Source organism: Pelobates fuscus, chromosome 3 (genome assembly GCF_036172605.1).
Source record: "Pelobates fuscus isolate aPelFus1 chromosome 3, aPelFus1.pri, whole genome shotgun sequence".
NCBI lineage: Eukaryota > Metazoa > Chordata > Amphibia > Anura > Pelobatidae > Pelobates > Pelobates fuscus.
The window spans coordinates 159,952,532-160,096,710 of record NC_086319.1 but is presented as its reverse complement, the minus strand read 5'-3'; the positions used below and the strand labels follow the sequence as shown (position 1 = coordinate 160,096,710).

The window sequence follows — 144,179 nt, the reverse complement described above, 5'->3', positions numbered from 1 at the left end:
TCCAACGAAATTGGAACCACAGTTGGATCTTAGCTGCTTGACAGGTCCTCGGACGGAGAAGAATCTTCGTAAAGCGTTGATGAAACAAGAAGAATCCATTGACTCAATCACTTCAATATGTACAGCTCGTATGCTGAGACAAGTAAACAACACGGCCCACCTTTTGGTGTTGGCTGCTCCACCACGAGTCTTTCGAGTTACCACGGTCCACTGACCGAAGACGTAAACTCCAACGTAGGTGAAGGGTGGATCTGTGCTTAAACGATCAGCTGGCAGGCTTGCCATTTGTTGTAGTTGGTGTCTACCTCTTAACTTGCGACACTTGATGCATTTGAAAAGCAGGGAAGAAACACATCTTTTCATTCCAACAATCCACAAACCGGCTGACCTGATAGCGCCTTCTGTAAATTGTCTACCTTGGTGTTGTATTAGTTCATGAAGGTGCCGGATTAGAAGAGTGGCGATGTGATGCTGACCTGGTATGATGATAGGGTTTTGTTCCTTGCTGCACAGGTCAGATTTCTCTATTCGACCTCCAACTCGCAGCAACTGATTGTCATCGACCACAGGGTTGTGTTCATAGACCTGATTTCTTTATCATCATCAGGATGTACCAGTTCGTAGGCAACGTCTGTGGAAATTGAGTAGGAGTTTTCGTGAAGAAATCTTGGAGGCGTCAGCCACAAGCAGCCATGAAGAGCTGCTGGGGATATAGCTCTTGTCCCATAATCAGCAGGATTAAGGTCAGTTGGAATATAATGCCATTGCTTTGGCAGAGAGAACCTTTTAATGGCTTGATGTAGATTGTTCGGCAGCTTCTCTCTCGGGAGGCGAAAGGGTAGGGGTGCTACCCAATTATTGGAATCTTCCTGAAAGAACTTGTTGTCCATTACTTTAAGGAATTCTTTGCCTTCTACTGAAGGAGCTAACATGTTGTCTTCGCTGCTTGCATTGAAAACTGTAGAGCCAAAACTGTCATCGTATGTGTGGGAAAGGTTTGTGTTGCCGTGTTGCAACTTGCAGATAGTTACCTTCTCCTTTACCCAGCAGTGATGTGGGTATGGCTCAAAGTGAGTGTTACGACCATTTGGCAATACATTTGTCTTAAATGAAGAAATGTTAGTAGGCCTTTTCATTTTGCCTATACAGACATTACCTATGATGACCCAGCCCAAGTCCAGGTACTGGGCAAATGGAGCATCTGGGGGTCCGCTGACCTGCCTGTGCACCTTGTGGACCCTTAGAATATCTCTTCCCAGCAGAAGAAGGATTTTAGCATCTTTGTCAAGTGGTGGGATTTCACTTGCTATTGACTTTAGGTGAGGGTGGTAGAAGGCAACTTCTGGTGTAGGTATTTCTTCTTTGTTGGCTGGTATCTGGTTGCACTCTACAAGTGTAGGTAAGGGTAATTGTAAGTTACCTCCTAGAGAGGACACAATAAAGCCATGTGCCCTTCTTCCAAAGACCTCTGTAGTGCCGCTACAAGTGCTTAGGGTGTAAGGGTGAACCTCTCCTCTTATGCAAAATAGATCAAACAGTTCAGGTCGGGCAAGTGATCGATTGCTTTGATCATCTAAGATAGCATACACCTTTAAAGTCTTTTCTGGCTGATCCTTGTGGTGAACGTTCACTAGGCATATTTTAGCACAAGACTTGTCACAGTGGTCTTCCCCACAGACTTCAGTGCATGAGGAAAATATCATAGTGGAATTAGGCACCTGATCTGTACTCTTCCCATCGTGATTTGGTCTGGGAGAAAGGTTTGCAGATTGTGAAGGGTTGGGCTCGAGTGGATGGAGAGCTTGAACATGGTCCTCGGAACCGCACTCTATGCACTTGATAGGGATTTTACATTCCTTGGCAAAGTGATCAGTGGAAGCACAGCATCTATAACATACCCCAAAGGTCTTTAGGAGTTCCTTTCGTTCTTGTAGGGGCTTCTTCCTAAAACCGATACATTTTTTGAGGGGATGTGGCTTCTTGTGGATAGGACATAATTGGTTTGGGTTTTCGATCTTGCCGCTCTTGTTTGAGGTGGGAGCTGATGTGGGAGCGGGAATAATGTCTGTCTTCTTAACAGACACGGGACCTCTACGGTTCTTGTAGCTGATTTGTAGGTTGTCACCTTTCAGTGAGGGAGTACTGAACTCACCAAATGCAAAACTAGGATCGTTCTTGGTGTCAGCAATGTTCCTAACAAATTCGCAGAAGTAGGAGAAAGGGGGAAATGAAACCTTGCTTTCCCGTTTGTATTTTGACCCAATTTGGATCCACTTTTCACGTAGGCTATACGGAAGCTTGTAAATGATAGGGTTAACTCCTTGAGCAGTGTCCAGGTAACTGAGGCCCGGTAGTTTAGGGTCGGTTTTGGCAAGCTGGACTTCGAGAAGAAGGTCACTGAGTCTCTGGAACTCTTTATTGTCCTTACCGGATATCGTTGGGAAATTTTCCAATCGTTTAAGCAATGCATTCTCTATGGCTTCAGGACTACCATAACTCTGTTCTAGACGTTCCCATGCAGCGGTGAGACCTGCTGTTGGATTGTCGATGTAGACTGACCTGAGGCTCTTGACACGTTCTGTAGATTGTGGGCCAAGCCACCTGATCAGCAGATCCAGCTCCTCAGCAGCAGAAATACCAAGATCACCTATGGTAGTTTTGAAGGCAGCTTTCCAGCTTCTGTAATTTTCAGGATGGTCATCGAAGCTTACTAGGCCTGACTTGGTGAGCTCTCTTCGAAGTATATACTTTACAAACTCTGCTGTATCAGTTGTCTCTGACTTTACGTAGGAGGTCGCTGGTTGGATGTTGTGCATTGCGTTGTTTATGGTATTGTTGTAAAGAGACGGAAGATATGGTGCAGCAAGGGCGTTCAACTGAGTTGTTGGGTTAAAGTCTGGAACGGTACTATTAGCAGGAGGTTGGTGACTTGCTTGCAGATTGGTGTGCAATTCTGTGACATATGCAGAATCAGCATGACAGTCAGGCGCTGTACTGGGGTGGTTTTGCATGTAGGAAGTTGCTGGAACAGCTTTTGCTTGGTGGTGTGGTGAAGTCCTTGCGTTGTCGTGAAGAATGGAGGCAATTGAGTGCTCGCTGCTGTGGTTTAGAACATAGTTCTTAGTGCGTTCGAAAGGATCTTCCATATCTGCCTTGATGCTGACCCTTTCACTAGCATTTTCCTCTGCACCGATAGCTTGTTCCAAAATCTTTAGTTTTGCTGCAGCTGCCTCGTAGTTGCTCTGTACCTTTAAAGCTTCAATTGCTGCCCTTTGACGTGCTGTCTGAGCTTCCATTGCTGCCGCTTCGGCTTGCATTGCTGCAGCCTCAGCCTCCATGTCTGCTCTCTTTTTTGCATATGCGGCCTGTACTTTGCTAGCCTCTGCTTCGGCTCGGGCGTTTATAAGCTGTTTACTAAGCGTTGAGTGCCTTGAACTTCGGGATCTAGAGGAACTTTTAGAATGTCTGGTGGATACGGATCTGTGAGATACAGTGTCCTGTGGCTGCGTTAATTTTGCTTCTGCCTTTGCTTTAGTTAGCAGGATAAAGCTTTCTCTTTCCATGTTAAGAAGCTGGACATTGTTAAGTTGCTCTAATGATTCCTCAGTGTTAATGTTTTGCAGAATAGTTTTATATTTATTGCTTGTAGTCTGGTACAGTTCATATGAAGCACAGAGATGCTTTATGGCGCCCTCTAGTTGCAGTACCTTATGACTGGGACATGAAATCACATCAATGTGGGTGAGGATTTTATCCCAAATCTGCTTCAAACTGGTTGCTAGTTCAGTTCTCATGGATTCATAGTTCTCTTTAACCTTCCAAGTGGGTTTCACAGAGCGTTTAGGCAATGCACTGGGCTCTGGGTCCTCATCCTGGCTTTCTCCATGTGGTGCATGCTGTGGTGTTTCATCACATTCTGAGCCTTTTCCACTCATGATGGCCTGAGGTACACAGGCTTGGCTGTAGCAGTGAAGAGTGTCTGTATACTGTGTGGGGCTGAAACAAGCTGTGCTGGGGCTGTAACAAGCTGTGCTGGGGCTGTAACAAGCTGTGCTGGGGTTGAATGCAGACTTCTCATACAATACACACAGTTACACTTCACTATGATCTGTCCTGTGACACAGCAATCTCTGTACAAGCTGCTGGATACGTTCTTTTACTATTCTGGAACGGCTGCAAAGGCTATGAATGTGGTTTTCAGGAGCACATGGCGCTCATTGCCCTGATGAGATTATCCATACCAAATCACCTTCCCAGATAGTTTACTCAGTCACAACTCACATGTAAGAAGATCTGGCGCTGTTTATTAATCGTATGATCTGTAGAATGTGAAGTTACAACAGGTAAAAGAACGATTCTTCCAAACAGGTAGGAGAGATATCACAAGTCACATATAGATGTACAGCATAGAATACACTGGAACAGGAAAGGGGGAGGGGAGAATCTGAAGCATCATGCAAACTATGGAGTGGCCCAAGAGACAAACTTAAGATGCACATTAAAGAAACAGTACATTATAATAAAACAATATCATGTAACATGACACTTTGATAGATATTTTTTTTTGTTAACTATAGAAATAAACCTTTTTTTTCAGTAGTGTGGTTCAGTTGAAAAAAAATAATAATAAGGTTCTCTTGCTTAGCTACTGCATGTCCCTACTTTGAGTGGGAGATATATAGCATGGGTCATTGCTCTTAGAGTGAGACTGATTTGGTATCTGCTGTGCCTAACCCCTGAGAGTGGCACAGTGCTATTTACACAGATTTGGAGATTAATATATCCTGTTTAATAATAATAATACATTGATCATAATCTGATACTGATGGTTGCCGTTTGGGTAATGCTCTGCCTCTGGTTTTGAGTTTGACAGCTTTTTTGTTTTTCCACTGCTGGTAGAAAGAAAATATTTTTTTATTTTTTTTGGGGGGGGGGGGGGATGGAGGGGGGAGGAGGGGTGGACCAGTGTGAGTGCACTGTGTGTTACTATACACAATATATGATACCGGAGAAACTGACGGAAGCGAAGCACAGAGAGATGGACACAGGTTTCTTCAGGAAGGAAGAGATTCTTTATTGGATCACCGATCGGGACTCAGAGGGACTAATGTCACCAAAATACAGCAAGTTCTGAGCCCCGGACAATAGTGCAGGCTCCTTATATAGGCACATAACTCCTCCCATATTAAGCTCCACCCGCACATTCTCTTAACCAATCAACACAAATAAGAATTAACTTCCTGCTTGACCGCATGGCCTGTCCAGCACAATGGAGGAGGGGAATACTATATCCTGTATTCTTGCACATGCTCCGTACACTACTGATCGTATCTTGCCTCGTGCAACCAACTGATCGATACGTCAGCATATGCACGTACACATGCCACGTGGTAATCTTGGCCTACTAAATTTATTTTTACCGAGATTCCACCACATTCCCCCCTTTGATGCCTCTTGATATTTTACAATTACTTGAGGCATCACTTAACCTTAGTTTGCATACACCGCAAGTTACCTTGAACCAGACCAGACTTATCTTATGATGTGAATCTTCAACATTCATCTTCCTGCATTGGTTCTCCCTGATCTAGAGCCTCATATTTATATATTGCCATTATCTGTGCAGCAGCCTTTCTCTCTGCTATATTTTCTATCAGGCTTTGCACAGACCTAACTACTAAGGGTATAAGACACGGTAGGAGTAGACACAACATTAAAATCAGTAGGACTCCACCTATCACTGCCTTAAGCCCTCCAAACCACTCATACCAGCTACCAAACCAACTACTCGGATTATACCCTTTCCATACCTGAGTAGGCACATGCGCTAGTTTAACCATATGGCTAGTAAGCTCAGCTATTGCTTGCCCTTCGTCATCTATTTGAAGACAGCAATTGCTTAGGTTAAACTTCCCACATACACCTCCCTCTACTGCCAAAAGGTAATCCAAGGCTAATCTATTTTGGTAGACTGCTGTCCTCATCCTGGTATTATGCTTCGCTAGAAGATTGAGCGCTTGTGATGTCTCGTTAGTGATAATCTCAACCACCGCCTGTAATCTTATAATACGGTTGAGCATATAAATAGGGGTTCTGTAACCAAAGGTACCATCTTCTGCCCACGTGGCTGGCCCATAATAATCTATAATACGCTGGGGAGGCCATTCATTATCTTCCCAGGCGCCTATCTCTATGGGTCCCCTTTTCTTCCTATGATTCACATCATACACTTTAACACCTAAAGTCTCACCTGTTTCAATAGGTAACAAGAAGAAGGATGGTTTGAGCATACCCAACACACATGCCCCTTCCCAGTCCTGTGGCAACTCCGAATAGGCTTTCTTACCACAGATCCAGTACAAATTTGCTGGGGCTCTCCAGGTAGATGTGATGGATAGATCAAACCACACATCCTTTAAATTGGCGTATCTAGCAAACAGGTTAGATGGTTCTGAGACATTTGAAGCCGACCACCAAGTTGTATTCTTAGTATCATCATCATAAGCTTTTTGCCCTAGACAAGTTAATTCTCCTACAGAAGTATTATACATTATTCCTTTCCTTGCTATGCAAACATAACCTATGATGGAGGTCTTTAATCTCCACTCAGATTTACCTCTAACACTCATATGATAATCGGCTTGTGTAGATATTAGTTGGTCAACTGCCTCAGAACCGGACATTACCTCCTTTGCTTCCCAAGGCCATTGGTCTCCCATGTTAGTACCTCCACACACATAGCAGTTGGTAACATTAAGACTACCGGCAATACTTTCGGCTAAATCAATGAACAGGCTTTTAGCATTATGGGGGATCTTATTATCTATGCTCATCTCTTCATAAAAGGAATGGTATACTTGATGAGTCTGGGAGGATACCGTATCAGTCTCTATCCCTATAAACAATACTGTCCCAGGATCTAAACCCGTCCCGTATATTTGAAACCCAAATAAATTGCCATACTTGTCTAAGAACTTGTCGGGGTTATTTATAAGTATATGGACTGGGTTGCATTCCATAGACTTACAATATGGGCTGGTAGGCAACTTAGTCACTATCATGTCCTTGTCTACCGTCTGTCCCCAAGTTGCCCACCCCACACAAGACCAATATGGGCAAAAGTTATACTCTCTATTTGGGCATCTAGGACTCACATATTTATTTTTACTACTGGGACAAATATATTTATCGTTAGACCCATACGTCCTCTCCCATCTAAGATCCCCACATACATTCCACGGCTTTCTACCACTTGATATCGCCTTACATGCATCAAATAGCAGAACACCCGAAGAATGTACGGATTCTAACACCGTCTTATTAATTAGGGTCCCCTGAGGATCTCCAAATTGTACGAGGTTGATACTCTGGACTGAAGCACTTAGGTTCTCCTACTCCTAAATGGCACACACTATATTCTATATTAAGGTATCTACATCTTGATACATCTCCTTTACACTCATATTGTGAATGCCAAATTAGGGTTTGGGAAATATGGTTACCTGTTCTCGTAGTCTTAATGCATACCTCACAGCTAGGAGTGTCGGTACCTCTACCTTCCTGAATATAAAAACACACATAAATAGACAATATCAAAAACACATCTTTCGCCGTCATCCTCAGTCTTCGTCCGTGCGAAGGCACCTCAGCTTCCAGGATGTAAGGGCTGCAGGGAATGGAGTTCTGCTCGTCTTCACAGGTGTCCCTTCGAGACTTTCCTGGCTTATATACTATGTGTTGGTAAGCGGACAGGCTTTATTATGGCTGTCTAAAACACTCACTTCACCAAATCCCTGTAACAATAAAATTTGTAATCCACAATAGTTCCTCGTTACTCCGACTGAGTAGTGCGTTTTAACCGGATCTTGCAGGGATTCTCTGGATCTGCTGTAACTTGCCAAGAATCGACTGCTGCTGGCTTAACCCTGGAGTGATGTATCCACGGAGTCACTTCGGCTACTTTTATCGCTGTAGGGGTAGACAAAAGAACAACATAAGGACCTCTCCACTTGGGCCCTAACGGTACATTATTCCACTCTTTAATCCACACTTGATCTCCTGGATGGTAACTATGAACTGGGGGATAAATATTCACAGGTAATCTATCTTGTACCCATTTCTGTACCTCCTCCATAGTCTTACCCAACTCTACAACCTGCTGCCGGGTAATTCCTTCTCCCAACTGACTCAAGTCCCCCCTTAAGTTACCAAGTACGGGAGGTGGTCGCCCATACATGATTTCAAAAGGAGAGAGGCCCATCCTTCTGGTAGGAGTACTGCGGATTCGCAATAGAGCTATGGGTAAGAGAACGTTCCACTTAAGTTGGGTTTCCTGACACATTTTAGCCAACTGGTTCTCAATAGTTCTATTCATTCTCTCTACCTTACCAGAACTCTGGGGTCTATATGCCGTATGAAGCCTCCACTTTATACCAAGCATATGAGTCAGTTGTTGTAGGCACTGGTGAACAAAAGCTGGACCATTGTCCGATCCTATAGAGCAGGGTAGTCCATATCGGGGTATTATTTCTCGTAACAGGAATCTCACAACTTCTCCTGCTTTCTCAGTACGAGTAGGACATGCTTCTACCCAGCCTGAATAGGTGCACACAATTACCAGCAGGTAACGATGTCCACCCGATTTAGGCATCACTGTAAAGTCTATTTGTAGATCGGACATGGGGAGTCCCCCCATAAACTGGACTCCTGGTGGCTTTACTGGTCCTTGTCTTGCATTATTTTTAGCACACGTTACACATCTTCGTACAATGGCCTGAGTCAAGTTGGACAATCTTGGTATGTAGAAATGTTTTCTGAGAGATTCTTCTGTACTGTCTCTCCCAGAATGTGTCCCGTTGTGATAGTTTTGGACAATTTCTACCGCTAGTGATGCTGGTATAACTATTCTTCCATCTTCTAGCTGATACCACTTGTTCTCCAAATACTTTCCTGGTTCAGTCTTTAACCACTCCTCTTCTTGAGCTGTATAAACTGGAGTCCATTGAGACAGTGGGGTTGGTATTAGAGCAGCTATATGCCCCACATACTCCTGTCTTCCTGATTCAGCGGCACGCTTAGCTGTACTGTCTGCCATCCGATTTCCCTTGGTTACATCACCATCTCCTCTCAGATGCGCTCGACAATGTATGATACCGACTTCTTTCGGCTCCCACACTGCTTCCAATAGTTGTAGAATTTCAGCTGCATACTTGATTTCTTTGCCTTCTGAATTCAGTAGTCCTCTTTCTTTATACAAAGCTCCGTGGGCATGAGTGGTTAAAAACGCATACTTGGAGTCCGTGTAGATGTTCACTCTTAAACCTTCAGCCAATTGTAACGCTCGTGTCAGTGCTATCAATTCTGCCTTTTGTGCTGATGTTCCTTTCGCCAGTGGCCGAGCTTCTATCACCTTGTCTATTGTTGTTACTGCATATCCTGCATAGCGGATCCCTTCTTTCACATAACTACTGCCGTCGGTGTAATATTGAACATCGGGGTTCTGGATGGGAAAATCACGAAGATCTGGTCTACTTGAAAATACTTCATCCATTACTTCCAAACAATCATGTTGACTTTCAGTAGGTTGTGGCAAAAGGGTAGCTGGATTTAAGGTGTTTACAGTCTCTAAATGCACTCTTGGGTTTTCACACAACATTGCTTGATACTTGGTCATACGGCTGTTACTAAACCAATGATTTCCTTTGTAATCCAACAACGTCTGTACTGCATGCGGGACTCGTACATAAAGTTCTTGACCCAGAGTGAGTTTATCGGCTTCAGCTACTAGCAGGGCGGCTGCAGCTACGGCTCTTAGACAAGGTGGAAGTCCGCTGGCCACTGCATCCAGTTGCTTAGACATGTAGGCAACAGGTCTTTGCCATGATCCCAAGTACTGTGTCAATACTCCCACAGCCATTCTTCTTTGCTCATGTACGTACAGGTAGAATGGTCGTGTGTGATCAGGTAGACCTAATGCTGGGGCACTCATCAAAGCCTTCTTCACATCTTCAAATGCCGTTTGCTGTTCTTGAGTCCATAAGAAGGGGTCGTGCTCTGTACCTTTTATAGCTGCATATAGAGGTTTTGCCAGTATCGCGTAGCTGGGAATCCATATCCTACAGAAGCCTGCTGCCCCCAAGAATTCTCGCACTTGTCTTCTATTCTTGGGTATCGGTATTTGGCACACAGCTTCTTTTCTCTCTGGCCCCATAATTCTTTGACCTTCAGAGATATGGAATCCCAGATATTTGACAGTTGGCAAACACAACTGAGCCTTCTTTCTAGACACCTTGTATCCTGCCTTCCAGAGAATGTGTAGTAGATCGTGCGTTGCTTGTTGACATATTTCTTTTGTAACTGCTGCTATCAACAAGTCATCTACATACTGTAACAATACACACTCTCCTGGGATAGACTCGAAATCCAGTAGATCTTGACTTAGAGCTGAACCAAATAGGGTAGGTGAATTTTTAAACCCTTGGGGCAGTCTTGTCCAGGTCATTTGGCGTTTCGAGCCCGTTACAGCGTTTTCCCATTGGAAAGCGAAAATACATTGACTTTCTGCGGCAATTCGGAGGCAAAAGAAGGCATCTTTGAGGTCTAAGACTGTAAAATAGGTAGCCCCGCCCGGAATTAAAGCAAGCAGGTTATATGGATTGGGCACGACTGGATGTATACTAACAACCGCATCATTGACTGCTCTCAAGTCCTGCACAGGTCGATACTCATCTGTACCGGGCTTTTGAACAGGCAGCAATGGGGTGTTCCAGGGGGAAGTACAGAATTTTAGGATACCATACCGTATGAACTTATCCAGGTAAGATTGGATGTTCTTCTTAGCCTTCTGCGGGATGTGGTATTGTCTTAGGCTCACTGGATAAACCCCAAGTTTTAGTTCGATTTTAATAGGTGGAATATTGCGGGCCAGTCCTGGTGGGTTGTTCTCTGCCCAAACTCCTGGTATGTTGAATAAAGATTCATCACTCCTAGGGTTTTGGATAGTCAACGCTGTATAAAGTCGCCACTCTTCTTCCTTTGGTACGGATAAAGTCATAATACCTGAAGGTCCATTAAACTTTAAGGATGTTGTTCCATTTGGTAGGAACGTAATCTGCGCTTGTAATTTAGATAGCATATCACGTCCCAGCAATTGGACTGGACATTCAGGCATATAAAGGAATTGATGTTTTACTACGTGGCCTCCCAATGTACAGAGTCGACTTTTAAGAACCGGTTTTTCAGCACTTCTTCCAGTTGCTCCTATCACAGTAATAGTCCTTCCAGATGGAGGAGCAACTAGATTAGTCACCACTGAATGTTCAGCACCAGTGTCGATCATGAACGCACTCCTTTTTCCCCCTATTGATACATCAACCATAGGCTCCGCTCGACCAAGGGGGATGGAGCCCGGTCGGTATCAATAGTCCTCCATGACCGTGTCAGCCAATCCTACAAAGTCCCTACCTTCTCTATCGCGGGACCTTTGCGCTGCTGGAAAATACCTGTCTTCCCTAACACTTCCTCTGTTCCCATTGCTCCCTCTATTACCATTACTCCCTCCGGGGCCTCCTCTACCTCTCGCTCTGCCTCTAAAGTTTCCATAACCTGTCCTAGGTCTGTCTCTCTCAGACTGTTCTCTTCGCGGACACTCATTTCTCCAATGCCCTTCTTCCCTACAGTATGCGCACTGATTTCTACTTAGAGGTTCCTCATTCCACTTACTATCGCCTCTATCTGGGCCCCTTCTATCTACGCCTGCGATCGCTACCGCTAACATATCTGCCTTTCTACGCATCTTGCGCTCTTCCTCTTTCTTACTTTCTGTTTCCCTATTCATATAAACCTTATTCGCTACCTCCATTAGTTGAGTGATTGACATACCTGCAAACCCTTCTAACTTTTGTAGCTTGCGCTTAATATCTCCGTAAGCTTGGCTGACAAAGGCGGAGTTCACCATTCGGGAATTATCTGCGTCTTCCGGATTAAAGGGGGTATACAAGCGGTATGCCTCCAATAATCGGTCATAAAAGACACTGGGCGCTTCATCACTTTTCTGAATCACCTCAACTGTCTTCGACATGTTAATGGCTTTCTTTCCTCCGGCTTTCATGCCAGCAATTATAGCGTCTCTATAGGCTCTGAGTTGAACCATATCAGCACCATTTACATTCCAATCGGGATCGGTGTTGGGATAATGTGTTGCGGCCCATGCTGCTGGATTGGCTTGGTTCAAAGTACGGGCTTTATCCTCTAGCGCTTTAATGGCTGCTTGATTAATTCTTGTCCTTTCCTCATTGTTAAATAAAGTCATTAATAACTGCTGGCAATCAGCCCATGTCGGGTTATGTGTCTGTACTATTGAGGTGAACAGATCAGTCATAGCTTGTGGTTTCTCAGTATACGAGGAATTGTGGGTCTTCCAGTTTAAAAGATCGGTTGTAGTGAATGGGACATATACGAAGACTGGGTCAGCATGTGCCATTTGACCTGCGGCATCGATATAGGCTGACCCGGGATTCAGACGAAGAGGCATCTGATAGTGCTTTAATTGTTGGGTACCGGTCAGTTGTCGGGTTAGTATGGGGCTACGTAGAGGGGCGTCAGTTAGAGGTTCCGGTCGGGGAGAGATAGGGCATGAGGATGAGGGAGCTTGGTTTTGGGAAAAGGTAGTGAATAGAACACTTCGGGTCGAGCTAGAAGAAGCTTGACCGGAAGTCTGAAGTGGCGCCAAATCAGGATATTCAGACCTAATGGGGGTTGGCTCTGATTCCGGAAGGGGAGATTTAGTACGAGAGGGGGTGGATCCTGTACTGGAGGAGGAAGCGGAAGTGGATGAGGGCAATGAGGGGAGGGTTGCAGGACTTCCTGCACTTGCGTCACTTCCTCTTAAAGGAAAGTAAGGGGGCGGCAAAGGGATCTCGGACTCAGGGGGCGTGTCCAAAATGGGCCTAACACCAGTCCTAGTGGACAAACAAGTTCTAGCCACCATGAGGCGACACTGCTCCTCGTGGCATGTCTGAATCCATTTTGGCGAGTCATTTACGACCTGTCTCCAACAGTCAATATAAGGAAACTGGCCGTAAAGTTCAGGCCTACCTGATACAGCCACGTGTAAGCGCTGTACCAGAGTTGGATCCAAACTGCCACGTGGCGGCCATGCCGCAACCAAAGTAGGCCACTCCCTAGTACACAAAGTGACCAAACGTACAGGAGACATTTTAACCCCAAAATCACATGTCTTGAATCCCTTTTTAAAATTCTTCACCATACAACCTAAGGGATCCGGAATCGTTGATTGCGACGCGCCCATACTTATCAATGGAACGTCGTCGACAACGAATACTATACACGCGTACTATTCAACAGTCACACCCGTTTCCTCTGGCAACAGCACCACGTGGTACGGTTACCAAGTGAAACGTACACAATAATACAATAAACACTCAGGGAATTCCCGTACACACACAGCTGTTACACCAGTCACTAGATAATCAATATTATGCCCTTTGGCGAAACTATACAGTCACCCACGCTATAATTCTCTATATACGAATTACCCGTCTATAACACACCCCAGTAACATCGTCTTTTACAAATAGCGGTTACAGTACGGTTAGCATAGGTCAAAGCACAAGTTAAGGTCACAATACAATTATTAGTGGTTATGGTGTTAAACATGCAATGGACGACAGTGATTAGTACTTATATACAGTGTCAGTAAATATACAGGGTTATGGTACCGTGCACTATGATACAGCAACACACTATTAACACTCTCGCTACACTTTACTAAACAATCTTTAACACATTTACAATTCCCAACTAAACTATTGGCCAGTACCTTGAATGGACTACCTAAAAACAATCTACATACGTTTTGGTTAGCCACACTGCCCAAGCACCACATATAATCGAGCTAGAGGACCGAATTTACACAGACGCCTCTTAGTCGAACTATCAAAAGTCTAGTGGGTTCCAAATTTACACGCCTTCCCACTTAGCCCAGATAGGTTGAGAGCTAGCGAACCGAATTTACACAGACGCCGCTTAGTCTCCCGGTCCCTCCGACCTAGCGAACAAAATATACACCCTAGAACGCTAGTCTAGACAAGACACCGGTGTCCGGCTAGGGCTATTTACACCAGAGCCCCGCCTGACTAACAGAATCAAACGGTCTGACTAAAGAGCGTTCGATCGAGCGGTGCGCCTTCGCTCCTTCCCTCCGACAGAGGGGGCAGATACACAGATTCAAACCCCTTTGGGCCTACCGCACAATCGGTATACCCCTAGTGGGTTCTGCCGTCTAAAACAGCAGTTGTCTTACCTCCTCGTTCCTGAACCTGAGTTCACACTCATCGACGGGGACACCCCAGCACTTCTTACGTAGAGGCCGATGATCTCCTGGACAACAGACCAGTGGCGCCGAGACGAAGGGAGGTCCACGCAGAAGTTCAGGGGTGCAGCCGTAGAGAACGTGGGCAAAGATAGACCGTCTCACGCCTCTGCCTCTCAGCTACCGTTGAACGATGAGCTTCCCGGCCAATGCACCAAATGATACCGGAGAAACTGACGGAAGCGAAGCACAGAGAGATGGACACAGGTTTCTTCAGGAAGGAAGAGATTCTTTATTGGATCACCGATCGGGACTCAGAGGGACTAATGTCACCAAAATACAGCAAGTTCTGAGCCCCGGACAATAGTGCAGGCTCCTTATATAGGCACATAACTCCTCCCATATTAAGCTCCACCCGCACATTCTCTTAACCAATCAACACAAATAAGAATTAACTTCCTGCTTGACCGCATGGCCTGTCCAGCACAATGGAGGAGGGGAATACTATATCCTGTATTCTTGCACATGCTCCGTACACTACTGATCGTATCTTGCCTCGTGCAACCAACTGATCGATACGTCAGCATATGCACGTACACATGCCACGTGGTAATCTTGGCCTACTAAATTTATTTTTACCGAGATTCCACCACATATACATTCATATTCCAATATATAATTAATATAAAACTAACCTCACCACCATCAAGGTCATGTCATACTCAAAAGATGGAATTAAAGGAAGACAGAGGTTGTGTGCCTTAATCCACCATCACCAGTAGTGCCAGGTCCTCTCATAGTCTTCTTACCTCTTCTTTGGCCATGAGGACTGCTGACAGTTCTGACACCACTGTCACGATTTTAATTAGTAGTATTATTCAGCCTTAGGAAAGTTGGACTAGCATGTCCAGTACGACCAATGCACCACCCAGGAGGTGGGTATTTTGTCTCTGCCTTCCTACAGTCACAGAATAATCTGCCATGAGACCGCCGGCTCCATACTAGCTGCTGGTGCTGTTTCAATGGCACTACAGATCCTTCTACCATGGTTAGTTCAAGTGTTATTTCTTCTTGTAGACTCTCTCCTAAGATACTAAGGGAGAACTCACCAGAGTCTACTTTGTGGGCGCCACCAGAATCACCGCTTACTATAGAGGTAGTGCTACCAAAGTAGTGTCCCCAATGTTCAGTCTTGCTTGTGGTGGCAGCTGGCAGGGATGAATCTAGTGATATAACATAGACCTTACCTCTGGCACAGGAGCTACTTGATTGTGAGTATGAACCAGGGTTATTATAGGAGTAGATAAGAGATGTCAGGCTGCAGCCCATTATTTTTTCAGGCAAGTAGTATGCACTCCTTTTTATCTGATCCCTTTAAACATATAATTTACATCTCAGCAGGGCCCTCAACTGTCCCACTTTCAGGCAGTACCGATGTTGTGGTTCTGTCCCACCATTCTGATGTAGTTCACTAATGTACCACATTTAAGGACAACAAAGAACTGCCCCAGGTAGCACAGTGCTAGAGCATCATCATATGAACGCACACTGTGCAGCAGGCACTAGGACCATGCAGAGGAGCCCAGGCTGACACACTGCTCCAGTGGCCGGGCACAACCTCTTTAGGGGAGGACCTGCTCATTATGCATGTTGCAAGTGATGCAACTTGTATCACTGGTAATGCCCCCTTTAAGACGCACCCATCCAGATTTCCTACCTCAAAATGTTGGCACTCATAGGTATACAATATGAATGCACACCAGCACCGCAACACCATACACAGTATATATATATATCATATTTACTTACAACACAACTAAGGTTAGCTGAAAATGGAAAAAGATAACCATACTCAAGCTCAAAAAAATGGAGTGTGTTGTGAGAAAGTGTGATATATTAATTACATCAGTGCCAGTGAGGAAAAACATGTTTTTTAGAGCAGTGGCACTGTGGATTATTTGGAAATACCAATACAAAAATGATGCAACCTCTCCCTAAAAAAGGCATCCTGGGTATGAGTTGTCTACATCATTTTAATGTCACCCTTGCCAGACCCTAAACCAATATGAAATCTCCTATGAAGACTCCTGCACATGCTTATAACAATCAGCCGTGCACTCACTATATATAGTGCTTACATTTTAGTTTGCCTGACTTATATAAACGAAGATGGCACCAGTGGCTGGAGATAAGAGATCAATATGCATTAATGCTAAATGTCACATAGACCTTTTTTTTTTTTCTTGCTCTCTATTTTTCATATTTTCTTTTTTCGGGGATTGCATTATATTTAAGAAGAAAAGGGAAAAAGGAGAAAAGGGTAACAATACAGTAAGATGCTATTCTATTATTATTGTATATGGGCTGTGTTAAATGTTATGCATGTCGTCTCCCCCCCCCTCCCCCCCCCCCTGTTTTTTCTTTCTGTATCCTAGTTTGATGTTTCATGGTCATATTTATAATGACCAATGTTATCAACACAAAATCTAAATAAAAACAAGATATTAAAAAAATGTTTAGTTTGCATGTTGCCTATGCATGCAGTGTTACAAGACGGTTGGAACTAAGGCAAAAACCTGCACATTATAAATAGAAATTAAAACAACATAGCCCAAATCCAGCAAAATACAATACGATTAGACTCTGCTGACAAACCTTCCTTCAACAAACGACCGCCTCTCTTCTTAACAACTGCAGAGGCCGTTCTTTGCCGTTTTATATATAGTGTAGGCTTAGTTATTACCAGGGAGCCAATATTTATACCTTTATATAACTTCAAGCATAAATTTTTTTTTATATATAATTAATCTTTATTGTAAAGGTATTACCCTTTCTTTTCTCTTTTTTTTCGTACAAAAAAGACAATACATACAGTACATTACATTACAATGATTACATACAAATTTGACCAAAGACAAACAATACTCTAACTTACAGGTCTAGACAAGACAATGCAGCAAAAGAGAGGGGAGGAAACATATCGGGTAAGAGTGTATGTCTTATAGTTTATATTATCCAAGGTATAGACAATCAAACACGGTTTCACTTTTAATTTATATAAAAATAAAATTTTGATAGACCCGATATTATTAAGGACTCTCTTCCAGCATAACATTTTGCGTGGAATTTTAGACAAATTCAAATTCTTTTCATAGTCTGATATATTGTGAAAGAGCTTTGCTCTGCATATGATGGAAGAGCCTGCATTGCTATTTCCCCAGCACAATAAAGCCATAGCAATTCCTCTCTCTCTTGCTTTCTTATCAGACTTGTGCAGGGAGCTTGGCTCTGCAATATTCCAAATCTTACTGTTCCTTATACCAAAATCTCTTCTTCCAGTTCCTTGCTATTTGAAATATTGTATTATCTGCTAACGCTGCAGTTTTACCAGCTAGTAATTTATGCAAGGCTTCAACCAAGGGCAATTCAATGCTTACAATGACTGAATATATTTTTGGGGGCTGCAAAAAGACCATAATACAAATGGATATAAATGGTCGTCAGTGGTACAGATACAGCCGTATCACAGATCACATATAAATGGTTTATTCTGCACCATAAACATGACACACCATTTTAAAGGGACACTATAGTCACCCAGACCACTTCCGCTCAATGAAGTGGTCTGGGTGCCAGGTCCCTCTAGGGTTAACCCTTCCTGATGTAAACATAGCAGGGTACTATAGTGTCAGGAAAACCGATTTGTTTTCCTGACACTATAGTGTCCCTTTAATGATGCGTGAAGGGGCAAAGAAATTTCTTCCTAGGGGCAAACTGCCATCAGAGATACACTGTCTGTTACATGCAGATGGAGGGGAAAGGAAAAAAGTGGAATAGCCAACACACAGATAAAAAAAAATTCACACTGTTAACAGACTCAAGGAAGTAAAACAGAGCTTGTATTTTGATTTACATCTCTCGTTGTCTAAAAATCTACAATCTGTTATGTGGTGGGGCTATTTAAACAATATCAAGGCTAAAATTTTCCACTGGCTATTGGCAAGCGTAAATAGAATCCTGCCAATGTACAGTTTACTTTTGTTTTCTTTTTTGTTTTTTTAGTTCTTGTTTTGTATGTATTTGTACATTTCTGCACTTGCTGGAGGGGAGGAAAGCAGAAGAGGTGTGTGCATGTACCCACTTCACGCACGTCTCTTACAATGTTTCTATGGCACGCCTCCATTTTGGGGTCCTGCCACGCCATTTTGTTCCCCAGCCATCAGCAGTGGGAAGCTGTCAGTCAGTCTGGTAGTCAGTCTGGTGTGCATTCATGCCAGGCTTACCTGTACCATCTGTGAGTGATCCTGCCTCCTAATAGATGGGACCATTCATTTTGGGTGTTGCTAGTGATGTAGTCCTCTAGGTCTGCCCACCCAAGACTTGTTTTCATACATCCCAAAGTAGTGAGATGTGTTGTGGCTTGGAAAAATTAAAATATAAGGTTTTATCTGTATCTGGGAAAATTAACTATGAGGGAGGCAGCTAGTCCTATTAGGAAAATACATTTAACCTAAATATATATATATATATATATATATATATATATATATATATATATATATAAACAAAGCAAGAAATGAGAGCACTCCATGGATTTGGTAAATCAAATTACTGTATTCAAATAGCACGCAAAAAAAATTGACGTTTCGACCGCCGATTTTTTTTGCGTGCTATTTGAATACAGTAATTTGATTTACCAAATCCATGGAGTGCTCTCATTTCTTGCTTTGTTTATAGTATTTTGCACAGAGAAGCACCTGGTATGTATTATTATTTGGGAAGAGTGCCAGAAATTGCATAGTTTCTATATATATATATATATATATAGTACATGTTTATGTATATGTGGTCAGTATCACACCAGTTGTAGTAAGACAGATGTACGCAGTGACGTTATTTCAACAGGCAGATCGTGGCTTAGAATCATGTGCTACATGGATAAAAATGCCATCCATGCAACTATTCCCCGAACAAGTAATAATGATAACGCATGGACCTGCTCCATGCAGTCTGGGTACCCTAATCTCAGACAAAACCAGGACAAACAGTCCTGCCTGAGACTAGTGGGAGTTACACCTTTGACAGACCAGACACCTGTTACCAGTTTTCAGATAGCAGCTGGACTGTAACTCCCACTAAGCATATATACTGTATGTCCCATTGCTGATCTTACAGTAAAGAAGAACAGTGCCTGAAGAAAGAGAAAAATCTCAAAATCTTGTTTTTAATAGGTATTGTTAATCTGATAAAATAAGTTGTGCTGCATACTATAATACTCTCTAACATAACAACTCCAGTCTGCAAAAATATGTACATACAATTTCATATCAGTTTCAAAGCCTAAATAGTTGTTAATTTGTTTGTTGGTTTGATCTTAACTGATTTAGGTAAATAAATGTGGATTAAGTTACAATATATGATCATGTATTGCATAAGTCAGCAGGAACTAATTGGGAGAGGAAGCTGAAGAGGATCTGAGCTATTCCATGTCCCAGGAGGAATGGAATGCACATATTGAAAAGTCCCTTAAGCTCACTACATGCGTCCTCATCAAAGAGTATCGGAATAAAATCCTTGCTGGTTGGTATATTGATCAATGTGTCATTTCACCATGCTAACCAAATCGGCTATGTGACTGAGGATGTTGGTAACCAGGACCAAATATACACACGCCAGATGGCCATGCTCTTAATTTAGCAAACATGGGTGTTTGACCTCATCACTATGGTACAGGGCATTCCATTGAAACCAGCTTCTTGTATTTTGTTTTGTTAGCTTCTTCTCAGTTTTCATCAAGAATTACAGTTTACATAATTGGCAGCAACTTTGTACACAAGGTCGGCCTTAGGGATGTGCGAGCTATGTGGCTATAAACGGCTTCATGGAAACAGGGGCACCAGGTGGCCGACATAGCTTTGCCCCTGCTGTGTGGCGGTTCCTGGGGCTGGCCACAGAGCATTTCATTGATGCTGCTGTGTAACAAGTGCACAAGACTACTTACTGATTATTTCTCCTTTTTGCATGGGCCAGTGGCAGAGCTTCAAAAGCTTGGGGCTGCTGTGCCAATCTGAGGAGAATTTGTGAACCCTTTGTGATCTCCTCTGTTAAAGCCCACATGTAAGTGTGGCACATGTAAGTGACCCGAAGGGGACACATTGCAAAGGGATACAACTGAGAGAAGGGTGATATGGGCAGAAAAACACGTGACAGTAGAGGGGAGTATGGACAGAGAAGGACAAGTTTCGGGAGGACACAAAAGAGAGACGAGTAGAGCAAACGAGTAGAAACATAGGTAAATATAAACCTGCATAAATGCACCCTAACCCTCCACATTAATACATCATTGAATTCAGACACTGGATTCTGCACAGTTATACACCTGCATTCACACATGGGCCTTCGCTCATTTTTTCTTTATCGAAATTAAATACCTATCACATACCCAATACACCATCACAAATATCACGCACAGCCAATACACACACATATCACACACAGCCAACACACACATTACAAGTTTCACATACAGCCAATACACCCATTACAAATATCACATATAGCCAACACATAGCATACATATCACACACAGCCATCACACCTATCACACATACACATGTTACATTATATTATTGTGAGATTTCTTACAGCGGAGCTCTGTCTTACAATATGTAAATTACCAGAGGTAACTAGAAACCATGTGGCCCCGGTGTGAAAATTGCCCTGGGGCCCCCACCATACATCTCCTCCCCCAACCACTCCATGTTTTTCGTTCACGCCCCACGGGATAAGGGTGGCATGGTTGGGGGAAATGAGCATGACAGATATGGAGGGGCGAGTGTGAAATGGGGCGATTGTGACAGAGTGATGGAAAATGAGTGTGACAGTGCTAGAGAAGGTGGGTGTGATAGGGTGAATATGACAGAGTGATGGGAGGGGAGTATGGCATGGGTGAGTGACAGGATTGGGGGAGTTATTGTCAGTGTGGCAGGGTGAAGGGGGTGACAGTGTGTGGGGTGGGGTGACAGTTACACAGACACAGATAAACAGACAAACACACACTGACATACATGCAGATACACACCATATAACACATACAGACACATACACATGCTGATACACAGACACACATACAGATGCAGACGCACAGATACACGCACGCAAATACACAGACACATATATACATACAGACACATGCAGATACACATACACACAGAATAACACACATTCAGATACACAGAATGAAACTCCTACAGATACAAACACTGACGCACAGACAGATACACAGACACACTGACACAAATGCAAAAACACAGACACTTAATGACAAACATTCAGATACACTGAATGACACACATACTGATACAAATAGTGACACACATACAGATATGAAGGGCAGACACTGACATACAGATACGCAGATTTACAGATACACATATAGACATACATGCAGACAAACAGATACACGTGCAGACACACACACACACACACACGGAGACACACATACATACACATTTAATACAGACACATACAGACACATATACATGCATACATACATACACATGCAGACACACACATACATACATACATACACATATACATACACACATACAGACACGCATATGCAAAATAAATTTAGTCACCCTCCTTTTTCCTACTTTTTAGGGTGACTTCCGTAGGGTCCAGTGGCTGACTCCAGGTGATGGGAGTCAGAGTTCCCACTCTGATTCCCTCCTCTCCTTCCTCCTCCCACGAGGCTCTTGGTGGTTGCTGGGATGAAGTGTTAATGCACCGCAGCACTGACCAGGCCCACTGGAAATTCATTGCCATCCGGTGGCCCTAAAAGCATGGGCCACCCAATGGACCTGTGAACGCGTTGCCCTGACGGTTGTACTGCTTGGGCCAAGGCCGCGTTACATGGCCGGCAGGCAACCGGGTCGCAGGGGTCCAAAGGGTGGCCGGGCCCCTTGGAGTGACACACTGCACATTACTGTGAGTTTTATTGAGCTCTGTGATAAACTGAACATTACTATGAGATTTTATGCCTAGTAGGTCATTGTAAATAAGGAAAATGTGACAGTGGTACATAATACTTGGTCTGTCCTTTAATACCAGGGAGAGAGACTGGCACCTCTGGCCTGCACTCTTAGTACTGCTGACCATGAATAGCTGTATTACAGCAAGCTCTGACACTGTGCCAGAACTCGCAAGACAGTTACTAATGGTCTGCACACAATTGGTAACACAGACCAGATTTCCCACACACTGGACCGTTAGAGATCAGTATAACAACATGGAAGGGGGAATTATTTTTAATAATTATAGCACTGGTTTATGGGCTAAGTAGTGCATCCCCACATACAGACAGAGGCGTAACTAGAAACCACAGGGCCCCGGTGCAAAAATTGCCCTGGGCCCCCCATACGTCTACCCCTGTCAGGGTATTTATATCGGCAGACATTTTGTGCTATGATAGAAATTAAAATGTATATTGTCAGTCACTCTGAACAGAGCAGACTCCATTTTGTTATTTTCAAGTTAACAAAAGACACAAGATTTCTATCCCTTCTGTAAAACTAACCACTTTGCCAGAAGCTAAGGAATGTATTATATAAACAAACCCAGTGATACAATGAGTCTAACAGAGAAGGGGGATGGAATACTCTTCTTAATGTTAGCTTCACACAAGAAAGCCAGACACCAGTGACCAGATAAGACTTGGTAATTAATTTTACTTTCTAAATTTCACAAGATCCCCATTGTAGTGAAAGGTGAGACTAAGTTTACGAACTGTCATATTAGAAATTATAGCCGAATTTGGAGACACATCGTCTGAAGAAAGCCCAAAGAAAACCCTTTGAACTGACGAGTAAGCTTAAATTATATTAACTATAATGATAAGCTAAATGACGTCAAAATAGCCACCAGGAAAAGTTAATTAACTCTTTCCTGGATAGGTATGTTTAGTGGGACGAGACTGCCCTCTATAGACCAAATACTTACATTGTTATCTGGAAGGTAACCACAACTCCAGTGGTTCTATTGGTCTATCACTGTCAGGATCGGGACAGGGATCCAACACGCAGAGTACAAACAGGTAATAGGTACGTATACCGGACCTTAGAATGGCCGGACTAACGTAGGTGTAAGTAAAGAATGGTCTAGAGACAAGCCGAGGTCGAGGGAACGAGAGAGCAGGTAAGCGAGAGACAAGCCGAGTCAAGGGTAATAGAGGTAAGCGAGGTATAACAAACAAGCCGGGTCAAAACCAAAGAGACAGAATATATAACAAGAGCACTGAGTGACTAGACAAGCTAGAACCACGACAGGGCAATGAACAAATGTAGAAAGCCCTACTTTATACCCTGGTTCCAGATAGGTAATCACGCCCCCGACGAGTCCTCATTCGTGCTCGGGACTTGATTGACAGATCGGGACGGGTTGTCGTCATGACGTCGGCTACTGAGCGCCGCGTCATAAAAGGAAGTGGATCCCTCGCGGCCGTCGTGTAAACGACCGAGAGAACCGCGAGGAACGAGTGATTCAACCCTTTTGGGAGGAAGAACGTCCAAGTGTCTCACCTCCTCAGAGGTAGAGACAACAGGTACCCTGACAGTACCCCCCCTCTCAGAAACGCCCACCGGGCGGAAGTAACCGGGACGAGATGGAAAACGGGAGTGAAAAGCCCTGCGGAGGCGAGGCGCATGCACATCCTCCTGAGGTACCCAAGACCTCTCCTCAGGTCCATATCCTTTCCAATCAACCAGATATTGTAACTTCCCCCTAGAGATTCGAGAATCGATGATGGAGTTGATTTCATATTCCTCCTGTCCCTCAACCTGAACAGGGCGAGGGAAGGATACAGTGGAGGAAAACTTGTTACATACTAGAGGTTTCAACAAGGAAACATGAAAGGAGTTAGGAATGCGTAAGGCAGATGGGAGGGCCAGACGATACGCAACTGGGTTAATTCGAGTCAGAACCTTGTAAGGACCAATGTAACGAGGAGCGAACTTCATAGAAGGAACCTTTAAGCGAATGTTTTTGGTACTCAACCATACTCTATCACCTGGAACAAAGACTGGAGCCGCCCTTCTATGCTTATCAGCGTGTTTCTTGAACAACATAGAGTTATGCATAAGAATTTGTCGAGTCTGATCCCACAACTTCCTCAAATTGGCAACATGAACATCAACCGACGGTACCCCTTGGGAAGGAGAAACCGAGGGAAGAATGGAAGGATGAAAGCCATAATTCATGAAAAAGGGGCTAGAACGAGTAGAATCACAAACGAGATTGTTGTGTGCAAACTCTGCCCAAGGAATCAGACCAACCCAATCGTCCTGGTGTTCGGAAACAAAACAACGCAAATATTGTTCAATCTTTTGGTTGGTGCGTTCAGCAGCTCCGTTAGACTGAGGATGATAGGCAGAAGAGAAATTCAATTTGATACCCATTTGAGAACAGAATGATTTCCAAAAACGGGAAACAAATTGGGAACCTCTATCGGAAACAATTTCGGAAGGTATCCCATGTAAACGAAAAATCTCTCTTGCGAATATCTCAGCCAATTCAGGAGAAGATGGAAGTTTAGGTAAGGGCACGAAATGTGCCATCTTAGTAAACCTGTCAACCACCGTGAGAATCACAGTCTGTTTTTTAGAAACAGGTAAATCGACAATGAAGTCCATGGCCAAACAGGTCCATGGTTTCTCGGGGATCTCCAAGGGATGCAAAAACCCACATGGAAGTGTCTGAGGTCGTTTAGTCTTCATACAGACCTCACATGCTTCAACAAAATCCCTAATATCTTTACGTAATGAAGGCCACCAGAAATCTTTAGATATTAGGGAACACGTCTTGCGAATGCCAGGATGCCCAGCCACCTTACTGTTGTGAAAGCATTCTAATAGTTCCCGTTGTAGTTCAGGAGGAACAAAATACCGTGCCCCGGGACCCTGTCTAGGAGCCAGATGTTGTAACTTCATGATCTCGGCAAGCAACGGAGAATGAATCCTGAGACTCGTGTTGGCGATAATATTACACTTGGGAACTATAGAAGACAAAACCGTCTCAGATATAGTAGAAGGCTCATGTTGGCGAGACAAAGCATCGGCCTTAGAGTTCTTAGAACCAGGTCTATAAGTGAGCACGTAATTGAAATGGGTGAGGAACAAGGACCAACGAGCTTGCCTGGCGGACAAGCGTTTAGCCTCCCCAATATAGGACAAGTTCTTGTGATCCGTCAAAATAGTAACAGGATGTAAAGTCCCTTCCAATAAATGTCTCCACTCCTTCAAAGCCATGATAACAGCTAGTAGTTCCCTGTCACCGATGTCATAACTGCTTTCAGGCCCAGATAATTTCTTGGAAAAAAAACCACATGGATGTAACGGTTTATCCACACCTAACCTTTGAGACAAGATAGCACCTATACCTGTCTCTGAGGCGTCTACTTCGAGTAGAAAAGGCAAAGTCGTATCGGGGTGAACTAAAATTGGTGCAGAAGCAAAAAGTTCCTTGAGTGTTTTGAAAGCAACGAGAGCTTCAGTAGACCAATTCTTAGTGTCAACCCCCTGTTTGGTCATATTAGTAATAGAAGCAATAATAGAAGAGTATCCTTTAATGAAGCGCCTAGGTAATCACGCCCCCGACGAGTCCTCATTTGTGCTCGGGACTTGATTGACAGATCGGGACGGGTTGTCATCATGACGTCGGCTACTGGGCGCCGCGTCATAAAAGGAAGTGGATCCCTCGCGGCCGTCGTGTAAACGACCGAGAGAACCGCGAGGAACGAGTGATTCAACCCTTTTGGGAGGAAGAACGTCCAAGTGTCTCACCTCCTCAGAGGTAGAGACAACAGGTACCCTGACAATCACCAAGTGAATTTTCCCTTTAAAAAGTTAAGACAAAGGGAAGAGAGGGGTATGCAGAGAAAACAAGAGAGTGAGCAGTCGGGGGCAAGGCAGGCGAAAGCAGGCTAAGCAAGACAAAGTAAGCGAGAAAGAAACATTCCTTGACACTTAGCTACCTGAGAACATCTGGTGAGAACATCTCTTTAACTGGTAAATATACTGGTTTCATTTAATTAATCTAAATTAATTAAAATTTTCTAATAGCATGATATATGACTGGATAAATCACGATTAGATTTCGATATTTAGAAATCTTAGTTACTAAAGAAATATATTATTAAACTTTCTATTCTGCAGATAGAAATTAATAATTATGTATTTATGTGACATATCACATGTTAGCATATCGTGATATTTATCCAGGGGATCGATTTGCTCTAAAATAAGATAAAATATTTGTTTAGGCAAGTTAAAATTCAGCTTGTAGAATTTGGTAGATTTCTCTTATTGGATGGTTCCAGGAAATGACTAATGAACTGGTTTAAATGTTATTTTATTTAAAATCACATGAGAATAGGTCTTAATTACTTAGGAGGTCTAGCCAGCATTGAAAGGGTTATTTTAACTGTCAGCTAAAGTTGTATGGCTTTATGCTGCAAACTGTGTGAAACTTTTTCTTTGTCTCTGTGAAAGACAGTCATAAATCTTGTCTTGACAATTAAGACTGTGTTAGCCATTGGGAGATGATTTTACATTACCATATTGTATTGCATACTCATGGTATACTGAATATTCATTGATTATTGTCACGCATGTTACATATTATTATTATTTAAATTGTCACAATAAATTGTATCTATTTTTATAACAAATTGTGATTTTATTTATATGGAATACATTTCACTTACACGATAACGATCTTTGGGATCTGAGAATTGAAATAGTGGGCAATTCTCAACTGTTTACTATTATTATCCCATAAATATCCCCACACCCCCTACCACATTCGTGCCCGCCCCCATACATCTACCTCCCACCCCATATGTCCCCGCCCTCCATAATCAACCACCCACACCACACGTCTCCGCCACCCCCAAACATGCAGACAAACACATATAGACACACACATACATACAGACACACATACATTTAGACACACACACACAAACAAACACACATACATACAGACACACACAGATATACAGAAACACACACAGACCTACACATACCCAGATATACTGATAAGGACATTCATTATCACACACACAAACTGTTGAAAAAAAATGTAGTGACTTAACTGGGGTCCAGTGGCTGCCTCATGCTGATGGAAGTCAGAGCTCCCACTCTGACTTCCTCCTCTCCTCGTGCGCGGCGCTCTGTTGGCTGGGGGGAAGTGACGGCTTACCCCCAGGGCCTGACCGTGAGTTTGCCTACAAGGCCCACCCATAAATCCACCTACATAGCCCACCCACAAGTTCTCTCTGTCAGGATCGGGACAGGGATCCAACACGCAGAGTACAAACAGGTACAGGGTACGTATACCGGACCTTAGAATGGCCGGACTAACGTAAGTAGAGTAAAGAATGGTCTAGAGACAAGCCGAGGTCGAGGGAACGAGAGAGCAGGTAAACGAGAGACAAGCCGAGTCAAAGGGTAATAGAGGTAAACGAGGTAGAACAGACAAGCCGGGTCAAAACCAAAGAAACTAACAGAATACAAGAGCACTGAGTGACTAGACAAGCTAGAACCACGACAGGGCAATGAACAAACGTAGAAAGCCCTCTTTTATACCCTGATTCTAAACAGGTAATCACGCCCCCGACGAATCCTCATTCGTGCTTGGGGCTTGATTGACAGATTGGGTTGGGTTGTCGTCATGACGTTGGCTACTGAACGCCGCGTCATAAAAGGAAGTGGATCCCTCGCGGCCGGCGTGTAAACGACCGAGGGAACCGCGAGGAACGAGTGATTCAACCCTTTTCAGAGGAAGAACGTCCAAGTGTCTCACCTCCACAGAGGTAGAGACAGCAGGTACCCTGACAGTACCCCCCCCTCAGAAACGCCCACCGGGCGGAAGGAACCGGGACGAGATGGAAAACGGGAGTTAAAAGCCCTGCGGAGGCGAGGCGCATGCACATCCTCCTGAGGTATCCAAGACCTCTCCTCAGGACCATATCCCTTCCAATCAACCAGATATTGTAACTTCCCCCGGGAGATACGAGAATCGATGATGGAATTGATTTCATACTCCTCTTGTCCCTCAACCTGAACAGAGCGAGGAGAGGATGCCGTGGAGGAAAACTTGTTACATATTAGGGGTTTTAACAAGGAAACATGAAAGGAGTTAGGAATGCGTAAGGCAGATGGAAGAGCCAGACGATACGCAACTGGGTTAATTCGAGTCAGAACCCTGTAAGGTCCAATGTAACGAGGAGCGAATTTCATAGAAGGAACCTTCAAGCGAATGTTTTTGGTACTCAACCATACCCTGTCCCCTGGAACAAAGACTGGAGCCGCCCTTCTATGTTTATCAGCGTGTTTCTTGAACAACATGGAATTATGCAGAAGAATTTGTCGAGTCTGATCCCACAACTTCCTCAGATTGGCAACATGAACATCAACCGACGGTACTCCTTGGGAAGGAGAAACCGAGGGAAGAATGGAGGGATCAAAGCCATAATTCATGAAAAAGGGGCTAGAACGAGTAGAATCACAAACGAGATTGTTGTGTGCGAACTCTGCTCAAGGAATCAGACCAACCCAATCGTCCTGGTGTTCGGAAACGAAACAACGCAAATATTGTTCGATCTTTTGATTAGTGCGTTCAGCAGCTCCGTTAGACTGGGGATGATAGGCAGAAGAGAAATTCAATTTGATACCCATTTGAGAACAGAATGACTTCCAAAAACGGGAAACAAATTGGGAACCTCTATCAGAAACAATTTCGGAAGGTATCCCATGTAAACGAAATATCTCTTTAGCGAATATCTCAGCCAATTCAGGGGAAGATGGAAGTTTAGGTAAGGGCACGAAATGAGCCATCTTAGTAAACCTGTCAACCACCGTGAGAATCACAGTCTGTTTTTTAGAAACAGGTAAATCGACAATGAAGTCCATAGCCAAACAGGTCCATGGTTTCTCAGGAATTTCCAAGGGATGCAAAAGCCCACAAGGGAGCGTCTGAGGTCGTTTAGTCTTCATACAGACCTCACATGCTTCGACGAAATCCCTAATATCTTTACGTAAGGTGGGCCACCAGAAATCTTTGGCTATTAAGGAGCATGTCTTACGAATGCCAGGATGCCCAGCCACCTTACTATTGTGAAAGCATTGTAGCAGTTCTAGTTGGAGTTCAGCAGGAACAAAATGCCGTGATTCAGGACTCTGTCTAGGAGCCAGATGTTGTAGCTTCATAATCTCGGCAAGCAACGGAGAATGAATCCTGAGGCTAGTGTTGGCGATAATATTGCACTTGGGAACTATAGAAGAGAAAACCGTCTCAGATATAGTAGAAGGTTCATGTTGGCGAGACAAAGCATCGGCCTTAGAGTTCTTAGAACCAGGTCTATAAGTGAGCACGTAATTGAAATGGGTGAGGAACAAGGACCAACGAGCTTGTCTGGCGGATAAGCGCTTGGCCTCCCTAATATAAGACAAGTTCTTGTGATCCGTCAGAATAGTAACAGGATGCAAGGTCCCCTCCAATAAATGTCTCCACTCCTTTAAGGCCATGATAACAGCTAGTAGTTCCCTGTCACCAATATCATATCTGCTTTCAGTCCCAGATAGTTTCTTTGAAAAAAAACCACATGGATGTAATGGTTTAAACACGCCTAACCTTTGAGACAAGATGGCACCTATACCTGTCTCTGAGGCGTCTACCTCGAGTAGGAAAGGTAAAGTTGTATCGGGGTGAACTAAAATTGGTGCAGAAGCAAAAAGTTCCTTAAGTGTCTTGAAGGCAACGAGAGCTTCAGTAGACCAAGTCTTAGTGTCAGCCCCCTGTCTGGTCATATTGGTAATAGGAGCAATAATGGAAGAGTATCCTTTAATGAAGCGCCTATAATAATTGGAGAATCCAATAAACCTCTGAATGGCCTTGAGACCCCTAGGTAATGGCCAATCTAAAATAGACTGGAGTTTATCCGGATCCATTTTAAAGCCTTCCCCAGAAATCACGTAACCAAGAAAGTTTATCTGAGATTGATCAAAACTACATTTCTCCAATTTGCAGTACAATCCATGTTGAAGGAGTTTGCGCAATACCCTTCTGACTTGTCTGTGGTGGGTCTCAATTTCTCTAGAGTGTATTAGTATATCATCTAAATATACAATAACACAATCCTGTTGAAATTCCCTAAGAACTTCATTGATCAGATCCTGAAATACTGCCGGTGCATTACAGAGCCCAAAAGGCATTACCGTGTACTCATAGTGCCCATATCGAGTATTGAACGCTGTTTTCCACTCGTCTCCCTGCTGAATTCTCACCAAGTTATACGCCCCTCTGAGATCTAACTTGGTGAAAATCTTGGAACCCTTTAAACGATCAAAGAGCTCAGTAATCAAGGGAATTGGGTATGCATTTCTGATAGTTATTTTATTCAAACCTCGGTAATCAATGCAAGGCCTTAACGTGCCATCCTTTTTATTCACAAAAAAAAAAACGGCCCCGGCAGGCGAGGATGATCTCCTAATGAATCCCTTGTCTAGATTCTCACGGATATATTCCTCTAAGACTAAGTTCTCCTTAGTGGATAAAGGATATACATTGCCCCTCGGAGGCATAGTACCAGGTAGGAGATTAATCTTGCAATCAAAGGACCTGTGTGGAGGTAAAGTATCAGCATTCTTCTTGTCAAAGACTGCCTTTAAATCTATGTATCGAGACGGTATTTGTACGCAAAGTGGTGAGACTTTCTGTAAACACCTGTCCTGGCAACCCTGACCCCATGAAGTTATCTCCCCTAGCTCCCAATCAATAATAGGGTTATGTTTCTTTAACCATGGATACCCCAGAACTATAGGAACAGAAGGGGAAGAGATAAGCATAAGGGATATATCCTCCTCGTGTAAGATACCAACAGTCAAAATAACAGGTATAGTCTCATGAGAAATCACAGGTTCAGATAATGGTCTACCATCTATGGCCTCAACGGCCAAGGGAGTATCTCTTAGCTGAGATGGGATAGAGTGTTTAGAAACAAAAACTTGGTCGATAAAGCTCTCAGCAGCTCCGGAGTCTATCAATGCCATAGTCTTTATTACTCCCTTCTCCCATGCTAAAGAAACCGGTAGTAGAAGCCTGTGATCTTTATAATTGTGTGTAGAGGACAAAATAGAAACACCCAAGGCCTGTCCTCTAGAGAAACTTAGGTGCGAGCGTTTCCCGGACGATTAGGACAATTTAGGCGAAGGTGCCCTCTTACTCCACAATACATACACAATCCCTCCTTTCTTCTGTACTGTCTCTCCTCTTCTGAGAGGCGAGTATTGCCTATTTGCATAGGTTCAGAAAAAACTGGGATAGTGGTTTGAGGACTTTGAAATAAAGGCGCTAGTTTAAAGGAAGGTCTACGAATATTATCACGAGTGTTCTGTCTCTCTCTTAAACGTTCGTCAATACGAGAAATAAAAGAAATTAAATCCTCCAAATTTTCAGGGAGCTCTCTAGTAGCCACCTCGTCTAGGATTACATCAGATAATCCGTTTACAAATACGTCTATATAGGCCTGTTCATTCCACTTAACTTCTGCCGCCAAAGACCTGAACTCTAGTGCATAATCCACAAGGGTTTGGTTATCTTGTCTAAGGCGCAATAGTAATCTAGCTGCATTGACCTTTCTACCTGGAGGGTCAAAAGTTCTTCTAAAAGCAGCGACAAAGGCATTATAATTATAGACTAACGGATTCTCATTCTCCCACAGAGGATTGGCCCATCTCAGAGCCTTATCAATGAGGAGTGTGATAATGAATCCAACCTTTGCCCTATCTGTAGGGTAAGAGCGAGGTTGTAATTCAAAATGGATACCAATTTGGTTTAAGAAACCACGGCACTTCTCCGGAGAACCACCATAACGTACAGGAGGTGTAATACGGGAAGAAGCACCTACAGTGGCTACTTCTAGACCTGAACTTACAGGAGAGATGGACGTAGCTCGCATCTCCTCCGGTGGATTACTAGATCGAGATAATAAAGCTTGCAGCGCTAGAGCCATCTGGTCCATTCTGTGATCCATGGCATCAAATCTAGAATCGGAAGGACCAACCTGAGTGTTTGTACCTGCAGGATCCATTGGCCCTGTCGTAATGTCAGGATCGGGACAGGGATCCAACACGCAGAGTACAAACAGGTACAGGGTACGTATACCGGACCTTAGAATGGCCGGACTAACGTAAGTAGAGTAAAGAATGGTCTAGAGACAAGCCGAGGTCGAGGGAACGAGAGAGCAGGTAAACGAGAGACAAGCCGAGTCAAAGGGTAATAGAGGTAAACGAGGTAGAACAGACAAGCCGGGTCAAAACCAAAGAAACTAACAGAATACAAGAGCACTGAGTGACTAGACAAGCTAGAACCACGACAGGGCAATGAACAAACGTAGAAAGCCCTCTTTTATACCCTGATTCTAAACAGGTAATCACGCCCCCGACGAATCCTCATTCGTGCTTGGGGCTTGATTGACAGATCGGGTTGGGTTGTCATCATGACGTCGGCTACTGAACGCCGCGTCATAAAAGGAAGTGGATCCCTCGCGGCCGGCGTGTAAACGACCGAGGGAACCGCGAGGAACGAGTGATTCAACCCTTTTGCGAGGAAGAACGTCCAAGTGTCTCACCTCCACAGAGGTAGAGACAGCAGGTACCCTGACACTCTCACAAGGAGTGGAGTGTATGTGTGTAGGGGATGTGTTATGTGTTATTGTAGAGGATGTAATGTGTGTGTGTTCTTATGGAATGTAGTGTATAGGGATACCAATTTGTGTAAGGGATGTAGTGTGTGTAGGGCATGCAGTGTGTTTTTGTGTGTAAGGAATGCATTGTATGTTTCTGTGTGTGTGTGTGTGTGTAAGGGATGCAAGGTGTGTTTCTGTGTATGTAATTGAATGCAGTGTGTGTCTGTAAGGGGTGCATTGAGTGTGTGTAAGAGATTCATTTTGTTTCTGTGTGTGTAAGAGAAGCAGTGTGTGTGTGTGTGTGTGTGTGTGTGTGTGTGTGTGTGCGCGCGCGCGCTTGTAAGGGTTGCATTGTGTGTTTTGGTGTGTCTGTGTGTGAGTAGGGATGCATTGTATGTTTCTGTGTGTGTAGGGATGCATTGTGTGTTTCTGTGTATGTGTAAGGATGCATTGTGTATGTGTGTAGTGTAAAAGAGAGGGTTTGTGGGGTAGGATAGGGACTGAGAGGGGAGCAGCTCTTGTTTTTTGTTTTTTTGGGGTTTTTTTTTTTAGTGCTCTCCCCTCCTGTCAATTAGTGATCTCCCCTTCCCTCCTGTTCCTCAGTGTTCTCCCCTCCTGTCCCTTAGTGCTCTCCCTTGGTCCCCTGTCCCTCTCCAGTCCCCCCTTGGTGGTCCTCTCACTCCCCACTCTTCCCCCTTAGTGGTCTTCTCACACCCCCTCGCTCCCCCTTAGTGGTCCTCCCTCACCCCCTCTCTTAGTGGTCCTCCCTCTCCAGGGATCCTCCCTTTTCCCCCACCCCCTTAGTTGTCCCCCCTCCTTAGTGGTCCTTCCCCTCCTCCCCCCTTTAGTGTTCCTTCCTCCCCCCTTTAGTGGTCCTTCCCCTCCTTCCCCCCTTAGTGGTCCTTCCCCTCCTACCGCTCCCCCTTGGTGGTCCTCCCGTCCTGTTTAGCCTCCTACCTATGTAGCGTGACCAGGTGGCGAGAACCGCGGGACAGGAACTTCTGTTTCCTGTACCCGGCCGCCGGCGGACTGAAGGGAAGCGCTCACTACAGAAAACAGAAGTTCCTGTCCCACGGTCCGAGCTGCCGGGCCACACTACATTGAGTGACCGGCAGGAGGGAGCACTGTGTGCTTCCCTCCTGCTGGTCACCTAAATCTAGCGCCCCCGGGCCGGTGCACCCTAGGCGTCTGCCTAAGTCGCCTATAGGACACGCCAGACCTGACATCATCACTGGGGCACGGTCACGCCCTTTAAGCGCCGCAGCGCTGACCAGGCCCCAGGAAATCCATTGCCATCGGGTGGCCCCAAGAGCATGGGAACCCGATGGGCTCCTTCAGTTTTTCCGCACGGTCGTGGCCGCACCAAAATGCTGGCGGGCACCCCGGTCGCAGGGGTCGACAGTCGGTTGGGCCCCCTGGAGTGACGGGCCCGGTCGCAGCTGCGGCCCCGGTAGTTCCGCCAGTGCATAGGGGGACATTTCTTGCACAGAACACTGTGCTACCTGTTGCTAATAGTTTTTGTAAAGAATATGTAAAGAAACTGCATCAAAAAGACTTGTAATCACCCAGTTCAGGCCCTATCCCTCTCTTAGCCCTCTCTTCCCAATCCGCTCCATGTGGTTCCAGGAAACGACCCTCTCCACCTTGCACTTTGACTGTTTCAGGGAGCCAGACTATCCTAGCATCTACAGCGGAAGCTACCTATATTGTCTCTGGAACTCTGAATCGGTCATGTTCATCACCCCAGCCTGGTCATATTGTCCCCCTGTTTACACCCCCTTACCAATGGTCTATAAGAGCACTACTTCGAGGGGAGATACAACTCATCAAGGTGAACGATCGTTACCTGAGAGGCAGAGGGAGCCCCCCTGTCTTGAGCCATGTACTGCACCAACCGCCTGGAACTATTTTCAAGCAGAACTTTCTTAGCAGCTGGTCAGAACTTTACACACATAAATCTTTGGACAGTGTACTCGGGGAATCCAGACCAGTCTTGGGATGTGTGATTCATGTTGTGAACTTGTATATTTATCAGTAGTGAAAGATATAGCCCGTGATCACCCTGACCCCGAGTTACCCTGCCCTGTTGGCATGTAGAACTGTTTGTTGGTGTTTCTGCTACAAACCAGGGATCAGGACGCTATTTTCCCAGATTGGGTGCTTAACTATGGACAATCCGGGAATGTATAATGTATGGGGCTATATAAAGTAATCATAGCAGGAAGACTATTGAAGATGACATTATGTAAGGGGAAGCTACGAAAAAGCTAGGAAGACAGAGATAACGCATTATACAGAGACATATACTGTGTGGGGATTTCTGTATTGTGGCTCTGTGTAATCAATTACAGTGATCCTGGCTGTGTGGGATAGTTATGAGTATCACCTTATTGTGCTCAGCTCTGTGTGTTATTTTTGTGTATTTTACTCAACTCTACCTGGTTTATGGATATCTCTGAAGTCTACCCAGCTATGTGTATTGTATAGATATATTTGTGTTGTGCCCAGCTCTGTGTATTATTTATCTATATTATACATATTTCTCTGTATTGTAGGAGTATCTCTGTACTGTATAGGGAGGAGTAAAATCCTGGAGGAGGAGTGTGGCACCCCACCATCTTAAAACGTTACCAGCCACCACTGAAGGCAACCAAAACCAACAGGTTCTAAGCTGCCTGATTGACATGCCTGGTGGGCAGTCTTAGAGCATCAGTGTTTTTACAAATGTGCCTCTAGAAGCCCCTTTTAGAAATGAAAATGGGTTTAGGGTGCGATAAGGACCATGCAGTAAAATACACATTCTTAGTGATTAGAATGACTCTCTAGTAACCTATTCTTTAAAAAAAAGACTCATCAAAAATAAATAGATTTATGTCTGTCTTTTTAATTTAGCTTTTCTGCAGTGTGTGATTTAATACTGTAGGAGAATAGAGGCCCTTTCCCTCTGAGGAATTTATAGGCAAGGTGTCACAAAAGGGACAAGCATGCTTTCAGTCTTTGAAATGCCTAATGAGATTAACACACAATAAATGGTGAATTTGGGAATTGACTACTTTAATTTTTTTTTCTTTTTTATAAAAAGCTAAATTTTCTAGCCAGTGGACTTGTAATGATTTACTGAACTGGTAATGAATTCTAATGAATATCTTGCAGCGATTATACTTGAGGTAATTGAGTATAATTTAGCTAGACACTGAAACAAACAGAAACTCTAGACAGCACAATTTATTCTGAGACTGCACCCTACAGGCATAGGGACAATTTGGATCTTTTGACATTTCCGGAAGTTAAACTGCTCCTAACATTTTACATTTAAATTTAATGACACCTTTAGGTTAAATAGATGTCAAAACAGTTAATCTCAAATGAAAAAGATTTCATTTTTTTTCTATAGATGAGTAAATAGTGGTAAGAGAAATCTTTAACCTTTTCAGTGCCAGAACAAAATGCAATGTAATCTCAGCTAGCAGTAAAAGTTAACAGTGTGCAATACTTACAATAATGCCCTTCAAATATCCAAAATGGCACATAGTTTTAAAACACGTGGATATCAAGTTAAAACCCTTGATAAGATTCTTACCAAAGCTGTGGAAATAAAGCAAGCAGATGTTAGCAATAAATCCTTGAATACCTGTGTATATATATATATAAATATATACAAAAAAACCAAGTTGTGCTGGCACTCAATCACGTGTAGGTGCAGGTATTCGAGGTTAACCCCAATATAACTTCATAATATATACACAATATAAACATAAATACCGCACTCTATGCATTAATTATGCTAAAGAAGAGATTCATAAATCAGTATGCGAAAAAAAAATATTTCATTTATTGAATACTGACCCCGTGTGATTCAAAAAAGGCTACTGGAAATAATTGGTGACCTTATCCTAAATACATATATCATGCATATGAAACAAACTTATAATGCCAATCCCTTTTCATATGTCATACACAAGGTATAAATTCATGATATATACAATGCTATGTACAACTAATTACAGTCCTAATATCCCATGCTTGTAGGGTTAAAGTATCCTAAGTGGATCCACCAAATGCTAGGCCTTTTGAAAAAAACTGGAAAAAAAAGAGAAAAATACTATTATCACCAAATAGTTAAAAATGAAAAAATGAAAAAAAGAAAGAAAAAGAAAAAATGAAAAAAAGGAAAGAGAAAATAAGAGCACAAATAAGGCAAACAAAATGTAGTCCAATGTTGGACAATAGTGCACTGAAAAATACTGCTATATATGGGTGGATCTCACCAAAAGTGGAGATGTCTGTGCAGGGATCGACTTGTAGTAGTATAGAGGGTTTTGCTTGGTGATGGAGTAGTCAAAAAGAGTCCTCCTGAGTGAAGTTCGTATTGCAGTAAAGTCTTCCTATGAGGTAGATTAGGGTACTGTGGCGGAACCAGCCTCGCCACTGGGCATTGGAGAAGACTGATTGCCAGCCTCCTGCCATGTGACTATGTCCCCTGAGATGTATTGCCTGCTCTCCTGTACTGCTGAGGATTGCTACCAACTAGGTGGATTTGGCTATGGAGCTTCTGTAGTGCCCACTGTTGGTAGCAACAGTAATATGCACTACCTGAATAGCAAGTCCGGTAATTTGCATATTCGGGTCGATTTGCATATTGCTAATTCTGCATGCAGAAGAGACATTTTGTGTTCATTATGGTCTTCCCCACCCATTTATAAATATGTAATTATGTTATAATAAGCACTGTATGTTGCCTGCTATGATTTGACTGTTTGTAATTTTATTGAGTTTTCACAGCAATGCTAATGTAATGACCATATGGGCTAGTCCCAAGTAAAATAAAGTGTTAGACAGTTCTACTTCACCCTCAGTTTGGAGTCATGTCTCTTACTGGGGTAATCTGCTACAAGGGATTGCTATGCTCTTCATATTCCCTTGCTATAATCACTCCCAAGCTCTTTTAAGAGCTCGTACCTGCTTCGCTCTAAAGGAAGAGAGGTTCGGCCTGCGGTGTTTGTGGTGTTGACTAAAGTGCTTGGAATCCTCAAGAAGCCCTAGGAGCATCCATCAACGGAGGTACCCAGTCGAGGGGTGCCAGGTGATCCATTACAGGTACTACTTACTTTTATTTTAAAAGAGTCTAGTGGGCCTTGGTGTTCGTCTGAAATAATATGAATGGGCATAATAGCCTTAGTCAGAGTACATTCCCCCCACCATAGGCCAGCTAATTGGGATCTTAGTAGCATATCGCCACATAGCCAGTAAATATCCCCAACTGATTTGATATGATTTATCAGTAATTTCATAGGTGGGTCATGATAGATAGCACAATAACCAGGTGGGAATTTGCCCATGAACTTACCAGTGTTTTTATGCACTACATAACAGGTGTAATTACCTGGGTATATTGTAACTCTATCGGGTGGTCTAACATTCCCCTGGGTAATGGGATACACCCTTTTCCATGATTCGCAGGTAGATGAATTAGTGGGTATCTGTACATAAAGGCTCAGAAAACACAATTCGACCTCAGGAGGTAGGCTAAGGGGCACAGTCCCTAAATGAGGCCTAGCCCCACCACATACATAACAGTTAGTCTTATTATGTGAATTAGCATTATATCTCATCCATTCCAGCCACAAGTTTGTGTCTGAAAACCCAGTTTCTACTGCCATTGTGTCTTCAAAGGTGGGATTGGCGATAGCAACCATGTCTTTTAATGTCTTGATGTGAGGTTTCAGTGGATTGACAGTCATGTGGGTAGTTCCTACCCAGTCAGGTGACGTGAGCATGTCTTGTAAATAAAAGGTTCCCAACTGATTATATGAACCGCCTCCCTTCCAATACATACCCATTACATATTCCCCGGCATCCCCCGGACTGGAGTGCTCTATGTTTAAGGTAAGTTTCATAGGGGTCGACCCTGCGGGTTTACAGTGTCATTCTATGTAACAATGGCTTCCCATTTCTGTCAACCCTGTCAAGAGCACATTGGGGCTTGTAGCCCCATGGTCTACCGGTGTTCCATCCAGCTGCTTTCCAAGAGCTACAGTGATGTCCCCAGCGGCCCCCTGTTACACAGATATATGGGTCTTTCTTGTTAGGTATGTCTTTGTATATGGCAGAATGTTGTGTCTCTGGGAAGGTACAAGAAACAATATCACAATAATCAAAAGTAAAAGTAGCCACGTGTGTGTTTGATGAATTATACCAAAATGTCTAAACATGATTGTCTTTAGTGATAGCAACTTGTTGGGCCTTTGTCAGGCCTAACAGCAAAAATATGCTCAGGAAGCTCATGGTTCAGCGGAGGTAGCTTCCTCTGGATCGGGTACTTTCTTGCAATGTGAAGCGTGTATCCAGGAACTCTTCCCGGCCAGCTTTACTGAGGTAGTGGTTGTCAGCAGTACTTGGTACGGGCCATCGAATCTTGGCTCGAGAGTGTGTTTCCTTAGGAATTTCTTGACCATAACCCAGTCACCAGGGGGTAATTTGTGTGTGCCCGTATTTGAGTCTGGATCTGGAATAGAAGAAAACACTTGGGCATGGATTTTGGTCAAGGCATTAGAGAGAGCAGTAACATAATCTACCATAGCGTCTGACTGGATTTTAAGTTGTTGTGGGAAGTAACCTAACCTAGGTGCTGTACCAAATGGAATCTCGTAGGGGGACAGACTGTGCTTCCCCCTTGGGGTATATCGTACACTGAACAGTGCTAAAGGAAGACTCTCAGGTCAGGGCATGTTAGTTTCTTGGGACATTTTTAGCATTCTGGCCTTCAGTGTGCCATTCATGCGTTCTACCTTACCGCTACTCTGTGGGTGATATGGTGTATGAAAGGCAAGGGTCACCCCCAGTGCTGTCCAGACCTCCCTGGTTAATAGTGCAGTAAAGGACGTTCCTTGGTCACTTTTAATTACTTCTGGTACTCCATACCGGCAGACTATTTCCGTGAGAAGATGCTTAGCTGTAGTTTTTGCTGTAAGGTTAGCAACTGGAAAGGCTTCTGGCCAACCCGAGAACATGTCCACTATGACCAGCGCATACTCATACCGCCCGCTCTTTGGCATTTGGATATGATCAATTGAATCCTTTGGAAGGGGTATAGTGGTTTAGCCAGATGATTAGGAGCAGCCTTGACAACCTTCCCGGGATTACATCTTGCGCAAATTGTGCAGGATCTACAATAGTTCTGTGTCAGGGTAGTGATACCGGGTGCTTCGAAGTATTTATCAATTAAAGAATTCATCAGATGCTTGGACAGATGGGCTGGTCCATGAGCCCATTGGACAACGGCTGGATACATATTTTTGAGGTTAATAGTATAGACATCATTTTGGAGGATCGTCCCCTTGTCTTTCCAGCTCTGCTTTTCTTGGGGAGTTGCTGCAGCTTGTTGTTCTCTGAGAAGTCTAAGATCTGTGGGTAAAGTCTGCAAAGTGTAAATGGGGGTTTTAGTAGAGGCCACTCTTCTGTCCACTTCCCATCCTTGTCGTGCTGCTTCTTTGGCAGTTTGGTCTGCCAGATGATTGCCCTGGGCTTCTGTTGAGTCCAACCGGCCATGTGCTTTCACTTTCAATATAGCCACTTCCTTAGGCAGTAATAGGGCATCCATTAGTTCTGCAATAGCTTCCCCATGCTTCACTGGGGTGCCAGTGGCTGTGAGAAAGCCCCTAGTTTTCCAGATTAGACCAAAGTCATGCGCTACGCCCAGGGCATATCTTGAGTCGGTGTATATGTTGACACGTGTACCTTCTGCCAATTTACAGGCCGCTGTGAGTGCTGTTAGTTCGGCCTCTTGAGCTGATTTTGATGGCGGGAGTGCAGCAGCCTGTAGTATTTGGCTTTCTGTAGTGACTGCATACCCAGTATGGTATTGTCCAAGTTCATCAGCAAATCAGGAGCCGTCCATGAATAGTGTACAGTCTGGATTTGGTAAGGTGGTTTCATGCACAGTTGGTAAATGAGTGGTTTCCATCTTCATTTGTTCAAAGCAATCATGAGGGGCCTCTGGGTCCTGTCCTGTGGGAGGGAAATCTTCACATATTTCAGTATGATACCGCGGATAACTGACTGTATTACAATTAATTATCCTTTTATTAACTCCCGTCAACGTGAGTTGGTCTTGGGTTGCAGTGCTCCAAGATTTGGCCAGTGGGCCCAAATCTTCCATGTAAGTTCTGGAGATTTGGTGAATGAAACGTGAGGAACAGCCACATCCCAGTGGTGGTAGAGGTGTGCTGTCTCCATTGGCAAGTGAACCAGTGAGACCATGTTGCCCTTGGAGTCCCATAATGAGTCTGTCAGTGTAATACGTACTTCCACTAAGTGGAATAATTCTTCCTCGTAGTGTGGATCAGATCCTGGGGCATCTTTGAACCACAATGTGCAGTGCAATAGGTTCTCGGGTTGTTCATCATGTGGAATTGCGAATGTAGGTACTTGGAATTCTGTCCGGACGTCAGGGTTGATGTCCAAGCTATACCAGTAGTGTGGCACTCCCCCCTTGGGAAGTGGCAGAAGAGTGGCTGGATTTAGGGTATAGCACCGTTGGAGAGTAACGTTGTCAGGCAGCAGGAGAGAAGTCTGTAGACGGAGATGGCGTTGTGAGATAAGATGTCTGGGCTGTACTTGTTGTAAGATAGCTGAAATGTCATGTGGAGCAAGGACAGTCAGAGGATGTCCAAGGACGAAGTCATTGGTCTTGTCCAGCAGGGCGCTGGCAGCAAAATCGGCACGCAGACAGGATGGGCTACCCCTGGCAACGGGGTCAAGCATGCACGAGAAATATCCAATCGGTCTCTGACGTGTCCCGTGAGTCTGAGTAAGGACTCCCGAGGCGTGGCCCATCTTCTCGGAAACAAACAGTTTGAAGGTCAACTAGTAGTTGGGGAGTCCCAGGGCAGGAGAGGATGAAATGGCCTAGAAAAACAAGCAACCGCCTGTGGAGAGAGAGAGTATGGTTCATTCTTTAAGGCATCATATAAAGGTTGCATGAGTTGAGAGGCCTCAGGTATCCAGGACCGGCAGTACGTGATTAGGCCCAAGAAAGCATGTAAAGATTGGTGTGTAGACGGCAGTGGCAAATTCAAAACAGCAAGGATTCTGTTTCTGGTAAGATGACGGGTGCCATGGGAAAGGCAGTGTCCCAAGAAGACCACTGAGGGCCGGCACCACTGTAATTTTGACTTAGAAGCCTTGCAACCTTCGTCAGCCAGGAAACACAGAAGATCTTCAGACTCTCGTTCGGCGGTAGAGAGATCATCCACACAAAGGAGCAGGTCATCAACATATTGGAGCAAAACCACGTCAGTATGTATTTTCTGCCATGGTTCCAAAACCGTGGACATGGCTTTGGCAAACTGAGTGGGGGAGTTTTGTGACCCTTGTGGCATAACCATCCATGTATACTGCTGACGGTCATGAGTAAAGGCAAATAGATGTTGACAGGACGGATCCAGTGGTACACTGAAGAAGGCATTAGCAAGATCAACCACTGTGAAGAATCTAGCAGTAGCAGGAACTTGTGACAGTAAAGTATGTGGATTAGGGACAACAGCTTTGTCTCGGACAGTGACTTCATTGACATTTCGGAGATCTTGGACCATGCGGTCCCTTTACAGGGAACAGGGAAGTATTGCACTGGGACACACACTTTATAAGGGCACCTTTTGCTAGGAGGCTGTCGACCTGCTTAGAGATAGCGAGGGCTTGCGCATGTTTCAGTGGGTACTGTGGTCTTCGTGGAGGGGCGGCCCCTGGTAAGAGAGTGACAACCACCGGTGGAACTCGCAGGCGGCCTATGTCATCAGGCCCTGTGGAACAAAGTTTAATGGGAATGCTATCCAGAGCACTGGGGTATCCGTGACCCTGGTTTAATCTTTGGAGGATGTGAGGTGTATTAGGAGGGGTAGGGAACAGAGAACAGAAGTATCTTTGCATGACAGGGGTGAGAGTAACTGTACCTGACCATCTGCAGTAAAGGTAATGGAAGCTTGTAAGCGGGACAACATGTCAGCGCCTAAGAGGTTAATGGGACAAGTGGAGGATACAACGAAGCGTGAGAGGATATCTGAGCCTACATGCAGGAGCTTAGTTAAGGGATTGCTACGGGGAGTACCATCAACACCTACACAGGAAACATCAAGATCCTATAAACAGGAGAGGTCTGGCAGGTCTTGTTCCCTAAGAACGCTGCGGGCTGCACCTGTGTCAACTAAAAAGGTTGTAGGATGTCCCTCAATGGGCAGGACTACTGTGGCAAGTGGCCCCTCCCTTTCCCCTGTAGACACTGCCATGGCAGGGGTACTAGACACAGGCTTGCCAGATACCTATTGTAATAAGTCTAAATGGGCCTGGTAAGGGCCAGTGTAGTGACGTGTAGAGGTTGAAGGAAGACCAATCTGGGAAATAGGGCGAGCTGCACAGATCTGCCTAGGCACAGAACCAGCATCCTAGGAGTCATTATTACCAAACCCATCAGCGGGAACCGGTGGGGGTGGCGGTGGGGCCTGGGAATACTCAGGAGGAGGAGGAACATACGGGACTGGCGGTGGTGGTGGTGGTGGTGGTGGATATCCAGGGGGAAGTATCCATAGGCAGCGGCAGCAGAATTAGGGAGCCGGGGTTGCTGCAGCCTAAAAATTCTAGGATGAGGGCAATCCCTTTTAAAATGGCCGATCTGTTGGCAGTTAAAACAAGTTCTGGGCTCGGTTAGGGTTCTACCTTGCGTGAAACCCATAGCCTGCGGTTGCGTTGGTTGTACGGGATACCCCTGGGGAGCAGTGGTGGGTGCAGGAGTTGGAGCAGGGGCTGCGAGCATCAGCGGGCTATTCCTTCTCTGTGTGGGTTGTAACACGGACTCTAACCCTTTAGCAACCAAAAAGAGAGTGTCCAGGGAAATTATTCTATACTCGGGTCGTGCAAGTACTAATCCCTTACGAATGTTTTCCTTTAGACCGGCCACAAAGCGGATAACATCTGTGTGTGTGCTTTATTATAAACACTAAAGCCTAGGTCAGAAAAGGTTTGGGTTAGACGTGAGTGATATTTTTCTACGGACTCAATCTTGTCTTGTACAATATCATTAATGCACGTGGCCTGGTCAGCTAGCTTATCTTGGGCCCAGGCACAGAGTTGTTCACAGAAAGTAATTCCGGACTGGAAGTCCATATCAGTAGTGAGAGGAGCATCATTGAAACTCCTTGCCATGATTGGCCAATATGCATCTTCAGCTTTAATTTCACACAAACTGTATAAATCCCGCCAAGCAGCGGAATATGTCTTACGTATCTGAGCCATTCTACGAAAGAATGGCATGGGCTGTTTTTCAGGGTCTGGGAGGGAAGTAACCAGAGTGGCGGCCTGTGATGAGTTAAATGTAACATACATCGGTGGGGCGCCTTCGGCGGCAGGGGGCACCTGTAGATGCAAACCGGAAGGGGCTTGTCTCAATGGAGCCGGGAGCATGCATAGCCGAGGGCCCGGGGACACGGGGAGTGATCATCTGTGACGTAGTGGGATGGAAGCCAGAGGCTGCCGGGGAATTGCCAACAGCGTAGGCGTGATCTGAAGTGGCAGGCTCGTCTGAGCCGACCACCATGAGCAGGAAACTTGGATCTGTGGCCGGGGAGTACGGGACAAGGGCCATGGAGGAGGCGGAGGTCGCTGTTGGTTGGGTTGGGCGTGTAAGACAAGCAGTCAGGGCGGAGGTCAATATGGACAAAGGGTCAAAGGGGACAGGGAGAGATTCAGGAGAAAGGGAGGGAGAAGGAGGAGTAGGAGTCACGGGATGGACCAGGTTAGAGAGGACGGAGAGGAGTGAGGTCATGTCCACGGGAGGAGGTGTGGGGGAAATATTAGGTGGTGGGGCTACAGGAGTAGTAGGATACGGCGAGGCAGAGAGGAAGGATGACAGGAGAGAAGACAGATCAGTAGGAGGAGAAGGAGGGTCAGGAGGAGGAGGCGGAGGAGGAGGAGCTGGATTAGTAGGTTGGGACGAAGCAGAAAGGAGAGAGGAGAGGAGAGATGACAGATCAGTAGGAGAAGGGAGGTCAGGAGGAGGAGGAGGAGGAGGAGCTGGAGTAGAAGGATGTGATGAGGCAGAGAGGAAGGATGACAGGAGAGAAGACAGATCAGTAGGAGGAGAAGGAGGGTCAGGAGGAGGAGGAGGAGCTGGAGTAGTAGGTTGGGACGAAGCAGAAAGGAGAGAGGAGAGGAGAGATGACAGATCAGTAGGAGGAGGGAGGTCAGGAGGAGGAGGAGGAGGAGGAGATGGAGTAGAAGGATGTGATGAGGCAGAAAGGAAGGATGATAGGAGAGAAGACAGATCAGTAGGAGGAGAAGGAGGGTCAGGAGGAGGAGGAGGAGGAGGAGCTGGAGTAGTAGGTTGGGACGAAAGGAGAGAGGAGAGATGACAGATTAGTAGGAGAAGGAGGGTGAGGAGGAGGAGGAAGAGGAGGAATAGGAGGAGCTGGAGTAGAAGGATGTGATGAGGCAGAGAGGAAGGATGATAGGAGAGATGACAGATCAGTGGGAGGAGAAGGAGTGTCAGGAGGAGGAGGAGGAGGAGGAGGAACTGGAGTAGAAGGATGTGACGAGGCAGAGAGGAAGGATGATAGGAGAGAAGACAGATCAGTGGGAAGAGAAGGGGGAGAAGGAGGGTCAGGAGGAGGAGCTGGAGTAGTAGGTTGGGACGAAGCAGAAAGGAAGGAGGAGAGGAGAGATGACAGATCAGTGGGAGGAGAAAGAAGGTCAGGAGGAGGAGGAGGAGGAGTAGTAGGATGTGATGAGGCAGAGAGGAAGGAGGAGAGGAGAGATGACAGATCAGTAGGAGGGTCAGGAGGAGGAGGAGGAGGAGCTGGAGTAGAAGGTTGGGATGAAGCAGAAAGGAAGGAGGAGAGGAGGGATGACAGATCAGTAGGAGGAGAAGGAGGGTCAGGAGGAGGAGGAGGAGCTGGAGTAGTCGGTTGGGACGAAGCAGAAAGGAAGGAGGAGAGGAGAGATGACAGATCAGCATAAGGAGAAGGAGGAGAAGGAGGGTCAGGAGGAGGAGGAACAGGAGGGGTATTATCGGGTGTGACAGGGTGGGGGAGGACGGAACCAGGGACAGTGGACGGGGGAGCAGTGGGGACCAAACAAAGGGCGCCACGTGACAGAGACAGAGGGAGGGAGAAGAAGAAGGAAGAGAGTCTACAGTGCTCGACTGCCACGAGGACTGAAGTCCCGTGCGTCTTCCCTAAACGTAGACTAGTCACAGGGACTCCGCTCACCCGAGATGGTGATCACAGACAGGTGTGGGTGAGCGTGTGTGACTAACACAGCTCTGGGCAGCAAACACAGGAAAGATATAGGAAAAAGGAGAAGATGAACGTGGCAAGGCTGAGCAAGAGACACTTACAAAAATCACACACATAGAGGTGTATGTAAACCCCAGAATCTAGAGCGAACCACACAACGCATACACACACCCAGGGTACCCACACTGTAACAACAGTTGAACAATATCCACAGAATAACAGAAAGTTATATAGCCATGTACATATTAAAACAATGCGCATAAAACAGTGGAATACAGCAAATAAACCCTGATCCAGTCAGGTCAATACATGAATAATCCCAGCCTTTCTCTAGGCTGCCACCCAACCCTTCACTGGGTCGTCAACAATAACATAGTAATAATCACAGTATAAAAACCCCAACCCTCTACTAGGGTGGTCCCCAGCCTCTACTGGCTGTCACAATATAAAAACCCCAACCCTCTACTAGGGTGGTCCCCAGCCTCTAAATTGGCTAACAAACACAAAAACCCCAACCCTCTACTAGGGTGGTCCCAGCCTCTAATGGCTGTTGCGTTCCCTGCCCGCTAGGCAGTCAAGCTAAATTTCATTAAAAATGACAAACCACATAAAATGCGTTCCCTGCCCGCTAGGCAGTCAAGCTAGGTTTCTTTAAAAATGACAAACTACATAAAATAAGTTCCCTGCCCGCTAGGCAGTCAGGCTAGGTTTCTTTAAAAATGACAAACTACATAAAATGTGTTCCCTGCCCGCTAGGCAGTCAAGCTAAGTTTCTTTAAAAATGACCAACTACATAAAATGTGTTCCCTGCCCGCTAGGCAGTCAAGCTAGGTTTCTTTAAAAATGACAAACTACATAAAATGACTATCATACACAGGCATACCAACACTCAAGAGGCAGATAGACAATTGACAGGTTCGTTAAAAGAGGCTCCGGATAAGAATTTACCTGTCTTGTAGCCTTCTGGAAGCCGGAAGTGGACACGGAGACAGACCGGCACAAAACAGGAGAATACAGACAACGGCTGTATTTGGAGGTGTTCAGGCTCCGGTTGTCCCACTTTCCGGAGGTCCGCTCCGGTCCGATGGTTTCCGGCCGTCCAAACCGCCCAATCCGGAGCACCACGTTGGGCGCCAAATGAAGTGGAAATCAATCAATAAATTGATTATTTTGTGTATCTGCCCCTGGCCAAATTAAAGAAACAATGCGTGCACGCTCCCTGAAGTAATTCACACCAGACACAAGTTTCAGGTTGATGAAGAACTTGAGGAATGTTTATTCAGAGGGGCAGGCGACCCCTTATAAAGCACAATTACATCATAAGCATTGTCAGAGATAACATTGATTTATGCATCAATTAATTGGTTAGGGGTTAAGTGGTTGATTTATTGCTCGTCCTACCGGGTGTGATGTCACTGGCATCATGCGGGTCTCCCCCAGATTCCAGCGCCATCTTGTTAGTAAGGGTGTTATTCAAGGGAAACTCCCTGGCCCTAGCGGCCATTTTAAGTAAATCATATAAAACGATAAATGATGATTGAGAACTATATAAAGTAAATAGACATTTTACAAGTTTAAGAAATATGGATAATATTCCATTCCGACAACACAAACACTGGCCAAAATTGGCGTTAAATTAGTTTTTTGCATTTTTCACACACAAACAAATATTAACACTAACTTTGGCCAGTGTTTGTAACCAAGTGGCTACTAAAAAAGATGCCTGAACAGACATATAGCTCAAATTCCAGTTTTTGTTTACGTTTTGTTTTTATCACATTTGGCGCAGTCCTTAAGGGGTTAAACTGTAATAAATGTGTTTAGAAATCAGTCTGTGTAAATAGGATACATTGCTCTTGTTCTAAATGACATTTTAGCAGCATAATTTGTTATTAGTAAGCTAGCAGAACAAGGCAGCACAACCTTGCCCCTGATCCCTAAAATGTAAATGTGCCAGCTGTACCTCTTTGTCCGTTTGATATGTTGGGTATGTATGCTCCTAGGGTACTTACACTCTATGGCTCTATTGCAAAGTGTCCCTGGCCATTATTTTCAAATGTCTATGAAAATAAAGCAATTTACAAGAAATGTACTCAAACTGATAATAACTCCTTGACCATTTTATATACTTTGCCACCGATCCACTCTTTCCTTCTGCTGAATAAGATCCCTAATATTATATGTGACATGCTGGGTTACTGAACTAGGAGATCTCTATGTGTTTCCAATGAGTATAACCTCGTTACATACAGAGAAAAAGAAAAGATTTCATTTGAAGAACTTGTTCCCGGAACTAAATGAGAGCGGAAATGTTTGTGCTGAGATCCGTGTGCTGGGGGGACATTAATGCAAGACACACAGAGCGGTGTGCGAACCGAGAGCACACAGGGAGACAGCGTGTGACCCACAGAGAGGACAAGGTTGGTAGAGAGAGTTGGGGGAACAGGGAGAGGGTTGGAATTACATTAGAGACAACCAATTATAGGTTGCCGAGAGACAGCCAGTGATCTAGAGATAGCACTTGAATGGAGACAGCTGAGTGACAGTTATAGAGACAGAACACAAAATGAGGGACAACTAACTCAGTGAGTGATCTAGAGAAAACACAGAGAGGAGGAGAGAGCAAAACTGCATACAGAGATACAGAGAGGGAGAGACATTTAACATCTAAACCAGTAAATATAGAGTACAAAGGAAAAGAAAGAGGGCTTAGAGACAGTGATGCTTAGAAGAAAAAGAGACAGCAGAGCAGCATACTGTGATAGGGGCTTGGGGGAACAGCTGAGTGACAGTCTTACAGTGAGACAGCTTTTTGATAAACAGTGACTTGGATTAGAAGTGAGTGAGCGAAAAATGGAAGAGACTGTGATTCATAGAGAGTGCCAGCAGTAATGAATAATTTAGAGAGATATTTTAATGTTGTGAGGTTTCTTCATTAAACTCTGAATTGTAGCTAATCAAAACCAAGTGGCAAAATTTAGGCAAACACATCTGATCTGTAATTACCCGAACAGTATATTTCCAGTTTGTCTATTTTAGCCTTATTTTTGCATTTGGATTTGAATCCACTAAAATGCAGAGTTTAGGGAATTAGTGTCATTGGGACAAAATTGATACAAATGTGATTAAAATGCATCAATTTTCTTTAAATAGGTTTTACCCTTGACATCAAAGAGTCTGCAATAAACTGTGAACACAATAATTTTTTTTCTATTAAATTTAAAGGACCACTCTAGGCACCCAGACCACTTCAGCTTAATGAAGTGGTTTGGGTGCCAGGTCCCTCTAGGATTAACCCTTTTTTTTTTATAAACATAGCAGTTTCAGAGAAACTGCTATGTTTATAATAGGGTTAATCCAGCCTCCAAATCCTCGAGTGGCTGTCTCACTGACAGCCGCTAGAGGCGCTTGCGTAATTCTCACTGTGAAAATCACAGTGAGAGCACGCAAGCGTCATGCGACCGGCTGAATGTGCGCACAGTTCTTGCCACGCATGCGCATTCAGCCGAAAGGGAGGATCGGAGGCGGAGAGGAGGAGGAGAGCTCCCCACTGGGCGCTGGAATAAAGGTAAGTTTTAACCCCTTCCTCTCCATCCAGCCCGGCGGGACGGGGTCCCTTAGGGTGGGGGCACCCTCAGGGCACTATAGTGCCAGGAAAACGAGTATGTTTTCCTGGCACTATAGTGGTCCTTTAAACCTATATTTTAAATGCTTTGTGGTTTGTATAGCTCTAGCATCTGAATTAAAATCAAGGATACTTATTGCTATACTAGTCCTTAGATAGTCCATTCATAACACTGCACTCCATTATACGATATATATATATATATATATATATATATATATATATATATATATTCATATATGCGCGCACATTTTTATAGATACATTTTGTTTCTTCTAAAGTATCTTAGTAACTCAGTTTGTCTCCTTCTAAATGAATCCCTTTAGGTGTTTATGGTATAACTATGGCTAAGGTTGTCCGAATCGTTAAGACTCTTCGGAATCACTGGAAGAAAAGCACTGTAGGATTTTGCCTGCTGGGGTATGGAGGCCATTGGGCTTATGGCAAATATTGGTAAGTTATAAACACAAGTTTAATTCAGAACACATAGGAGAATAAACAAGTATGGCAAATCTAGTGATAACAATTTTAAATACATGGTACTATAAATATTAATCAAACATGCAGAACACTCAGTTATAGTCTATCATTAGATGCCAAACAGTCTGGGTGGAAAATATATCTAGATGGCTTTACGTTAAGAAAATTGTGTTTGATAAACCTTTTGTTGTAAAAGTGGTATAAAACCTATGTTTGAAATGCTCTGAACATGGCGTCGGCAAAATGTCAAAACTAATGGAAGCCAAGCCATATTGAATGTCTGCAAGAGGAACAACAATATTATCAGGGGTAAAACACTTATAATGCTGCTTATAGTGTGGTATGTCTTCTGAGTCCAAATTAATTAATTATTTCCTGTATTTTTAGATTTTGAATATCAGAAATGTGTAGCTATATCAAAGTTCTTTCATTTGATTTTCAGAGAAAAGGCAGTGTTTACATTGCTGCCCAGTAATACCTATAATGGCAGTCACTCATACAGCCACTGGAGGTGCTTCCTATCTCAGTGCTGCACAGTGTGCTGCACCTACATTTAATGTCTCCACGCTTTGCATGGATGCGCTGAACGTTCCCTATAGAGATGCATTAATTCAGTGCATCTCTGTTAGGAGATGCTGATTGGCAGAGCATTTTGCTGTGCATGCGCAATAGCCTACCAATGCTTTCCTATGAGAAAGCATTGGATTGGCTCAGATCTATCTCAGCCATGGAGGCAAGACCGACACGGCGTGTGAAAAAGGCGAGTAAAATGACCATTCCCATGTGCACAAAAATAAGTCCTGTGCTCAAACTCCCACTACTCCTGGGTGGCAGGTATAAGCCCACCTGCCATGTCAAGGCCATTCACAGGTGATCAGAGGGGTCCAGTCACCTATACATATGCACGCACACTGACAGACGCTCACAAATTATTCTGGGAGAACTGGAGTGGATGGGCTTTCACTGGGGTCCAGCGGTGAACCTGTATCTGGGGTCCAGTTAGTCATCTTCAAACTCTTCTTGCTTCTGTAACTCTTCAGCCCTCGTGCGTTTAGTGATGCCAGAGTGACAACGTATTTTATTTCGGCTTCTGGCATTACAGCAGCTCCATTCTTCCCCAGCCGTCTGCCTCCACTTTGCCTTAGCTTTCAGTCCGCCTGCCCTTCCACCAACTCACCTCGGCGCGAACGTGCTGACAAATGCCAGTTACCATGACAAAGTTCCTAGTTGCCATGGTGACCTGGCGCCAGGGATTTGTTGAGCCATTCTGTAGTGGGTATGGTGCCAGCATGCCCTTTGTGTCATTCCCCTTTCTGTGAATTCCAAACTAGTTTTGAGGAGTTTAACATAAACCATGGGTCTCCTGGGTGCTTTGGCTCGGACCTTTGCACGACATTTGTGTAACCGCTTACATGTTCAGCCAATGGATGCTGTCAATATTTGGACAAAGTTGCCAATGAGGAAGTCTAACTTGAGTGGTTATGATGCTTGGTTTGGCTGAGATCATCAAAATTGACGAGGCACATTGTGCAGCACTGACCCAGGAAGCACCTCTCGTGACAGTCACTAGAGGTGTCCTTAGGCAGTAATGTCAACACTGCCTTTTACAATGAAAAGACAGTATTTACATTAAAAGGCCTGCAGGGACAGGCAGTAGACACCAGAACAACTACATTAAGCTGTAGTTGTTCTGGTGACTGTAATATCCCTTTAGTCTGTCCTGGCAAAGTAAGTGAAGGCCAAAGGAGCCGAACTAAAAACATAGCTGGCAAGGTGGATTTTTCCGGGTTCCGCTATTCTGATCTTCAATTTCTAATTCACTTTGAATTCCCTTCAATTCTTACTTAAGTGAATACCCCTAAAAATTTTAGAGCTTTTATATATATTTTTTTTTTTTTTTTTAGCAAAGTGGACCCAGTAATCTAAAATATATATTATATAATATATGATTTTTATTTTTTTAATTATTATTATTTTTACAGTGCTCCTTCAAAAGGCACTGTAGACGCTGCAACTGCTTTGTCTCATTAAAGGGTTTATACGGGGTTATTTTACTCAAGTGTGAACTCAAGGTAAATTTCAAATTTAAGGCAAAAGTCTCTTTACTTTTTTTTTTCCATGTTGGTTACATTGACCTTACATTTGAAATTCACCTTTTGTAAATAACATTGATAGAATAATCCATAATCATATTTCCACAGATGGAAAGCTACATGTTGACAGTTGCAGATGTAATAAATATTCAGTTTTTTTCTTCCCCCTCCCCCCCCCCTCTTATATAAATGTGCAGTCCAATGAAATTATAATTCATATGACAGGATATTTTGGTGGAGCTGAAAGGGGTTTATAAACGGATACCCTGCCTAGGGCCACAAAAAGTCTTAAACTGTCTACAAAGCTTTTTTTATATAAAAGAAGGGATAGGACTGTTTCATTTGGTTGGTTGATTTTTTAGAAAAGATTGTGATACAGTTAAGAGTAATGTGACTGCTTAAGGTTAGTGAGCTTTATCTGTTTATAAAGGGTTAAGTTTTTCTTGAAATGGGGCTGTTGCAATTCTAAATCTTGGTGAGTATGCAAAGTTGTGGTATTATACTGGACAATTTATGCTACAAGCGTATTTGCATCGAGCAAGCATCTGAAATCCAGAAACAAAACAAAATCCAAACTGCTAGCAAAGTGCGGGGGATCAACTGGAGAGTGACAGCTCTGTAATTTTATCGGAAGGTACCTTCAAATTCACAGTGTATGCAATTGCAAGCACGTCCCTTGTTTGCTATTCATAATAAGGCGTAAGAGTTTTTTTTTTCTTTTCTTTTTGACACATTGATTTGTTTTGTTTTTATCTTTTCATTTTCAAAACCCTGCAGTGTGGCTTATTTAGGGAGGGAGAATTATTTAGTAATATGTTTTTAATGTTTCTTGCTTCTGTATGGTCTGCGTTTTAATATGATTGCAGTGCGAAGAACAAGTGACTGGAGAACAATTTGCTTTGCTTGTCAAACAGGCTTTTCCCATTTACAGATCCTCCTGGTAGCATATTTACGGGGTGTGTGTGAAAAACACAGTGTGTCTTCTTTTGTATCTTAACTCTTTAAGTGCTAGATGGGGGGATGCAAGTGTGTTGCTTATTTGTGTGGCACTGTAAGGATTAATAGGTCACTTGTGGTTAGTGATGTACCGAACTGTTCGCTGGCGAATAGTTCCTGGCAAACATAGCGTGTTCGCGTTCGCCACGGCGGGCGAACACATGCGCGGTTCGATCCGCCCCTATTCGTCATCATTGACTAAACTTTGACCCTGTCCCTCACATTCAGCAGACACATTCCAGCCAATCAGCAGCAGACCCTCCCACCTCCTGTACAGCATCCATTTTAGATTCATTCTGAAGCTGCATTCTTAGAGGAGGGAAAGTGTAGCTGCTGCTCATTTGATAGGGAAATGTATAGCTAGGCTAGTGTATTCAGTGTCCACTACAGTCCTGAAGGACTCATCTGATCTCTACTGTAAGGACAGCATCCCCAAAAAGCCCTTTTTAGGGCTATAACATCAGGCTGCTTTTTTTTTTTTTTTTTTCCTGTGTAATGTAATTGCAGTTGCCTGCCTGCCTGCCTGCCAGCTTCTGTGTCAGGCTCACAGTGGATACTGTGCCCACTTGCCCAGTGCCACCACTCATATCTGGTGTCACAATAGCTTGCATTTAAAAACAAAAAAATTTTTTCACTGTAATAGATTAATTAGCAGTTAGTTGACTGCAAGCGTCTGTGTGTCAGGCCAACAGCGTGTACTCTGCCAGTGCACATTGCCACTCATATCTGGTGTCACAATAGCGTGCATTTCAAACCCCAAAACTTTTTTCACTGTTATAGATTGAATAGCAGTTACCGTATTTTTCGCTCCATAAGACGCACTTTTTTTCCCCTCAAAAGTGAGGGGAAATGTCTGTGCGTCTTATGGAGCGAATATGAAGCTTTACTTACCTGTCTTGCAGCGTTGGCCGGCAGCACAGGGTGCACCGCGGTAGTGGAACTTGAATTTCATGTTCCGGTTTCCGGCGGGACTGAAAGGAAGTGTGCACAAGCTGAGTGCGCACTTCCTTTCAGTCCCGCCGGAAACCGGAACATGAAATTGAAGTTCCACTACCGCGGTGCGCCCTGTGCTGCCGGCCAACGCTACAAGACAGGTAAGTAATTATGGGACAAGGGGAGGGGGACAGTATGGGAGAGAAGAATATGGGGAGGGGGATGAAGTCTATGGGGAGGGGGATGAAGTCTATGGGGAGGGGGATGAAGTCTATGGGGAGGGGGATGAAGTCTATGGGGAGGGGGATGAAGTCTATGGGGAGGGGGATGAAGTCTATGGGGAGGGGGATGAAGTCTATGGGGAGGGGGATGAAGTCTATGGGGGGGGTGAAGTCTATGGGGGGGGATGAAGTCTATGGAGGGGGTGGGTGAAGTCTATGGGAGGGGGTGGGTGAAGTCTATGGGGAGGGGGTGGGTGAAGTCTATGGGGAGGGGGGTGGGTGAAGTCTATGGGGAGGGGGGTGGGTGAAGTCTATGGGGAGGGGGGTTGGTGAAGTCTATGGGGAGGGGGGTGGGTGAAGTCTATGGGGAGGGGGGTGGGTGAAGTCTATGGGGAGGGGGGTGGGTGAAGTCTATGGGGAGGGGGGTGGGTGAAGTCTATGGGGAGGGGGGTGGGTGAAGTCTATGGGGAGGGGGGTGGGTGAAGTCTATGGGGAGGGGGGTGGGTGAAGTCTATGGGGAGGGGGTGGGTGAAGTCTATGGGGAGGGGGTGGGTGAAGTCTATGGGGAGGGGGTGGGTGAAGTCTATGGGGAGGGGGTGGGTGAAGTCTATGGGGAGGGGGTGGGTGAAGACTATGGGGAGGGGGTGGGTGAAGACTATGGGAGGGGGTGAGTGAAGACTATGGGAGAGAGGAGAAGACTATGGGACAGGGGAGAAAAAAAATATTCTGTACAAACTGTCCCATAGTAAGAAACACTATGGGACAGTTTGTTCAGAATATTTTTTTTCTGGGTTTCTAACTCTAAAAACTAGGTGCGTCTTATGGTGAGGTGCGTCTAATGGAGCGAAAAATACGGTACTTTTCTTCATGCGGGTGTGTCAGGCCTACAGCGTGTACTCTGCCAACCTCTGCCAGTGCACATTGCCACTCATAGCTGGTGTCACAATAGCGTGTATTTAAAACCCAAAAACTTTTTTCACTGTTATAGATTGAATAGCAGTTAGTTATCTTCAAGCGGGTGTGTCAGGCCTACAGCGTATACTCTGCCAGTGCACATTGCCACTCATATCTGGTCTCACAGTAGCTTGCACGCATAGTACCACTAATCCAAAAAAAAAATGACAGGCAGAGGCAGGCCACCCCGCAGGGGCCGTCGTGGTCGTGGTGCTGTGATTCCCTTTTGCCCTAGAATAATGCCCAATTTTCAGAAGCCACGTACCCTGAACTCGAAAAGTTTTGAGGACATAGTTGACTGGCTAACACAGGACACCCAGTCTTCTACAGCTTCCGCTCGGAACCTTGACGCACCATCCTCCTCCAGCTTAGCTTCGGGCACCTCTCAAGATACCACTCACCCGCCTGCCGCCACCACCAACACTAGCACCACAGCCGCTTCACTTTATCTGTCAGAGGAGTTATTTACACATCCGTTTGAAGAAATGAGTGATGCGCAACCATTATTGCCAGAGGATGTAGATAACAGGGATATGTCTCAGTCAGGCAGCATTACACACATGGACGTACGGTGTGATGACGATGATGTTGTACCCGCTGCTGCTTCCTTTGCTGAGTTGTCAGATACAAGTGAAGCGGTTGATGATGATAATGCGTCCATGGCTGTCACGTGAGTGCCCGCTCGGCAAGAAGAACAGGGCGAAAGTTCAGATGGGGAGACAGAGGAGGAGGAGGAGACGCGTTGGAAGCAGGGGGAGGTCGTCGCAAGGAGCTAGTGGCACAGTCAGACAGCATGCATCGGCACCCGGGGTCAGCCCGACAGCACGCTAATCAACGCATGCTGTGTCCCCCACCAGAATGTCGTCATTGCAGAGCTCAGCAGTGTGGCTTTTTTTTTTGTGTGTCTGCCTCTGACAACAGCGATGCCATTTGCAACCTGTGCCAAAAGAAACTGAGTCGTGGGAAGTCCAACACCCACCTAGGTACAACTGCTTTGCGTAGGCACATGATCGCACATCACAAACGCCTATGGGATCAACACATGAGTACAAGCAGCACACAAACTCAAAGCCGCCATCCTCCTCCTGGTCCAGCATCTTCAGCCACGTCAACCACTGCTGTCCTCCTTTCCCCCTCTCAACCATCCGCCACTCCGTCTCTCGCCTTGAGCAGTTCCCGCTCATCTGCCCACAGTCAGGTGTCTGTCAAGGACATGTTTGAGTGTAAGAAGCCAATGTCAGAAAGTCACCCCCTTGCCCAGCGTCTGACAGCTGGCTTGTCTGAACTATTAGCCCCCCAGCTTTGAACATACAAGCTGGTGGAGTCTGAGGCGTTCAAAAAATGTGTGGCTATTGGGATACCGCAGTGAAATTTCTTTGCACAAAAGGCAATCCCCAACCTATAGTGAGAAAAAAAATCCCCAACCTGTACTCGATTGTGCAAAAGGAAGTAATGGCATGTCTGGCACACAGTGTTGGGGCATGGGTCCATCTGACCACTGATACCTGGTCTGCAAAGCATGGTCAGGGCAGGTATATCACCTACACTGCGCATTGGGTAAACCTGCTGACGGCTGCCAAGCATGGAATGCGTGGCTCTGCAGAGGAGTTGGTGACACCGCCACGACTTGCAGGCAGGCCTGCTGCCACCTCCTCTACTCCTCCTACTCCATCCTCTTCCATAACCTCCTCGGCTGAGTCCTCTTCTGCTGCTGCGTCTTGCTCCACATCAACAGCACCCCCCCAGCTTGACTTGCTTGAAAGCAGAGAGTCACACCGGACAAGCACTCCTGTCCGCCCTGAATGCACAGGTGGAAAAGTGGCTGACTCTGCAGCAACTGGATATCGGCAAAGTGGTTTGTGACAACGGAAAAAATTTGTCGGCGGCATTAAAGTTGGGCAAGTTGACACGTGCCGTGCATGGCACATGTGTGTAATCCGATCGTACAACGCTTTGTGCATAAGTACACAGGCTTACAGGACGTCCTGAAGCAGGCCAGGAAGGTGTGTGGCCATTTCAGGCGTTCCTACACGGCCATGGCGCACTTTGCAGATATCCAGCGGCGAAACAACATGCCAGTGAGGCGCTTGATTTGCGACAGCCCGACATGTTGGAATTCAACACTCCTAATGTTCGACCGCCTGCTCCAACAAGAAAAAGCCGTTAATTCATATTTTTTTTTTTTTTTTTTTTAATTCTTTATTTTTTGTCGTGCACAAGTTTAACAGAACAGCCTTGGTTCGCCACAACAGTGGTATCAAGGTATGCATAAGTACATTACATAACATAGGTTGTGACATTCGTTAGACAGGCACGTTTTTATGTTGAGCATAGTGACATTGTAAAATTACACCGCTAATTATAGACTGAGTATAGACACCGCTCCCAGCTTAGTTTTAGCAATTGCTGCAAAAATATCAGCACTTGCGTACCATTGGTTAGCTTGTCTAGTATGGGTTAACATGGATTGACACAATAAGAGTAGGTCTGAACTATTATCGCAGCAGTCTCCTGCAGGATAACCCAGTATGGGCAGAGTAACCTTTTCCCGTTTAGTTTGATAAGTCGCTGCAGAAATATTAGTGCCAGCGCATCACTGGTCTTTGTAGCTATGGGGTAACCTGTATAAACAGTAGGAGTAAGTAAAGAAGATTATCTCAGCATCCTTTAAACAGATAGCAAGGTAGGAGCAGATTAAATTAGACTATGAACAATATGGGTTCAGGCAACATGAGGTTATGGAGCCCCAGGATGGTAGCCCTCACCCAGCTCTCTTTGTGGGATCTGTGCGAAGGGTTAGTATTGAGTGTTCCCAGAGAACCGGGAAAGGGCACCATGCCTGACGCACACTAGACCGGACACAAGGTCCCATCCCCGGCAGTCCGATTGCGCTCTGGCCTAGCTGGGAGGCACGTAATTACTCAGTCACGCTTGATTAGCTAGAAAGATATTACATATTAAGCATTTGCACAATACGGCATTTGAGCAATGGTACATTTGTGGGTAAATAGTTATTCAGCTTCGTACAGTACTGTACAGGTGAGTGATGAGTATATAGTACAACATTTATGGCTATAGATGCACAGGGATTAGACAGTGGAAAAACCCAAACCCAGAGTGTGGAACAGGCATTGTGTGTAACGTGGATAGTGCGATTCTAGTGCAGTCAAGTGTCGGTTGGCCTTCCCTTTAAGAGGGCACTGCACTAGCGTGGCATAATTGCTAGAAGATATGCGGGATGGTGTGCCTATGTATTAGGGCGCTGTAAGGGTCGCATCGATTGGCCCGTACCTTTGTACTGCTCTGGCGGTCTGTTTAATAGAGGGGCACAGTTGGGGTCCATACCCTTGTGGGTCTGTCAAAAGCGTCCGGTGAGGTTAACTGAGGGAGTGTACGGAGCCCGTTGGTTTCGTGGGCGCGTGTCAGTGTGTGTTGCCTTATGTGTGGGTCTCAGGTGAGAACTTAGTGGTTGCTTGTTTGATTGGGTGGTGCCTCGCTGTTGGCATACGGGTGTACGTGTCAGATGACGGCCTCTAGCTGGTCGTGTGTGCAAGTGAGTGGTTGACGGTATGGGGATAAAAATGGGGTCGCTCAGTGCTGGCGTTGCATTATTATGGCCAACAGTTTTCTGGGCCTTGGAGTCACTATGGCCATTACAGAGTGGTCGTGTATGTGGTGCTAAATTGCATAGCTGAGGCAGTGGTGGAACAGATAACTGAAGACCGGGGAGAAAAAAGAGAAACAAAAGGAATAAAAAAAAAGGGGGGGGGTGGATGAAGTAATGACTGTACGCAGCCGTGGTAACAGGAAAGAGACCCCGGTAAACCAATATTATATATAACATTTGTGCTGAACATCAAAAACAGGCATCTCAGTAAAATTAAGGAACCATATAAGCGAAGATAACCTGTTAGTCCTTTAGTCCTACGTGCGGTTATCAGACTGTCCTTATTTTCTAGCACTGTAGGCCAGAGCGTTGTCTTGTCTCTGCTAATAGACGCTTTAGGACTATACCTCTGTGTTTCTCCGGTTTGTGAGTACTCTATCAGTCCGTGTCCAACTGAAGGGATGGAGTCCAGGGGTGTTTGGGGCCATGTGTTGGTAGGGGTCATCCCGGTGTCGCCGGGTCGGCCCTCAGCATGATCAGGTTGCGGCCTCAGCTCGGGAGTTGTGGGCCTGGACCCTGGGTACAAAGTCCCGTGTGGCCTCGGGATTCCAGCCGTGAGGGTTTATTGGGCGTAGCAAGTCCAGTGGCAACCCCAGCGCCTGCAGGTGATTTGTTGCGTCTGGCAGGTCTCGAATGGTGATGACTGTTTCTCCGTGAGGTATTAGAAGTGACCGGGCTTGGCTCCAGCGGTAGCTGATGTTCTTCGCACGTAGTTGAGAGGTAAGGGGTCGAAAAGACCGTCTCCAAGCGAGGGTTCCCCCGGATAAATCAGTGAAAAAGGTCAGGGCCATCCCCTCGAAGTTATACGGGGTTTGTCCCCTGAGGGCCGCCAGCACGGCTGCCTTGTCCTTAAGGTTGTGGAACTGTAGCACTAGGTCTCCCGGAGCTCCGGGTGGTGCCTTGGCAGGTAGTGGGAGTCCGAATATTCCCACTAGTTGCGTTGCTTTGGCGTAAATATGGCTGTCAGGAGGCGCCTAGCAAAATGCGGGAGTTCCTCTGGTGGTACCGACATCCCGACTCCCCTGAGTTTTAGGTTTGTCTGCCTCCGCTTATCTTCGAGTGTGTCAAATTTGTTTTCATACTTGCAGCTCTGTTGTGTGAGCTCTTCTACTTTCTGCTGTAGTTCTGTGATTTGTTTCGTGTGGGTCTGAGTTGTATGTTCCATCTCACCGAGACGGCCTGTCAGTCCCCGCAGGTCTTTACGAAGCAAGGCCACATCCGCCGAGATTTTTGTTTGGAAATCCGCCATGATCTCCCTGATGGCCGCCAGTGTCACTGGGGCGGCATCGGGTGTCCTGTGCGGGGGCTCCGGTTTCGCTGCTGGCTGCCTTACAGTTGCCAGTATGTGGTCTCCGTCGTCCTCTTCCGACACTCCGTCGGAGAAGTCGGAGCAGCCTCCATGAAGGGACGCCATTGCGGCCTCCTGGGCGCCGCGTGCCTGCTGCCAGAGGTCCCCGATGCTTCGCCATTGTTGGGGCCGGTCGGGTTTGAGCCTTTTCGTTTTCTTGCCCATTAAATCTGTAGTAGGAGTGCCCTTTGCCTCGATTTTTAGGTTTTTTTAGGGTTTTTTGCTGATCGTTTGGTCGGAGCTCAGAGGCCATGCGACTATCCGCTCCTGTGGTTAGGCCACGCCCCCCGTTAATGAATATTTGTATGACCGGGGTGCTAGGACAGCCTCTGGGGAGCTGGGAATTTTTTTGCCACGTTACTGGACGCTCATGCGCAATGCCTGTAGGCTCATGCATCCTTTTGAGGAGGTGACAAACCTAGTCAGTCACACCGAAGGCACCATCAGCGACATCATACCATTTGTTTTCTTCCTGGAGCGTGCCCTGCGAAGCGTGCTGGATCAGGCCGTAGATGAGCGTGAAGAGGAAGAGGAAGAGTTGTGGTCACCATCACCACCAGAAACAGCCTTATCAGCATCGCTTGCTGGACCTGCGGCAACGCTGGAAGTAGATTGTGAGGAAGAGGAGTCAGAGGAGGAATGTGGCTTTGAGGAGGAGGAAGACCAACCACAACAGGCATCCCAGGGTGCTCATTGTCACCTATCTGGTACCCGTGGTGTTGTGCGTGGCTGGGGGGAAGAACATACCTTCATTGAGATCACTGAGGAGGAGGAACGGGAAATGAGTAGCTCGGCATCCAACCTTGTGCAAATGGAGTCTTTCATGCTGTCGCGCCTGTTGAGGGACCCTCGTATAAAAAGGCTGAAGGAGAACGACCTGTACTGGGTGTCCACGCTACTAGACCCCCGGTATAAGCAGAAAGTGGCTGAAATGTTACCAAATTACAACAAGTCGGAAAGGATGCAGCATTTGCAAAATAAATTTAAAAGTATGCTTTACACAGCGTATAAGGGTGATGTCACAGCACAACTGGAATCTAACAGGGGAAGAGGTGAAAGTAATCCTCCTCCTCCCACGAAGAGAAGTCGCCTAGGTCAAAAAAGTCTAGATTACCTCACCTTTATTAAGACGAATGAGGGATGGATCCCGAAGGGACTGACAGTGGGCGATACATTCGACTAAAAAAGGCCTGATGAGATGAGCTGCCTTGGGCTAAAAATGGTGACCCTATTCTGCTCTGTGTATCAGGGTCCCTGAGGACAGGTGTCAATCCATATCTGCCAAGTGACCCTATGTAGGGGGAACAGTCCCTATTCTGCTCTGTGTCAGTGTGCATCAGGGTCTCTGAGGACAGGTGTCAATCCATATCTGCCAAGTGACCCTATGTAGGAGGAACAGTCCCTATTCTGCGCTGTGTCAGTGTGTATCAGGGTCCCTGAGGACAGGTGCCAATCCATATGTCATATGTCAGGTGTCAATCCATATCCATTGTGATTTAGGAATGTTAGGTGATTTATGCCCTTTATGGATTAAAACCAGACTCTGCATCAACTGTGTAATTTTCCATGGGAGTTTTGCCATGGATCCCCCTCCGGCATGCCACAGTCCAGGTGTTAGTCCCCTTGAAACAACTTTTCCATCACTATTGTGGCCAGAAAGAGTCCCTGTGGGTTTTAAAATTCGCCTGCCCGTCGAAGTCTATGGCGGTTCGCCTGGTTCGCGAACGTTTGCGGAAGTTCGCGTTCGCCGTTCACGAACCGAAAATTTTATGTTCGCGACATCACTACTTGTGGTCTTTAACTAAAGCAAAATGCAGAGAGAAGCTCCGTTGAGCATGCTAACCGTTAATTTTTTTCCTGTACAATAGATATTTTTATGTTTTTATTGCATACAAAACACTCCATACAATTGTAAGAACAAGATACCACATTTAGTTCGATATACAATTACCATAATATAAAATAGAAAAAAAAAAAAAAAAAAAAAATTTAAATAGAGGATGTCCTAGATTTCAATGTGAAGAATGAAATGTTTGAGGGAAGAGAAGGGGCATTGCACTGCATGTTGACTTTAAAATATATCTCCTAATAATATGATTTATTCTAAGTCCAACTGCATAAAATGATTTAAAGCTAATTATGGACCATAATTCTCAACTTTTATGTGGGCATCTTCAAAAGGGAGCAAGTATACCAAGTCTTTCTGTTGATTTAAATGATGGCTAAGAATTAACCCCTTCAGGACGGAGTCAATAGTGCACGTTCTGATCAAAACAAAACGTAAACAAAAACTGGTATTTGCGCAATATGTCTGTTCAACCGTAGTTCCCCTCTTTCATATTAAATGCACCCACACTTATTATATATCATTTTGTTCAGGAGAAACAGGGCTTTCATTCCATATCAAATATTTATATATGAAACCTAATTTATTATGAATAAAATAAAAAAAACTGTGAGAAATTTTAAATTTTTTTAAAAATGTGTAGTTCCGCCTCACATTTTAGCTGTAAATGTCATAATACTGTTAGGTTTTACTGCAAAAAAATGCACATATTTGTAATCAGCGATGTCTCACGAGTACAACAGTACCCCCCATTAACAGGTTTTATGGTGTTTTGGAAAGTTACAGGGTCAAATATAGAACGTTCCATTTTTTAATTGAAATTTGCCAGATTAGTAATGTTACCTTTGAGACGGTGTGGTAGCCTAGGAATGAGAATTACCCCCATAATGGCATACCATGTGAAAAAGTAGACAACCCAAGGTATTGAACGTGGGGTATGTTTAGTCTTTGTTAGTAGCCACTTAGTCACAAACACTGGCCAAAGTTAGCGTTCATATTTGTTTTTTGTGTGAAAAAAGCAAAAAACTAATATTTGGCCAGTGTTTGTGACTAAGTGGCTACTAAAAATGACTGGACATACCCCATTTGCAATACCTTGGGTTGTCTACTTTTGCAAATGGTATGCCATCATGGGGGTAATTCTTATTCCTGGGCTACCATACGGTCTCAAAGGCAACATAACTAATCTGGCAAATTTCAATGTGAAAAAAATGAAATGCAAGCCTTATATGTGACTCTCTAACTTTCCAAAACACCATAAAACCTGTACATGGGGGGGGTACTGTTATTCTCGGGAGACTTCACTAAACACAAATATTAGTGTTTTAAAACAGTAAAACATATTACAACAATAATATAGTCCATAAAAGTGCAGTTTGTTTGTAAAAAATGCAAAAAACTTCACTTTTACTTAAAATATCATCGTTGTAATATAATTTACCAGTTTTAAACAGTAATATTTGAGTTCAGCGAAGTCTCCTGAGTAAAACAGTACCCCCTATGTACAGGTTTTATGATGTCTTGGAGAGTTACAGGGTCAAATATAGTGCTTGCGAATTAAATTCTCTGCACTTTCTCCCTGTGTTGTCAGGCATGTCAATCAAATTTTAATTAATCAAATGACATAATTATGTTAAAAGATTACTTAAATATACATGTAGAATTTTAATATATATGCATTTATAGGTATTTAAATTCTACGTGTATACTAATGTAATCTATTATTTAATTATATGTATTTATCTCTCTATATATATATTTGCGGTTATTTGTATTTTATATATAGATAGATATATATAGAATGTCATTCTAAGTGTATTTTGTTACCAATATATATATATTAATAAAATTACATATGAATATATAATTTATTTAAAATTTTGTTTCAATATTTTATTTAATTATTAATTTTATTTATTTATTATTGTAATTATACGTATATATATATATATATAATATATGTGTATATATCTATTATATATATAATGTATATACATATTATATATACCGTATGTAACGTCACTCTAAGTGTATTTTAATACTAATATATATACTAATATTACTATTAAAATACATTACGCATGACGTTACATATATATAATATGTATATATATTATATATATAATATATATACATATATTATATATATAAAAATGCATTTATTTTAATTTTACACATGTCTAATTATTTTTTTTAATTCTTCCCACCAGCAGGGGGACTGTCTGATATTTCAGACAGCCCCCCTGCTGGCAGATCCACAGCCAGCTATAGGGGGCCATGTGATCGCTCTTTGAGAGCGATCACATGGCCCCCGGGGGCCTGATTTGCCGTGGGGGGGCTGCCTGGGCTCTGAGGCAGCCCCCCAGAAGAGGATCGCGGCGGAGGTGAGTACCGCCGGACCTCCTGGGCTGCAAGCCGTTACGGCGTTCTATGCCGCCGCAACGGCTTTAAAGCCCTTTAAAGCCGCGACGGCATAGAACGCCGTAACGGCGTTAAGGGGTTAAAGTTCTATGAGAAGCAATGATTTCCTGTTTGTGTCACAGGACAAACAATCAGGAAGGGACACCTGGGGGAGTGCAATCTAGACACTGATTTATTTTGATATCTGCACTTTTACAACGCAAGAGGCAGGGGACACTCTCTGGGGTTTTTTTTTTTTTTTAACTAAAGAGAGAATTCAAAGTGAAGCCAAATTGAAAGAATAGCTGGCTTAAAATATTTTTCCAAATCTGCTTTTTTCCCTTTAAAGGTACACTATAGTAACCAGAACAACTACAGCTTATTGAATTTGTTCTGGTGAGTAGAATCATTACCTTCAGGCTTTTTGCTGTAAACACTGTCTTTTCAGAGAAAATGCAGTGTTTACATTACAGCCTAGTGATAACTTCACTGGACACTCCTTAGATGGCTGTTAGAGATCCTTCCTGGGTCATGGTTGCCTAAAATGCATCCAAGCATTCAGTATCTCCTCCCTCTGCATGCAGACACTGAACTTTCCTCATAGAGATTCATTGATTCAGTTCATCTCTATGAGGAGATGCTGATTGGCCAGGGCTGTGTTTGAATTGTGCTGGCTCTGCCTCCTTGTTAGTCTCAGCCAATCCTATGGGGGAAGCATTGTGATTGGATCAGGCCACCACTTCTGATGGCTGCCCAGGCCCCCTAGCTTCAGAGGCTCCTTTAGAGGTGGCCACATGTGTGTGTATATATAGGAGGAGTTTTTCAATTGTCAGGTCACTTTTATTATTTTCTCCAGTCATCACAGATATCATCTGCAATAGTGAGTATACTCATTTCAACACCAACACGTTAATTGTTTAGTTTTAACACTTTTTAATTGCTTTCATCGCTTATTTTTGTATACTCACTATGCTCTTACCAGGATTTAATTTAACACCTTTTATTTTTAACACTAGTACTTTTTAATTTGTCCCCCACATTTTAGCGTAGAACCCACCAATATTGGGGTACTTTGAAAGTAGTAGTGGGATTAACAACATATGGTGGAACCAAATCCCCATATTTAATCTTAGATAGGCATTTTAGTAGCCTTCTTTGTTATATTTTTTGTAGTCTGAGTGCGCCGCAACTATTTATTCTCTCACCACTTCTGATGATGTTAGAGGAAGTTCTGACTTGAATACAAGTAAGATTTTACTATCTTTAGGGAGGCAAGGGGGGCTAGATAGTGGTTTTAACCCTATAGGATCAGGAATACATGTTTGTGTTCCTGACCCTATAGTGCTCATTTAAATTTGAATTCCCACTTTAGTAATTAATCCTCAATGTTTGGAGTTTCTTTATCTGCACTCTTTCTTACTCAATTTTTTTTTGTCACTTTTGACTTTCACAAACCAAAGGTTTGTAACTAAAATTCAACAACTTCTGGTGAGTGTCTTTACCTTTGCTCAGGTACCCACCAGTGTGGCCATTGTATAACTCATTTTTTTTCCTGGCACTATAGTGCCCTGAGGGTGCCCCCACCCTCAGGGACCCCCTCCCGCCGGGCTGGATGGAGAGGAAAGGGTTAAAACTTACCTTTATTCCAGCGCCGGGCGGGGAGCTCTCCTCCTCTTCTCCGCCTCCGATCCTCCCTTTCGGCTGAATGCGTATGCGCGGCAAGAGCTGCGCGCTCATTCAGCCGGTCTCATAGGAAAGCATTATCAATGCTTTCCTATGACGCTTGCGTGCTCTCACTATGATTTTCACAGTGAGAATCACGCAAGCGCCTCTAGCGGCTGTCAGTGAGACAGCCACTAGAGGATTTGGAGGCTGGATTAACCCTATTATAAACATAGCAGTTTCTCTGAAACTGCTATGTTTTATAAAAAAAAAAAGGGTTAATCCTAGAGGGACCTGGCACCCAGACCACTTCATTAAGCTGAAGTGGTCTGGGTGCCTAGAGTGGTCCTTTAAGGATAAGGAACATGCTCTGTCCTAGCTCGATCATTCCTTTCACTCTTAATAGCTTGGGGTGCTTTTTACCACAAATTAAGACGTTAACGTGGAGACTGGCGATTTATGGCAGTATGAAGTGGTGAAATGTCCAAGAAAAATATTTTTATTTTATTTATTTTCATGTTGTATCTAGAAGTATTGTGAAATCCGTAGTACAGAAAAAAATAAAGATACAAACCAAACCTATCAAAGGATAGGTGCATCAAAGGAACAAGCATAAGGTAACATAGGTGGATAACATTATTACTTTGCAAAGAAATGAAGAGAGAAATGGCTGCAAGTAAACAGGGCAGCAGGGATGAGTAGGCAGTGGTGGTGAAAGGGTAATATGATTTTAGATGAGGAACTGGAGTGTGCAGCACTGTTCCCACAGGTAGTAAATAAAATGTGGCGAAAGTTTAGAAAAAGAGCAAAACAAGGCTTAGAGTAGAGCGTGATCAGAGAGCTCCTAAATAGACAGTTAACTGAATGAGCCTACTGCCCCCGCCCCCCAAAGAAGCCACATCAAAGCTAGATGCAGTTGGTAATTATGACCTTTTGTCGGATGGGGGTCTCTCCAATGAAGGGTGATCTGGGTCTCAGCATCACCTACCACATGTCACAATAGTGAACATTTAACCCAAAGGGGAGGGGTGGGGTGTAGAAGGAAGATAACCGCAGGGGTAAATTAATCTATCTCACAGTGTATTTCCCTATATTCTGATGTAACACACTCCAGTAGTCCCTCAGTTTTTAGCAGACCCATCAAATATGGAGGTAAGTACCGTGTCCCTCCTGACACCTCCATCAAGAGTCAGAGACAGTTGTGAGAGCCTGTGCTGGACCCTTGGGGTCTTCTACTGACGAGAACAATTGTTTTGTGTGTTTTTTTAACACAAAAAGTATTTACAAACCGTTTAGACTCATCTGCAGTTTCCACAGGTAATGAAGGTATTGCTTTTAATCATTTTAAAAAATATTTTATTTTTTTTTTTTTAAATCTTTATTTTGACGTGCATAATGATGACAAACATGCCGACACTGCCACAACAGCAGAAGTCGGCCATTTTGGGCTAATAAACATGGTTTACATCTGAACATTTTTTATATAGTATTCATGCTTGGTTTAAAGTTAAACAGTAGCTATGTCAGTAAAACAGGCAACGTAAAACGTGGAAGACCTGAATGCAGACTGACATTAAGGTCAAATAATAAGATAATATAAATGCATGCTCAACAGGTTAACGCGAGGTGCGAAGGTTAGCGAGAGAGTGAGGTTTCTTCAGTTAGATATGCTAAAAAATTCCATGCTGCATAATATATATGACCTCTGGCATTCAACTGTGCCCTCTCGTTTAAATAGTGTTAGTCGAGCCCTAGTAGTCTAGCTGTACTTGCTGTGCTATGCTATGTATTAGGGCTAGTCCAAGATCGTTGTGCGTGTTAGTCGAGCTTGTATGGTAATCGTGAGATGGCAGGCATAGACTGGGGAGTGCTGATGTGCGGGCAGGATGATAAACTAATGAACTAACGTCAGGTCATAAAGCCCCCTGGGATCCCCAAGATTTAAGTCCTTCTGTAAGAGACAAGGTGCTGTGTGGCAAATAGATTGTGTACTTCGGCATTTGTGAGGTACATGTTTAAGAAGCATGAGCGTAAGGGCTGTGCCGTTACACTAAGAGCATGCATAGTACTAGTACAGTGAGACCAATGGCAGTGCTACTTTTGGTCTCACAGTACTATGTATAGCAGACTAGCTAGGTATGGTGGTACAAGAAGTGCCATGAGGTATTAAGCATACTAGTTTGATCAAAAAAGAGCTACGTTCAGGCTGCTAAATTAGGTAATCTATTGGGTTAGCTATGCCACATTTCTCGGTACATTGCAGTCACATTCACCAATGCCCCTCTGTCAGACAGAAAATTGTGAAGTCCAGGGGGATGTTTAGTATGCGGGTAGGTATATACAGTGGTATGAGGAATTAAGTCCCCTGGCGGCCACCCCTAGAGCAAGTATATAACATAAACATATATAAACATAAACAGAACAAGTGGGGGTCCCTACGGCAATGGTGCTGATGTAGTAGTTTTAGGCGGCTACATTGGGAGGGTGGTTCAGAAGCTGTTAAAAAGGTCCTCCAGTCGCTGCTCAAATGTTGTCAGTCGGCCCGCGTGCGTCGCGTAAGGTCCAGCTTCAGGTAGTGTTCGGATGTCTCCCGAGGGTGGTCTCAGGGTGACCCCAAGTCTGCTCCGAGCTGGATTATGTTTGGCTCCGGCTGTTAGGCTTATTTATCAGGCTGAGTTACAAGTTTATCTCCAGAGCGTATGGATCGTGTGGCCATTCAGGTTGGCGGTCAGGCCCCGCCCCCCTAAAAATGTTTTAATAATATTTAAATTTTATAAATTAATATGTTGAAAACCATGTGAAAAGGTTATACAAAAATATTAAATCATTTGTAAAGCCATTGCAACAATATTAAATCGAGGCCTATTCTTGATATGCGCTCTGTGCCTTTATATATTGTATTTGGGATAAGTCCTGTGTACCGGTGAACATGAGTAGGCTTTCTCCACAACACTATCTTCTGTGGATTTTAGCAGGCTGACGACTTCTCAAGTACATAGGGAGTTAAAAATCCACATCTGCTGTAGATACTTGCTTACTAGTCAACATTTCTTGAGGATACTGGGATTCCTCACACAATCTCCCCAGCCCAGAAAAAGTTACAGCACTTGCTAGAAGGGATTATTTGTTTAATACAGAAAATAATGGAATTAAGGTCAGTTTATTTATGCAAACTATAGATCTATATGTAACACAATGTTTTATCTTTTCTCTGCAGTGATAACTTGCTGAGAAGGGCTGCGTGCCAGGAAGCACAGGTAAGTTTTTTTTTTTTTGCATTTTTACTTTAATTTTGCATTCGCTAACAATTTTATTCAAGTCTTGTGCTGGCCTCCCAAATGAAGTAATTGCTCGTAAAAAATAAAATAAAAATTCCCTTCTGTTCGGCACATTCCCAGAAACCAATCAAACCTCCTTTGTCTCTTCAGAGGTGCTTGTTATAGTCCTCTAGGCTGATTTAAGCATGATAAGCATCTGTCTGATTTCCTAAACCTTTTACAGCTCTGAAAAATAGAGCCTCATTAGTGTATTTAAATGGCTCTTTCATTTTACCTGCTACGTTTTCATATTCAGAGGAAAGGCTCAAATTTGTGGCCATTCTACTTCTAGATGGATTATACTGTCTGCCAAAAAAAAATCTTATTGGCTGTTGAAAGATGTGGAAATATTCCTCTATTTTATGAACTGTTTTTCTACAGCAGTGCTTTCTGTAATGACCAGTTTGAATTTGAAATAATAATTACCATCACATTTTAAGGCAGCGTTGGGATAGCTCTCTCCAGGAACCTAGTTTATGGTTATTAGTCTGATCACCCTCAGTCAGCCAGTGCTAGGAGTACAGTAGCAGCACAGACTCTGCATGTAGCTGTGACTAATATTAAAGTAGCAGGGCTGTTTTAGCTAAAATTATCATTGCATTAAAAAGTTGGGAGTCATAGGTTGCCATTACTAATGGTACATTAATAGCCTGTGGCTATAAGAAGCCAAAAATAACTGAACAGTAACAACTTTATGCCTGCGTGCAGTTCGACTTAACTGTACAGTTATAGCTTGAGAAATGCAGGTAGCCGTGACTAACAGTGCCCTAATAGCGTCGGACTGCGGCTAGCCAAGTACTAACTTGATGCCTACCTGTGCAGACCTCAAGTACTCTTCCTTAGTAGTGTAGTAACAACAGGTAGCCATGATTAATAGCTCTGAAACAATTTTGGGAATTCATTAGCGATTAACAACTTGAAGCTTATCTTGTGGTAACAATACAATAACAGCTTACCGACACAACTAGCCAGGGTTGAATACGTGGTAGCATACCGCTTGTTTGTAGTAAAGCTAACAGTACAGAAACCGCTTGGTGATTTTCTTATTAACATTGACAGTGCTGGATCATTTGGTGACAATCTCTAACAAAGTTAAAAGTACAATAACGGCTTATCAGCTGTCTTTAGAAAAGCTAGCAATACAGTAACAGCTTGATTGTTTGCTTGCTGTCTGTAGCAAGCTAAAAGAACAGTGATAGATTGACAGGTGTCAGTAGTAAATCTGTTAACACAGTAGCAAATTGATGGCTATCTGTAGTGAAGCTGGGCAGTTATCTCTATGCAAGCTTATTGTGCAGGAACAGCTTTACGACTGGTAACAATAACAGTACAGTAACAGCATGATTGTCACGTATTCATCCGCACATAAAAATGTGGTTAATGGCATTTACCGTCCTGACAGGAAAAGTTGTGCCGAGCAGCAATCATGCACATGGAAACCCGGTAATTACTTTTGGGGTCAAAGGCCAGTCATGGCCAATCAGATCCACAGGAGGGGTATTTAAACCCAATTCTCCTTTTGCTCATTGCCCTCTCGTGGTTTAATCCTGATGGTAATCCGAGAGTGCGTTCCTGATCTTGATTTTCTGGTAATTGACTTTGGCTTAGTTTCGACTTCCCTGAATTCAGGTATCCTTGACTTTTGGCTTTCCCTCTTCTTTGTGTCTGATTCTGTGTCCCTGACCTTGGCAAGTATTTTGACTATTCTTGGATACGCTAAGTCCGGCCATTCTAAGGTCCGATTATACGTTATCCTTAGTCCTAGGTGTGACACAGTTCTGCGTGATGGATCAACTTGTAATCCTGACAATGATGACTATCACTAGTAAAGCTGACAGTACAGTAACAGCTTGACAGCTGCCTGTAGTATGTCTACAATGTAGGGCTATCTATTTGGCTGAGAGTTTCTGGCTCTCTATCATTGGTAGTAGAGGCAGGGATCAGCGCACAGTGGACCTGAACCCCAGCTAATAAATCAAACTTCTCCAAAATGGTTTGACTGCTTACAATGGTGCATTGTTGGTACTATAACCAATACAGCAGATAATCATTTGAGAGATATATATATATATATATATTGTACATGTTTTGTAAGTATTCTGTGCTGAGTATTTATTTGATAAGCATTTGTGTGAGTGACTCTCACCGATTGGCCAATAAATGTATGCAGCTTGGTACTGTAAATATTTGTATTGAATATACGGGTATCTCCCATGTAATTCTAGGCAGACAGAGCCAGCTACCCGTCCTGGGGCCTAAATAGTCAGAGAGAGAGACCATGGTGTTTACTCTGGTGTACAATTTGTTAGACAATGAGGTGCCTCTGTGTTCTGGTGCACCATACACATAATTCAGCTGTGTATTTTTAAATTTCTAGATATAAACCCATATTCTCTAAGTGTGCCCCTCAGGCATCCAAAGCCTTCTGCTCTGTCAGTCTCACAGATGGAGACAGCTGACTGTTGCACCTGTAGGCTTTGAGAGATGACTGTCTTTACTGGTGTCCTACTACTAGTCAGTGACTGTTATCAGAGGTGTTCCTACCAGCTAGGTATTTGTTGCATCCTCCTATTTTCACAATGTATTCTTGATTGCGCTGGCACAGCACTGTTATCCAGAGATCCTCGTCTATGCCTAGCATTAAGTAATTGTATCTCTGTAGTAGTGATGCACGTTGTATGATCACACTGTACTGTTCTACACTGATAAAATTAGTATGTAGTATGAGTAGTGATTAATTAAAAAAAAAAATAAAAATAGACATGTCCACGGTTATGCCTATTTATCTTAGACCTAGGTCACACCTTGTAATTGTAGTTCAGTAGGCTACTACACCAAGCATGTCAAACTCAAAGGCTAGCAAGGGCAAAATAAACAAGGTTTAAGTTTGTGGGCTGCAAAAAAAACAAACGTACATTTTCACCCCTCTACTAAACCCCAGCCTCCCCTCATCTACTAAACTCTAGTCCCCACCCCCCCACATCTACTAAATCCCAGTCCCCCTGTCTACTAAACCCCTGCCCCTGTTTACTAAACCACTGCCCCTGTTTAAAAACAAAACAACAACAAAAACAGCCAACAAGCAGTGTCCGGAGTCCGGCCTCTGGCATACCCCTAATGGCCCCATCCTCACCTTAAAAAAGCGGATCCTCCCGTTACTCCTTGAAACCCTCACACACACTCACTGACAGACACACAGAATCACTCCGACACACACACACACACACACACACACACTCAGAAACACTCAGACACACAGATTCACAGAGACACACACACAGACATTATATATATATATATATATATATATATATATATATATATATATATACACACCTATACACACACAGCCATACACCTACACACACAACCAGCCATACACACACACACAGACTGGGTTGATTTCTTACCTGGGGTCTAGTGGGGCTGCTGGCAGGCAGGCAGGGGGGCGGACAGGCAGTGAGGAAGTGCTGAGTGTAAGCTCTCCCTGCTCAGTTCCCTCGCGTGCCGCAGTGATTCCAGGAGCCGGAGTGACATCATATTCTGGCTCCCGGCATCACTGCGGGTAGCTGAGCAGGGAGAGCTTACACTTGGCGCTCCCACACCACGACCTGCTGGCCGCATAAATATTAGTTGTGGGCCGCGAGTTTGACATGGCTGTACTACACTGTTAGAAAATACTTATCTGATCTTTAACCTCCTTTTCTCAGACACAATGCTGTACATGTACAGAAGCAACAGTTAATAACATTGTTCTTTACAGCTAAATTATATCCCTAAATAGAGATTAGAACAACTGGCATTCATCTTTTTCCCCAAAACAAAATTGCCAGCAACAGAGCATTCTTTTAGTCACATTCTCCCTCCACAAAAAAAAAAGAAAAGAAAAGTTATCTTCTGTAACCAGAGTCTGACTATGATCGTAGCCACCCCAAGCCACCAGCTTCCTTCTGATCCCACATGCTCTCCCTTCCATTCTCATTCCACTTTATATCTCATCTCATAACTACCTAATGCATCTGCTTGAAAATGCCTTCACCCACAAATGATACTGTATAACTCCCCAGCTTAGTTTATGCAGGGGTCAAGTCCTGGGTAAAAAAGTGCAGGAACTCACCCAAGATCCACTCCCCGCCCCCTCCCCCTCTCCCCCCCCAAAAAATGATACGCTTGTATGCAGGGGCTGAGTAAGGGCACGGGGCTGAGGAGGGGGACAGAGGCTGAGGAAGAGGGACAGGGGCTGAGGAAGAGGGACAGGGGCTGAGGAAGAGGGACAGGGGCTGAGGAAGAGGGACAGGGGCTGAGGAAGAGGGACAGGGGCTGAGGAAGAGGGACAGGGGCTGAGGAAGAGGGACAGGGGCTGAGGAAGAGGGACAGGGGCTGGTGCTCGTATGCAGGGGCTGAGTAAGAGCACTGGGCTGAGTAAGGTGGACAGGGGCTGAGTAAGGTGGACAGGGGCTGAGGAGGGGGACAGGGGCTAAGTAAGTTGACAGTGCTGTGAAAAAGGGACAGGAGCTTAGGAGGGGGGGGGGGGACATGGGTTGAGGAAGGGGCCATGGGCTGAGTAAGGTGTCAGGGCTGAGGAAGAGGGACAGGAGCTTAGGAGGAGGGGGGGCATGGGCTGAGGAAGGGGGCATGGGCTAAGGAAGAGGACAGGGGCTGATGAAGGGAGCAGGGGCTGATGAAGGGAGCAGGGGCTGATGAAGGGAGCAGGGGCTGATGAAGGGAGCAGGGGCTGAGGAGGGGAACAGGGCCTGAGTAAGAAGACAGGGCTTGAGGAGGGGGGCAGGGACTGAGGAGGGGGGCTGCACTGAGGAGGGGGGCAGGCACTGAGGAGGGGGGCAGGCACTGAGGAGGGGGGCAGGCACTGAGGAGGGGGGCAGGCACTGAGGAGGGAGACAGGCACTGAGGAGGGAGACAGGCACTGAGGAGGGAGACAGGCACTGAGGAGGGAGACAGGCACTGAGGAGGGAGACAGGCACTGAGGAGGGGGGCAGGGACTGAGGAGGGAGACAGGAACTGAGTAACGGGACAGGGCCTTAAATAGGGGGACAGGGACTGAGGAGGGGGACAGGGACTGAGTAAGGGGACAGGACTTGAGGAGGGGGGCAGGGACTGAGGAGAGGGACAGGGACTGAGGAGAGGGACAGGGACTGAGGAGAGGGACAGGGACTGAGGAGAGGGACAGGGACTGAGGAGGGGGGCAGGGACTGAGGAGGGGGGCAGGGACTGAGGAGGGGGGCAGGGACTGAGGAGGGGGGCAGGGACTGAGGAGGGGGGCAGGGACTGAGGAGGGGGGCAGGGACTGAGGAGGGGGGCAGGGACTGAGGAGGGGGGCAGGGACTGAGGAGGGGGGCAGGGACTGAGGAGGGGGGCAGGCACTGAGGAGGGGGGCAGGCACTGAGGAGGGGGGCAGGCACTGAGTAACGGGACAGGTTCTTAAATAGGGGGACAGGGACTGAGGAGGGGGACAGGGACTGGGGAGGGGGACAGGGACTGGGGAAAGGGCCTGAGGAGGGAGACAGGGACTGAGGAGGGAGACAGGGACTGAGGAGGGAGACAGGGACTGAGGAGGGAGACAGGGACTGAGGAGGGAGACAGGGACTGAGGAGGGAGACAGGGACTGAGGAGGGAGACAGGGACTGAGGAGGGGGACAGGGACTGAGGAGGGGGACAGGGACTGAGGAGGGGGACAGGGACTGAGGAGGGGGACAGGGACTGAGGAGGGGGACAGGGACTGAGGAGGGGGACAGGGACAAGGGCCTGAGGAGGGAGACAGGGCCTGAGGAGGGAGACAGGGCCTGAGGAGGGAGACAGGGCCTGAGGAGGGAGACAGGGCCTGAGGAGGGAGACAGGGCCTGAGGAGGGAGACAGGGCCTGAGGAGGGAGACAGGGCCTGAGGAGGGAGACAGGGCCTGAGGAGGGAGACAGGGCCTGAGGAGGGAGACAGGGCCTGAGGAGGGAGACAGGGACTGAGGAGGGAGACAGGGACTGAGGAGGGAGACAGGGACTGAGGAGGGAGACAGGGACTGAGGAGGGAGACAGGGACTGAGGAGGGGGACAGGGACTGAGGAGGGGGACAGGGACTGAGGAGGGGGACAGGGACTGAGGAGGGGGACAGGGACTGAGGAGGGGGACAGGGACTGAGGAGGGGGACAGGACCTGAGGAGGGGACAGGGACAGGGACTGAGGAGGGGGACAAGGCCTTAAATAGGGGGACAGGGACTGGGGAGGGGGACAGGGACTGGGGAGGGGGACAGGGACTGGGGAGGGGGACAGGGACTGGGGAGGGGGACAGGGACTGGGGAGGGGGACAGGGACTGGGGAGGGGGACAGGGACTGAGGAGGGGGGGCAGGGCCTTAAATAGGGGGGCAGGGACTGAGGAGGGGGACAGGGACTGAGGAGGGGGATAGGGCTTGAGGAGGGGGACAGGGACTGGGGAAAGGGACTAAGGAGGGGGACAGGAACTGAGGAGGGGGGACAGGGCCTTAAATAGGGGGTCAGGGACTGAGGAGGGGGACAGGGACTGGGGAAAGGGACTAAGGAGGGGGACAGGAACTGAGGAGGGGGACAGGGACTAAGGAGGGGGGCAGGGACTGAGGAGGGGGGCAGGGACTGAGGAGGGGGGCAGGGACTGAGGAGGGGGGCAGGGACTGAGGAGGGGGGCAGGGACTGAGGAGGGGGGCAGGGACTGAGGAGGGGGGCAGGGACTGGGGATGGGGACAGGGACTGGGGAGGGGGACAGAGACTGGGGAGGGGGACAGGGACTGGGGAGGGGGACAGGGACTGGGGAGGGGGACAGAGACTGGGGAGAGGGACAGAGACTGGGGAGAGGGACAGAGACTGGGGAGAGGGACAGGGACTGGTGAGGGGGACAGAGACTGGTGAGGGGGACAGAGACTGGGGAGGGGGACAGGGACTGGGGAGATGGACAGGGACTGGGGAGGGGGACAGGGACTGGGGAGATGGACAGGGACTCAGGAAAGGGATTAAAAACAAACAAAAAAAAACTAAAGTGCCTTCCCCCCTCCCCCCTCCCTGAGGCTTACCTTGGGCCAGGAGGGGTGGGACAGGATCTGGAACCTGCAGCCTGCAGTCAGTGGAGTAAGCCGGCCTCTCCTGATGATGTCAGGAGGAGGGGGCGTGACTTCCTCTGCTCCCCAGCGGTCCTGTGAGAAGAGCAGAGAAAGTCACGCCCCCTCCCACTGACATCATCAGGAGAGGCCGGACGACTCCACTGACTGCAGGGGGAGAGGTGAGTTTAAAAATCCGAGTCCCCAGTCAGAGGCAGGGGATTCGGATTTGTGCTCCCCCTGCTCTGGCAGCCGCTTGTGTCAGCCCTGGGTCCTGCAGGACTAGTAATGGGAACGGCTGCTGTGGAAAAAGTGCAGGAACGCCGTTCCCACGCGTTCCTGCAGGACTCGAGCCCTGAGTTTATGTTGGAATAAAGTTTTTAAAAGAATAACAGTGGACTGATTGATGCCTGATTTTAGCATTTTCGTAATGATCTGGCAGCTCCCTTTTCCTTAGTGGGTACCCTCTCTTCAGTTTTTGTCAAACTGTATTCAAAACTTGGAGGATCCCCCTGCACCCAAAGACTGACTCTGCTTGCAACATTGTAATGTGACAAGTCTACTTCTCCTTTATATGTGCATGTCTTTAGATGGATAAATTGGAGGCTTGAAATTAATTGAGAAACAAATGGAGTGGCTGCATAGCTTTTTAGTACCATAATCACTACAATAAATCGCTGTGAATATGGTGTTTGGAGAGTGTTTAAAGTAGTCGGATTCTATTTTAGTCCCAAGTACTTATTGGCTAATCATAATAAGGGCAATGTATAAGAAATGTAAAACGGGTATATGTTGTTTTGTGTATCAACAGAGGAACTTTTATTAAACGTATAAAAATATCATGATGTTTGCTTGTTTTTTATTTTGTGTATATATTTCATTGTGTATTTCAGATCTGGTTTGTAATTAATGCACTCCAGTTATCTTCCAATTTACTAATTTAAATTAAATTTAAATTCGCTCATATGTTACTCTATGCAAAATCTTTTCTCCGTAAGGTGTTTGGAGACGAGCTGATTCACCCCAGTATAGCTGTGAAGAAAGCGACTGTTTTCCTGAATCCTGCTGCCTGCAAAGGGTAAGCTCTGACATAGCAGACTGGAGGGTTTCAATCTCTGTCTTTCCTGTTAATTCTTACACAGCACTAATCTTTTCATTCATCCAACAGTGAGCCTTGGAGTCATGAGCTAATACACCATAGGAAAACTGCTGGGCTTGAATAAATACTTCCGTATTGCTTTATTAAAACAGGTCAAAAATGCAAACAATTGATCTGTGTAATTAGAACATTCAATCACCCTTAGCATTCATTTAATTGATTTACGCCCTGTAACACTTTTCCTGTGTGGATGCTTCCGTCAAGCATATTGTATGTTTTTATTTGAGCTTAATTGCGTATTGATTTATTAACAATTACTATACAGTTCTTTTCTAGTTTTGAGCTAAATAATGTTAGCAGACGAATTAGGGTAAAACACAGCAATGCGTCCTTATGTAAATTTGTTGCCTATTTGTTTTGAAACTATTACAGAGAAATTACCACATTTGTAATGAAAGTATGTCTTAGTGAAGCATATACAAGTAGCTAATAAGTGTTTAATTCCTTTATGCACATTATATGTCATTATGCATGTTTTATGAAAGTTCTGTACTGATTTTGCTTGTGAGTCCACTAGTGGAGAATTGTAACCAAATGGCGGCCAAATAAAAGTGCGTCATATGCTAAAGTAGCTGAATTTGCTACTGTGAATAGTAAAGTAGTTTCAGCATAGCGAACTTTGTGTTGAGACAGCTGAATTGCCACATGGCTGACTTTAAACATATTCAGGGTTATTTAATAACCTGAGAATCGTCAGGAAATAAAAGTGAATTTCACATTTTAGACCGATGTAGCTCAAATAGAAGCATAGCTGACTTGGATAATTTTTCCACAATTTTAGCCTTAATTTGAAATTCAATTCCAACCTCAGTAAATATCCTTGTTAGTCAATAGACCTTTTAAAGGGTAGCTTCAAGCACCATGACCACTTTTTTTTTATTTGAAGTAGTCATGGTGCCTGTAGTCTGTATATGCAGCTTTTCACTTGAAAACACTGCATACACAGAGATTAACCCTTCTACTGCTGGATGGTGGAGCTTCACCCGTGTCATTGGGCATCAATAATGTTAATTCTGTGCAAAATTGGCACCTGACACCAGCATGACCTGCCTCCATACAACCTCTGTCCTCTCATTAGCCTGACCTCCATTCCACTCTGGCAAGGGGAATAACGTAGCTTCAGGGATAATTTGGCTTCGGTGCTGGAACATTGGTAAGTTTTAGTCCTTATTTATTTAATTTACTTAAGTTTGGAGTAGGTGGATCACCGCAACAAAAGTTACTCTAGAAAACACTGGTTTTTAGTTGGAGTAACCGTATAAGAGTTTTTGGGATGTAGTTACTTTGTGTGCATGAGGTGTGCATGCAAAGGTGGGCACATAAACTAAGGACAAAACGACAATCTTGTACTTTATTTCTCGTTCGGGGATATTGATACCGGAGAAACTGACGGAAGCGAAGCACAGAGAGATGGACACAGGTTTCTTCAGGAAGGAAGAGATTCTTTATTGGATCACCGATCGGGACTCAGAGGGACTAACGTCACCAAAATACCACAAGTTCTGAGCCCCGGACAATAGTGTAGGCTCCTTATATAGGCACATAACTCCTCCCATATTAAGCTCCACCCACACATTCTCTTGACCAATCAATACAAATAAGAATTAACTTCCTGCTTGACCGCATGGCTTGTCCAGCACAGTGGAGGAGGGGAATACTACATCCTGTATTCTTGCACATGCTCCGTACACTACTGATCGTATCTTGCCTCGTGCAACCAACTGATCGATACGTCAGCATATGCACGTACACATGCCACGTGGTAATCTCGGCCTACTAAATTTATTTTTACCGAGATTCCACCACATTCCCCCCTTTGATGCCTCTTGATATTTCACAATTACTTGAGGCATCACTTAACCTTGGTTTGCATACACCGCAAGTTACCCTGAACTAGACCAGACTTAACTTATGACGTGAATCTTCAACACTCATCTTCCTGCATTGGTTCTCCCTGATCTAGAGCCTCATATTTATAAATTGCCATTATCTGTGCAGCAGCCTTCCTCTCTGCTATATTTTCTATCAGGCTTTGCACAGACCTAACTACTAAGGGTATAAGACACGGCAGGAGTAGACACAACATTAAAATCAGTAGGACTCCACCTACCCACTGCCTTAAGCCCTCCAAACCACTCATACCAGCTACCAAACCAACTACTTGGATTATACCCTTTCCATACCTGAGTAGGCACATGCGCTAGTTTAACCATATGGCTAGTAAGCTCAGCTATTGCTTGCCCTTCGTCATCTATTTGAAGGCAGCAATTGCTCAGGTTAAACTTCCCACATACACCTCCCTCTACTGCCAAAAGGTAATCCAAGGCTAATCTATTTTGGTAGACTGCTGTCCTCATCCTGGTATTATGCTTCGCTAGAAGATTGAGCGCTTGTGATGTCTCGTTAGTAATAATCTCAACCACCGCCTGTAATCTTATAATACGGTTGAGCATATAAATAGGGGTTCTATAACCAAAAGTACCATCCTCTGCCCACGTGGCTGGCCCATAATAATCTATAATATGCTGGGGAGGCCATTCATTATCTTCCCAGGCGCCTATCTCTATGGGTCCCCTTTTCTTCCTATGATTCACATCATATACTTTAACACCTAAAGTCTCACCTGTTTCAATAGGTAACAAGAAGAAGGATGGTTTGAGCATACCCAACACACATGCCCCTTCCCAGTCCTGTGGCAACTCCGAATAGGCTCTCTTACCACAGATCCAGTACAAATTTGCTGGGGCTCTCCAGGTAGATGTGATGGATAGATCAAACCACACATCCTTTAAATTGGCGTATCTAGCAAACGGGTTAGATGGTTCTGAGACATTTGAAGCCGACCACCAAGTTGTATTCTTTGTATCATCATCATAAGCTTTTTGCCCTAGACAAGTTAATTCTCCTACAGAAGTATTATACATTATTCCTTTCCTTGCTATGCAAACATAACCTATGATGGAGGTCTTTAATCTCCACTCAGATTTACCTCTAACACTCATATGATAATCGGCTTGTGTAGATATTAATTGGTCAACTGCCTCAGAACCGGACATTACCTCCTTTGCTTCCCAAGGCCATTGGTCTCCCATGTTAGTACCTCCACACACATAGCAGTTGGTAACATTAAGACTACCGGCAATACTTTCGGCTAAATCAATGAACAGGTTTTTAGCATTATGGGGGATCTTATTATCTATACTCATCTCTTCATAAAAGGAATGGTATACTTGATGAGTTTGGGAGGATACCGTATCAGTCTCTATCCCTATAAACAATACTGTCCCAGGATCTAAACCCGTCCCGTATATTTGAAACCCAAATAAATTGCCATACTTGTCTAAGAACTTGTCAGGATTATTTATAAGTATATGGACTGGATTGCATTCCATAGACTTACAATATGGGCTGGTAGGCAACTTAGTCACTATCATGTCTTTGTCTACTGTCTGTCCCCAAGTTGCCCACCCCACACAAGACCAATATGGGCAAAAGTTATAATCTCTATTTGGGCATCTAGGACTCACATATTTATTTTTACTACTGGGACAAATATATTTATCATTAGACCCATACGTCCTCTCCCATCTAAGATCCCCACATACATTCCACGGCTTTCTACCACTTGATATCGCTTTACACGCATCAAATAGCAGAACACCCGAAGAATGTACGGATTCTAATACTGTCTTGTTAATTAGGGTCCCCTGAGGATCTCCATTCCTGAGAGTCAACCAAATTGTACGAGGTTGATACTCTGGACTGAAGCACTTAGGTTCTCCTACTCCTAAATGGCACACACTATATTCTATATTTAGGTATCTACATCTCGATACATCTCCTTTACACTCGTATTGTGAATGCCAAATTAGGGTTTGGGAAATATGGTTACCTGTTCTTGTAGTCTTAATGCATACCTCACAGCTAGGAGTGTCGGTACCTCTACCTTCCTGAATATAAAAATACACATAAATAAACATTATCAAGAACACATCTTTCGCCGTCATCCTCAGTCTTCGTCCGTGCGAAGGCACCTCAGCTTCCAGGATGTAAGGGCTGCAGGGAATGGAGTTCTGCTCGTCTTCACAGGAGTCCCTTCGAGACTTTCCCTGGCTTATATACTATACGTCGGTGGGCGGACAGGCTTTATTATGGCCTTCTCACTCACGCACCAAATCCCTAAAATAATAAAATTTTGTAATCCACACAAGTTCCTCGTTACTCCGACTGAGTAGTGCGTTTTAACCGGATCTTGCAGGGATTCTCTGGATCTGCTGTAACTTGCCAAGAATCGACTGCTGCTGGTTTAACCCTGGAGTGATGTATCCACGGAGTCACTTCGGCTACTTTTATCGCTGTAGGGGTAGACAAAAGAACAACATAAGGACCTCTCCACTTGGGCCCTAACGGTACATTATTCCACTCTTTAATCCACACTTGGTCTCCTGGATGATAACTATGAACAGGGGGATAAATATTCACAGGTAATCTATCTTGTACCCATTTCTGTACCTCCTCCATAGTCTTACCCAACTCTACAACCTGCTGCCGGGTAATTCCTTCTCCCAACTGACTCAAATCCCCCCTTAAGTTACCAAGTACGGGAGGTGGTCGCCCATACATGATTTCAAAAGGAGAGAGGCCCATCCTTCTGGTAGGGGTACTGCGGATTCGCAATAGAGCTATGGGTAAGAGAACGTTCCACTTAAGTTGGGTTTCCTGACACATTTTAGCCAACTGATTCTTAATAGTTCTATTCATTCTCTCTACCTTACCAGAACTCTGGGGTCTATATGCCGTATGAAGCCTCCACTTTATACCAAGCATATGAGTCAGTTGTTGTAGGCACTGATGAACAAAAGCTGGACCATTGTCCGATCCTATAAAACAGGGTAGTCCATATCGGGGTATTATTTCTCGTAGCAGGAATCTCACAACTTCTCCTGCTTTCTCTGTACGAGTAGGACATGCTTCTACCCAGCCTGAATAGGTGCACACAATTACCAGCAGGTAACGATGTCCACCCGATTTAGGCATCACTGTATAGTCTATTTGTAAATCGGACATGGGGAGTCCCCCCATAAACTGGACTCCTGGTGGCTTTACTGGTCCTTGTCTTGCATTATTTTTAGCACACGTTACACATCTTCGTACAATGGCCTGAGTCAAGTTGGACAATCTTGGTATGTAGAAATGTTTTCTGAGAGATTCTTCTGTGCTGTCTCTCCCAGAATGTGTCCCGTTGTGATAGTTTTGGACAATTTCTACCGCTAGTGATGCTGGTATGACTATTCTTCCATCTTCTAGCTGATACCACTTGTTCTCCAAATACTTTCCTGGTTCAGTCTTTAACCACTCCTCTTCTCGAGCTGTGTAAACTGGAGTCCATTGAGACAGTGGAGTTGGTATAAGAGCAGCTATATGCCCCACATATTCCTGTCTTCCTGATTCAGCGGCACGCTTAGCTGCACTATCTGCCATCCGATTTCCCTTGGTTACATCACCATCTCCTCTCAGATGCGCTCGACAATGTATAATACCGACTTCTTTCAGCTCCCACACTGCTTCCAATAGTTGTAGGATTTCAGCTGCATATTTGATTTCTTTGCCTTCTGAATTCAGTAGTCCTCTTTCTTTATACAAAGCTCCGTGGGCATGAGTGGTTAAAAACGCATATTTGGAGTCCGTGTAGATGTTCACTCTTAAACCTTCAGCCAATTGTAACGCTCGTGTCAGTGCTATCAATTCTGCCTTTTGTGCTGATGTTCCTTTCGCCAGTGGCCGAGCTTCTATCACCTTGTCTATTGTTGTTACTGCATATCCTGCATAGCGGATCCCTTCTTTCACATAACTACTGCCGTCGGTGTAATATTGAACATCGGGGTTCTGGATGGGAAAATCACGAAGATCTGGTCTACTTGAAAATACTTCATCCATTACTTCCAAACAATCATGTTGACTTTCAGTAGGTTGTGGCAAAAGGGTAGCTGGATTTAAGGTGTTTACAGTCTCTAAATGCACTCTTGGGTTTTCACACAACATTGCTTGATACTTGGTCATACGGCTGTTACTAAACCAATGATTTCCTTTGTAATCCAACAACGTCTGTACTGCATGTGGGACTCGTACATAAAGTTCTTGACCCAGAGTGAGTTTATCGGCTTCAGCTACTAGCAGGGCGGCTGCAGCTACGGCTCTTAGACAAGGTGGAAGTCCGCTGGCCACTGCATCCAATTGCTTAGACATGTAGGCAACAGGTCTTTGCCATGATCCCAAGTACTGTGTCAATACTCCCACAGCCATTCTTCTTTGCTCATGTACATACAGGTAGAATGGTCGTGTGTGATCAGGTAGACCTAATGCTGGGGCACTCATCAAAGCCTTCTTCACATCTTCAAATGCCGTTTGCTGTTCTTGAGTCCATAAGAAGGGGTCGTGCTCTGTACCTTTGATAGCTGCATACAGAGGTTTTGCCAGTATCGCGTAGCTTGGAATCCATATCCTACAGAAGCCTGCTGCCCCCAAGAATTCTCGCACTTGTCTTCTATTCTTGGGTATCGGTATTTGGCACACAGCTTCTTTTCTCTCTGGCCCCATAATTCTTTGACCTTCAGAGATATGGAATCCCAGATATTTGACAGTTGGCAAACACAACTGAGCCTTCTTTCTAGACACCTTGTATCCTGCCTTCCAGAGAATGTGTAGTAGATCGTGCGTTGCTTGCTGACATATTTCTTTTGTAACTGCTGCTATCAACAAGTCATCTACATATTGTAACAATACACACTCTCCTGGGATGGACTCGAAATCCAGTAGATCTTGACTTAGAGCTGAACCAAATAGGGTAGGTGAATTTTTAAACCCTTGGGGCAGTCTTGTCCAGGTCATTTGGCGTTTCGAGCCCGTTACAGCGTTCTCCCATTGGAAAGCGAAAATACATTGACTTTCTGCGGCAATTCGGAGGCAAAAGAAGGCATCTTTGAGGTCTAAGACTGTAAAGTAAGTAGCCCCGCCCGGAATTAAAGCAAGCAGGTTATATGGATTGGGTACAACTGGATGTATACTAACAACCGCATCATTGACTGCTCTCAAGTCCTGCACAGGACGATACTCATCTGTACCGGGCTTTTGAACAGGCAGCAATGGGGTGTTCCAGGGGGAAGTACAGAATTTTAGGATACCATACCGTATGAACTTATCCAGATAAGATTGGATGTTCTTCTTAGCCTTCTGCGGGATGTGGTATTGTCTTAGGCTTACTGGATAAACCCCAAGTTTTAGTTCAATTTTAATAGGTGGAATATTGCGGGCCAGTCCTGGTGGGTTGTTCTCTGCCCAAACTCCTGGTATGTTGAATAAGGACTCATCACTCTTAGGGTTTTGGCTAGTCAACGCTGTATAAAGTCGCCACTCTTCTTCCTTTGGTACGGATAATGTCATAATACCTGAAGGTCCATTAAACTTTAAGGATGTTGTTCCATTTGGTAGGAACGTAATCTGCGCTTGTAATTTAGATGGCATATCACGTCCCAGCAATTGGACTGGACATTCAGGCATATAAAGGAATTGATGTTTTACTACGTGGCCTCCCAATGTACAGAGTCGACTTTTAAGAACCGGTTTTTCAGCACTTCTTCCAGTTGCTCCTATTACAGTAATAGTCCTTCCAGATGGAGGAGCAACTAGATTAGTCACCACTGAATGTTCAGCACCAGTGTCGATCATGAACGCACTCCTTTTTCCCCCTATTGATACATCGACCATAGGCTCCGCTCGACCAAGGGGGATGGAGCCCGGTCGGTATCAATAGTCCTCCATGACCGTGTCAGCCAATCCTACAAAGTCCCTGCCTTCTCTATCGCGGGACCTTTGCGCTGCTGGGAAATACCTATCTTCCCTAACACTTCCTCTGTTCCCATAGCTCCCTCTATTACCATTACTCCCTCCGGGGCCTCCTCTACCTCTCGCTCTGCCTCTAAAGTTTCCGTAACCTGCCCTGGGTTGGTCTCTCTCGTACTGCTCTCTTTGTGGACATTCGTTCCTCCAATGCCCTTCTTCCTTGCAATACGCGCACTGATTCCTACTCAAAGGCTCCCTACTCCATCTACTATCGCCTCTATCTGGGCCCCGTCTATCTACGCCTGCGATCGCTACCGCTAGCATATCTGCCTTTTTACGCATCTTGCGCTCTTCCTCTTTCTTACTTTCTGTTTCCCTATTCATATACACCTTATTCGCTACCTCCATTAGTTGGGTGATGGACATACCTGCAAACCCTTCTAACTTATGTAGCTTGCGCTTAATATCTCCGTAAGCTTGGCTGACAAAGGCGGAGTTCACCATTCGGGAATTATCTGCGTCTTCCGGATTAAAGGGGGTATACAAGCGGTATGCCTCCAATAATCGGTCATAAAAGACACTGGGCGCTTCATCACTTTTCTGAATCACCTCAACTGTCTTCGACATATTAATGGCTTTCTTTCCTCCGGCTTTCATGCCAGCAATTATAGCGTCTCTATAGGCTCTGAGTTGAACCATATCAGCACCATTTACATTCCAATCGGGATCGGTGTTGGGATAATGTGTTGCGGCCCATGCTGATGGATTGGCTTGATTCAAAGTACGGGCTTTATCCTCTAGCGCTTTAATGGCCGCTTGATTAATTCTTGTCCTTTCCTCATTGTTAAACAAAGTCATTAATAACTGCTGGCAATCAGCCCATGTCGGGTTATGTGTCTGTACTATTGAGGTGAACAGATCAGTCATAGCTTGTGGTTTCTCAGTATACGAGGAATTGTGGGTCTTCCAATTTAAGAGATCGGTTGTCGTGAACGGGACATATACGAAGACTGGGTCAGCATGTGCCATTTGGCCTGCGGCATCGATATAGGCTGACCCGGGATTCAGACGAAGAGGCATCTGATAATGTTTTAATTGTTGGGTACCGGTCAGTTGTCGGGTTTGTATGGGGCTACGTGGAGGGGCGTCAGTTATGGGTTCCAGTCGGGGAGAAATAGGGCATATGAGGATGTGGGAGCTTGGTTTTGGGAAAAGGTAGTAAATAAAACACTTCGAGCCGAGCTAGAAGAAGCTTGACCGGAAGTCTGAAGTGGCGCCAAATCAGGATATTCGGATCTAATTGGGATTGGCTCTGGTTCCGGAAGGGGAGATTTAGTACGAGAGGGGGTGGATTCTGTACTGGAGGAGGAAGCGGAAGTGGATGAGGGCAATGAGGGAAGGGTTGCAGGACTTCCTGCATTTGCGTCACTTCCTCTTAACGGAAAGTAAGGGGGCGGCAAAGGGATCTCGGACTCAGGGGGCGTGTCCAAAATGGGCCTAACACCAGTCCTAGTGGACAAACAAGTCCTAGCCACCATGAGGCGACATTGCTCCTCGTGGCATGTCTGAATCCATTTTGGCGAGTCATTTACGGCCTGTCTCCAACAATCAATATAAGGAAACTGCCCGTAAAGTTCAGGCCTACCCGATACAGCCACGTGTAAGCGCTGTACCAGAGTTGGATCCAAACTGCCACGTGGCGGCCATGCCGCAACCAAAGTAGGCCACTCCCTAGTACACAAAGTGACCAAACGTACAGGAGACATTTTAACCCCAAAATCACAAGTTTTGAATCCCTTTTTAAAATTCTTCACCATACAACCTAAGGGATCCGGAATCGTTGACTGCGACGCGCCCATACTTATCAATGGAACGTCGCTGACAACGAATACTATGCACGCGTACTATTCAACAGTCACACCCGTTTCCTCTGGCAACAGCACCACGTGGTACAGTTACCAAGTGAAACGTATACAATAACACAATAAACACTCAGGGAATTCCCGTACACACACAGCTGTTACACCAGTCACTAGATAATCAATATTATGCCCTTTGGCGAAACTATACAGTCACCCACGCTATAATTCTCTATATACGAATTACCCGTCTATAACACACCCCAGTAACATCGTCTTTTACAAATAGCGGTTACAGTACGGTTAGCATAGGTCAAAGCACAAGTTAAGGTCACAATACAATTATTAGTGGTTATGGTGTTAAACATGCAATGGACGACAATGATTAGTACTTATATACAGTGTCAGTAAATATACAGGGTTATGGTACCGTGCACTATAATACAGCAACACACTATTAACACTCTCGCTAGACGGCTGAGCTCGCGCTATCTAACAAGATATACACTTTACTAAACAATCTTTATCACATTTACAATTCCCAACTAAACTATTGGCCAGTACCTTGAATGGACTACCTAAAACTATATACACCCGTTTTGGTTAGCCACACTGCCCAAGCACCACATATAGCGAGCTAGAGGACCGAATTTACACAGGCGCCTCTTAGTCGATTACTATCAAAAATCTAGTGGGTTCCAAATTTACACGCCTTCCCACTTAGCCAAGATAGGTTGAGAGCTAGCGAACCGAATTTACACAGGTGCCGCTTAGTCTCCCGGTCCCTCCGACCTAGCGAACGTAATATACACCCTAGAACGCTAGTCTAGACAAGACACCGGTGTCCGGCTAGGGCTATTTACACAGGACCCCGCCTGACTAACCAAATCAAACGGTCTGACTAAAGAGCGTTCGATTGAGCGGTGCGCCTTCGCTCCTTCCCTCCGACAGAGGGGGCAGATTCCATACACAAATAACCCCTTATGGGCCTACCGCACAATCGGTATACCCCTAGTGGGTCTGCCGTCTAAAACAGCAGTTGTCTTACCTCCTCGTTCCTGAACCTGAGTTCACACTCATCGACGGGGACACCCCAGCACTTCTTACGTAGAGGCCGATGATCTCCTGGACAACAGACCAGTGGCGCCGAGACGAAGGGAGGTCCACGCAGAAGTTCAGGGGTGCAGCCGTAGAGAACGTGGGCAAAGATAGACCGTCTCACGCCTCTGCCTCTCAGCTACCGTTGAACGATGAGCTTCCCGGCCAATGCACCAAATGATACCGGAGAAACTGACGGAAGCGAAGCACAGAGAGATGGACACAGGTTTCTTCAGGAAGGAAGAGATTCTTTATTGGATCACCGATCGGGACTCAGAGGGACTAACGTCACCAAAATACCACAAGTTCTGAGCCCCGGACAATGGTGTAGGCTCCTTATATAGGCACATAACTCCTCCCATATTAAGCTCCACCCGCACATTCTCTTGACCAATCAATACAAATAAGAATTAACTTCCTGCTTGACCGCATGGCTTGTCCAGCACAGTGGAGGAGGGGAATACTACATCCTGTATTCTTGCACATGCTCCGTACACTACTGATCGTATCTTGCCTCGTGCAACCAACTGATCGATACGTCAGCATATGCACGTACACATGCCACGTGGTAATCTCGGCCTACTAAATTTATTTTTACCGAGATTCCACCACAATATAGAGGCAGGTGACAAATATTAGAGCTTATTTGGGATCCTTTGTTTGAGGGACAGATAGAGCAAGGTAAGTTTAAACTCTGCTGGTGTCAAAAAAGTGAGTAATAAAAAGTCGAAGGGAATCTCCTGTGCTTGTGTGCCCAGTTTCGTATCTTATGTACTGACATAAGACAGAATGTCAATGTGCACAGATGTATTTTTTTTTTAACTGCTCAGAGTCAACTATCTGTTATTGCCTACATCTGTCTATTACAATGCCAGATCTCCAGCTCTCCACTAAACACCACTATTTAAAGATTCTAGAGCGCAGAGATCATCTTGTTACACTATTTAATATAAGCCATCCTTACTCAAATGTTTACTTAGGGGCATGTTTGTGTGCCGGAATACAGATGCAGTTTTTAGGGCCTGTATATTGTATCAGGAGAAAAAAAAAATTAAAGGATCACTATAGGGTCAGGAACACAAACATGTATTCCTGACCCTTTAGTTTTAAAACCACCATCTCTCCCCCCTGAGCCCCTCATGCCTCCATAAATATAGCAAATTCTTACTGTATTCAAGCCAGAAACTGTAGCTCTGCATGCTGTTTGCCTAAAAAAAAAAAAAAAACAAGCAGTCTGCTTGCTGACATCAGGAGTGGTAGCTTGATCCAATCACAGTGCTTCCCCATTGGATTGGCTGAGACTGACAAAGAGGCAGATCAGGGGCAGAGCCAGCACGATTCAAACACAGCCCTGGCCAATCAGCATCTCCTCATAGAGATGAATTGAATCAATGTATCTCTATGAGGAAAGTTCAGTATCTGCATGCAGAGGGAGGAGACACTGAATGTTTGGATGCATTTTAGGCAGCCATGACCCAGGAAGGATCTCTAACAGCCATCTGAGGAGTGGCCAGTGACGTTATCACTAGGCTGTAATGTAAACACTGCATTTTCTCTAAAAAGACCGTGTTTACAGCAAAAAGTCTGAAGGTAATGATTCTACTCACCAGAATAAATTCAATAAGCTGTAGTTGATCTGGTGACTATAGTGTCCCTTTAAATATATCAAATACTTAAATGGATATTCAGATACCCTCATGTTGGTTAATGAAATAAATAATAGTAATACATTTATTTTGTTGTATAGAAAAGCCAGGAACCTCTTTGAGAAGAATGCAGCTCCCATTCTGAACTTGGCTGGAATAGACATCACGGTGGTAAAGGTGAGTGACAGTTTAGCCTCTGTGAAAAGACTCTATACTGTTGTAGATGCTCTAAAGGTGTAGAATAAAGCCTTATTGATCCTGGCAATGGCACCATACTCCAACTGTTCCCAACTTTTTTTTTTTTTCTTTCTTTTTTTTGGACTAAGGCACACCTACATTTTTACTTACAAGAACCGTTTACTTCAACTTTTACTGAAGGGTATGCATATATATCTTGCAAGTTTTAAATCGTCAAATAGAAATAATTTTAATGCAAGCCTTTACAAAAAATAAATACATAAGGACTACGGTCTACCAATTAGACCCTGAAGTCAATGTGTTTGTGGCGCAGTTTGATGTGATTTGCTGCAAAGTGATTGAAAACCACTGCACTAGACAACTGTACCTGAGACGACAAAGGGACTTCAGGTAAGCATAGGACTAAAAAGTATCTGGATTGCTAAGAAAACTATAACTTACTGATAAATTGAGGTCCTGCATTTTGAACACACTGTCAAAAGAGCTTACATTTTATCACATTTATGTTCAGATGTCATTGTTGTCACCTCTCTTTATGTTTTACTTAAATAAATGTACCTAACAATGGCACTTTTTCCTATGTGGTAGTGTGCTTTGTGAGAATTAGCAAATAAAGGTGCATAATATGACATACCCTTTCACTCTTTTGCAAGGATGCAAAGGGAGAAGTTATCTCTGCTTTCATCATTTGATCGCGATGAGCAATGTCTTTAGAAATATTTCCGTTCCTTGGCCCAGGTAAAGGTGGAAAATACATAGGGGCCCCTGGAAAATGTTCCAGTAATTCTCAGATGTATCAGGCCGGTGTGAAAGAGAATAATGCAAGAGTGAAGTAATTGTGTAGCAAAGGTTGTGCAAGTATTAGAAATAAATGCAGCAATCTTCATTAATACCTCACTGAAAAGGTTGTATTGCCAGAATGACCAATTTCATGGTAGAATAAGCTCATTGTCATTAATAAGTGGCAGAGTTTGCTGCACTTATATCCTTGCTAACTGGGACATATAGAAACACTGATCTCTAGTACTTATCCATTTTCGCTGGTGTACAGGCTTTCATTATTTTATACAGCAATAAAAGATTTGACTTTATTACTGTAATGAATCCCTAATGCATACAATGTAATGGTTTTTATTTCAGGGAAATACTTTGGAAATTTAGTGAAAATGTATGGTAGTTTTTTCTTGCTTGGCATTGAAAGGGTGTTTCAAGCTTTTGCAGTATTCAGCTTCTATGAAGTCTGCTTTATAGGTCATGGCTGTAGCTGCGGACCTTGCCTTGCAAGTCACCAAAGGAAATTGGAAGTGGAAGGATGAGGAGGGGGAATTGAAAATGCAATCAAGTGTTGCAGATTAATTAGAGCAGTTGTGAGCCACCTCCCAGCTCCAAAATTAGATGCTGTTTGCCGCACTGCTGCTGTGAATGTTAAATAGAGGAATTTGTGAGGAGTTTAACACCCTCTGCTCCAGTAGAGCGCCATGTTGTACAGTCAGTGACATTGAGTTTTATTCACTAAACCTTGAGTACACCAGAGATAAAAATATCGGTGTTAATGCTTCAGATATTGTATAAAATGGCCTCCACCTAGCTCAGGCAATGCAAAATGAGCAAAGTAGCACTCTATGGCAAGTAGCTCTGGGTGTGCTGTCTCAAGGTACTCTCACTATACCTCTGAATGCACAAAATAAATATCAGGTCCACAACACTGAAATAACAAAGATCTGGCAACATTTCAGATCCAAATAAGTTAAGTCCACATTGGTGGAATAAAGCTCTTTTATTTATTCTGCTCTTCCAGTCCAATATTTGTTTGTAACCATTTTGATATGAGCTATTGAGCATGGATGCAAGACTTGAAGTGTTGAGCATCCTTAAAGTTTAGTTTTATGTGTCCATGATGTCAGTGAGCACTCTACTGTAAGGAAGTAAAAAGCGTAATTTTCCCTGATATTGTCCTAGAGATTGCTATACATATTAAAAGGCTCAACAACACAAAAATGTATGGTCCACTGTCCGTGTTTCCAAAAACCGGCCTCTAAATGTAGTTACAAGCCTATTCTCTATGTATAACAATGGAGAAACTTTATGAATGTTGTAGGCCCTCTTTCCATATCTAAGGCTTTTAGGTGTACACACACACAATACAGGTCCCAAACTACTCTTAAATGGTTCTTCCTAGCTTAAATATACACATGCTTTAGTGGTTGAAGGCCCACCTATTGTAAATAGTCAAATTGTTTGCTAATCATTTGACTTCTTACCTGGGGTTCTTTGGATGTTGCTCCCTGCCTCCTCACAACTGGAATTGAAAGCCAGCAGCTCTTGGTAGGAGGCATATCCCATAAAAAAAGATAATCACGTTGGGAGTTTGTGTTTGCTGCAAATCAAAGGGTCTGTCCGTTTCATGGTCATGGTGCTTGGAGCTACCCTTACAATGCATTTCAAACAATATAGATAATTTATCTCCTCTCTGTTGCAGCCAATATGGATTTTTTTATTTTTGTGTTGGAAATAGAGAAGTACAGGCATATCAAGACACTTTAACCAGAGTACACACCATATTGTTACAGGAAATAATGAAAATACTGCACCTTTTATAATATAACACATACAAATATAGTGTGATTTTGTGATGCAAACAAAAATAAAACAAATATGCACTTGGAGTAAGCTGCACTGCTTATGATAAATAGAATGGAAGAGCAGCACTAAGGAGGATACCACTGGTTCAGCAGCATATACAATTGCAGTCATACAGTAGAGCCTAGTAAAACATTCTATAACAACAACTGGGGTTCAAAAACCACTAGACCGCAGATAATGCTTGTGCGTCACTCAGCCAATGCCAACTAGGGGTGAGTCTCCGCAGCTGCCACCATCAAACACCCCAAGAAGGCTTTTCCACACGATCCCAGTCTTCAGCAAATCCAGTACCACATGTCCCATAATGGCAACTGAGGCTCTTTGTTGTGGCCCCTTGGGCGTGGGTGAACGCCTGAGACTGTAGGCCCCAGCAGGGTAGCCGTTTTGATTGCCAGGTCTCAACCCTCCAAATCGCCAAGCAGCTTGCAATGTCAGCTGGGTGACCACTATATTATGCCAGTGGGGACCGGATATTCCCCACCGGCCCGGAGGAGGGAGACAGGGCTCCAAGGTAGGCAGCTCAAGGTCAAGGCCGAGAGTCGTCCGATTCCCCGTCCCTGAACGAAATTGCAGTCCTCAAGGCTGTCTAACACGAGCCGTATCTGCCAGTTGCAGGCATAAGAATTACGATTGAGTAGCAGAGTGCTCCCCCGTGTTATGAGTCATAATTTAGCCCAGAAAATTAGCATTAAGTCCAAATTAAGAATTTGCAAGTCGTTTACCCGGAGGAGCATAGCATTGTGCGGCTCCCCTTTTCAGCTGTCAGCCCCACCCAAGCCAGTATGGATTTTGTTGGGAACTGTAGTATAAAGATTACCCACTATTTGTAATGAATTACATATACAAAACAAAAAAGATACTCACTTACAGTGAGGGCAAGAAGCCCTGTTGAGACACAGAGACTCATTCGGCTGACTGTGATTCCTGGGGACTAAGCCCACTTTGAGGCTAAAAGCGCTTGTGCACATTTTGATTTAGCTCAATTGTACCATTACTTTTGTGAGTGTTCCTACTTTTTTTTTTCTCTTTTAATATTTTGTGTGTATTAAAGGACCACTCTAGGCACCCAGACCACTTCAGCTTAATGAAGTGGTCTGGGTGCCAGGTCCTTCTAGGGTTAACCCATTTTTTCAGAAACATAGCAGTTTCAGAGAAACTGCTATGTTTATGAATGGGTTAAGCCTTCCCCCATGTCCTCTAGTGGCTGTCTCATTGACAGCCGCTAGAGGCGCTTGCGTGCTTCTCACTGTGATTTTCACAGTGAGAGCACGCCAGCGTCCATAGGAAAGCATTGTGAATGCTTTCCTATGTGACCGGCTGAATGCGCGCGCAGCTCTTGCCGCGCGTGCGCATTCAGCCGACGGGGAGGAGAAGAGGAGGATCGGAGGAGGAGAGCTCCCCGCCCAGCGCTGGAAAAAGGTAAGTTTTTACCCCTTTCCAGAGCCGGGCGGGAGGGGGTCCCTGAGGGTGGGGGCACCCTCAGGGCACTCTAGTGCCAGGAAAACGAGTATGCTTTCCTGGCACTAGAGTGGTCCTTTAAGGTTTCTCTTTTTCTCTTTTACATGTGAGGTTGATTCTAACTCTGCAGTTTGGAAACTATAACTACCAAATATTTTGTGATTGTGGGGCCTTGTACTGTATTTTACCTTTGGCTTATACAGTTTGCTTGCACTTGGTTCCACTGGGCTCTTAATCTGGCCCTGAATCCATGCATCTCTATGAGGAATGTTCAGGGCCTCCATGTACAGTGTGGAGAAGCTGAAAGTCAGCGCTGTACATTGTCTTAGTAACTGCCACTGGAGATGTTACTAGGCAGTAATGTAAACACTGCTTTTTCTCTGACAAGGCAGTGTTTACAGCAAAAAGAATGCAGGGACATACTATACACACCAGAACAACTACAATGAGCTGTAGCTATTTTGGTGACTATAGTGTCCCTTTAAACTCTCTCAAATCTCAGTTGGGCTTAAAACTTGAACACTATTGATACAGGCAATTTAGGAAACCTTATAGGTAGGCACCAAAACAACAAGCTCCAGTTTTAAGGAAGTCAAGGTGTGTTCCAGAGTAATCCAGAACATACTTGTGGAGCTTTAAGCAAGGTTTGTCTGGATGTTGCTATGCACAGTATTGTTTGTGAGGCAGGTGTTGTACACGGATAGATCTGCTCTATAAAAAGCCCTCTTTCTGAATTGCTGTGACAGCTCAGGATGAAAGGTGGTGATTAGCACTGTGACCGCTAATTGCCAGACAGCTATTTTTCATTTTGCAGATTGTTGATTATAATATAAATATAGCAACGACTGTTCTGGAGGAGACTGTGTCTCCTAGCACTCAGAATACAGAATGTGCCTGAACAATGGGGGTCTGTATAGAGAGTTTTTTGTTTTTGTTTTTTCTCTTCAGAAATAGGACAGGAGCTACCTACATGTCTAAGTAACTTCATTGAATTGGTTGATGACCTCATTGTTAGGTGTATTTTACTTTTATCAATTATCTCAACTATATGTCTCAAGTAGTTTGTGATGTTAGTGTTAAATCTATAGACTGCACCATTGGTCATTTGCATCCTTTCAGAAATTTGTTCAACGAGCCTAAAACTTGAGATCAATACTGGTTCGCCTTCAGTCTCCTGTGTCTCCACCTCCCATGGGTTAACCCTTGATCCCTCCCTTTCCCATCTTCACATCCTTCACACCCACACCACATCAAATCCAGTTTAAGCCTAAGCTTGCATTTCCTCACCAACTGTATAGATGAATTTAAATAATGTGTGTGTGTGTATATATATATACACACACAAAGGGAGGAAAGTTGGAAGCCTAGAACGAGCACTCTTGAATATAAGGGGATAACCCTTAGGGAGACTACCAAAGTAGTGAGAGACAAAAAAAAGGGGGGTGAGTGCCCTAAATAGTTAATACATAACCTTTAATAATGCATTTTTAAAAAGTGGTAATAGCCACAAAAAAAATAATAATGATAATAAAGAAACTGACACTGTAATACCTCTGGTAGGGAACAAATGTCTGGGAAAGTTAATCATTATACACATGTGGACGTAAACGTAATACACTACCCAAAAGTGTCTGTAACATGTTCCAACGTTAAGGGGTAAAACCCATATCCGTAGACCCCTACAACGTCAGAAATAAAAATAATAAATATAAAGCTTTCCAGTAAGATCAATAGAGAGGACCTGTGCAGAGGTTTCCAGTGTCCTTACTGTGGAAAGCTAAGTGCAAAAGGGCGATGGTTTTGCACAGTCGTCAGACATGAGTAAACTACCCAATGGTGTCTGTTAGTATTCCAACGTTAGTGGGTGAAGCCTCTGTATGTAAATCCTAAAACGTCAGAAAATAAATACATAAAAAACTTCACTAGTCAACCAATATCTATAGAGAGGTCCTGTTCAAAAGTTTTCAGTGTCCTCTCAGCAGAAGCTAAGTGCAAAAAAGCGGTAATTTTGCACGCAATGTACATAAAGTGTAAGTGTGTACTAAAACCTCCTGGGTGAAGGCAGCAGTGCACTCACTTACCCATATAAATAATAGGCATAAATAAGTAACAAGTAACATAAATGAATAACATAAATGAAACCTTGACTATAGGTGAATGGGCGATCGTGAGGGTTGAGACCTCCTGGGTAGGGATCACTGATACACCCGATACACAATGTAGCCCCAATTAACAATGTAGCATGTATGCTAGCAAAGTGCTCACCTATCAGCCTTGTATGGTGCCCTATAGAGCCTAATATATATATGTGGACGGGTACATTCGCGGTCAGAAGTATACCCCAGATAAATTATACATCAATAGAAAAAAGACTTATAGCTGAACTAGGAAGGTCGGTATAAGGACAGCCGGCAGGGTGGCCAATACTAGTGAAGTATTATGTGGCTAGTTCATAGCCGTAAGAACATAGCCGCTGGTCCTTGCCCTTCCAAATAAGAGCTCAAGTCAGCTCAAGATCCCTTATGCCACAAACGCCATGATAGGACAAGGTCTTGTGCATCAGAAATAGTGATAGTTGTGGATCGTCGAGAAGCACACACACACACACACACACACACACACACACGTTATTTAAATTCATTTATATACACATACACACAAGTTATTTAAATTCAACCGTATAGATGAATTTAAATAACTTGTGTGTATGTATATGTGTGTGTATGTGTATATATACACACACACACACTTTATTTAAATTTACTAAAAGGCTCTTGTTCTAGTACAGGGAATTTAAGTGGAGCTATCCAGCCAGATTATCAGAACTCTACAAATATTATATAGTGGGATAAAATTATATTATCAGGCAGGCATGGATTTGATTGGCTTTCCACCAAATTTCAGAATTTTGGAGATGCTTGATGACAGTGACTATTACTGCAATATGATTTTTGGTTCCAGCATTTCAGATACAGCTGACCTGACCTGACCTGACTTTATAGACATTTTTTAAAGGAACACTGCATGTCCCCTCTGACTTATTTTATAAAAGTTCCAATTTCAAGAAATATATCACAATTCTTGTGGCTGGTGTTTAGTATAATATTTTCTTGGCAAGAAATTGAAGGAAAATGAAGATCCTGCCTTGTAATAAGCAAGTCTACCTAATAAAGTGACCCTGAGCCTATGCAAATATAGATCTCTAGTTCCTCAAAATGCCAACCACTTCTTTATTTTTGCAAAACCTAATTGCTGCTATCTGCAATGACATTATCCTTTTTGCAACTGGTAATTTTACTGAGTGGACCTCTGACTTTTAAATTTTTCAGACAGACTATGAAGGCCAAGCCAAGCAGCTGCTGGAGTTGATGGAAGGCACAGATTTGATTATTGTGGCCGGGGGAAATGGCACCTTGCAAGAGGTAAGACATTGAAACATCCACTCAGATGGTGATGTGATACTTCTCAGTACTCTTAAACCAGAAATCCATCAACTTCTTTGTTGGTACACACATCACACAATGAGGGAGTTTAAGCAATGAGTTATGAAAAGTGTCTTTTATTTTTTTTTTGTCTCTAATGTGTTTGTTCTAAATATTTTCTAGTTCTAGTATTTTTGCAATTTTTCACAGAAATGTCCATGTCAGAAACCCCCCTCCTATAAAATTTAGTGTTAGAAAAAGATTGAAAGATTGATCAATGTCTCCTGTCCAAGTTTTGCATTTATTAAAAAAAATATATATATATATATGCTGTGCCCTCTTTTGCTGTTGTCCCGTTAATCTCACCGACCCTGGCAAACCTATATAAAGGAGATACATTTATTAATATTATTTAAAAAAAAATTCTTCCACAAATGACCTGTGAAATTCACAGAAATAACATGTGTGAGAATGCATTAAAGAGACCACTAATAGGGGCATAAATTAATAATTAACCCCTTAAGGGCCAAACTTCTGGAATAAAAAGGAATCATGACATGTCACACATGTCATGTGTCCTTAAGGGGTTAAATGGCCACATAGGCTTTTTTGGATTTTCTATGTTCGAAAATATTAAGCATTTGTGGATGCAATTTGAACTAGGATCAATTAAAATACTCCGTATGAAACAATGCCAAGAAATTTGATCTATGAAAATGACGTGGTGTTGAAACAGTTACACTAGTAGCATAATATGGATTTTCATAGATAGTGTACTCTGGAACCACTCTCCATTCTGATATCTAAATCCATCCCCCTGGCCTGGACACATCTAAGGAGATATTTTAAATCCCTCCTCTGATATGTAAATGTTTTCCACATTGTGCGTGTGCCTCTCTCCTCTGTTTTTGGACAAAGGTCTATAGATCAGACCCAACAGACCAGAATGAATAGCTCCTTATTCGTTAAGCCAATTCCTGGTGTGAGAGGGGTCTGCTTGTAGCTGCCTGTAGTCAGATTCTCTAAATACAGCTTTGAAGAGAATATATCATATAGATAATACTGTTTCTTTTTAGTTTTATTTATTTTTTATTAATTCTCTCTATTATACAGTAGGAAATATGGGGTATTTTTTATTGGACTTTTATTTTCCCTTTAAATAACCAAGTCACTAATTTTGCTCTGTAATTTTAGGGGGGGAAATGTCAAAGGTAAATCTGAATTTCTGAACTGTATAGCTATACATACCTTTTGAATATTTTTTTTTCAAAGGGTCATGCATCTTGAAAAAGCTGCAGATATCGTGTCTGCAGCCTTTGCCAGCCCTCCCCTTCTTATCCAGCTTAGACATTCTATGGCTGTCCAATCACAGACTCTCCAATTAAGCTCAGTGAGAAGTCATCTTTGCATGTTCTGAACTATTGCTGCCCTGGGAACTACACAGAAGTGACAGGACCGGTTGGTTGATTCACAGCCAGGAGGGTATAAAAGAGTAGATTTCTATTATAATCTGCACTTTTCTCTTTTTCTTTTTAATAAAAAGAGGACACACTCTTCACACATAAGGAACTTCAGCAAACTACAGTGCTTTAGGTGTTTGGAGTGCTCCTTTGAAGCAGAACTGTGATTATTGGGCTATTTGCATTTTTTGATCAAAGACCTCTATGACTGTCTGTCATCTAACATGTTGGCACCTGGGGAGAGGGGAGCTGTTGGATATATTTACCTGAACCTCACTCTCCTCATTGCTGCCGTCTTCCTCTTAGTGGTGGGAGAATAAATGAAAATTACACGTGTTTGTATGTGAGCGAAGTGCTGTTGTGTGCTGCCATTTATTCCAGTCTGCCAAGTTTCCATCACAGCAGGCCTGCTCCCTTATGTGCCTACACTCTGCTGAACCCACTCCAAAGCAGGTTAATTTCACTGGTAGTTGAATTTCCGTTTGTAGTTCACTTCCCTCTCTTGTCTGGCAGCTGCTAATACTAGCAGAAATGGATCTCAGCTGAGCGTTGTTAAAATCAAGGAAATTGTAATAATTATAGCAAAGTTAAAATGACACAAGAACACTGTGATCCTGGCATTCATTGTTTAGATCCCGATATGGCTGGAACAAGCACTCCGCAAGCAGCGCCTCCTTCAGGCTAGGTGTGTGGGCTGCCTATTGTTCTACTAGTGTTTTAGTAATCCATCTGAAGGTTTCAGAACAATAAGGAATGTATTCTGTTGTATTTCCAGGTGATCACCGGACTCCTCCGCAGGGCTGATCAGGTACTGTGTCTGTTGCATGTGATTCTGTGCTCTCTGACAGCTCTAAATTGGTAGCCGTGTAAATAAAACAAAAGATATTTCTATGAAATCACGTTTTTTTTTTACAATTTTTGTCCACATTTTTTTCTATTCAGTAAAATATTTTATTTCTTTAATAACTATAGCTAAACATTAATGTAAACTCAAATAATAAACAGTCATATCAATGAATAATATCGATCAGTCAATATCATGAGTTTACATAGATGCCAATGAACACCTTCAGTTACATTTCTATGTCTCATACCTTGAGAGTGATGTGTAAAGGGATTAGTTTGGCTCAACGTTGCAAAAGTTCAAAAGGGTGCAGCTGTCACCATGGAAACCAAGTACGCAACTGTATACTGCTCTACTTTTAAAACACTGTTCCAGAAATGTTCTTCAAATATAATTTGAATTGTCTTCCTGATTGTCTACTGATGTTTTCTGTCTTTGTCCTTTTAAAACGCTTTTCTCGATGTGTGTCTTTCCCTAGAAAATTTTCACTTCCACAAAATGATGGAACAAAACAATAGACAACTCATGTGTTTACAGCTGTTTGCGTCAGTATCCAGATGGCAGTTTCTCACAGCTGAACAAAAAGCTTTTATGTCATCAAAATAGATAAATCTATATGTTTTTTAAACAATGCGTTTTTGAGTTATTATAGTGACTCCCACTGCTTTTACAAACTGAATGCTTAAAGGGACGCTATAGTCACCAGAACAACTACAGCTTATAATAGCTCCCTTCAGGCATTTTCACTGGTGGGGCTTCCTGCTCATTGGAGGGGCTTCCTGGCTCAGGGCTGCACAGTAAGCAGCCCTGCTGTTCAGCATCCCCACGCTCTGCATGGAGACACTGAATTTTCCTCATAGAGATGCATTAAATCAATGCATCTCTATGAGGAGGTCCTGATTGGCCAAAACTGTTTTGCCCCGCCCCCGTGCCGATTTTAGCCGATCCAATGATGTCACAAAGGGGTCCGGGCCAGCACCTGCAGACCTGCACGGCGCCAGAAATAAGGTGAGTTTTATACTTTTAGAGGGTGGGTAAATGGAGGGGGGTAAGCCACCTATATGGTGGGTTTAGCACTATAGGGTCAGGAATACATGTTTGTGTTCCCAACCCTATAGTGCTCCTTTAATGTCTTATTTGTGATACAGACAGTGGGTAGGCTCTCCCATGGTTTTAAAAGTATGAGTTTTTTAAGTCGAGCTTCCTAGTCTCATCATCAACTATACCTTCACTGGTGACTAAAGGTATAGGATATGGTGATACATTTCAGCTCCATCATAATCTAGAGATCTGTTTCTTCAATAGAAACTAAAGGAATAGGACATTGGTAACCAACCTTCAGCACTCCAGATGTTTTGTATTTCATCTCCCCTGATGTTTTGCCAGCATTATGGCTTCAAGAGTATTATGGGAGATGTAGTACACAACATCGGGAGTGACGACGGTTGCCTTCTCCTGCTTATAGGTCATAGTGCTACATCTCTGCTCCCTTGTGATGTATTAGTGAGAACTGTGCCTTTAGTAGGTATTGAATCCCATGTTACAACAAGGGAGATTGGTGCCAAATCGTATACTCTTTTTACCAGCTTTCTACTTTGTATCTCTTGTAACTCCTCTGTGAAATCTCTCTCTTCCCCTCTCTCTCTTTCTTTACGGGACACTAAGCTGCCTTGTGTTTGAAATTTAAAAGACTATTAAAGGTTTCCTTTTTGAAAAATATAAATATTCCTTTCAATACCATAGAAAAGGGAGGTTGTAGCAATAAAAAAGATTATTTTTAACATGTCTGATTGCATTGTGCCCTATTCCCACCTCAACTTCTGTCCTGTTTTTTGGTTTTGTTTGACTATTTAAAAACAAATGGACTGTAATCCAGCAGGAATAACTTATCTTTTAAAAGCAGCTCAAAAAAATCAAAGAGTTTGACAGCAGAAAACCTGTTGACCTTGCTACTTTCCTACCTGATTTTCAGATTCTTTTTGATATTCAATCTCTTTTATGTTTCATAGTCTTTGCTAGGCTGTTTGAAACGTGCCTTCCATATTCTGCGCTAACTCAGTTGTGAGCTGTAATATAAATCCAGCATCCTTTTATATTCTAACCACATTTTTTTCAGCCTGCCACCCACCGGCATATCCTGACACTTCTTCCTCTGAAATATACTTCCCACCAGCTGTAGTTTAAGACCTCTGGAAAGCAGAAGATCCCCTATAAATTAGAGAAATGTATCTTCTGCATGTGTAAAGGCTGACTCGTGTTTAAAGGAAGTCTGTCAAGATTTTGTAGTGTTTTTGTTCTGTTCTTTAACGTGATACATAGGACAAATTGTAGGGGAAATATTAAAAAAAAAAAACATAGAGCTTTACATTCTAATTTCTTGAATGTTTTGCCAACAGCTTACTTGTTTTACGATGGTTGTTTATTTTGCTTTGCTACACCATACTTGCCTTTTATGAACTCAATTTGCTTTTAATAAATGGAACCCTATCATGGGAAGCACCTTTTAGCTACTGTATAAGGTCCATACTTATGTCTAGATGGTACTATACAATCCACAGTATATGATTTTCTATCTTATATGTGATAGCATTTCAGAAGTGCATCTCGATGCATTCTCACTATTTCTTTTTTTTTTTTTTATTAAAGGGAAACTCCAGTGCCAGGAAAACAATCCGTTTTCCTGGCACTGCAGGTCCCCTCTCCCTCTCACCTCCCATCCCAGATAGCTGAAGGGGTGAAAACCCCTTCAGGTCACTTACCTGAGACCCCGCAGATGTCCCTCGGCGGTGGTTTCGGGTCGGTGTCGCTCCTCCCAGTAATAACGTCAGCCGGTGGGCAAGACTGATCCCGCCCGCCGGCTGAGGAAACCTTATGCGTGGCCAGGGCCAGATTAAAAGCCCAGTGGGCCTGGAGCTGACAATTATGATGGGCCTAATTACAGTATCTTATCGACCAAAAACACTAAAACAACCATACCTCCCAAGCATCATGTATCTGATGCAGATGGTGTTGGAGGGAAACTCAAAGGATGCAGCTATACGAAAATACATACTCTATGCTAATCTCTCTCTAATTTATGCTTTCCTCTTTCAGGTAAATCCATACCCTCTAACAGCAGTGTCCAGTGAAGCAGGAAGTCAATGGGCAGGGGAAAAGGGTGTGCCACTGGTGCGAATCACATGACCAGACCTGCCAAAAGGGGTGAACATGCCCAAAAAGGGGGCATGGCTGTCCAAAGAATTGGAAGGCCAGCCTGGCATGAATGCATGTCATGCTGCCTGCCAATCATGCAGGCTGTCCAACTAAGGGCAAACTATGCAGGCAGCACCTTGAACCTGACATAAATGCATCAAATGATGCGCCTACTCCACACTTTCTAAGGACTGTTCCCTAGCACTCACATGTCCACTTGTCTCCTTACCATCTTACTAGCAGGCAGTAGTTCCTGGTACATAGTCTGGAACAGAGTAAAGGTGTATGTAGTGAGTGTAGAAGAAAGGAGACCTGTCACATTGTTAGAGAAACCAAAGTCTGCATTACCTAAACTAATTTTATTGTTGGCCAGTCCACACAAGTTTTGTTGCCATACATCCCTCTTAAGCTTCCAAACTTTAAAGGACACTATAGTCACCAGAACAACTACAGCTTATTGTATTTGTTCTGGTAAGTAGAGTCATTCCCTTCAGTCTTTTTGGAGTAAACACTGTCTTTTCAGAGAAAAATCTACTGGCCTCTCCAGATGGCTGCTAGAGGTGCTTCCTGGGGCAGTATTGCCTAGTGTGCAGCACTGCCATTCAGTGTCTCCACCCTCTGCATGCAGACACTGAACTTTACTCATAAAGATGCATTGATTCAATTTATCTTTATGAGGAGATTCTGATAGGTCAGGGCTATTTTTGACTTGTGCTGGCTCTGCCCCTGATCTGTCTAGTTGATAGTCTCAGCCAATCCTATGGGGAAGCATTGACATTTGCTCAGACCACCACTTCTAATGATGTCAGCAGACAGAAGCAGTTCAGAGGAAGAGCCAGCAGCTGCAGACTTGAATACAAGTAAGATTTTACTATATTTAGGGAGGCAAGAGGGGGACGAGAGGGCTAGCTGGTGGTTTTTACATAATAAGGTCAGAAATACATAATGTGTTCCTGACCCTATAGTGTTCCTTTAAGCAATGTGAAGAGTAGTTAGGGTTGCCACCTTTCTTTGAAAAAAAATACCAGCCTTAATCTTTTGTATAATTAGTTATGCGTGACATCACATGATGTAAATCACAAGGAGTGACATAAGAGAAAATTCTGTAAAATTACCAACAAACTACTCAGTTTGATTCTGCTGTATAGATGAATTGCTCCCAGTGTCTCTCTGTCTCCCAGTGTCTGTCTCGCAAGTCACCCAGTGTCCCTATGTATCACAGTGTCAGTGTCCCCATGTTGCCCAGTCCCGTAGTCTCCCAGTGTCTGTGTCCCCATTTCTCCCAGTGTCCCCATGATACTAGGGGACACAGTGAGACATGGGGACACTGAGCGACTCTGGGACACTGGGACACATGTGGGCACTGAGACACATGGGGACACTGGGAGACATGGCGACACTGAGGCACTAGGGACCCAGAGACATGGGGACACAGACACTGGGAGACATGGGGACACTGAAACATTTGGGGACACTTAGACTAGGGGAGACATGGGGACACTGACACTAGGGACACTGGCTGGGAGACAGACACTTGGAACACTGGGAGACACTAGGGACACTTGTGGACATAGACGTGGGGACACTTGGAGACTTAAGGACACTGAGAGGCATGGGGACACTGAGAGACTTGGGGACACTTCGAGACATGGGGACACTGTCTGGGAGACTAGGGGAAACTGGGAGCCATGGGGACACTGAGGCAATAGGGGCACTGGCTGGGGTACATGGGGACACTGTGACCCTAGTGTGTCCGTGTCCCAATGTCTTAGTGTCTCTCAATGTCCCCATGTGTCTCAGCGTCCAAATGTTTCCAGTGTCCCCTACACACACACACACACACACACACCCCACCCCCCTCCCCCTCCTGGCCAGTGCTGGTATTGCAGAGTAATCTCCGTTTATACTGAGAGAAATACCGGCAGTATTACTGCAATGCTGCCAGGCAGTCAGGTATTTTTTTTTTTTTTTTAAATGGGCCGATTCCATGGACCTGGGCCTAGGAGCTGCAGCTCCATCATTGCCGCGCACGCACATTAGGTCTCACCATAGGAAAGCATTGAAAATGCTTTTCAATGCTTTCCTATGGGGAATTGAGCGACTCTGGAGGTCCTCACACAGCGTGAGGACATCCAGCGACGCTCTAGAAAAGAAAATCTGCAGTTGCAGGGTTAAGGGTGATGGGAGTTGGCACCCAGATCACTCCAATGGGCAGAAGTGGTCTGGAGGCCTGGAGTGTCCCTTTAAGCATTATTAAATCTTCTATATATGGTCAAGCAACAGAGAAGTACTCAATTTGAATTGATCTACTATTTAGATTCTTATGTTTGACACAATGCTGTCCTCTTATCCAAATGACTTTGCTATAATTTTCTGACTGCAATATCTTATCTTAATGCAAAAACAGAATTGATGTTGGCTATAATTTACACTTTTTAATATCAAACTGTGAAGTCAAACTTGTTAATTCAAACAGTTCACCTCTAAGGCTGTACTTTAATTGAGGATAATTCAAAACATGCATTCTTTGGTTTTCTCTTTTATCATATTGCATTTGTGCTGTGCTTTTAGGCTTCCTTCAGTAAAGTCCCCATTGGATTTATTCCTCTTGGAATGACTAACACCCTCAGTCGAACCTTGTATCCTGAGACTGACAATCAAGTCCAGTAAGTAGGCGCGCTCTCTCTCTCTCTCTCTCTCTCTCTCTCTCTCTCTCTCTCTCTCTCTCTCTCTCTCTCTCTCTCTCTCTCTCTCTCTCTCGACAGTCTTTTGCTGATGCTTAGCTGTGCCATTTACTATATTCATAGAGTAAAACTGCTTAGCTGGTAAAGTTTGACAGGTTTTCTTTTCCTCTTCTTAACAGCCTCTAAATAACGTATTCACAGACTGAGTACTTTAAGGCCTCCTCCCTCCTGTCTATCTTACCTGGTGGTCTAGTAGGGGTTCGGAGGCCAATGCTTTAGCATGTACAGACCTCCATAGTGTGCTATTTTGCAGTTGTTGTGTAGCTCAGTGAGTCCATATAAGAGGCTACATTCTGACACTGGGCTTTATATAGCTTTGCAGGACACTATTTTTTGTTTTTTGTAATTCTTTATTTTAAGATTTTCATTGTCTTTGGGGTAAGGGTACAGAAGAGAACAAGGGAGTTAGAGTTTTATAACATAGTACATAGAGCTCAATTATATTTGTTATGACAATCATGTTTGTGAGGCCTATGTAGTGCTCAATCTTCAATTTCACCGTGCTTGACACTATTAAAGTCTACTTGGTCCTGGGGTGGAAACTGTGTTGAACAATGAAATTTATCATATTTTAAAATGTTTGTTGTATTAAGATAGGCTATTCGATAACACCATTTGTCATCGAATAGCCTATCCTATTTTTGTAAAGGTCAACTTTGTTCTCCGTATTTGAAGTCCACACACAGACTAAACTTTATTATGTTTATGTGTAAAACAGCTTGGAGTTGCAATTAAATTGGACCAGTGCCTGTGTCCTGATTTCATTGATGCCCTTGGCAGAAATACAGTGCCAAACCATAAAGCAGGGCTTTTAAGGATCTACAAAAAAACGTTTTCCCGTTACCTGCTTGCTACTCCTGTAGAGAAGAGCGTTTGATCGTCTTGGTAACACTTATGGTGTGTGTAATATATATATTACAGTGCATTTAGAAAGTATTCCCTAATACTTTTCATATGTCAGCTAATGGCAGCATTATGGAGAAATTCATGTATTATAAAATAAAAAGCCTGTTTTTACTTATTGCAAGCACTGTACAAGAATTAAGCTTCTCATCTTTGATGCTGTCATTGTTTCGCACAATTTGGCAGGCTAACTGCAGTGTGAAATGTTATTGTTGAGGTGCTTTCTAAACTATGTCAGACAGTATGCAGTGTAGATGTGTTACAGAAGTTTAGACCTTGCATTCTTCCCTTAAAGGAACACTATAGGGTCAGGAACACCAAACATGTATTCCTGACCTAAAGTGTTTAAAAACACCATCTTGCCCCCCTGAATATAGTAAAACATTACCTTTTATTTCAGTCTGCTTGTGCTGGCTCTGCCCCTGATTCCCCTCCTTGGCTGACCTCATCAGAAGTGGTGATCTGAGCCAATGACAAAGCTTTCCCATAAGAAAGCATTGGATTGGCTGAGCTTGTCAAGGAGGCAGATCAGGGGCAGAGCCAGCACAAGCCAAACACAGCCCTAGCCAATCAGTATCTCCTCATAGAGATTAATTGAATCACTTCATCTCTATGAGGAAAGTTCAGTGTCTCCATGCAGAGGGTGGAGACATGCTCAGTGTGTAGCACTGCTGCCCCAGGAAGCACCTCTAGAAGCCATCGGAGGAATGGCCAGTGGAGGTGTTCCTAGGCTGTAATGTAAACACTCCTTTTTTTTCTGAAAAGATAGTGTTTACTGCAAAAAGCCTTAAGTGAATGATTATACTCAACAGAACAAATACAATAAGCTGTAGTTGTTTTAGTGACTATAATGTCACAAAACAGTGTTTACTGCAAAAGGCCTGAAGGGACTGATAATACTTACCAGAACGTATACAATAAGCTGTAGTTGTTCTGGTGACTATAGTGCACTTTTAAGTGTCATATGTGGAATCTTAAATAAAGCTTTATTTTTTTCCTATGTGCTAATAAAACTGTAAGCTTTATAAAAAAATACACAATTTTTAATTTTGTAAGATGACAGGTAATACACACACTGCTTCACATGTATTAGCAAGGTTATGGAATATAGTGTTTACTGTCTTAAGGATGTCCCTTTAAAAAATGTTTGCGGATTGTTGGTGCGTATGGGGAAGGGTTAATCAGTTTGCTGTTTTTCCTCATTGAACCCTAGAAATCAAAGAAGTAGAGATTAATATGTCATTGCCTTCTTCTCTAAGGCTTTATCTATTACAGGTTAATAAAGTGGGTCCTAGCAAACCCAGAGGTCATTGATACATTCAAACTCTATTGTCATTGCACTGCTGATCAGTAAAATAATTACTACAAAAGGGCATCTGTGTGCCAGTATAATAAGCAATGCCCTTCTTATAGCCACCAATCTGCCTGAGAATTGTGTTACACATTTGTATTATAAATCCTTGTTTTAACAAGCTCCAATTTACCAGTTTTATGAAACCTGAACTGGAGCTGTCATCTTGGTGATGTCTTTGTCTCATTACATTTATGTTTAGAAGCCGACTTTAGTTCAGTATACCTTGCTTTTATTTCTTAAAAGAACACTCCAATAGTATTTTTTTTCCAATTTACTAGATATACCACAACAAAAACCTGTATTTATTGCTGCATTTTTTCATTAGGGGTATATCTAAATAAGGCTTACAACATCTACAGATCTGCAGCATTTGCCAACCCCTCTATTTTTTTTTTTCCTAGCTAAGACTTTTAGTAAGAAAGTTATATCAACGTATGTGTGGCTTTCAATCCTCCAGGTTGCCAGCCAGGGAGTCCACAGACAGGAAGTTTGCGGAGGGTTAAAGTGAGCTCTGTGAACACACGCGAGTACACGCATGCGCCAGCAGTCATACTTTTACTTGGGAGTGAAGGCAGGCACACTCTAGAAATCAGCACTTATAGAAACTGCAATTAAGATGACATGTTCTGGACATATAAAGCGCTTCAGTAAGCGGAAGTGTTTTATGGGTGTGCAGTGTCCCTTTAAATGTAGAAGTCTCCATGGGATTATAACCTTTTTTTCTGATTTTTAATGCAAATAATGGTTTCTGCTTGTAGATTAAGAATTCCTTACTCGTGCTGGGAAGGGCTATCTTCTTGTTGGTGTTTGTTGATTTTGTACACCTTCACTCACCTCAGTTTTGCAGGTCTTCAAAATATGTGAGGGTTAAGTATGGGATGTTCTACATATGCCTTACAGAAATGGGTCTGTCTGATTTGTCATGATATGGGTATAATAGAGCAAAGACATTCTTTGCATTTTTCCTGTTGGTGACAAATTAATTGTAGCTAGTTGTAATATCAACATGGGCTGATTTGATGGGCACTAGACAGCAATTTGCCCTTTAGAGAAGTATAAGATCTGTGTGATGCTTTAATGTGTCTGTATATCTCCTTGTCTGACCTACGCAGACATGATTTCTCGTCTTGCTCTACAGTCAAAACAAACGTTGTGGAGGACATTTTACTGATGACAACCTTTTCTTCCAGGACTAATTGACATTCCACATTCCCAGAATGAAATGTCCACACTGCTCCAGATCATAGTTATTATCTTGACTCAAAATGTTGAAGTCTTCAAAAGTGTTGTACAATTTAATTCTCCTTTAGTGACTCTTGTTCATAAATGATAGGGTCTGTGAAGCACAAAAAGGAAGAAAATTATAAAAATCTAAGCAGATTAATTTTGCACTGTGAATCTGCAAATCAAATCTATATCTGAGATATCAGCAAGACAGTAACCAGTTCTATTTTTTATTATTTTTTATACTGCGGTATGTGGGTACCAGCCAGTGCTAGGAGGTGCAGAGTTGAGTCATCGCAATTCTTTGCTGTCAGTGTGCAATGGGGAGTAATGACTTTGGGATATGCCAGTCCGTGCTTGTGTAATTATGATAGCCTACAGCACAAGAAATAACCATCCTTTCTGCTTTCGTACAAACTCATCAATCCTCCAGACATGCTACACATTTATGCAATATATGGCCATTTTTCCAAGTTTCTTAGTGATCTCTTTTTGAAGGAAAGAGTAATGGTTTACACACTTTCATTAAGGGTCTATAACAAATTACATAAAAAGAAGCACATTTCTGAAATAGTTGTTAATGAAAGGAAAGAATAGGGACTTATTGTAAAAATAAGCCAAGAGTCAGACTGCAACGTAACTCTTGTTGCATTACGACTACTATGATGCAAGGCCAGCTCATTGAAACACAAAACTGTTGTATTATCACTCCTGCGATTCTTTGCAAGGTGCAGTTAACAGCTGGACAGTTTTTATGGGTGCTCCGGAGATACAGAGATGTTTAACTACAAGCTGTATTAAATAAATTAGCATGTATTGAACTATTTATTTTGGTTATGTCGACTTTTACAAATATGAAAGCAGACACTTAACAGTTACGTTCCACTTGTCCCATGTTTAATGTCTATGTGGACATGGATGAGCTTCACGGTCAGGATGCAATAAATAGGTATGGACACCAAGTCTTGGCCTCCTGCTGCTGTTGGGAGTACAGCTCCTCTTATTCTCTGCCTCCCAGTTCAGGGGTATTCCCCCAAACAGTGGTTGAAGGTCCAAAATAAATGATGTAACGGAGGAACATGACTTAACTGAAAATCAGCCTTTTCCATTACTATTGCTAGATGGCTAGTGCGGATTATGTGCATGGTCCTTCCAGGGTATGCCTATCTGAATAGCCAGATGACAATACTCCAAAAGCCAGCATTGCAAGACAGCCCATGTAGTGCCATCTGGTATTGCTGGCATCCATATGCATTAATGAGTGTCTGGCTGATTTTTGTTTATGTGATGTCTGTAATTCTGACTTTCAGGCTTATCTCAGAAGCAACACTTTCTATTCTGAAAGGAGAAACAGTCTCTCTTGATGTGCTTCAGATAAAGGTAAGAAAGGGATTAATAGATAGAAAATAATAGTTTTTTGAGGAACCTGTTCAATGAACCTTTCTATATCGTGACTTTAACCTTGTTTTCTCTGTGTATGCTTATATTCATAAATTCAACATTATTAAAATTATCATGTGAAACAGAAATTGTACTGGGATGTCTGTAAAGAGCAAGTTGCTAAAGTATGTCTATGCTCATCCACCGCAAATGTTCAGCGTTTCTTGAAATACAAATCCTGTTAGCATTATTTCAGAGTTGAAGGTCCTGCTTATTTTTCTGGTGAATATATGTATAACAGTATAGGAGTTAATTCATTACACTTGTTTTGATTGATTGGCCTCACCTCCATCTCCCTTGCCCTGCAGGGAGACAAAGACCAGCCAGTGTTTGCAGTAAATGGGTTAAGATGGGGAAGCTATCGAGATGCGTCTGTAAAAGCAAGCAAGTAAGCATTGATATGTGTGACGAATCTGTTTCTGAGAAAACAGAATGCTGTACAGATGGTGAAGACAAATGAATCCACTAGGGGGCTTCATTTTTTTTATTTATTTTTTGCCAGAGTTACGCTGAGCTCCAACTCACCTGCCTGCTTCATTATACTATGTTTACGCTGCTGTTCAGAAGCAATCATTTTATCTGTCTTTTAATATGAAATCAGCAAAGTGGGATATCTGTGAGTGCATGTCTTAATTGTCCATCAAACTACATATATATAGTGTTAATCACTAAATCCCAAGATGGGAATCACCGGTAAAAGACAGGCTGTTTTTCTTTTTCCGTTTTTGCTGGGTGAATTAAATAAGCTTCTCTGGGTATCCACTTGAACAGTTAATATTGGGCTTTGCTGCTGTTTAATTGATGAGGCGCCCAACCCATTTCAACACTGATAACCAGAGCTAGACTACAGAGGTTTGGAGTTGATACCCGAGGTGATAATTTTCTGTTCCACTAATTCACTTAGTTTAATTAATAAATACCTTAAGGTAGCTCTAGAATAAGATATCCAGTTAATTTGGATATCACTTCACTTACAGTGTTATCTATTTACCTAGAAAAGTGAGATTCCTGCTTTCTGCTGTGACTTTATGGCCATTACTTTTTTTGTTTTGGGGGGGGTGGGGGGGGGTTATAAAAAGGATCACAAATGTTTATCCCAACAAAAATAATGTGAAAGGTTTCAAAGTATTTCATTTAAGACGGTGTTGGGCAATTTGTTTGAGTGATTTCTTAGAAATGGTGCTGTATTTTTTTTTTAACTCATTTTGATTTGGTAAAACCCCCCGATTGCTTTCACACATTGTGGTTTATAGAGCTGTATTGAATGCAGCTAGACAACTGGTTACCTTTAAATCCTCCAAGAGCCAAGCTCATTATGTGCTACATGTAAAGCTATAAACTCCATCCTGGCTATCTTCCTATCTCACGCTGTGCCTTGTCCTGACTTGTTTATACAGATATTGGTATCTTGGGCTGCTGAAGACACGAGCTGCGCATTTGTTTAGCACGCTTAAGGTATTGTGTGTACAATCTCCTATAATTTCTTGACCGTTTGCAGCCAGGCAAAATCAGACATTGAAGATATCGATTACCTTGTCATTGCTTAATGCGTGTAAATGCAGAGACCTGTGCAATGAATGAATAAAAATATTTTTTTCCTCCTAAATATTCACCAGATATTTATTATAATAAACCACAACACCAAAGGATTAGTGCCCCTAATAAACTCTTTGCTGTTTTTCTTTTAATTGGTTAGTGTAATGGTAGTGTATAACTTAATTATTAGTTTCAGTGTACTGTAGGGGTTAATGTTCAGTGTTAGTGTAGTGTAGGGACTAACTACAAAGACAAATATGTCCAAATGCTTTCTGAGATTAGTGGAAGTTAAAGGTCCCAGGTGGCAGGTATTTCAGCTGACCATTAAAATGGCGGCAAGTGTCACTTTTGCAGGCCTAGACATAAGGTGATTGTGCATTTAGGGTAATAACTGCACAGGTGACATCATCATAAGCGTAGTAATGGATTCTAAAACATGGTCTCCTGTTGAGATAAAACACGACTTGACCAATATTCCATTAGACGGGTTATGTTTTAGTATCCCGTAACCGTTCATATCCTGGTTCGTCAAGCGTTTTCTTTTTCTTTAATCTCTGCACTTGGTAGCACTTTTTTATTTTTGTTACCACTATGGTTATTGATTTTTAGGTGTTTATTTATTTATTTATAACTTTAGTAGGGAGAGTTGGTTCAGGTAGACACTAGTGGTTAGACCACGGTGTCGAGGTAACTTTTAGGGTGAATTGAGAGATTTATTTATTTATATTTTATTATTTATTTATTTCCTTTTTTGAGAGGCTTTTCATCTGCGTTTAGACCTGATTACCCGGTCCCTTGTTCTCTGGGGACCCTGTGCCTCATCTTTCTCCCTAACCTCGTTTACTATACCTTCCTGTCAGTCGGACACTAGGGGAACTGGAACTTAGATGCTAGCTAGTACTCCAGACAATTGATCCCCTGGGCACCGTTTAGTAGATCTCCCTTTTTTTCAAGTTATACTTTTTGTTAGCATATCCCTTTTTATCCTTAGATTGATTAAAGGTAGGGCCTCCCTTCCGCATTTTCTTTTTAAATTTTTTTTTTTTTTCATTCTTTATTTTGGTTGTGCATAGTTGGTACAAACATGCTTGCGTAGCCACAACAGCTGTTGCAAGTGATTCATTTAGAACAGGAATAAACAAATGTTGGCATTGGTAACAAAACACATTTTTATATAGTGGGTAGTATATCAGACAGTGTGGTACTCAATTATCTGGCTAGTGTGCAAGTCCTGCGTAGGTGTCGTAAGTCAAGTGTACCATTAGTGTGTGTGGGCAGGATGCTACTGTTGCCTCCTTGATCACTAGTTTTAGACATCAACTGTTGCACTAGGGTGAGATTAAGAGGCCTATTTCCCCCTTTATAGTTGCCAGTGACTATAGGTTCTGTTTGTATCTGTCGGGGGGGGGGGGGGGGGGGGGGGGGGGTTCATGCAGCAATGGGGCAGGGAATGCCTAGATATCTGAGCGATGGTGTGTGTGTAGGAAACAACATAATTAAAATTAACTCTAACATTTAACAGGAGAAGGTTTAACTTTACATATAGAGGTTGAGGATGGAGCCAAGCGCAGAGGCATTAGGCTTTTCTCAACGTCCATCAGTTCATGGCACCGAAGTGGTCGCCCTGTCTCCTCGCTGGGCTGCCGGAATGAACGGACGCACCGTTGCGGGGTTCCAGGCTGTGGCTGTTGTCGGCTGCTAGACCGACCAGTGCGAGCTTCTGCATGGTGGTTGGTATTTCGGTTTCATCACACACCTTGATGTTTCCAGTGTCTCTGGGTATTAACAGGTGTCTGGGAGCGCCACAGCGATACGGTATGTTGTTTGCAAGGAGCTGCGTGGTCAGGGGTCGCAGGGACCTTCTCCAGTCCATGGTGGCCTTGGATATGTCCAGGTAAAAAGCCAGGGAATGTCCTTCAAATCGGAAGGGGGATTTGCCGCGAACGGCCGCCATGAATGCCTGGCGATCTTTGCCTTGTTGAAATCTTATGATGACATCTTGCCCCTTCTCAGAGGTTCCGGATTGCGGTCTTGCAATGCGAAAGTAGCTTTCCAATTGTATTCCTTTGGCCTGTCTGGCCGTGAAGAGGGTGTTGAGCATTCTTCGGAAGAGGTGCGGTATCTCCGCGGTCTCCACCGCTACTGGTAGGCCGCGGATTTTGACGTTCTTCCATCGTCGTTTATCTTTGAGTACTGCCAAGTTATCTTGGTGTTGCTTTTGGGACTTTTGCAGGGCCAGGAGTTGTTGCTCCACTGATGTGATTCGGATCTCTTGTGCGGCGGTGTTGAGCTCCGTGTTTTGCAGGCGGGCCACCACTCCGCTAATCTCATCCCGAAACACTCCAATGTTGGCTCCTATGTTGCGACGCAGCTCGCCCAGCATGTCTTTGAGCTTCTCCTCTGTAAGGATAGGTTTTGGAGGTGAGTGGGTAAATCTTCTCGTCCCTCCAGCGCTGCCATCTTCCTCTTCAGACTCTGAGGCCTCGCTAAATGAGGCATACAGGCTTGCCATCTGGGACGCCAGTTCTGGCCTCGGGGAGATTTGAGGCCTCCGCAGGAGATCTCCGATATCTGCGGTATAAGGGGGTCTGTCCGGCTTAGATTTTTTTTGTTCTGTCTCCCCATGTCTGTTTATCGAGTGGGCGGTTGTTGTATATGTAGTTAAATTAGTTTTTCGTTCCGTTTTTTAGCGTTATTAGGCGAGTTTTGCTCGGAGCTCGAGGCATGTGCGTCCTCTCAGTATGGCTGCTAGCTCCGCCCCCCTCCCTTCCTCATTTTTTATACAGTGGAGCTCTCCTGATGTTTTCCCCTTGTGGGACTCTACACATCACCTACTCCTATTACCTATATCAAAAGGCTGCACATACAGACTCCAAACACCGTGGACACTTCAAATCACTGACTGGTCATGGTGCTTGGAATATCCTTGTCAATATATGTATGTATGCATGCATTTTTGGGTTCATACTTGGGGTTTGAATAGAAGATCTAGCATTATAGAAAATCCTTTAGTCTTGTTACTGTACTTTGTAGCACGTCTTCTTTTCTTTTTGTCCCCGTTACCAAGCCTTAGTCATAAAGTGTCCATTTGCAGTTCCTTCCATGCCAGAGCATCTGGAAGACTGTGGAAGGAATTGTATTTATAACCTCAAACCTACTCGAAAATAGAAAACATCCCATCTTTCACAATGGAATAAATGATCAAGAAATACAAGTTAAAACTGACCATATAATTTGCTAAGACAGATTTTATTTTTGGACAGTATTGGTATATTGGAGCCTATTAATGTTCTTCTCATTTGACATGCCATTATGCAGATAATGGTGGAGTACGTGAATAACCTTAAGCAATTGCATCAGCAAGTGGAGGCAGTATTTGATTGTGGTTACAGCTTTATCCAATCCATTATTTTATTTTGCTTGATGTTTAGGAGTGGCCCCAGAGACACCAAGCCTCTATCTTATTCCTGGGACCCACAGAAAGACCTCCAGAAGAACCTGAACAAAAGGCAACACGCCCTCCTTTGCATATCCGGATATACAGAAGACTGGCTTTGTATTGGGCATCTCCTAAAATCGGTAAGCTCATCTCAATATTCAAAATTGCTGCTGCTAAATAATAATTTAGGCCTGTATTTAAAAAGGATCTCTTGTGTTTTTTTTAGAGAAGTAAAATATTTTGGAAACATTCTACCAACTCAGCTGTAGTGACAGTTCGGCTAGTTTATTTTAAATGTTACAGTTCTGTTTGTTTGTTACTCTTCAGTGTGTACTGAATAAATCCCTTCATGTTTGTTATTGTACACTGCTCAAAAAAATAAAGGGAACACTTAAACAACACAATGTAACTCAAAGTCAATCACACTTCTGTGAAATCAAACTGTCCACTTAGGAAGCAACACTGAGTGACAATCAATTTCACATGCTGTTGTGTAAATGGGATAGACAGCAGGTGGAAATTATAGGCAATTAGCAAGACACCCCCAATAAAGGAGTGGTTCTGCAGGTGGTGACTACAGACCACTTCTCAGTTCCTATGCTTCCTGGCTGATGTTTTGGTCACTTTTGAATGCTGGCGGTGCTTTCACTCTAGTGGTAGCATGAGACGGAGTCTACAACCCACACAATTGGCTCAGGTAGTGCAGCTCATCCAGGATGGCACATCAATGCGAGCTGTGGCAAGAAGGTTTGCTGTCTGTCAGCATGGTGTCCAGAGCATGGAGGCGCTACCAGGAGACGTGGAGGAGGCCGTAGGAGGGCAACAACCCAGCAGCAGGACCGCTACCTCCGCCTTTGTGCAAGGAGGAACAGGAGGAGCACTTCCAGAGCCCTGCAAAATTACCTCCTGCAGGCCACAAATGTGCATGTGTCTGCTCAAACGGTCAGAAACAGACTCCATGAGGGTGGTATCGACCGATATTGGTTTTTTTAGAGCCGATAATCTGTGAACTTTCAGGCCGATGGCCGATAACTTGACGATATTCTGTACATTTACCATTGTGAAAAAATAAAATAATTCTAAAGGTAAATGCACAAAATATACATGCCACATGTAGTGGATGAAGTGTGTTTAGACAGGGGAGCTGTGTGTGTTTGTGTAGTGTGTATATAAAATGAATGCAAAGTGTGTGTGTGTGTGTGTATAGTGAATGCAGTGAGTATTTGTGTAGTGTGTATATATAGTGAATGCATTGTGTTTGTATAGTGAATGCAGAGTGTGTGTGTTTGTGTAGTGTGTATAGTGAATGCAGTGTGGGTAAAGTGAATGCATTGTGTGTCTGTGTGGTGTGTATATAATGTAGTGTGTGTTTATATAATGCAGTGTGTTTGTTTGTGTAGTGTGTGTATATAAAGCAGTGTAGTGTGTGTATATAATGCAGTGTGTGTGTTTGTGTAGTGTGTGTATATAAAGCAGTGTAGTGTGTGTGTATATAATGCAGTGTTTGTGTAGTGTGTGTGTATATAATGCAGTGTGTTTGTGTAGTTTGTGTGGTGTGTGATTTTGTGTGTTTGTGTGTATATACTGCAGTGTGTGTGTGTGTGTGTAGTTATGTAATTTGTGTAAAATGGGGGGGGGGTGCATTTTATTATTTTAATTTTTTTATATATAAAAAAAAAAAATTTTGTTGTGGTTTTTTTTTTTTAGTCCCCCCTCCCTGCTTCTTACCAGGGTGGGGGGATATAGTATTCCCTGGTGGTCCGGTGGCTTGTTAAGTACTGGGGGGGCCCGCAGGAAGCTGTTTCTTACCTTTCTTGCAGCTCCCCAGTGTAAATCTCGCGGCCCTTAGTGCTGCGCAGCGCGTTGCCATGGTAACCCGTGGCACCGCTCTGCGGCCGCGAGATTTGCACTGGGGAGCTGGAGGAGCTGCAAGAAAGGTAAGAAACAGCTCATTACAAGCCCGGCGGTCCTAGGAGGTATTATCGGCAATATCTGTATCTTTATTGGCCGATACCGAGATTGACTTAAATGCCGATATCGGTAAAACCGATAATCGGTCGATCCCTACCGACGTCCACAGGTGGGGGTTGTGCTTATAGCCCAACACCATACAGGACGTTTGGCATTTGCCAGAGAACACCAAGATTGGCAAATTCGCCACTGGCGCCCTGTACTCTTCACAAATGAAAGCAGGTTCACACTGAGCATGTGACAGATGTGACAGAGTCTGGAGACGCCGTGGAGAACGTTCTGTTGCCGGCAACATCCTCCAGCATGACCGGTTTGGCAGTGGGTCAGTAATGGTGTGGGGTAGCATTTCTTTGGGGGGGGGGCCACAGCCCTCATGTGCTCGCCAGAGGTAGCCTGACTGCCATTAGGTACGGAGATGAGATCCTCAGACCCCTCTTGAAACCATATGCTGGTGCGGTTGGCCCTAGGTTCCTCCTAATGCAAGGCAATGCTAGACCTCATGGTCTGGGAGGAGATCCCTCAGGAGACCATCCGCCACCTCACCAGGAGAATGCACAGGCGTTGTAGGGAGGTCATACAGGCACGTGGAGGCCACACACACTACTGGGCCTCATTTTGACTTGTTTTAAGGACATTACATCAGGTTGGATCAGCCTGTAGTGTGTTTTTTCAATTTAATTTTGAGTGTGACTCCAAATCCAGACCTCTAGGGGTTGAAAAATGTGATTTCCATTTTTTTTAATTTTGTGTGATTTTGTTCTCCGCACATTCAACTATGTAAAGAACAAAGTATTTCAGAAGAATATTTTATTCATTCAGATCTAGGATGTTATTTTTGTGTTCCCTTTATTTTTTTGAGCAGCGTATTTTGGATAGACTGCCTACTAGGCATGTGCACATATCATTGTGGGAGGGCAGGACGAACAAAATACTTATTAATCCATATACGGATGGTCTGATCCATCCAAGATTTACATGAGGAGTCTTAATATTCCTTTTAACATAGGCAATTGTACACTTTCTGAACCAAAAGAAAACCCTGAATTTTAACTAGAGGTTTGTTCTACTGTAATTTGAGGGTTTCTCTTGTAGTGCATACAAGTGATATATATATTTTTTTCTTAGATTTATCCCTGCACATAGCAAAAATAGGATGTTCTATGCCACCCTACAGGCTTTAAAGCCTAATTTATGTGGAATGCAATAGAACGCCCAAACGGCATTAGGGGGTTAACCCATATTGTCTTAAGTCTCCTCCTGTAAATCTTGGATGGATCTGTCCGTCCATATATGAATTTAAAGACATTTCATTCATCCGGGCCTCCTGGACTGAATATTTGGATATGCCCACAGACTAGTTAACAACAATTTTAAGAGCTCCCATGTCCAAAGACAATGACAATTCTGTACTGAACTATATCCAAGAAAAGATCAGAGCACATTTCACAGTAGATTCAGATGCAGCAAAGAACTCCCCATTCTGAACTTCCAGATGTAATGAAAGGCAGCTTACCTGAAACAGAGGGACCTCGTGCATCATGTCTAACTTTAAAGGGTTAGATTGGGAGGACTTTTTCTGTGTAAAATGCCCTTTTGGGCACTATGGACGAGATCCCCCCACTCTAATTGCAATAAAACCTAAAAAATATATATATTTTACTTACCTGGAATCCAGCACAGGGCTAAGCTTCCGGGACTGCCTTCAACTCCCTGTCCTCATGTCACTGGGGCAGCACTAGGTGTAATTGGACCAATTGCTGGCTCAGGGCACATGCGTGCGCTCTGGGCTGGCATGGGGAGAGAGAGTGTGGTGAAAGGAGCATTTTTCAAAAACCAATAGCCTCAAATGGAGGGAGGCATTGGAGGGGAGAGCTAGCTGATTGCAAGAGAAAGATATTAAAGCGGCACTGTCATGCTGAACTTACCTTTCCCCAATCGATTCCTCTTCTCTCCCTCTCTCAGGATCTGTTCTTCTTTTCTTCCTATCTGCTATAGTTTTCTTTAAAACTTAAGAAAAAGTAGGGACTATTTCTCTTCTGGAGGTTTCCTACGCAGTGACCAGCGGAGGAGCAAAGCGTGCTTCATTTCCGGTGGTCACAGCAATTTTCCCATGATCCTTAGCTTTCCTCCCTGTTCCCACGATGCTTCCTGTCACTTAAACAGAACGCCGGCAAAACTGCCGAATTGCGTTCTAACAGTTTCTCCATTCGTGTTAGAACGCAATTCAGGACTTTGTTCGGATCGGAATTTCATTCGAATGAATTAAACTCCGGTCCTATTCATTGCTGTGGCTGCATCTTGCAGCCGCTTAGTAGATAACTCCCTAATTCCCACGGCTAAATTGGTCTTTCAGCCACATTTACTAATACTAAGTAAAGATTACTTAGTATTAGTAAATTATGCCCCTACTCGCTATACCACGAGTAGGGGCATGTCTAGTAAGCAGTGAGCAGCCTGTGGCGGCGGGTGGGGGCCCTAAATAAAAATAGGGGGGGGGACCTACTGTCCTCCCCCCGGCCCCCACCTCTGAGCGGTGGGTGGGGGCCCTATATAAGAATGGTGGGGGGGGAGCCTACTGTCCCTCCAATCACAGTGCTCTGTGTAATTTTACACAGCGTGGGAAAGTTCTTTGGAATTTTCCCACGCTGTGAAAAATGACAAAGATCACTCTGATTGGCTTAAACCAGCCAATCAGAGTGTTCTTAGCCTAATTGCAGGGCAGGGCAAGGCTTTATAAGCCTTCCCCCACCCTGCAGAGCTCAGTCTGCGCGGAGCCCTCCATGGGTGAAGATGGATTAATTTTTTTGGCGCTCGGGTTTTTTATTTTATTTTAAGTTCGACGGGTATGATGGTTTTTTATTTGGCCTTTTTTGGGGCTGAAAAATGAAGATTTTAGAAAAAAGAAGATGTCAAATGGTAAGTTGAATTTTTCATTACAAGTTAGTTATTTTATTCCCCCCTCACTATTTTTTAGAGTGAGGGGGGTAGGTAGGGGGTAACTTTTTTTTGTGGTGGTGGGGGGGTGGGTGACTAGGGGCTTGGGGACCCCTAGTCACCTTTGATTGGGGGGGAGGGGGGGAGGAGGTTTGTTTCAGGGCCGCCGCCCAGGGGTGGGGGCGGGGGGGAGAACAGTAGGTTTCCCCCCCCTCCTTATTTTTATGGCCCCCACCCAACGCTCATGGGTGGGGGCGGGGGAGGAGGACAGTAGGTCCCCCCCATTGTGATTTATGGCGGTATAGCGAGTAGGGGCATTGGGGAGATTTTAATCTCCTTTATACTATTATGGGGGTCATATTGACCCCCATAGAGTGAGGAGGGGACATGGGGGGCTTATGAAGTGGTGGGGAGCACTGCTCCCTGCCGCTTCTATCTTTACATATTACAAGGAGGGACCTGCGAGCCGGTAGCTCCCTCCTTGTAATAAACCGAACGAACACTGATATTCAGTGTTAGTTTGTTCGTCTGATTTTTCTGTTCATTCATTCGTCTGTCTGAATGAATGAATAGATGAAATTCCCGTTCGCATGTCCAGGTGTTTCACTGGGCATGTGCGGGAATCTCACAGGCTATCTAGTGTGGGCAGATGACGTGTCCCACAGGGACTTCCTCTACCCACACAAAGATGGCGGCGCCCTGAATAAAGATCGGGGCAGAAAATAAAGATAAAAAAATAGGTAATATTGGGGGCTTAGGGGCATTTGGGTGTAGTGGAGGCAGGAGGGGGGTTAAGAAAAAACGGGATTTGGTCATGACAGTGCTGCTTTAATGTCTCTTGGCAGCATGCAGTGCTCACAGCTGACAGACATTAAATATGCACAGAATTGACATTACACAGTCTGGAACAGAGTTCTGGGCTGCCAATGTCACGTGTTCTCCGGGTGCAACTAGCCCTAGCACACAATTAAAAATATCTCAGGATGTACAGTGTTTCCAGTGTACATCCAGTCTCCAACAAACCATGAAGGGTCATGTGTCACTTAATGCTTTCTTTCCGTTTCATGGTCAGTTCGGTGTAGTACTTTTAATCTAAATATACTACACTGATATGCCTTTCTAACTCATTTTATTATTTTATTTCCCAGAAGTTCCAGTTGAACAACCTGCAGAACCTTGGCAGGAAGAGCAACTCTCTGGAGTGGAACTGTCCATTACCACACAGAACCATCAGCCTAACCTCAGCGTAAGAACTGTATATGCTCCCCAAATAAAGCACTTCAATAGTAGTAGTCTGCAAAGTGTTGCCTTTCTTCTTTGTATCATGTGGCAGTTTTTGTAGAGCACTGTGTGAATATTAGGTTCATATTCTGCCTCAATATCTACACCAAAATAAGATGCATAAGAGAACACCAGCAAATATATAACTTTATAGTGCAAAAGGTGGAAATTTTAAATTGCATCTGTCACCCTTTCTTGAATTGATTCCTCTTCCCTTCCTCTCTATGAATATTTTCTTAATTTCTGATCTTTTTCTCATTAAATACATAAGACAAAGTATGTTTGCACTATATGTTTATACATTGTCAATTTATGTAAAACTTCTTTACAAACATGCATTCAGAATAGATGAAAATAGAAAACAATGGGAATATTTAGCATTTTATCTTGGTAGTAACCCTCGACACTTTTTTGTATTTTAAATAAGCTTCATTCATCCTGTTTCCTTCAGCGCACCCTCGATTCCATGAATATCTGCATTGAACCAGACTCTCTAAGTAGAGGAGACTTCATTAAAAAAGGGTGAGTTTTTCCCATATTCTGTTCTTATATAATTGGGCTTTTAACTGCAAATATTTTTAGTAAAAGGATGCATCCCCAGCTCATTATCATGTGCTTTAGATTTTATTTCTACTAAAATCTAATACCAAACATATAATGTTGTGCATCTACTCTTCTTGATGGCTTTTGATGTTAATGTCAAAGGATGTATGTTTGTTTTTTCCCAAAAAAATGTTTTAAGAAACTGCAGAAAACACAACCCTTCCATGCCTCCACCCCCCTTTAATATAAATAAAGGCCTCTGCTGCTCCTTCCCTGATGGCAGAGACCTAATGTGCATGCGCGGTGATCGCATTAGGGCAGCCCCCATAGGAAGCAGAAGGAAAAAAGGCTGCGCCACAAATATACACTGACTAATACAATAAAAATACTGCAAACAGTGATGGAAAACGCAGTATGTATAGGTAAATAAAATAGTCCAAAAAGTTCCCCTTTAAATAGGTTGAAGTGCAGTTAGAATTCTCTGATGAGCCCTAAATTCTTGTATGGAATAGTAAGATGAATAGAAAATGTATTTAGTGGAGTTTTAACCAGCTCTAGTATTTATAGCGTACAGTGGTATTATCCCCAATTACAGGATGTATTTGTAGATATCAGTAGGAGAAACAATATCGTGGAACACAGAAAATAAGTAAATGGCAGAAATAGTACTCTCTGTAGAATAGAAGTACTTAAAATAATGATGATTGTAAATATTAACAAAGGTAGATCAGATGTTTTGTTTTACTGTGACCAAATTACAAAACCTCATATTCTTATGTGTGTGCTGTTTGTTTGTGAGAGCACAAAAAAAAACCTTTGCAGGAGGGAGATGAAAATAATTTATATAGGATAATCAATCTTCAATGCGGTTTTATACACGCTCTCTGGAATGGTATATTTATTACATTTTGGCATGTTTTCTTTGATTACAGAAATTGGGCCTCCTTACTGAGTGTCAATCAGTTTCTAAACGAAGTATTTCTGTATATTGTTTTATCTGAGCTAGAAACATGTTTTGTTTTTTCCACAGCATTGAGAAGGTACAGGACCCGCTATTGTGCCTGGAGGGCAGCCAGGTGTTCCACGCCAGCCGCTGTAGAATGCAACTTCCACAGGTAAACAATCTTTGCGTTTGTTGGGATTCAGATAGCGCCATGTCCTTTTTTTTTTTTTTTTTTTATTTATTTATTTATTTATTTTGCATTAATGTATCCTATGCATTTAGATTGTAGTTATTTTCAGATTTTAAGGAAATACATTGCAGAAACTTATTTTTAATCTTGTACACACTCAGTCATTCACTAAATCAGATATATCTGAATTGCCCATGGAATTTAAACTTTTAGGACAGAATAGTTAAGCTGGAAACATTGTCCAACTCTGCTTTGTTTTCTGCTCAGCAATTTTGGTCTAAAATATTAAATTCCTTGGTCAATTCCCATTAGTTCACGGTTTAGTGAGTAACTGTGTCAATAGGTAGAAGAGTAACTCTGCACATGTTTGACATTAACCGATGTGCTATAACGTTTAATCCAAATTAAGCAACCATTATTAACTCCTCTATGATAAGCTTAAAGTTACTTAACTTCTCAATCATTAAGATGCCAATTACTTAATACACATTTAACATCTGAGACTCCTAAAATACTTGAAATGTACCCAATTTAGTGCCAGACAACACATTTTCTTTAAATGTTATAGGGTACCTGAAGAACTGTATAATTGTTATTTAAATTTAGCTCTGTGCTCACAACCCTACCTATGTGCCTTTTGTTATTTCATAGAATAACTTGATTGACAATTTTCCGTAGCCTTTCATTAGTATTGGACTGTTAAATACTAGATACATTTTTCAAGGCTTTATCTTATTGCAGCCTGGGGTGAAATATTTCTAAGTGGCAGGACTAGTTAAAACAATGACTTGGGTCCCAGCGGAATGTTTTGTACATAGTGATCGTGCAGGAAAAGCAGTCCCTGGGTATGTGTAACATTCCCATATTGCAGGTCTGAAATCAGATATGCCTGTTGAGTGCTTTATGATACCAACCGTAAATAAAGGATATTGGTTAAAACAGCATATGAATAAATATTTATATCTATACTGCAAAATCTCATCACAACTGTGCTGAACAAATTAAATGCCTGTTTCCTGTAGAAACAAATTGATTTGATTCATTCAGCACATCTGATTAGGATTTGTGCACAAATGTACTTGCAACCCATTCTAGGGAAGCACAAACTGCGCACAGTCAACCTAATTCTATACTGATGAGGATTTAAATGAATAAAGTCTGTAAGGTTGGTGATGTGTGGGATTGGTGGGAGAAGCTCTAAAAGAGTGGAATCATCGAGTACAATTAATACCAGTAATGGGTTTTGATGGACAGATATCCTATGTCTTTTTTTTCCCTTCCTTTAGGAAACTGAGGGACACTACAGTATAGACTCTGAAGAATATGAGGCAATGTCGGTAGAAGTTACACTCTTGCCACGCAAGCTTCGGTTCCTGTGTCATCCAACAGTAAAGCAGCAGCTTAGTCAAAGCTCCTCAGAGGCAGTACTATCCTAGAATTGCATAGCAGTGGACTGGTTGCCAATGCAAGGCCTTCAGGAAGGATTTTGAGGGACAATGCAAATTAGTCCATAAAATGATCCACATCTGACAATCTATAGGAAGCCAACCGCACAGCTAGGGATGACCGCAGCCATGGCATCCTTGTTGGAGAAGGGATGCCTTTTGTGTATTACTAAAGAACATTTTCTGTGAAATACTGTCATGCATTTCTTATTGGGACTAATTCTATAAAGCTTGAACTGGAATTAGTGATGTGTAAATTGATTAGATAAATACTATAAAGCAGAGTTTGTTTTGGCTCATAGTTACATAGTCTCAGGTTCAGCCTTTCCCACATCTGTTTTTGCTGTTGTTCCAAAAGAAGGCAAAAACCCAGTTTGAAACTCTCTGATTTTGCAACAAACTAGGAGAAAAAATCCTTGACCCCAGAATGACAATCAGATCTCTTCTGGTATCAAGAAGCTATTACCTCACAAATTAACCCGTTAACGCCGTTACGGTGTGCTATGCCGTCCCGGCATTAATGGGCTTAAACGCCGTTAGAGTGGCATAGCACGCCGTAGTGTTTAAGCCCACCCACTTTTCCCCTATCCCTCCCAAAATGCAGTATGCGGTGGGGGAGCCTGCCTGGCAACCCAGGCAGGTCCCCTGTGGCCAGTGGCGATCTGAAGTTTGTGATCGCAGTGACAGCCAGTCACTGCGATCACTGTTACAATGTGTCAGCCAATGATTTTAAATCACTGGTTGACACATTGTCTCTGCCCCTCTCCTCACTTCGATCTGAAATAGAGAGGCAGAGAGATCGTTGCTGGTGATCCCTGTAGGAGAAATAATTGTAAAACTTTAGTAAAAAATTTTAAAAAATAGATATTTTTTTAACCCTTTCAGTGCTGATCACATCATTAACACTGTGATCAGCCTGATTAGGGCAGTTACTACATTGTACTATTAAAAAAAAAAAAAAAAAAAAAAAAAATAATAAATGAAGGTTGACATTTTTAGTTTTGTTTACCCTTTGTCAGCCGCAGCAACCCAAATCTCCCTTAACTCATTCCTTGCTGCTGTGATCACTGTGATCAGAGGGCTCTTTGATCAGGCCGACTCTTTTTTGGGGGGTTATTTTTATTAAAAAAAAAATAATATATATATATATATATAAATTAAAATAAAAAAAATAATCCTTTCAGTACTGATCGCAGCAGTCTAAGCTGCGATCAGTACATTTATTTTATTTTGTTTGAGGGTGGGTAGTGGGTGTTATGCAGGTTGGAATTTAGTAATTTCCCCCCTAGTTTTTTGTAAAATTTATTATGGATTAGTCCCCCCCCCCAAGAATGGCACGTCACTACTCAGCAGAGGAGGCATACGCCATTCTGGCACGCAGTGACAGTGACACTCTGCAAGACAGTGACACTATCACTGCCTCTGACATTGAGCCTCTGAGTGAGTCCTCAAGTGATGGTGCCCCAACACTACCTACAAGAGGACGCTCAGCAAGCCCAATGCCAGACGGAGACTGGGTGCTCCCAAACTGGACGTCGCCAGAAATACCCCTATTCACGGCAACCCCTGACATCACTGTTATGGTGAATGTTTGGGAGCCAATTTTGATCTGTTCATGTCGGAAGACATATTTCAGTTAATGGTTGAGCAAACCATTTCAAATTTATTTTGCGACCAATATCTGACTGTGAATCTGGGGTCAGATTACAATCGTCGAAATATGTGGCACCCCACGGATTTCGCAGAAATGCGCAAATTTTGGGCCCAAACTCTAGTTATGGGTATCTTCAAAACGCAGAGTATCAGGTCCTACTGGTACAAGCACCCCATCCTGGCTACCCCTCTTTTACCAGGGGTTAGGAAGAGGGATCGCTATGAACAGCTGCTGCGTTTCCTCCACTTCAACGATAACACACTGTGCTCCTCAAGAAACGACCCACTGTTTGACCGGCTCTACAAAATTCGGCCCCTAATCCAACTCCTGTCAGACTAATTCTCCCAAAATTATGTCCCTGAAGAAAATATTTGTGTAGATGAATCCCTAATGAAGTTTAAGGATAGATTACTTTTTAAGCAGTATATCCCTTCTAAACGGTCCCGATACGGTGTCAAATTTTACAAATTGTGCTAATCCAAATGTGGATATTCATGGGCGTTTCGTATTTATCAGGGGAAGGATAGCCATCTTGACCCACCAGGATGCCCTGATTCTGTGGGTACAAGTAGCAAGATAGTATGGGACATAATCCTTCCCTTGTTAAATAAGGGATACAGGCTATGGGTTGACAACTATTATACAAGCATAGTTATTTAAAACTTTATTTTGCTTTGAAACCCTAGCCTGTGGCATAGTGCGGAAGAATCGCAGAGGTTTCCCCCAAACCTGGCAAGAGGCAAACGCAGTAGAGGCTCCCTTTCAGCGCTCCTACAGGATGAGTTGCTTGCCCTTCGCTTCCCCGATATTGTCTACAATGCACAACGAAACTTCAGTGCCAGTATCTGTGAAAGGTGGAACTGAGCAGCTGGAGAAGCCGAAGTGCGTTGTAGACTACAGCAAGTTTATGGGGGGAGTAGACTTGGCTGACCAAATGCATACAGCCCTATCTGGTGAACCGAAAGACAAGAAAATTGCAATCTACGTAACCCAGATTGCAATTTTCAAATCCTACATGCTTTATAAAAAGGAAGCCAAAGGTAGACCATACCCATTTCTAGAGTTTATGGTCCAAATTTTGTCTCAAATTGTATTGCCCAGGCCCCCAATCTCAACCCTCCTTTGGAATCTGAAGATATCCAAAGACTCTTCAGCAAACATTTCCCTTCCCGAATACCCCCCACATCCTGTAAAAGGTCACCCCAATAAAAACGCTGTTTGCTGGAAAAGAGGAGTCCAAAAGAAGGGTTATTATTGCTCCTCCTGTCCGTCCCTACCCGCCCTCTGCACAACAGACTGTTTCAAAGTCTACCATACAGAGCTGAATTACGAAATCACTCTGTATGGTACTTTGGCAGTTTGTTTGCTTGATTTCCCTGGATTCCCTGACCTCAGCTTGTCCTGACTAGGCTTTGTGAGCTGCATAGGCTTGTTTTACCGACTACTCTGACTTCTGGATTCCCCTGACCTTGGTCTGTGCCTGTTTACCTTAGCCATTCTAAACTGGCTACACCACACCACGCAACTCAAAATACGGCATTACAGTAGTTAAAATGAGACTTTACAGAGTAAAACTCTAATACTTTAATACTGTTTTTTGTTTTTGTTTTTTTAAACCCTTTAACTTTTCACACAGTGACTTTGTGTGAGATCAAAGATCTCAATCTCTCTCGCATTCAGAACAAAGTGTATGTTGGGGTACTGTTCTATTTGTAAAAAACCTGCAAAAAATGGTAAATGGGGTTACTGTTATATTCAGGAGACCATTTTAAATTAAAAAAAAAGCACTAACTAATATCAAGATTATGACATTTCCTGTGGAAATGAAACGTGTGTAAAAAAAAAAAAACACAAATAAAAGTATAAATCACTACATGGGCACTGCATGTCTGTTAAAGTGGCTAGACCAAACAACTCAAATTATGCCATTTGGAATACCCTGGGCTGCCTGCTTTTAAAAATACTATGCCATCATGGGTGTAATTTTCTCTCCTGGGCTGCCATACTTTCTCAAAAGTGACACATTGTCAAACTTACAAGCTGAAAAGGGCATCTAATATATTTGGCCCTGTGAGTTACCGAAACGAATTGAAATAACGGTACGTGGGGGTACTGTTATATTCGTGAAATAATGTGTAATCAAAATACAGAGTCTCTATTGCAGTAACCTAGATCAGGAATATGAAATATCCTCTGGAAATTGAGTTAATGTGTTTGAAAAAGCACAAATAAAACTATAGCCACTATCTGGGCCCTCCATTTCTGATAAACTGGTTAGGACAAACATCTCAATACACACCATTTAGAATTCTCTCTGTTGCCTACTTTTGAAAATGGTATGTCATAATAGTGGAAATGTTATTACCCTGGCTGCATACGCTCTCAAAGGCGACATCGGCCCAAAAAAATAACTTTGTCAAATTTCAGTGTGTAAAAACATAAAAGGATAAGACGTATATTAGACCCTATAACTTTCCAAAACCCCATAAAACTTATAAATAGGGAGTACCATTGCACACGTAAGACATCACTGACCAGAAATGTGAGTGTTTCAGAGCAGTGAAAAGTATAAGAACCATAATATCATCACTGAAAGTACAATTTTTATGTGAAAAATATGCAAAAACAAAATCTGAACACAGACTTTGGCTATGGTTTGTGACTAAGTGGCTATTACAAAAGACTGGAAATAACCCATTTTGAATACCCTGGGATGTCTACTTTTTCAAATGATAACCCATGATGGGGGTAATGTTCATTTCTGGGACGCAATAAGGTCTCAAATGCAACATAGACCCAGCAAACCAATCTAAAAAATGGATATGTGTAAATAAAATTAATGGACAAGCCTTCTATTGGACCCTGTAACTTTTGAAAAAACCATCAAACCTGTACATGGGTGGTACTGTTTTATTCGTGAGACATTGCTGATTACAAATGTGTGCGTTTTATTGCAGTAAAAGGGAACAATGTTATGAATTCACAGTAAAAATGCCATGCAGAACTTGAAAAATAACCAAATTGTCATTTTTCTAAGTTTTTTTTTGTTTGTTTGTTTTTTTCAAACAATATAGTTCCATTTATAAAAATGTTATATGAAATGAAAGCTCTGATTCTCCTGAACAAAATGATATATAATAAATGTGGGTGTATGTAATATGAAAGAGGTAAATTATTGTTGAACAGACATATAGTCAAATTCTGTGGTTTTGTTTAAATTTGTTCTGAATCACAACTTGTACATTTGGCTCCATCCTTAAATATTATTTCCCTGAATATTATGTTTTTGCTAGTATTCATCCAGTTGCTGTTGAAACACTGTGGGAATTAGGGAGTTATCTACTAAGCAGCTGCAAGATAAGTGACGAATTTCAAAATGCCGAACCGAAATTTTCCCAATGCACATCCCTAGTTTTTTTGTTTTTTTTTGCCATGTTTTGTTATAGGAATGTGCCGTTCTGTTATAACCTACGTTATTATAATTACTGGTATTTATATAGCGCCAGCATATTCTGTAGCGCTTTACAATATTATCAAAGGGGGAGATTTAACAATAAATGAGACAATTACAAGAAAACTTACAGGAACAATAGGTTGAAGAGGGCCCTGCTCAAACAAGCTTACGGTCTAAAGGAGATGGGGGGTAGCAATCAAATAGGGTGGAGTGAAGCAGAGCTGGAGGAGAGAGTAAAGTGCTGCCCTTTAGGAGAGAGCAAAGTGCTGTCCTTTGCTCGCTCCTAAAGGGCAGGTATGTGAGGTAGAGGTTACTCTGGAAGGCCATAAGCTTTCCTAAAGAGTTGGGTTTTGAGGCACTTTTTAAATGATTGAAGACTTAGGGAGAGCTTGCCAAATGAAAGGAGCCACCCACGATAAGTCCTGCAAGCGTGAGTTGGGCAGAGCGGAGAGACCAAGAAGGGGCTCACCTGCGGATCAGTGAAGAAATATAGGAGGGGCTAGAATAGGCCAGTGCATAGGCGTGCGCACGGGGTGTGCCGGATGTGCCTGGGCACACCCTAATCACACCTCCGTGCTGCACTACCTTTGGGCAGACTAACATGTCGGGTCCTCGGTCTATGACCGAGGACCCGACACAGGAGGGGGCCGGCGGCGTGCACACAATGCCGCCGGGTGAGAGGCCCCTCCTGTCCGTCTGCCCTGATCCTCAGTCTGCAGCTCCGCCGGGAGTGAGCTGCAGACTGAAGTATCTCGCGATCTCCAGCCTGTCAGAGCGTTGCCACGGCAACGCTCTGCCTGGAGATCGCGAGACTCACCATGTGGTCTGCAGCTCACTCCCGGCGGAGCTGCAGACTGAAGAGAGAGTGCGCCCACTGGACCACCAGGGAAGGTATTTAAACCCCCCTCTCACTCACTGCCCCCCCACCCTGCCTCTGCACCCATACCCCCCCTAACCCCTGTCCCTGTCCCTAGCCCTCTAACCCCCTAACCCCTGTCACTCACTGCCCCCCACCCCCCTAACCCCTGTCCGTACCCCTCTAACTGCTGCCACTACCCCTCTAACCCCTGTCACTACCCCTCTAACCCCTGTCACTACCCCCTCTAACCCCTGTCACTACCCCTCTAACCCCTTTCACTACCCCTAACCCCTTTCACTACCCCTCTAACCCCTTTCACTACCCCTTTCACTACCCCTAACCCCTTTCACTACCCCTCTACCTCCCTAACCCCTGTCACTACCCCCCTAACCCCTGTCACTACCCCCCTAACCCCTGTCACTACCCCCCTAACCCCTGTCACTACCCCCTCTAACCCCTGTCACTACCCCCTAACCCCTGTCACTACCCCCCTAACCCCTGTCACTACCCCCTCTAACCCCTGTCACTACCCCCTAACCCCTGTCACTACCCCCTAACCCCTGTCACTACCCCTAACCCCGTCACTACCCCCCTTAACCCCTTTCACTACCCCTAACCCCTTTCACTACCCCTCTACCTCCCTAACCCCTGTCACTACCCCCCTAACCCCTGTCACTACCCTCCTAACCCCTGTCACTACCCCTCTAACCCCTGTCACTAACCCCTGTCCCTAACCCCCGTCACTACCCCCTGTCCCTAACCCCCGTCACTACCCCCCTTAACCCCCGTCACTACCCCCCTTAACCCCCGTCACTACCCCCCTTAACCCCCGTCACTACCCCCCTTAACCCCGTCACTACCCCCCTAACCCCTGTCACTACCCCCCCAACCCCTGTCACTACCCCTCTAACCCCCTAACCCCTGTCACTAACCCCTGTCACTACCCCCCTAACGACTGTCACTACCCCCCTAACGACTGTCACTACCCCCCTAACGACTGTCACTACCCCCCTAACGACTGTCACTACCCCCCTAACGACTGTCACTACCCCCCTAACGACTGTCACTACCCCCCTAACGACTGTCACTACCCCCCTAACGACTGTCACTACCCCCCTAACGACTGTCACTACCCCCCTAACGACTGTCACTACCCCCCTAACCCATGTCACTACCCCCCTAACGACTGTCACTACCCCCCTAACCCATGTCACTACCCCCCTAACCCATGTCACTACCCCCCTAACCCATGTCACTACCCCCCTAACCCATGTCACTACCCCCCTAACCCATGTCACTACCCCTCTACCCCCCAACCCCTGTCACTGCCCCTCTACCCCCCTAACCCCTGTCACTGCCCCTTTACCCCCTAACCCCTGTCACTGCCCCTCTACCCCCCTAACCCCTGTCACTGCCCCTTTACCCCCTAACCCCTGTCACTACCCCCAACCCCTGTCACACCACTCTACCCCCCTAACCCCTGTCACTGCCTCTCCAACCCCCTTAACCCCTGTTACTGCCCATCCACTCCCCCACCCCCTGTCACTGCCCCTCTATCCCCAACCCCGTCATTACCCCTCTATCCCCAACCCCTGTCATTACCCCTCTATCCCCAACCCCTGTCATTACCCCTCTATCCCCCTAACCCGTCACTACCCCTCTACCACCCCTAACCCCTGTTACTACCCCCTAACCCCTGTCACTAACCGTCTACCCCCGCTACCTCCTGTCACTGCCCCTCCACCCCCCCACCTCCTGTCCCTCTACCCCCCCAACCCCTGTTGCTGCCCCTCCACACTCCTAACCCCTGTCGCCAACACAGTGCACCCCTCACAATCATACACACTGTACCCCACACACTGAATCCCTCACAATTACACAAACTGTACCCCTTACAATTACATACACTGTACCCCTCACAATCACACACACTGCACCCTTCACAATTACACCACACTGTACCCCTCGCAATCACACACTGCACCCCTTACTCGCTGCACCGCTCACAATCACACACACTGCACAGCTCAGCTCACAATCACACATACACTGCACCTACGTATACTTGTATTTGTGTGTGTGTGTGTGTGTGTGTATAAAAATACATATACACGCGGCGTGTGTGTTTGTGCTTTAGGGTGCACACCCTAATGCAACAGGCTGCGCACGCCTATGGGCCAGTGCCTTATAGGTGTGGATTAATACCTTGAATTGACTCCTGTAGGATACGGGATGCCAATGTAGGGACTGACAAAGGGGAGAGGTGAGAGGAGTGACAGGAGAGAAACTCAGTCTAGCTGCAGAATTCATTACAGACTGTAGCGGGGCAATAGGACTTGTGGGAAGACCTATTAGGAGAGAGTTACAATAATCCATGCGAGAGATTACTAGAGCATGGACAAGCTACTTAATAGCATCTTGTGTAAGAAAGGGGTGGTTGCGGGCTATGTTTTTAAGGTAGAATCTACAGGATTTGGTAACAGACTGGATGTGAGGCTCAAATGTGAAGCCAGAATCAAGTATAACGCCAAGACAGTGCGCTTGCAAGGATGGACTGATGTGGGTACCACTCATTTGAAGGGAGAGTGAAAGAGGGGGATCAGTATGTAACGGACACCTTCCGTTGACGGATGCTCCTAGCACTTCCTGAGGACTCCAAGCACTGCAGACGACACCACAACCACCGCAGACTCCACAACCGCCGTACCTTAACTGGAGCCGCGCCGTCTTCCTTCCACCCTGTATGAACCTCCAGCATCCAGGACCGTGTGAGGAACACCTCTCATCCAAGGAGAGCGCATCAGGAACAGGAAGTGATTAAAGCTCAAGGGAATATGCAGCGCATAGCAATCCCCAGTGTGAATATAGCTGTACCCTCCAATCACGAGACAAGACTACGTGTTGAGGGTCAATAAGAACTCTGGTTTAATTACACACACTCTGCTTTTATGCAATTCTCCCCTGCAAGGGAGACGCCCACATACAATTATACATTACCCAATCACACAATGGTTACATCCCACAAATTCCCTCCCCTTAGCCTGAGAGGTAACCCAATTATACATACAGTCTAAAACATACTTTTTACCCAACTTTCATAACTCTAAAATCATACATCCAATATTAATAACAGTTACATGTTATTACTCAGCACATTCCAAATACAAACATACCCAAAAATCATTAGAATCCGTCCAGGAGTTAGGTATAAGACCTTTATGACCGACCGCAAGCACATTTTCATGCCCAAAACAGTTCCATGAATTTGGGCTGTGCGGTCGGTCTATTTTGCACCGAGAAAATGACTATGTCCCATTCGAACGAGCGTTCGAATCTTCGAACGGGACTTAGTCTCCAGCCGCGGTGTCGAAGAAGATACGGGTCAGCGGTGTTCGTGCAATTGGGTAGCCGCAAACAGTTCCATAGATTTGGCTGCACACACCGCTGACCGCGTTCGAATATGTTAAAATGGCCGCCGCCACGTGTTAGTTTGTCGAATGGCGACCACTTCGGCACTTCGACTGCATTCAAAGTGCCAGTTTAAAAGTTGTAACACTGCTCCACAGTATTTAAAGGGTCAGGAACAGCATATACAAATCCATTATGCCCAAATGTAATTCCTAAAGGGCAATACATTCCAGGGCCATAGTCGCAGGGTAGGAGGCTAGCGATCAGTCCTCTCCAATTCCCAGTGGCAAAGGGCAGTTTGTCACACAGTATTAGGAGGAAGAAAGAAAAGGTGTTCAGTTTTAGAGCGATTGAGTTTCAAAAACCGGGAGGACATCCAATCAGAGATGGAAGAAAGGCAAGCAGTGACACGTTGCAGGACGGCAGGAGAGAGGTCCGGGAAGAATAGGTATATCTGAGTGTCATCAGCGTACAGGTGGTATTGGAATCCAAATTAGGTAATATGTTTTCCAAAAGAGGCAGTATAAAGAGAAAATAGAAGGGAACCAAGTACAGAGCCTTGGGGAACTCCAACAGGGACAGGACGAAGGGAGGAGGTATCATTAGAAAAGGAGACATTGAATGAGCGTTGGGAGAAATAGGAGGAAAACCAAGAGAGGACAGTGTCACAGAAACCGTGTGATTGAAGAGTTTGGAGAAGAACATAGTCAACAGTGTCAAAGGCAACAGAGAGGTCAAGAAGAATTAGTATAGAGTAGTGCCCTTTGGATTGAGCTGCAATTAGGTCATTAGTGACTTTAATAAGAGCAGTCTCAGTAGAGTGGAGGAGGCAGAAGCCAGACTGAAGAGGGTCAAGGAGAGAGTTGGAATTGAGGAAGCAAGTCAGACGGGTAAAGACCTGTGTTTCCAGAAGCTTTGAGGAAAAAGGGAGCAGGGATATGAGGCGATAGTTAGAAGGGAAGGATGGGTCAAGAGATGTTTGTTTGTTTTTTAAGATGGGTACTACAGTAGCATGTTTAAGGGCAGCAGGGACAACACCAGAAGAGAGCAGTTGAAAATGTGTGTTAAGGAAGGCACAAGACAAGAGGAGAGAGATTGGATAAGGTGAAACGGGACAGGATCAAGCGGTGGGTCGAGAGGAAAGGAGAACGCAGCCACCTCTTGTTCAGTAGCTTGGGAGAAAGTCTGAAAGATATGACCTGGGTGTGGTTGAGAAAGAGAGGGGCAAGGTGGGGAGAACTCTTTCCTTAGCTGTTCAATCTTGTTGGTAAAGTAGCATGCAAAGCTATCGGCTTTAAGGTTAGTTTGGGGGGTGGACACAGCAGGGCAAAGAAGGGAGTTAAAGGTATTAAAAAGACACCTGGGATTGCAGGCTCATGAGCTAATGAGGGAGGAAAATAATGACTGTTTGGCAAGGGCTGAGTTGTATAAATGCAACATGAATTTGTAGTGTAGGAAGTCAGACTGGGTGAGTGACTTCCTCCAGCAGTGTTCATCAAAACGGGAGCATCTGTGCAGGTAGTGTGTTGATTTAGTGTGCCATGGTTGGGGGCGTGTTCTCCTCATGGTGCCTTTTTGGAGCAGGGCTGCAACATTAAGGGCAGAGGTGAGGGTAGTGTTAATTGAGGAGATAGCCAGTGAGGGATAGGAGAAAGTAGGGATGAATAGGTCCAGGACACTTCTATACACAATCAGATAATCCCTCCTCTGTGTCTGGGAGATAATTGGATCAGGAGCTGTAATAATCTCCAAGCACAGAAAAAACATACATTATTGCAAGCACCCCAAAACACACAAAATCCCCACAAAAGTTACATCCCATGATAGCCCTGATCTGAGTGACCAACATATCCAAAAATCACCCAGGACGTCATTTATTTGACCGACCACAGGCATGTTCCCATGCCCAAAACAGTTCTAGAGAATCAGGGCTTGCGGTCGGTCTAGTTCGGTAGTTTGAAAATGAACAAACTACCAAACAGAGTCAATAGTTTTACCCTGGAGCTTGTTCCCCTCACCAACACGAATGATTTCACCAAACAGTGTCCTTATAAGTTGTATAGAACCAAACACACGCGATGATGGAAGTCCAGATGTGTTCGGGAGTTTCAGTGTGGGATTGTCGTTCCATGAGATTCATGCCCAAACACTGCTGCTTGCTTGCATGCGAACAAGATGGACACCACCTCGTGGTTGTCTATAGGAATTGCAGCCACCCGGATGAACAATGAGAACACTGTGGTGAGAAACGTTCCAAGTGGTTAATAGGTGTTAACAAGCTCCAGGGTGGTCTCTGGTTCGTGCTGTTGTTCAGTAACTGAACCATATAATCCCACTTGCACGAACAGAGTCTGTTTAACATTATATTTCACAGGGTCCATAGTCTGTGGGCAGGAGGCTGGCAAGCAGGCTCCTCCAGGAGCTCGTGGCAAACTTATGTAAAAAGGGGAGTTTGTTACAGGGGGCTCCTAAGAGCAAATAAGAGGTGGTGATCTGAGAGATGAAATGGAGTGTTGCAGATATTAGAAATTGTACATTCATGAGAATATGAATCCTCATTAGCAATAAAATAAATGTTTTGCCTGGCCACTCATGTTTTCTTTAAAACAAATGCTACACATAGTACCAATTCTCCAAGGGTATGCAAACTTTTGAGCACAACTGTAGATTATATATCACTTTGTAAAATACAGATGGTGACTTCTTCTAGTACTCTATTTGTATACATGACCCGTAAAATATATAAATCTTTTTCTCAGCTTTGCTTATTTTTACACAGCTGAAGAAAAAAGTATATTCACAAACTCCTGGTTGTTAAAATGCACAATATCTCTAGGATTTGGGTTAATTTTTTACTGGTTCCAAGGACTGAATTATGGTTTCAAAGCTAAAACTTTAACATTTGGTATGCAGACACTACAAATTTTTATAGCAAAGAATCCAAAACACCCATGTAAAAGCACTTGTACAAAGCAGACAGCTCAGACTATTTAATAAAGCGCAGTTAAACACTGATCTCTTCCAAATCTGCACGTTTGTAAATGTTTTTGCGTATTTTTCCACACACTTCAATATATGGGGATTTTCTTACATTCCATGTCTCCCCCTACTGTAAAGACCCCATTTTTTTTTTTTTTTTTTTTTTTTAAAAAGGTCCTCATGCCATTGCATTGTTTTATGTGAAAATATAGTTTTTGGGTTTTTTTTTTACAAGAAAAAAAAAACAAAAAAAACAATGAGGGGGTGGAGCGCTCACCGAAGTACCTAGGGATGACAGTCTCCTCAACTGCACTGATAATGCGGAAGTTCCAATGTAGATTTCGTCCAAGCTGGACAGCATTGATTGACTGACTGCATTGTGCTATCCCACGCTCTTCACTGCCGTTTAGGTTGGATATAACGGTGTATTGGGAAGGTAAATTCTGCATGACCAATGAAGAATGGATGCTGAGGAGGGCCCAAGTTTTATGTCCAAATGCTCATGTATGATTCAACATCAAAAAAGATGATGGCTGCCAAAGACTTTTGGCAACATAACCAATCAATTTTGGTGTAGAGGGTTATGTTGCTTAGAGTGACCTCTTTATGTTACAGTACAGCAAAATGTTCCATGTTCAATAACAACATTCAGACAGTAAGGGTTTAAGATTGATTCATTGGTTAAACACAGTTATTATTTGCTTCCTGTATTGCTCAGTAGTCATGGTACAAGAAAAGTGACACACTGTGGGTAGTATTAAGCTGCTATATAGCACAAAGAGACAGCAAAATTCACTTCATACAAAATTCAATAGTCCGTACCAGTGGATGAAATGACAGCAACATACTGTAATTGTCAATTGGTTGTCTAAGGAAACGAATGCAAGTGTTGTGGGGTTTTTGATTTCTTTTTACATTTTCTGATTAGGAATTCACAATAGCCAGTTGACATTTGATGGTTCTCATCCACTAGAATTATAGAATAAAAAGGGGTGGCTGTGATTAGCATCATATTCTTTGTGTACTAGTATGTATGAGCTGCGTTTGTACCATTTTAATCCAAGCCTGTTGTACTTTGGTTACTTTAATAACTTTTACATTTAGCAGCAAAAGAGGCAGCTGCTGTGTATGAACATTAAAACATTGTTATACATTTCCATACGTTTGACATTAAATCCATTCTTCAAAACAGCAATAGCTTGCCAAAATCACATCAACCCTTTTATTTAACAGTTATTCATAGAAAAATGAAAAGGTCACTCAGCCACACATTAACTCATTATTTCCTATCATACAGTACTTAATAAACATGAACAAAACAAATTCAAACTGTCTTCCCCAAATTTATATTCAAAATATACATATAACTTATAGCCGGGGGTAAGCAACATTTAAGTCCTTTCAGGTGCATGCCCTATTCAAGTTAAGGCAATGTTTATAGATGTTGGAGAATTCTACGTGTTATATGTGGATGCTTTGTGAGGTTATGCCAGTGTTAATGTTGGTATTGTGTGGGATAACGTATTGTATAGGGGAAAGGAGTTGTAGAGAGTAGTATACAGGCTTTTTCATGTCCCACCACTTGTTATCTACATTAATCTTTATAAAAAGGACTAATTTGGGCATCATCACAACTTTAGCAAAATGAAGTTATGGGGCCAGGAGGTTCCAGATACTTCTTGACCTGGAGGAGTTTAACTGTTCACAAACACTTTAGCCCCCAAGAGTACACTCCAGCCCCGTTTCTGGCTGTCCCCAGCAACAACTGGTGAGTGAAACTCGGATAGAGGAAGCAGGAACTGACACTGATCTGAGCCAATCAGCAGTGCCCTTGCTTCCTCTATCTGAATTTGAAACACCAAATGCCATTACAGAGAGCCATGAAAGGCAATGGACTGCACCATTAAGGAACAGTTTAACCTCTATGTTTACACTGCGTGTTAATCCAGCCTCTAGTAGCTGTCTGACAGCCGCTAGAGGCGCTTCTGCAATTCTCACTGAAAATTACAGTGAGAAGACGCTGGACATCCATAGGAAAGCATTGAGTAATGCTTTCCTATGGGCAGTTTAAATGCGCGCGATGCTCTTGCCGCGCATTCGGCACGGACGTCGGCAGGAGGAGAGGTCACCAGTGTTGGAGAAAGGTAAGTGGCTTAAGGTATTTTAACCCCTTCAGCCCAGTGGGAGGGACCTAAGGAGTACATAGTGTCAGGAAAACGTTTGTTTTCCTAGCTCTATTGTGGTCCTTTAACCCCCTTAAGGACCAAACTTCTGGAATAAAAGGGAATCATGACATGTCAAGTGTCCTACTTCGGCCGAATATTTAAAATTCACTTTAGAGAATAGCACCAACAGTGTTATTGACCTACATAGACTTTAAAGCCATTTAACCCACAAACTTTTGTTGCCAAATAATCACTTGATATACTACTTACATTGCAAGCTAGCTTTTTTGCATGCAACCAGAAAGTGAAAGATCTGTATCACAATTATAACTACAGTGCATCTAAACTCCAAAAGGGACACTCCACTGCCTGAATACAAAAAATTAAATATACCCCAAATGAAAACTTGTATGCATTTAATTATTATTTTTTTTCATTGGTGGTATATCTAAACAGCTTGCAAAACCTACAGTTCTCCTGTCTGCAGTCTTTGTAAGTCCTCCCCTTCTCACCCTGCCCAGACTTTGTGACTGTCCAATCAGGGACTTCCCAATGCAGCTCCATGAGAAGTCTTTGCAAGGCAGGTGCTCTGGGTAATTGCTGCATCTTGAGTTTAGTGCCACTGAGCTAACCAAACCACTGTTGTCTGCTGAAAGCCAGGGGGTGTAACCAGGTAATTTATGAAAGTGTGCATTTCTAATGATATCTTCACTTTTTACAAAATGCATAATTTATGTTTTTTTAAATTAAAAAAAAAGGACACTTTTTACACTAATCTTTTCAGCAAGTTAAAGTGCTTTAGGGGACTCGAGTGTCCCTTAACCCCATAAGGACCAAACTTCTGGAATAAAAGGGAATCGTGACATGTCACACATGTCATGTGTCCTTAAGGGGTTAAAGTAATATTTAACAGGTAATGTTTAAATGTACAGAGCAAATGTATAAACATGTGAGACTTTGCTTAAAAGTGTGGCAGTAGAAGGCCTCAAGGATATTTTTTAAATACTCAGACCATGGAATGTGTCAATATGTGTGATACCATTCATAAAAAAAAAAATTTTCAACTAAATTCAATAAGACCCTATGTAACTTGATTTCCATACTCTCCGAACACTTCCGGCAACTTATGATAAAGCTTAGATCGTTAAAAATCACAGCATGATAAAAAGGCAAGTCTCTGAACACCATTTAAAAATAAAGCGTGTGTCAATTAATTTTATCGATAAAATAAGCATGGTAGGGTGGGAGAATTTAGACACTGATGTTTAAACTACACTGTATCATGGTTAATGTAGTTGAAACACCCTCTGTGCTAAAATAGCCATCAGCAATAACATATGATCTTATTACAGGCCAGCTATAATACTTATTTTATTTTTTACATAAATTTTTCTTTTATATATATATAAGGCCATTGCAAAAACATTCCATTTCAGGAGATAATGTAACTGTTCATTAAAAAAGTAGTCCTTACAAAATGTAACCATCTATCACAATCTGCTACAAGTTTTGCACAATAGAAAAGAAAACAAAAATATATTTTTATATTTCTGTAATGCAGAAATATAAAAAGTAATGTAATCTGAAATAAAACAGAATAAAGTTCAAAGGGACCCCAAGCATCATGACCACAGTGCGCTTACAGGATCTCTTTACGAAACATAAAATGCAGTGACCGACATCCATGCTTGCCAAACTAATTCACCTTAAAGGGACACTATAGTCACCAAAACAACTTTATCTTAATGAAGTAGTTTTGGTGTATAGAACATGCCCCTGCAGCCTCACTGCTCAATTCTCTGCCATTAAGGAGCTTAATCACCTGTATGCGATTAAAGTTTAATTTACAGAGCAAGAGATACAACTGTTTAAGGTAAATTACATCTGATTGAAAGTGAAACCAGTTTTTTTTTTTCGTGCAGGCTCTGTCAATCATAGCCAGGGGAGGTGCCAGTTTTCCTGGCACTGCAGGTCCCCTCTCCCTCCCACCCCCATCCCCATCCCAAGATGTCCCTCGGCGCTGGGTCAGCCCACGCTCCTCCGCCGTCTCTCCAATAATATAAGATGGCACTCGGGAGACCGAGGTAAGTGTCAAACTATTTGGGGGGGGGAGGGGTGAGAGTCCAGGCATAATAACCAAAAGGGCAGGCTGTAAGGATTATGGTGCTTACACCAACCCTTGAAATGGATGTGCAGACACACATGGTTGACTTTACCACTACAAGATAAAATGGTTGTGATACACTAAACAGGCAATACAGAGTTAAATGGACACACATCAATAAAGCCAATATGGTGTCTGGAGGTCCCAGGCACTGTATCACTAAGTGATTAAAAGGTTTTAGACAAGGTTTAACCCCAGAATGCTCCTCTGCCTTCCTCTCGGCCCTGACTTCAATATAGAGACTTTTCTGTGGCATGCTGGTGACAGGCTGACAGCATGAGCTGATCACCTGGCCTCTAAATGACAAAGTGCTTTATAAACATATGGAGGAGGTACCAGAGACCATTTATGAACGGTTTAACACCAAAGTGTTCTTGACTGCACCTGTCCTCTTGGTCCCTCTTCCTTACATACGCTTTTAAAACCTTTTCTCAATGGGAGACCAGTGATAGACTAAGAACATCAACTGAGATTGAGTCGTTATGATGCCCAAAGTGGTATTTTAACCATCATTTCATGGCAGTAACATTGAAGTGGTTTAGCTGTGTGCTAACCTGACCTATACAGGACATGCATTAAGAACACCACAGCTTGAATATAGGTCTCAATAAAATAAAAAAAAATAGCTGTTTGTTGCATCTTAAAATTAAATACGGCACAGGAAAAAATGTAGGCTTTCATTTTTCCTATATGATGCACTAAGTTGCAAAGACTAACCAACATTATTTTACATTTGTCGGACATAATACCATGAACCAGCTGATCAAACAAAATAAGCTAAAGCAAAGCAGAAGTAAGCAATATGAAAAAGGCAAATCCATATATTTACAGCTAAATTCATTTAACACACCCAATGGTGCTCACAGGTTCCATCATAATCACCTGGAACTGCTTGTCACAGAACTAACCAATAGGGAGAGGACAACACATCAAATGTATCAGAGGCCTGCATACACAGAACAGTTTAAATGTTACCAGTCACATTAATTGGGAAAACCCTAAAAATGATTCCCAAAATCCATATTAAAATGCAAGACTCCAGTAAATTGAATTTGTGAAATAGTTTACCATACTTAAAGGGATTCTATAGTGCCAGGAAAACAAAGCCATTTTCCTGGCTCTAAAGGCTTAATAGGTCCCTCCTCCCTCCGGCTGGGCTGAATCCAGCACTGATGTCCCTCGGCGCTGGGTCAAGCTCTGCCCACGCTCCGACGTCAGCTGGCGGGGGAGATTTAATGCGCATGTGCAGGATTGGCCGCACGTGCTTTAGACGTCCCCATTGGAAAACATTATTCAATGCTTTCCTATAGGGAACATCTGATGCTGGAGGTCCTCATGTAGAGCGTGAGGACATCCAGCATCAGATAATGGACCAAAGGTCCGTTTACATTCCGGAAGAGGCCCCAGTGGCTGTCTGGTAGACAGCCAGTGAGGGCAGACTTCGTAAGGGTCGACCGATTATGGTCAATATTATTGGCCGATATTCCGATTTTTTTGTAAGTATCGGTATCGGGCGATAATCACCGGCAATACAGATAATGAATGTGTGGGCCGGCGCATCCATAAGGCGGCACAAGTGGCCGCCTAAGGGCGCACCAGCCCGCGGGGCGCTAGGTCGAAGTGACCGGCAGGAAGTGGGAGCACAGCGCTCCCCATGCCATGCACTCTGTGTAGCATGGCCAAGCGGAGCAGTGCGCACTGCGGTACAGGAAATATGTTTTCTGTACCTGGCCGGACTGAAAGGAAGTGCTCACT

The 144,179-nt window shown here is 43.8% G+C and overlaps 1 protein-coding gene across 1 annotated transcript; it reads left to right on the top strand.

The window, feature by feature from the left end:
* Positions 1-48,736: 48,736 nt before the first annotated feature.
* Positions 48,737-125,983, top strand: AGK (acylglycerol kinase). Its single transcript, XM_063447586.1, has 16 exons — positions 48,737-48,780; positions 50,312-50,438; positions 69,803-69,842; positions 77,975-78,054; positions 90,679-90,754; positions 98,206-98,298; positions 100,534-100,566; positions 106,366-106,460; positions 111,330-111,399; positions 111,768-111,847; positions 112,857-112,914; positions 116,427-116,574; positions 122,488-122,585; positions 123,072-123,142; positions 124,194-124,278; positions 125,583-125,983. The coding sequence occupies exons 2-16, from the start codon at positions 50,329-50,331 to the stop codon at positions 125,730-125,732; spliced, it is 1,287 nt and encodes a 428-aa protein (XP_063303656.1). The 5' UTR covers positions 48,737-48,780; positions 50,312-50,328; the 3' UTR covers positions 125,733-125,983.
* Positions 125,984-144,179: the final 18,196 nt, after the last annotated feature.

Coding starts and splice junctions, on each gene's coding strand:
- AGK (XM_063447586.1), top strand. CDS start 50,329: ATGGCTAAGGTTGTCCGAATCGTTAAGACTCTTCGGAATCACTGGAAG. Junction 111,848..112,856: donor GCGTCTGTAAAAGCAAGCAA/GTAAGCATTGAT, acceptor TTGTTTATACAG/ATATTGGTATCTTGGGCTGC. Junction 124,279..125,582: donor GTAGAATGCAACTTCCACAG/GTAAACAATCTT, acceptor CCCTTCCTTTAG/GAAACTGAGGGACACTACAG.